The sequence below is a fragment of the Tachyglossus aculeatus genome, chromosome X1, assembly GCF_015852505.1.
Source record: "Tachyglossus aculeatus isolate mTacAcu1 chromosome X1, mTacAcu1.pri, whole genome shotgun sequence".
Classification (NCBI taxonomy): Eukaryota; Metazoa; Chordata; class Mammalia; order Monotremata; family Tachyglossidae; genus Tachyglossus; species Tachyglossus aculeatus.
The window spans coordinates 96,218,561-96,336,889 of record NC_052101.1 but is presented as its reverse complement, the minus strand read 5'-3'; the positions used below and the strand labels follow the sequence as shown (position 1 = coordinate 96,336,889).

At 54.9% G+C, this 118,329-nt stretch overlaps 3 protein-coding genes across 7 annotated transcripts; all 3 read left to right on the top strand.

Moving 5' to 3' along the window:
• Nucleotides 1–22,115: 22,115 nt before the first annotated feature.
• On the top strand, nucleotides 22,116–42,878 carry LOC119950313 (laminin subunit beta-2-like). Its single transcript, XM_038772594.1, has 35 exons — nucleotides 22,116–22,186; nucleotides 22,439–22,503; nucleotides 24,969–25,147; nucleotides 25,356–25,479; nucleotides 26,028–26,101; nucleotides 26,336–26,524; nucleotides 26,700–26,763; nucleotides 26,941–27,143; nucleotides 27,349–27,469; nucleotides 27,566–27,754; nucleotides 28,965–29,144; nucleotides 29,459–29,571; nucleotides 29,925–30,004; nucleotides 30,136–30,292; nucleotides 31,575–31,727; nucleotides 32,118–32,276; nucleotides 32,593–32,714; nucleotides 32,874–32,994; nucleotides 33,324–33,516; nucleotides 33,814–33,957; nucleotides 34,152–34,383; nucleotides 34,625–34,788; nucleotides 35,011–35,235; nucleotides 35,464–35,681; nucleotides 35,773–35,869; nucleotides 36,083–36,458; nucleotides 36,700–36,884; nucleotides 38,142–38,383; nucleotides 38,574–38,777; nucleotides 39,650–39,794; nucleotides 39,924–40,131; nucleotides 40,237–40,378; nucleotides 40,768–40,941; nucleotides 41,944–42,100; nucleotides 42,216–42,878. The coding sequence occupies exons 1-35, from the start codon at nucleotides 22,173–22,175 to the stop codon at nucleotides 42,347–42,349; spliced, it is 5,547 nt and encodes a 1,848-aa protein (XP_038628522.1). The 5' UTR covers nucleotides 22,116–22,172; the 3' UTR covers nucleotides 42,350–42,878.
• Nucleotides 42,879–48,488: 5,610 nt separating this feature from the next.
• Nucleotides 48,489–68,026, top strand: LAMB2 (laminin subunit beta 2). The gene is made up of 33 exons (XM_038772225.1): nucleotides 48,489–48,869; nucleotides 50,507–50,676; nucleotides 50,841–50,976; nucleotides 51,164–51,237; nucleotides 51,397–51,585; nucleotides 51,784–51,847; nucleotides 52,613–52,815; nucleotides 52,987–53,107; nucleotides 56,254–56,442; nucleotides 56,548–56,727; nucleotides 57,154–57,266; nucleotides 57,464–57,543; nucleotides 57,885–58,020; nucleotides 58,308–58,466; nucleotides 58,834–58,961; nucleotides 59,068–59,188; nucleotides 59,678–59,870; nucleotides 60,532–60,675; nucleotides 60,780–61,011; nucleotides 61,193–61,356; nucleotides 61,450–61,674; nucleotides 61,838–62,055; nucleotides 62,334–62,430; nucleotides 62,645–63,017; nucleotides 63,501–63,685; nucleotides 63,831–64,072; nucleotides 64,164–64,367; nucleotides 64,480–64,624; nucleotides 65,027–65,234; nucleotides 65,565–65,706; nucleotides 66,183–66,359; nucleotides 66,986–67,145; nucleotides 67,222–68,026. The coding sequence occupies exons 1-33, from the start codon at nucleotides 48,842–48,844 to the stop codon at nucleotides 67,356–67,358; spliced, it is 5,337 nt and encodes a 1,778-aa protein (XP_038628153.1). The 5' UTR covers nucleotides 48,489–48,841; the 3' UTR covers nucleotides 67,359–68,026.
• Nucleotides 68,027–78,193: 10,167 nt separating this feature from the next.
• USP19 (ubiquitin specific peptidase 19) lies at nucleotides 78,194–111,436 on the top strand. 5 transcript variants are annotated; one of them, XM_038771918.1, is made up of 27 exons: nucleotides 78,194–78,242; nucleotides 87,690–87,967; nucleotides 89,468–89,521; nucleotides 89,867–89,995; nucleotides 90,453–90,586; nucleotides 90,917–91,237; nucleotides 91,492–91,711; nucleotides 91,868–92,024; nucleotides 92,852–92,923; nucleotides 93,313–93,428; nucleotides 93,668–93,888; nucleotides 94,021–94,216; nucleotides 94,313–94,446; nucleotides 94,642–94,800; nucleotides 94,892–95,002; nucleotides 95,383–95,493; nucleotides 95,617–95,718; nucleotides 96,613–96,753; nucleotides 97,025–97,143; nucleotides 97,595–97,732; nucleotides 98,082–98,446; nucleotides 98,971–99,081; nucleotides 99,344–99,560; nucleotides 101,153–101,305; nucleotides 101,478–101,641; nucleotides 105,512–105,693; nucleotides 107,748–108,219. In XM_038771918.1, exons 2-27 carry the CDS (start codon nucleotides 87,826–87,828, stop codon nucleotides 107,979–107,981), a joined length of 4,203 nt encoding a protein of 1,400 aa, XP_038627846.1. In that variant the 5' UTR covers nucleotides 78,194–78,242; nucleotides 87,690–87,825; the 3' UTR covers nucleotides 107,982–108,219. The 5 variants fall into 5 exon arrangements, with proteins under 5 accessions (XP_038627846.1, XP_038627843.1, XP_038627845.1 ...); XM_038771915.1 differs by lacking the exons at nucleotides 78,194–78,242; nucleotides 107,748–108,219 and adding exons at nucleotides 82,169–82,306; nucleotides 109,445–111,436; XM_038771917.1 differs by lacking the exon at nucleotides 78,194–78,242 and adding an exon at nucleotides 82,169–82,306 and having other exon boundaries at nucleotides 108,131–109,423.
• The last annotated feature ends 6,893 nt before the right edge of the window (nucleotides 111,437–118,329 follow it).

Here is a 118,329-nt window from a genome sequence, read left to right as displayed (position 1 = left end):
TATGAGCTCTCTTCTCAGTCTTCCTCGTTCCAAGTGATCAAATCATTCTGGGGAGATAACTGCCATTCTCTCATCTTTCCGCAACGTATGGACCAACCCCGGCTCTGGGCTCCCAATGGGGCTCCTGCTAAGTGGCTGGACTCTGTATGGAACAAAGGCTGGACTCTCTGGAACAAAGGCGTGGCCTTTTCCCCGCTAGGAGCTTGCATTCTAAGGCACCCTCAGCTGCCTTAGGGGACTGGAAGGACACGGGCACATCAGTGCGTCGACCTCTTCGGCCTTTTTCAAACTATCTCCATACTTCCGGGCTACTTTGGGACGGGAGAGCATTCGAAGGATGCAGTCCCCTTCTTCTGGCTCAAGATGCCCTCTCCTCTCTGGAGAATGCTACAAGGCTGCCTGAACGGCTGAGCAAACATCCTTCCTCTCTGGACTTTGGGGGTTTGTCCCGGGGAGGGGAAGTTGGTGCGGGGGAGCGGGGGTGTTATTCCCGAGTATCCGTGAGGCAGAGCTAACTGCCCACTCAAATTTCATGGATCCCACCTGATGCTAACATTAGGAGAGCTTGCTACTAGTTCTCCTCGCTCCAACTGAGCTCAGTGGGATGGGAACCGACAGGTAAAGTACGTGAAAATGGGGTGAAGGGGGGCTTCCTCTTGGGTAGCTCCTTCATCCAATCGACAGCTATTTCCTGAGGGGGCTGGGAGACCTGCACTCCAGCTAAGCCTGCCATAGGGTACCCAGGGCATCAGACTGGGGTGTCAAGAAGGGGGATAGACCTTAATCCGTCAGTCAAGTGAATATAATGCCGCAAGTATTCCAAGAGTAGACACAGGCAAATTTGGTGAGAGCGGTCCCACAATTGGCAATCGTGCTTACCTAGCACTGTCCCGGGCATTCAGTGTGTGCCCCCAAATTCTCTTTATCTCGGTTCGGTCCCACTGACCCCACAGGTAACCCCACGGCGTGGCTTGCCGTCGCCAGTTTTTTTTTTTTTCTTTTCCAAAGCAGATTCGCCCCAGGGTTGGTCAACTCCTCACTCCTGCCCTCTCTGCTCTCAGCAGCCAGTAACGCTCGAGAAAGAGACGGGCGAGTGGCCTGGGGAGCATAGGCTTCCCCAGGCTGCAGTGGGAGAAGCTGTCTGGGTGTTTTTAGGGAATTGTCTTCTTTCCAAGCCAAGGGCCCTGGCTGGACTCTGGCGGGGTTTAGGCCCCGCTGCTTCGGGTGGGAAGCCATTGCTCCAGAATCTGCTTCCTGCAGATGCCGAGAAGCAGTGTGGCCTAGTGGATAGAGCAAGGGCCCGGAAGTCAGAAGGACCTAGGTCCTGATCCCAGCCCCGCCACTTGTCTGCTCTGTGACTTTGGGCAAGTCACTTAACTTCTGTGCTTCAGTTCCCTCATCTGTAAAATGGGGATTAAGACTGTGAGCCCAATATGGGACAGGGATTGTGTCCAACCGGATTGTCTTGTATCTACCCCAGCGCTTAGAACGGTGCCTGGCACATAGCGCTTAACAGATACCACAGTTATTATTATTATTATTATGCTGTGGGGGCACTAGCCATAACTCCAGTTTGAGCTTGGCCCAAACTTGCAGTAGACAGGGATTTGCTCCACCTTCCATTCACATCTCAATTCTTTCCTAATGTGGGGGGTGCTTAGCTCCTTGGTCTGTAGACCCTGGGGTCCCCTCCCCAGGCTCTCCCCTTTTTCCTCCTATCTGTAATTTATTTTGTGTCTGTCTACCCCTGTTAGATTGTAAGCTCCTTGAGGGCAGGGATTGTGGTTTTTAACTTCTATTGTACTCTCCCAAGCGCTTAGTACGGTGCTCTGCACGCAGGCGCTCAATAAATACTGTTGATTGGTGGATTTGTATCAAGGCTTGGAAAAGTGTCAACCACCAGACTACCTTTTCCCGGGAAATGGATTTGAAATTTTTATTGATGTAATGCTTCTTCAGATATTGATATTTAATGTTTAATATGAGGCGTGCGGCACCTTCCTTGAGCTTGTACATTTTGGAATTGTGCTGCTCGGTGAAAAGGCTAAAAATCGTGTTATTCAATTAACAGCCACCAGAGCCATCCATTGTCTCTTCTTTTCTCAATGAAATGGACCGGCAGCGACTGAATGCCAGCAGGTACTCCCGTTCTGCCATCCTCAGTAAATGGGGCTTCAGCCTCTCTCCTCCACCCCCCCCCCCCCAAGCCCCACACACATAGCTCCAATTCCGTCCTCTTTTCCATGCTCCCTCCAGACTGCCACCCCAGAGCTACCTCCCTGAGGATTGATTTGTTTCCGACCCAAACGGAATCTGGGGAACCTCTGTAGGAGTAGCGCCGTGACCAGGCAAAGACTGGACTTTCAGGAAGGGAAAGCCTCTTTGGAAGGGAAACAAAGGAGCCTCATTTCCATAGTGGGAGTGACTTGCTTGCTGTCCTCTCCCAGCTGCTCTTGACTGGAGAACAATAGAGGAACTAGAGACCTGGGCTACGGGCAGGCTCTAGGGAGCCTTTCCTCGGCTATTTCTTCCTGTTGCTGCATTTGCAGCTCCTTCGGTGCTGCCCGAGTGGGGCTGAAGAGATCTGAGGGAGGGGACCGTGTGTCTTCCCCTCCTGTTGGGGAGCCTCCCCACCCCCCTCCCTGCAGCTGCCCCCTTTGTAGTTGGACCTTTGCTGGAGGAGCAGGGTTGACTAATGACCCTGAGGGTGGTAGAGATCACCGGCTCCTTAGCGGAGGAAACAGGCTTTAGGAAACCCTGGTTTTCTCTCCACAGTTCCACCACAGGACTACTAATGGGTGATCTCTCCTGCCAGCTGAGAGATGCTCCGAGAATTCATGGGGCTCAAGAGCTTTGGCTCCTCTGCGAGGAACTCCTAATGAAAGCTGATGGATTTATCCTTGCTGTGTGGGAAAAGAGACTGTAGAAAAGCCCTGCGGTGTGGCCTCTTGTCTCCTGGAGGACTCGAGGGAATCTAGGCTAAGCAAAATGCCCAGAGCAGCTTCCTTCCTATGCCTCCGGCCACGGTGACTAAATACAGGGGACTGATCCCTTTGTCTGGTTGACAGGCTTAGTTTTCTGCCTGGCAGTGCAAAAGTTGAAAGAGGAAGCCCAGGGGCCTTTTGGACTGTGCTGGAGCAGGGTGGGCCCCATCTATGGGAACTCTGCTCTTTACCTGGGTGGATTTGAGGTGATCTAAACCCCTTTGAGAAGATGTGCTCACTACAGTGCCAGTGGTACAGGCTACTCTGTGTCCTTCACGTGCTCCATCGGGAAATCTTCGAACAACAGCAAAATAGGAACAAAGCGAACTCTTAGCTCCATGCCCAGAGTCAGGTCTCTGCCTAACCTTTTTCCCACCCTGGGGCAGACATATTCCTGGCTTCTTGGGAGTCCCATGATGGGGATTTTTGGCAACCCCCCCCCCCCCCCCCCACACACACACACACACCAGCCACCCCCCACCCCAGCGTTCACCAACAGCAAATGGGGTGTGAATCTGACTCTCCTGATGGAAGTAAAATGTTAGGGTTTGGTTACAGAATCTTTCAGAGTCCTTTCCAGCCTCGTTCTAGGAGACTTCAAGCTGAAAAGACAGCTTTGGTGACAATAGAAAAGCCAGAGCGCCATCTGGCCGAGGACTAGGGCTGCTCTGGGGCCTGAGCCAAAGTCTAAAATACCAGTTAACTCTCAGAGGAGAAGTGGATTGACTTAAGGAATACACGATCCTGAGATGGCAGTGCTTTGAAGACCAAGGAGACAAATGCCTGCATGGTTATCCATGGTCCGCCAAGCTATATCCTTCTGGCCACCCCCCACCCCACTAGGCCCATCTTCTTCCTGTACTTCCCTTTGAGCTCTTGCCTGTTTTCTCCCTTTCTCTCTCTGTTCCTCTCTCTCTTTCTTTCCCTCCCCCCCAACCCCCCGGCTTGGCCTCCCCTTTCCAAGAGTCATTTTCCCTCCACAAATTCACAGAGGGCTAGTGTCTCAGTAGGGTGGCAGTGGCCGGGACCCCTCAACCATATATAGAAAATGAGAAATCTTAGTTCTCTTTTGAAACAAGAGGTCACCTGAACCCCTTTTCCTGGGAGTTTCAGGCCTCAGCGCAAGAGTCCCTTCCACTCTAATGGGAACGACTGATCTTCGCACTGCAGGTCCCCCTAAATCAGCACTGGGCCGGGCCCCAGTTCCCATCAGAGTCAGCTCCTATTTACCTGGAGTGTTCGTGTAGTGGCACTGAGTCAATAGGAGAAAAATTGGTTTCAGGGTTTTCTCTTCATCCTATTCTTCCTGTCCCACATTGAGAGACAGACTTTCCTTCCTCCCCAGACAACTGGCTCCTGAAGAGTTACTTGCTGAAGTGTCGTTTGCTTATGAAACACCACCCCATTTCCAAAGCTGCTATCCCCATCAGCTTAGCATTTAGTGAGGGTTGACAATGCAACATACGGTACTAGGCACTTGGGAAAGTCACCATGGAGTTCCCTGTCAGAAACGACAGATAAGCCTCAGTCCTGACACTCCAGGACCGAGAACCTGGGCAGAGGAATTGGTCAGTGTGACAGGGACTTGCACGGTGCCACTCACACTCATTCCTACCAGTCCCATTCCTGCTGGAGAACAGTGAAAGAAACGAGAAGGTGAGCAGGGAGGCAACACATTGCAAAGTGCATGGGCCACCTTTGCCCACATTAGCTGCAGGCAAAGTCTGGTTTAGAACCTAGGCATCTGAGTCCCCCAGCAGTGCTCTTTCCATTGGATTGGGTGTCTCAACAAAGCACAAAAAATGACATATACCCTGCCCCACAATGAGCTTGCAATCTAATGAGTCATAACTAATCAACCTTTAATGGTGGGAGTAGTAGAAAGTGCAAGGAGGAAATAAGAGGTAGAATGAATATGCCGGGATGAAAAATCTGAATAAATTCAATATACATACATACCTAAGTGCTGGGAATAAACATATGTGCTAGGGGTGACCGTTGGGTTGAAATGAATTTAGGGTGTTTAGGAGTCCATTGGGGAAGGCTGGCTGGGGGGGGCCTTAGGTCTGACATGTTTGAGGGGGGTCAGGAGTTCCAGGCTGGGGGGGGGGGGTGTCAAAATGTGAGAGGGGCCGAGAGCAGGGGCCAATGGGGAGAAGCAAATGCATGTAGAAAGAGTTAAGGCTGAGAAATAGTAAACTGGGGAAAACTGCTGAAGGGCTTTGAAGCCAATAGTAAGTTTTTCTTTCATTCAGAGGGAGATGGGCAGCTATGGAGGTTCAGGAGGAGTGGAGAAATGAACTGAGCGATTTTTCAGAAAGATTCCAGCTACAGTGGAGCATACAGACTAAAGCGAGAGGAGGAGGCTGGAACCAGGGAGGAGGCTAATACAATAGTCTTAACTGCTGCGCTACGCAAAGTGTTTGAACCAGGGTGGTGGCGTTTTGGGTGGAAAGCAAGGAGCAGATCCAGGAAATATTTTGGAGGAAGAATTGGCAGGATTTAGCAGTTGATTAGACGTGAGAACCGAAAGACAATAGGGAACCAAGGATGACACCAAGGTTGTGGGCATCTGAGACGGGGAGAATGGTGATAGCGACAGAAATGTTTTGAACATCCTGAGCTTGAGGTAGCAGGGGACCATCCACAACGAGACGTCCTGGAGACGAGGAGATTTAGGATTGGCTAGTGAGAGGTCAGGGCTAGAGAGGTGTATTTGGGAGTCATTGGCATTAAGGAGATAACTTGGAAGCAAGCAGATGAGTTCCCCTAGAGTGAGTGTAGAGCCACAAAAGTAGAGGACCCAGAACAGAACCTTGTGGGACACCTGCTGTTGAGGGAATAAAAAGTGAAAGAGGAGTGAACGAGAAAAACTGAGGAGGAGGTAGAGAAATAGGAGGAGAATCAGGCGAGTAGCCTGTGTCACCCTAACAAGGGTCTGGTAGTGTTCCAAGGAGATATCAAGAGGTCCCTAATGACTTTGGAGAGGCAAAGGGGTCCAAATCTGACGGAAATGGTTCAGAAAGAGAGTCTGGGAAGAGGAAGCAAAGACCCTCCCATTCAAAAAGTTTGGACAGGAATGGGAGGAGGAAGTTGGGGCAATAACTGGAGGGGGCTGAAAGTTTTTTTCAGAACAGGTGAGGTGAGTGTGATTGAACATAGAGGGAGAGCCATCAGAGACTGAGTGGTTGAAGACAGTGGTCAGGGAAGGGAGGATAGTGGGACCAAGTGTTTTAAGAGATGAGAGAGGATGAGTCAGGTGTAGTAGAAAGAGAGAGTTGTCCTTTGGTTTGAAGATTACACTGCTGACAGCGAGATTGAAACCATGGGTGTAAGGGTCACACTGAGAATCTCCTGAACACTGCTCATGAAAAATTCAGCAGTGCATTTTTTCTGACCCTCTTGCCATTGTGGGTGAGCACTGCAAGAGGAGCTCAGTCTAGTGGATAGAACGTGGTCCTGGGAGTCCGAAGGATCTGGGTTCTGATCCCAGGCAGACCTTGGGCGATTCACTTAACTTCTCCGGGCCCCAATGACCTCATCTGTAAAATGGGGATTAAGACTGTGAGCCCCATGTGGGACATGGACTGTGTCCAACTTGATTAGCTTCTGTCTAGCTCAACACAAGTCTGGCACATAGTAAGCGCTTAAATACCATTTCAAGAGGAGGCGAGAGAACTCTGAAGAAACAGCTGGGAAAAAAGGAGAATGGGGGAGCGGGGTTAGTGGCACACTGAAAAGGTGAAGAAGGGACTTTGGGAAGTTCAACCGTGATGGCGTCTTGGGTCCGCGCCCCTTAGCGGACCTGGTATGCTTCCTTGGCAAGTGGCTGTGCAGGCCAAGGCTTGGGTTAGGATCAGAGTGATAAAGTCTCCCATCTGAGAACCGGCACAGAGGAAATGATGAACGTGCCAGTGGCTTGTGTAGCGCCACTCAACGTCTCTCATCCTCGCCAGTCCTGGTCCCGCTGGGGCACGGAGCCAGTAAGCGGGCAGGGGGGCCAGCACGTCACATTGTGAAGAACAAGTGCGGTCTTCACCCCCTTTAGCCGGCTCCAGGCAGAACCGGGACTAGAATACAGGTCTCCCCATTTCCTGAGCGGTGCTCTTTCCACCAGACCAACCGCAGGGCCAGGATCAGAATAGAGGGGATCTGAAAAGGGGAAGCAAGTGACTGCTGAGCCGCGGGGAAAGTACGGAGATGAACGAAGAGGGGAGGGCTGAGAGTGGGCAGGCTTCTTACTCCCCTGGAGCCCAAGCCTGGTATTTGGACCTACCCAGGGTGCCTGTGCTCTCCCAGACAGTGGAGCGGATAAGCTGTCGTGGTTCCCCCCCCCACCGGGCACCATTTAGACCCAGCATCTCTGTGTTGGAAAATGATCCAACTTGGAATTAGCAGTCTGCCCAAATCTACCCTCCATTGTGCTGGGCAAGGGAGTGATGGAGCCCCGGCGGGATCTTCAAGGGGTGATCTTGCCTCGGCCTGCCCTCAGAGACCTGCAATTTTGTCCTTCCCCCTCCTGGCCTCGGCTCCCACTCTGCTCTTTCACTTTCCGGGTGCCCGGTTCCGTCATGTCCGTGCTTCCCTTGCTAAGTGAGATGCAGCGGCATGGCCTGGTGGAAAGAGCCCAGGCCTGGGAGCTAGAGGACCTGTGTTCTAATCCCGGCTCCACTACTTGTCTGCTGTGCAACCTTGGGCAAGTCACTTAACTTCTCTGGACCTCAGTACCCTCATCTGTAAAATGGGGATCAAAACCATGGGCCCCACGTGGGCGGACTGCGTCCAACCTGATTAGCTAGTCTCTACCCCAGCGCTTGGTTCAGTGCCCGGAGTCAGCGCTTTACAAATACCATTAAAAAAAAAAATGTCTCCACAGATGTCCTCAGGCTCCGCCTCTGCTCCTCAGCTTTTCCCGAGGACCGGCTGGAGAGCAGGGACGCCTCCGGGGAACAGCTCGGCTTCAGCTCAGGCCAGGCCGGGCCAGCACAGGGAGCCGTTGACCACACCGAGGAGGCCAGAATGCGGGACGTTGCGGCCCACCCAAGCGGAAGTGTGAGTATGGGCAGTGGTCCTTCCCGGCTGGAAGGAGCAGTCACCTGCTCATGACAGATTTTATGGAGACAGACCGGGTGGCAGGACTCCTTTTTTAAAAGGAGAAGTGGCGTGGCTCGGTGGCAAGCCCGTGCTTGCCCAGCCCGTGCTGGGAAGGTTACAAGGTGATCAGGTTGTCCCACGTGGGGCTCCCAGTCTTGAGAAGGAGCGTGGCTCAGTGGAAAGGGCCCGGGCTTGGGAATCCGAGGTCATGGGTTCCGATCCCGGCTCCGCCGCTTGTCAGCTGGGTGACTTTGGACAAGTCACTTCACTTCTCTGGGCCTCAGTTCCCTCATCTGGAAAATGGGGATTAATAATAATAATAATAATAATAATGGCATTTATTAAACGCTTACTATGTGCAAAGCACTGTTCTAAGCGCTGGGGAGGTTACAAGGTGATCAGGTTGTCCCACGGGGGGCTCACAGTCTTAATCCCCATTTTACAGATGAGGGAACTGAGGCACGGAGAAGCGAAGTGACTTGACCAAAGTCACACAGCTGACAATTGGCAGAGCCGGGATTTGAACCCGTGACCTCTGACTCCAAAGCCCGGGCTCTTTCCACTGAGCCACGCTCCTTCTCAAGACTGTGAGCCCCACGTGGGACAACCTGATCACCTTGTAACCTTCCCAGTGCTTAGAACAGTGCTTTGCACATAGTAAGCGCTTAAAAAATGCCATTATTATTATTATTCTCTAATCCTCATCTGTAAAATGGAGATGAAGACTGTAAGCCCCACGTGGGACAACCTGATCACCTTGTATTCATTCATTCAATCGTATTTATTGAGCGCTTACTGTGTGCAGAGCACTGTACTAAGCGCTTGGGAAGTACAAGTTTGCATCCTCCTGAGCGTTTAGAACAGTGCTTGGCACATAGTAAGCGCTTAACAAATGCCATCATCATTATTATTTATTATTATTAGTATTAATTATATAATATATAATATTGTATGATTGTAATTATATTATATAAGTATATTATAAACGTTATATATTATATTATATTATCTGATAATTATACTATTATAATATGTGTTAATATATTATTATTAATAATAGTAATGGTATTTGTTAAGCACTTAGCTATGTGCCAGGCACTGTACTAAGCGCTGGGGTTGATACAAGCAAGTCGGGTTGGACACAGTCCCTGTCCCATGCGAGGCTCACAAGTCTCAATCCCCATTTTACAGACGAGGTAACTGAGGCCCAGAGAAATGAAGTGACTTGCCCAGGGTCACACAGCAGACAAGTGGTCAAGCCGGGATTAGAACCCAGGACCTTCTGACTCTCGGGCCCGTGCTCTATCCACTACGCCACGCTTTGTTAAGCACTTTCTATATGCCGAGCACCTGTACGAAGTGCTGGGGTAGATACAAGGTAATGGGGTCGAACACAGCCCCGTCCCACACAGCGTTCACACTCTAAGGAGGAAGGAGAACAGATTCCTGGGTTCTTTCCCCCCTCCCATTCATCCCCTGTGCCTCAGTCTCCCTTGCAGGGCGGCATTCATCAGGTTTTCTACCAGACAGTCCATCCCTGTCTGGTACCGTGAAGGGCTGGGGAAAGTCAGCAGAGGGCCTTCCAGGATTACTGAGTGCCGTCAGTGGCCACGCAAAGGAGATCAGAATCCTGTTCACCGCCGAGGGGGTGTCAAAGATCAACATGATCCCATACTGATCCCATACTGATCCCATATGTTTCAGTCCGGGAGCTCCCCCAGGACAAGCTGAGCTGTGAGGTCAACCCTTCTGATTTCCCCTCCCTACCAGGATCCCCCACGCTGCAAGATGTGGACTCAAGAAACAAGCAGGGGCCTGGGCCAGTAAGGTTTCCTCGACCCACAGGCTAGTTTCCCATCCTATCCGGGGCCTGAGATCGGGAGCTGGGGGACGGGAAGAAGAAACCAACTGAGAGTTTGATCCAGACAAATACAAATTCCCTATTTACCATCGCCCGAACCCCTCTCCCAGACTCTGTGGCTCAGTTTATTCTGCCAAGGAATGGATTTCACTGGTCCCTCTCCAGGCCATTCCTGGGTGACTTTGTCCCTGTATCCTGTTAGCAACCAGCACCAGACTTTTCCCGCCCCTTTTAGAGTTGGGCCAATTGCAGGGGGAAGGTCGCCCTGTGGTTTGAGCTGAATCAGATTGTTTTAATAATAATAATAATAATAATGGTATTTGTTATGTGCTTACTATGTGCCAAGCGCTGTTCTGAACACTGGGGTAGACACAAGCTAATCAGGTTGTCCCACACGGAACTCAGAGTCTTCATCCCCATTTTATAGATGGGGTAACTGAGGCCCAGAGGAGTGAAGTGACTCGTCCAAGGTCACACAGCAAAGAAGTGGCAGAGCCGGGATTCGAACCCATGTTCTCGGACTCCTGAGACTGCCCTTGCCACTAGGCCGTGCTGCTTCTGCTGTTTTCTTAGGGACACTAAAATCTGGTGGGGAAGGGACCCGGATGGGAGGAGTCTGGGGTTTCCCATCATTGTGGATGAACGGGGTAGGCAGGTAAAGAAGAGAGAGGTGGCTGAATGGAAGTAGCCAGCAGTAGATGTGGGATGATTGACAAATTAGAAGTTGGAGGGTCAGGGAGCTTTCTAAGGAGTGGGAAGCCTCCTCTACCCTGCACTAAACCCACCAAGGATGGGAGGGAAATCTTGCCCATCGATCCCTACCGTGCTTCCCCTGGTCTTGTAAGGAGCATGTAGCCTAATCCTTTCTCTAACAGAGCCTATCAGCTCCGCTTTTGTTGTGTGAAAAGCCTGGAAATGAAGGGACTTTCTATCTTCCCCTTTTAAAGTTTCCCACCCAACTTGGGCTCTATCCCGGGAGTCCGGTCACCCACTGGGGGTCTGATGACGCTGATACGGAACCCTTGGCCGCCACCTTCCCAGTCATAGAAGACGGCTTCGTCCCCTCTCCGTTTAAGAGTGCAGAGTGGTCCCCTTTCCTGACCACTGGCCCGATCTCCCTTAACCCCTCAATAACTCTGTTCCCTTGCGGGGGCGTGGAACACAACCCCAGCAGAAATGGATCAGAAGGTAGTGGCTGGTCGCTGCCCCTTGGAACTTCTCAACCAGGGCCGCAGCCCGAGGCAGGAGAGAGGGTACGCAGGGCGTCTTCCCCAGATGGCAGGCCGGGCCTTAGGGGAGCTGGGCCATGCCCTTCTCTTCTCCCCAAAAGAGGCAGACGTGTTGCTTCCTAGGTACAAATCCAACCAGGAAGGAGGAAGTGAGTTTGTTGCCACTTGGCTGCCCAGTCATTTTGGCACTCGTCTACCAGCTCACTGTCCCGCCCGTTGCTACAGGGCTCCTGAGGCTTTCTCTTCTATCACAGAGATTCAGGTAGGACTCTGCCTGGTCTGGCCCCCGAGCCATCGTGGGCCTGCCTCCGCCTTCCTAACCCCGCTGCACCCCAGGCCAGCTTCACTGACCCCCTTCCTCTGCCACCATTCCCAGGCCCCTCCTCTTCTGGGAACTAGACTGAGGTGGTGCCCAGACTTGGTGGCCTGAACTCTGCCTCCTAGCCTGGCAGAGACTTGGCTAAGTCCCTGGCAGGGACACTAGGTAACAGGAGTTCCTGGAATGGCCCGGGGGACCGGAGTGGCTCTGCTCAGTGGGAGGCCAGCCTCAGGCCCCCAGCCCTTTTTCCTCTCCTCCCCTCCCCATTATCCCCCCTCCCTCTGCCCTACCCCCTTTCCCTCCCCACAGCACTTGGGTATATTTGTACACATTTATTAGTCTATTTATTTTTTTAATGATGCGTATATGGCTATAATTCTATTTATTCTGATGTTATTGACACCTGTTTACTCGTTTTGTTTTGCTGTGGGTCTCCCCCTTCCAGACTGTGAGCCCGTTGTCGGGTAGGGACCGTCTCTTTGTACTTCCCAAGCACTTAGTACAGTGCTCTGCACGCAGTAAGCGCTTAATAAATACGATTGAATGAATGACCTTGCCAGGGACTCTACCTACCCAGACAGCAGGTGGTCCGGCCCCTGGGGGAGGGGATGGTGGCACCGCCTGCCCGCTGCCCTGTCTGCATCTACAGCTGCGCATCTGGCTGAGGGCCCAGCAGGCCAGCACTCAGCCCCAGTTCTACCAGTTCAGGGACCCGGCTGCCTTCCAGCGGCTGCACCGGTGAGGCCGGGGGGCTGTCTGGCATGAGATCTACGATGGGGAGCGGATCCCGTCTCACCTAACAGCTGTCCAGCTCCGGCAAGAGGTGGGTCTCCCACAGGGTCACGTGCACCTGTGTCCCCGGTCCAGGGACTCCACTGAGACCCGGGCTATGCCCGTAGAGCAGCTGGGCTGGTCCAAAGGGTCCCCGCAAGCTGTCGCGCTCTCCATTGCCCGCAGGCAACTGGCTGGGTTCTGGCAAGAAGAACTGCACCTCGGGGACCCCAAGGGCTACCTAATAATAACAATAACCATTATGGTACTTGGGCCTGGGAGCCGGAGGTCATGGGTTCTAATCCCGGCTCCGCCACTTGTCAGCTGTGTGACTTTGGGCCAGTCACTTCACCTCTCTGGGCCTCAGTTCCCTCATCTGTCAAATGGGGATGAAGACTGTGAGCCCCACATGGGACAACCTGATCACCTGAATGTTCTGCCGTCCACCCTTGGCCCACGTCCTAGCTCTGGCCTGGAATGCCCTCCCTCCACACATCCACCAGACTAGCTCTCTTCCTGCCTTCAAAGCCCTACTGAGAGCTCACCTCTTCCAGGAGGATTTTACTTGTACATATTTATTCTACATATTTATTTATTCAGTCCTTTTAGACTGTGAGCCCACTGTTGGGTAGGGACTGTCTCTATATGTTACCAACTTGTACTTCCCAAGTGCTTAGTACAGTGCTCTGCACACAGTAAGTGCTCAATAAATATGATTGATTGATTGATTTTATCCTGTTAATATGTTTTGTTTTGTTCTCTGTCTCCCCCTTCTAGACTGTGAGCCCACTGTTGGGTACGGACCGTCTCTATACGTTGCCAACTTGTACTTCCCAAGCGCTTAGTACAGTGCTCTGCACACAGTAAGCACTCAATAAATACGATTGAATGAATCACCTTGTATCCCCCCAGTGCTTAGAACAGTGCTTCGCACATAGTAAGCGCTTAACGAATGCCGTCATTATTATTATTATTAAGCGCTTACTATGTGCCAAGCGTTGTTCTAAGCACTGGGGTAGATACAAGTTCATCAGGTTGGACACAGTTCCTGTCCCACACGGAGCTCCCATTCTTAACCCCCATTTTCAGATGAGGTAACTGAGGCCCAGAGAAGTAAAGTGACTTGCCCAAGGTCACGCAGCGGACATGTGGCGGAGCTGGAACTAGAACCCAGGTCCTTCTGACCCCCAAGCCCGTGCTGTAGGCACTAAGCCACGCTGCTTCTCCAAATGCTACCCGCTCAAGCTCTGGGCTTGCGCTACAGCCCATCTCCGGCCATGCAGGCTCTGGGGGGCCAGGAGAAGCCGAGAACCTGGTGCTTACAGTTGGATGTGCGCGCACCAGCGGATGTGGTGCGGCAGAAGGCCCTGCAGACCCTGCTGGAGTGAGGCCGGGCATCGCCCAACCGCCCCCACCAGTCCTAATGGCTCAAGCTGCTTCCCCCGGGGGCGTTTTGGGCTGGGAAATGACCTCTCCTGGACTTCCCGTGGGTGTGGTGCCGCTTGTAGGCCCAGCAGAGGCTGCAGCTGGCACTGGTGCCAACCCCAGGGACTCTGGAGGCGGAGGCTGAGTCACCTTTCCTTTCATGGCCACTGCTGGAGAGCAGAGCAGAGCTGGGCTGGCTGAAGTGAAAGAAAGGGACGGGTGGGGAGCCGGGCTCCGGCACTCCGTTTGCCCTTGGGAACGGTGCCAGCCGCCTCAGCACCAAGCTGGTGGGAATTGACATGCCACCCCTGCCACCCGGGCCCACCTTTCACCAAGTATGGGCGGAGGCTTCGGTGGTTCGGGGGCCCCCAGTACTGGCCCGGGTGGCCTGAGCACCCGGAACATTGGCTGAAGAGGTGGTATCTAGACTGTGAGCCCTCTGTCGGGTAGGGACCATCCCTATGTGTTGCCAACTTGTACTTCCCAAGCACTTAGTACAGGGCTCTGCACACAGTAAGCGCTCAATAAATACGATCGAATGAATGAATGGTACTTGTAGCTGTGGTTTGCTCTGCCCACCCTGAGCCTGGAGGTTTTTGGTGCCGGCGATCAGGCTGGCCTGAGGGAGCCTCTCCCCGCCCCAGCCTCACTTCTACCCAGGGCGGGTGAGTCCAGTGATGGAGCTGCCTCTAACACTTGGGCAGCCTCCTGCTCAAAGACCACCAAGGCCTCCCGTGCCAGGGAACCCGCACCGTGCTCTTGTGGCCCAACCCAGGACCTGAGCATCATCTGCCTACTCTAGAGGCTGACCGGCTCTTGACTAAAGGCAACCCTGATGTGGAAAGGGCCACAGCAGCAGTCTCTCTGATCCCTGGATTCCTATAATAATAATATTGGCATTTATTAAGCGCTTACTATGCAAAGCACTGTTCTAAGCGCTGGGGAGGTTACAAGGTGATCAGGTTGTCCCACAGGGGGCTCACAGTCTTCATCCCCATTTGACAGATGAGGTAACTGAGGCACAGATTGCCCAAAGTCACACAGCTGACAATTGGTGGAGCCGGGATTTGAACCCCTGACCTCTGACTCCAAAGCCCGGACTCTTTCCTCTGAGCCATGCTGCTTCTCTACTACGACTGCCCTGTCGGGCTACCGCTCCACTGGGGCGCTCGGCCCCGCAGTCCACCCGCCCGAGGCCGAGCCTCCACTCCTTAGGCCCCTGTCCAGGCCTGGATGGGATCCTCTGGAGCAGTTTACACTGAAGGATGCTCTCAAATTTGAACCCTACCATGACGGTGTCCTTGCCTGCTTCCTACTCCAAAGGCTTGCAGGTAAGCCTTTTCCTCCCCAGCCACCGTGGCCTCCGCAGGGTCTCCTGTGAAAGGGATCATGAGGGGGAAGGGGCAGTGAATCCAGCCTGGGCTCCACTCTACATGGTATCTGGCCACGCCTGGTGCAGATGGGTAGCCAGGTGGTCATCTCACCTCATTTCCTCCTGGCAGAAGCACCCACAGCTTGGGAGACTCGGGGTTCAGATGACGGCCAGAGCCCAGAGCCCAGCTCAAACCCCTCGATGCCTGTCCCAGCCAAGTGAGCGGCTTGCAGGGGCCATGGGGAACCTATGGTGGGGATGAACAGGAGGAGATGATTGAGTGCAAATGTGAGGAACCTGGATGGTGAGGGGGGAGATTGGGTCACACCCCCCAAGTGGGTTCCTCTGCCTCTTGTAATGGGCCCCTTCCCCTCCTGCCTGGGAGCTGCGGCTCCAGCTGTACACCGCCCGTGGGTTTCTTCTTCTGGTACATGTGGGCAGAGATGAGTGGGTCCCCGTGCCACTGGGCCCACTGCACCACGCTGCTGGAGGCCTTCCTCATGGGACTGCGGCCAGGACCTGCTCGTCCCGCTCCAGCGCCAGTTACGACTGGCAAGGCGGCTTCAGTCCGTGGCAGAGGCTCTGCAAGCTCAGCTTCCAGACAAGGGCGATCTGCCCCCTTACAGTGAGACTCCCAGGGCCCGAGGAGCAGGGTTGAGGGGGCGAGCCTGCCCCTCAAGGCATCAGGGGCCCCCAGCTGTGGTTAAGAGCGGAGCTCAGGAACAGGGGTTCCCTGCTTTCTGTGGCCCTCCTCTCCTAATTCTTCTGCTACTCCCGCCTCCTCTCAACCCTCCTGCCACTTCCCCTTTTCTTCCCCCAGGGAGGCCAGTGAAAGGTGATGTCCTCCAAGAAGAAACCACTGTGGCTGGAGTTTAGTTGGGGTGGGACCCCCACCCCCACCCCAGCTCCCCCACGAGCCTAATCTTCAAACATGGGGACGACCTTCGGCAGGACATGTTGGTCCTCCGGGGACCACCCAGGCAGGGGGATCCCAGGGGATACTCAGGCCTGTCCCGGGCCCATGCTAGCATCTGGTGGAAGGGTGCTGAAATCCAATCAATCAATCTTATTTATTGGGCACTTATTGTGTGCAGAGCACTATACTAAGCGCTTGGGAGAGTACAATATAAGAGCGTTGATAGATACGTTCCCTGCCCACAACGAGCTTACAGTCTAGAGGACTGGCAGGTGGCAGTGTACAAAGCTGGGAATTTGGGGGCTCTGGGGCGGGGGGAGTGTCTTGGTGGGAAGGAGGCAGAAGGGACAGAAAGGTGAAGGCCCAGGCCCACAGTTCCCTGAGGGGAACTGGAGTGCTGATCTGGGGCGGGTGCCCATCCACTAGGCTGAGGGACCCACTAAGGGTGGTAATCCAGAGAGGGGAGGCCTGGGGTAGGGTCACCTTGATCTTGCCCTACGGCAGCTGCTCCTGCCGATGCTGCTGGTAATGGAATCCATCGGGCAGGAAGAAGGCCTGCATCTCCACTGGTTGGAAAGTGGGTGTGAGCAGCCTCCCTCTACTCCATCACTGGCTACTTGATTCTCCATCCTGCTTCTTCCAGCTCCACCCTCCCCTTCTTCTGCTTATCCCTCTCCTACTCAAACCAGATCCTCCAGTCCCACAAGCCTCTGCGTCAGAACCACAGGTAGAAAGACCCTGGGCCAAGGGGGTTCCCCAGTGGCAGAACAGGGCCAGGAGGTTTCTGGGTTCGGCCCCAAACGTGCCCAACCCTCACCCCTGTGCTTGACCAGGATCCTGGAAGGCCTCACTGAGCAGGTGCAAGAGGCCACAATCATTGCCACGATGCAGGGGGGCCGTGGTGGGGGCAGTGGCATTGTCTTCAAGGACACTGCACAGGATGAATGGCTCTGGAGCAAGTGCCCAGAGGAAGAGAAGGTTGGAACTGGGGGAGGAGAAGGGAGGGAGAGGGGGGCAGGGGCACATCTGTATAAATTATTTATTTATATTAATGTCCGTCTCCCCCTCTAGACTGTAAGCTCATTATGGGCCCGGATCGTGTCTGCTAATCCTGCTGTACTCTCCCAAGCGCTTAGTAAAGTTCTCTGCACATAGTAAGCACTCAATAAATACCATTGATTGATTTATCTGGGGTAGGAGAGAGATAAGGGCAGAGGAGAAGGTAGAGGAGGGAAGAGGTAAAGATAGGGGTGGGAGGTAAGAGCGGGGAGTGGAAAAGGGGCACGAGTAGAGAAAGGGCCGATGTGGCGACAGTGTGGGTAGGAGCTGGGGCTGAGTCTGAAGCAGAGGGGAAAACAGGAGATGGAGACCAGGGCAGGTTTAAGGGTTGGGTGGAATAGGCACTGGGACAGGGACAGGAGACGACCTGAAAAGGGGACTGAGACAAGATTAAGCCCTAGGATCCCAGAATAGATGGGGCCTCAGTGAAGAGCCGGAAGCCCAGAGCCTTCCCCTAGAGGGAACACCCCTGGGCTGGGCAGGCCAAAGGGCCAATTCCCAGGGCCCAAGTCTGGCAGCCACTCCAAAGAAAACTTGGCCTCCTCCCCCATTCCACCCCCCTACCCTTTCCCTAGAGCATGGGGATTTCATGGAAGTGGGTAGGAAGGAGTGGGGCAGAGGAGAGAGTTTGAGGGATGAATGGGTGTCATGGAGCTGAGAGAGGAGTACCAGCCTCCCGGGTATGCTTCCTCCAGTGTTATGCAACTCTGGAAAGGTTTGTCCCATCTTGCATTGAATACTGTGTTTCCACCTACATCCTGGGCATCTGTGATGTCCTGGGCAACTGGGGGAGACTACACGATGGCAACATCATGAATGCAGAACAGGGTAAAGCTAAAGGGAGCAGTCCGATATCCAGGGACACACGCTTGATGCCCATGGGCATCCATCCTATCTTAGGAACTGGGGCACAGGAGCAAGCCTTGGGGTTACCAGAGAGAAAAATGCTGCTGGAGGTGCCAGAGGCCCAGTGATCAAAGACATGTGTCCTTTCCAGGGAACCTGCTGCATATTGACTTTGGACACATCCTGGGTCATAGGAAGCGTGGTTCCTGGGACTTGAACAGGAACGGGTACCATTAGTCCTCACCCTCGACTTCTTCTTCCTGTATTGTTCCCAACAAGTTCCATAAGTTCCAGTGTCATGGGGCAAGGGTAGAGCTGGAGCTGGAATTTGGGAAAGTTTGGCTTGGAATAGAGTGACTAGAAGACGAGGCACTGGAGTCCTGATGGATGTGGGGCCCAGAAGGCGAGGGGCTGGGGTAGAAACTTCTCCCCTCCCATAGGGGAAGTGAAGAATCCAGCCCAACAAATATCATTCAGGCTAAATGCAGGGTCAAAGGGGATCCAGAGGAGCATCAAAGTGGACCAGCTGAGAGGCTCATTCAAGTGAGTGCTTACTGGACCAAACCAATTCTGGGCCTTTAGGAGAGTCGGGGAAAATGGATCAGTTTGGGGATGGGGCTGAACCAGGCAGGGAGTGAGGGGAGGGGAGCACAAGATCTGATTGGTTAGCAGAGATAGGGAATGAACTAGGAGGTGGGGAAGGAGACCGGGCTTTGGAGGTGGGACTGGGCCCAGGAGGGAAAACTTAGACCACACTCTGTTAAAGGGCAGGCGTCCTGTTGACCTGTCTACCTCAGGGCTGGGCGATGCTGACAGGATGACCTCACCCCAGTCTAGGAGCTGTGCCTACAGGCATCTGTGGCGCTGCGTGCCAAGGCAGGCTTCCTACATACTCTGCTGTGCTCCTTGATGGCACTGGTGGGCATCCCTGAGCTATGTGCATTCATGATTTGCACTACCTACATGAGGCACTGATGCCTAAACAGGACGGGGCAACTGCCAGACCACACTTCCTGGCCCAGATTGACCCTTGTGAGGCGCTCAGCTGGACTGTGCAAGCCAGCTGGTGGTGCCACATGGTGATGGGCAGCAAGTAGGCCTGAGAAGATATCCTGCCTGCTTTCGCTCACTCTCTGCCCCTGCCCTATTCCATTCTACTCACCGACCCTATCCCTCCCTTCTTCTTCCCCCATCTGCCTCACATATGGCTCCCTCTTGTAATGACCACCCTCAGCCCCCCACTCACTACATAAAGCCCCACCCCTACTTTCCCTTCCTCTCTCTCCTCCCCTTCCTCTTTCTCCGCAAGCTACCTCTCACGCAGATCCCAACCTGGAAGCAGTGGCCACGCGAGCTGTTTGCCGGCCTCCCTTAACCCTACTTCTCTGCCCTGCCTTACTCCCTTCCCAGAGTTAAAAAAAAAATCTGCGCTCGGGATCATGTTGGTGTGACTCAGTACTGCTTCAGGAAGAAAGTTCATACGGGGCCTCTCCAGCTCCTCCCACTTCTCTGCCTGTGTCCTATCCTGACAATACCTTGTAGCTTTTTTCCTCAAGCAGCCCAAGCGTCTGCCTTCTCCAGCAGCTAAACACTATTACGTCAGGGAAGGGGGAGGGCGGAGGGAAGAGAAAGAGTGTGTGTATTACCCCCTCCCTCATAGTCCTCTCATTTATTTTCCCTACGCAACATAATGTGCTGGAGGGGTAGGGGAGAGAGAGAGAGAGAGAGAGCTAGTTACCCCCTCCCCCGTAGTCCTCTCATTTATTTTCCCTACCCAAAATAAGGCACTGGGATTGAGGCTTAAGTCCCCTTCCACCTGCTCCCCACCAGGCAGGTCCCTGTGGCATTGATGCAGTTGTTTGGCCCTAGGTAACAACATAGTCGTCCCCCACCCCCAGTGTGGACTCACCCCGGTCCTCACACTCTCCCCAGCTCCGGACGTCCTAGGGAGCAATACACACAAAGGGTAAAGATTTGGCTGAGGAGACCGCTTCTAACAGTTCGGGGAAAATATTGGCCTCAAATCTGAAGGGGCAGCATCCTGTGAAGGCCGAGGTCTTGAGCTTGGCATAACGGGACAAAAGAAGCCCTCTTCTTTCTCCAACTTCCTCAGCCTCAAGTTCTGCTCCTTGAAGGGACAGGGATCTAGTCTACTTACTCCAGTGTATTTCACAAATGCTCAGAACAGGGCTCTGCACACAGGAAGTGCTCAATAACTAATTCTGATCGATTGATTGGTTGGGGTCCTCTGTCCCCATTTGTTTCTTCCAGTGGTCCAGCCAGAGCCTCCTAGCTTTCTCCCCACGATTGTCCTCCTCTCCCCCTCTTTTCTCCTCTTTCCTTCCCTCACTTGGTCTTCTGGAGGAGGTCAGAGGGCAGGATCGGGCCCAGACCGAAGAGGCCAGCTGGGCCCCCAGGTTTTGTTTCCCATTTTATAATTTTTCATATTAAATAAGACACAGATTAATTTTTTCTTTAAACTACATCATCAAACTTTTCTTATTTCTTTTGAAAAATATCTCACCGTATTGCGTTTAAAGAATGTGAATTACGTAACTACGCTTTGCCAGAACAAGAAATCGAAAAATGCTTAAGATTGCTTTTTGAATTTTGTAAGAAATGAGCCCCGATTCTTTCCTGGCACGGGGCCCCAAAACGTTTCCATCCGGGCCTGGGCAGGATTCAGCCCTGCCTGGGTGGGAGGGGCAACAGGTTTCCTGACTCTAGTGTAGGACTGAACCTCCAGCAGATCTCGGGGAATAGAGACTGGACCTGAAGTGCCCGAACTGCAGACTCCTCAGAGGTCTCTTGGAGGGCCTTAAACCAAAGGTCCAGACCAGAGGTTAGTATGTTCAGGGTCAAGGCAAGTGTGCTTGTGGGCACTTCTCCCTCCCGCAGTCGGAGGAGCACCTTAAAGTCCACAGGTCCCTCCTCCTGTACTCTCAGCACCTGCTTCTAAGCACCACCCCCCAACATACACAAAGGCATACACACCTGCTTCCAGAATCCATAACATCTCCTAACTGTTAGCATCCATGGCCCCTTCTCCCTGTCCTCTAATGCACAAGCCCCCACCCCGCCGCCACACAAACCAGTTACACACTGCAAGCTGTGCCCAGCCAGCACAGGGACCTGGGCTCAGCTCACCTGGCTCCACCCCCGGCACTCCCCAGAAGGAGGAGGCAACAACCAGGAAAAACCTGCCCTGAGGCCGGAGCCAGCTGGAGTCAGAAAGCGGAGCTGGGAGCTCAGCAGAGGGGCAGGTAGGGCAGGGGCAGGGTTCACTTGGGTCCCTAGGTTCCAGAGCTAGACACAGGAGCTGTAAGCTCCTCTTCTCTCTTCCCTCTCCTTCTCTCTCCCTGTCTCTGTCAGCCTCTGGGTAGCTCCTGCTCCCTCCCAGCTCTAGGCAGAGGGTTGGGCACTGGCTTGGGCGAGTATGGTGCAGTCTCCCCACCTCCCGGAGGCTCAGGGAGATGTCTGCTTGGCACCTGGTTTTCCCTGGTGCTTTTTCCGGGGAAGCTAGAGCTGGGGCTTGGATCCGTTTGGGCCTCTAACCCAGGAAGGTCACATCCGATTCTGAGTTGTCCCTGTGAGCCATTGAGACTCTGCAGCATCTCTCAGCTACCCCTCCTCCCAAGGTGGCCCCCTCCCCTAGGGTGGCCTCTGTCTCTTTGTCTGTCCTGCTTTCCTTTCCTGTTCATGACCCTCGTCTCCCCTTGAGCCCCCGGCAGATGTCTGGGTCTAATTCTCAGCTTGGTGAAGCCAAGGAGAAAGAATTTCTAGTCTTCCCCTTCACCCGCCGCCCCCCGCCCCCCCCACCACTGCAACAACATGTTTGAAGATCTGTGAGCTGTGCCCCCACACGCACCCCGATCCCCCCCAACCCTATCTCTGAGGCCCAGACTCCGGGGGCCCGGCTTCCCCCTCCCAGCCATCCCCCACGGGGGCCGCTCCCCCTCTTAAAACCCTGATGCTGCAGAGCAGAAAGAATCGGTTGTGACATTCCGGTGGCCGGGGAGACGGAGAGGCCTTTCAAAGCCGGCACAGTCAATTTGAATAAGAATTGTGCCCCATTCAGGCCCGGCACAGGGGGAGGGAGAAGGGGCGGGGGTTGTTCGCCTGCCTGCCCCTCCGTGCCAGTTGTGTTTGTCTGGTCTGAGTTCCCACACCAGCTCTGCCTCTGCCTGGGTCCTCTCACCTTGGGGAAGCATTTGGGGAGTGGGGGGAGAGCTTTTTCTAGGTCCGAACCCCCACCCTCTCACCGGTCTCTCTTCTTCCCCAGCTCGCTGCCTTTGGATGGGCTCATCAATGTGAGTAGCGAGTGGTGTCTGCCAGGCCCGGAATGGGGCAGCCGGAGGGGTTGGGCAGATGCATGACCCAAGGATTTTCTCTCCACTGGGCTGGGAGAATCCCCCCCCCCCGCCAACCCCTCCTCACCAGGGATTGTCCGCACCACCTCCTTGTCGGACCCCAGCTCCCGGATCTTGGGTGGACTGGCACACTGGACCTGGCGGTCGTGCTGACCCTGCTGGGGTTCTTCACTCCCCTTGACCTCTCTCCAGGCCTGGCCTCGGTGGGCACGGCCCCTCCCTGCTGTCCATGGAGGTGCTGCTGCTGCTGCTTCTGGGTAAGTGCACCTACGGGCCCCTAAGGAGGGGGAGGCCCAGGGCAAGGGGGCCTCTCATCCGCTGTCATTTTCACCAGTGAAGTTGCTGTTGCAGCTTTGGGGCAGAAATGGAGTGGCAGGGTACCAATATGCAAATGCTATTTCCCAGGGAGCTATCTGTATGGGTACAATTCCCAGAAGAATTCATTGTGGGCTCCAGCTCCGGACCAGGCACCCCCCTTAGAGAGGGAGCAGCTGCCAGTTTCTACAACCCCCTCCTGCCCCACCAGGGTGGTGGGTCAGCTGGAGGGGGAGAGGAAGCCTAGGCCCAAGCCTCTGGCTATTCTGCTACTTCATTTGGTTCTTTCCTGAGCCAGAGGTGACTGTCAGGGCCAAGCTTAGGTGCCCCCCTCCACTCCCAGCCCCAGCTGAAAGAGCCCCCAGAGGCCACTCAGCCGTGGCCTCCTGCTGATCCACTCTGGGCTGAATGCAGACCGGCAGTCTGTGGGCTGATCTGCCCAGCCCTGGGACCCCAGGAATGAGGGCTTCTGGGGGGCTGAATCTCTTCTGGTCAATAGGTCCAGGGTTCCAGTTCAGCCTGGGACACCACCAGGGTCACCCAAACCCCGGCGAACATACTCCTCCAGGGGCTCCAGAACTACCGAGCTTTCACGGGCTTCTTGGAAGCAGGAAAGAGCCCAGGACAGTTTAAAGTACCCACGTTAAGCGGGGCAGTCGTGGGCTCTGGGGTTATGCCCTGCCACCTGAAAGGCCCAAGATGGGGACCCATTAGTCTCCCGCACTCGGCTAGTTTGACGACCCAGAACCTCTTGGTCGTGGCGGCAGCTATGGCCACGGCTGAAGAAGAGGAGGTAGCAACAGTAACCACCCCCTGCCACCACCATTGCCACTGCAGCCGACAAGGCCCTTCCAGGATGTGGATGGGAGTTTCTGGCACAGCTGGAAACCTATCATCCGGCCACACCAGAAACTCCCATCCGGGCAGAAATACTGGTGGAGGACAGCCAGTGGCGGCGTCAGGGGCGGACGAGGAGGTAAGGCAGTCCCCTCGCCCTCTGGCCCTGTTTAGTTCCCCTCCCCACTTTCCTTCACTCCTTCTCTCATCCTTCCCCGTTCCTCTTGGCTCTCTCCTCTTTCTCTGCCCCCATTTTTCTGGCTCCCTTATGCCAAAGGAGACCAGATTTCAGGTTCCCTTGTCAGTCCAGACTGCCAACTGTCTTTGCCACGGGGAGCCCTTGGGAAGCCCAGGTCCAGCCCAGTCCCAACTGAACCCACAGAGCTCATCCAGAAACCAACAGGCCGTGGATAACTGGCTAGCTTGCTGCCTGGGATCCCGTTGCCACTATCCAAGACCCCCTGGCAAGGCCTGGCCTGGCAGAAACACCTAGATCCCCCAGGATAAGAGGAGTTGCCAGATAATCCCAGGGTTCTTTGCTTGACATGGTCAAAACTGAACTCCTCATCTTTGCCTCATCATGAAACAGCATGGTCTAGTGAAAAGAGTGCAGGCAGGCCTGGGAGTCAGAGGATCTGGGGTCTAATTCCAGCTCTGCTAATTGCTTTCTGTGTGACCATGGGCAAGTCATTTAGCTTCCCTGTGCCTCAGTTTCCTCAACTGTAAAATCGGGATTCAGTACCTTTTCTCCCTCCTACTTAGACTGTGAGCCCCGTGTAGAACAGGGACTGTGTCCAGCCTGATCAACTTTATATCTACCCCTGCACTTAGAATAGTGCTTGACACATAGTAAGTGCTTAACAGATACAATCATCATCATCATCCCTTTCCCATCACTGTCAACACCAGCATCCTCCGTGGCCCAGAAGCTCGCCACCTCGGTGTCCTCTTTGACACCTCCCTGTCATTTACTTCCCTCATTCAGTTGGTTTCTAAATTCTACCGATTCATCCTCTACAATATTTCGTGGATCCACCCCTACTAGCCCTCATCTCCTCCCAGCCGGGCTTCTGTTACAGCCTCCATGATGGTCTCCCCACCTCTCCCTTTTCAGGCTTGCCTGGAGGCAGCTGTAGCTATCATCTTTCTAAAACAACAGTCAGAACACATCATTCCCATCAAAAATCTCCAATGACTTCCCATTGATTCTTGTATCCCAAAAATGTTCCTGTCCGTCGGGTTGCCGGTGCTCGGTTTATGCCCGTATCCCCCAGCTAGACTGTAAGTTCCTCAAGGGCAGAGATTGCACCTCTTACTATTTCTGTCTGGTCCCCAAAGGTGCTCAGGAAGTGCTCAGTAAGTACTGGGTATGACAGAGCTGATTCAGAGAAAGAGAGAGCTTCGACCTGGGGAGCCGGCCTCCAGCCTCATCCCTGGTCTCCCGGCCATCTCGGCCCTGAACTTCCAAATTTCCTTCTAGGCCCTCTGCCCTGACAAGGGTCCCTGAAGGGCTGCTCTCTGGGCCCCTGACTAGGTCTTTCTCTCTCTCTTTCTCTCTCTCTCTCTCCAGTCAAGATGTCCAGAGTCCCTGCCCAGGAATTGCCAGATCTCCTGCACCCAGGCTGCTCGGAGGGCAGCTGCTACCCAGCCACCGGCAACCTGCTCATCGGCCGGGCCCGTAGCCTGAGTGCCACCTCCACCTGTGGGTTGCACGGGCCCCAGGAGTACTGCATTGTCAGCCACTTGCAGGTCAGGGTCCTGTAAGGAGGATGGGGGAATATATGGCTGGGGGGAGGAATGATGGCCCTAGAACAGTGTCTCTGAGGAGCCCGGGCTTAGGGCTGGGGGATGGGGAGAATGAGGGCTGGTGGGAGTCAGTGAGGGAAGGGGGGAGGGTGCTTTGTTTTTAGAGCCCAAGGGTTGGTCCTATAGGGCCTCACTGCCCTGCTCCCTGCAGGATTCCGAGAAATGTTTCTACTGTGATTCACGGATGGCAGGCGATCGGGCTGGGCACCGCATTGAGAATGTCATCTACTTGAGCCGGCAGGATGGGGAGAAGACCTGGTGGCAGTCAGAGAATGGTGAGGGGCGGGGCCATGCTGGTCAACTCCTCCAGGGACCCTGAGAGGAGGCCCAGACCAGACTGCTTAGCTGTAAACCACCAGACTACCTTGGGGAGATCAGGGCATCAGGCTCTCAGGTCTGAGGCCATCCTCCAGCTGGATGAGGACCCCGGGGAAAGAGTCTAGGTCGATCTTTGAACCCTTGCTGCTGAGGAAGGGGGCAGGATTCAGGGCCCCAGGCGGGGGTCTAGGGGCTGGAGGGCAGAACATGGGGCTGGCCTGAATCTAGCCTCTAATAGAGAAGCAGCATGGCTCAGTGGAAAGTGCACGGGCTTTGGAGTCAGAGGGCATGGGTTCAAATCCCGGCTCCGCCAATTGTCAGCTGTGTGACTTTGGGCAAGTCACTTAACTTCTCTGTGCCTCAGTTACCTCATCTGTCAAATGGGAATGAAGACTGTGAGCCCTCCGTGGGACAACCCGATCACCTTGTAACCTCCCCAGCGCTTAGAACAGTGCTTTGCACATAGTAAGTGCTTAATAAATGCTATTATTATTATTATTAATAGGAGTGGAAGATGTAAGCATTCGGCTGGACCTGGATGGCGAGTTCCACTTCACCCACTTGATCATGAAGTTCAAGGTACAGGCCGAGGGAGAGAGGGAGAGTGAGGGTGCATGAAGGGGAGAGAGGCAGAGCAAGGCAGACAGCCCTCCTGCTCCACCCCCATTCCCTCAGAGCCCTCAGGTTCTGCTTTCCAGCCTCATGGGTCTTACTGGATGACAAATTTTCCTGGGATTTCTCCGGCTTGCTGTATCCTTCTCCCTCCACCTTCCTTTCTCCTGCCCCTCTCCCTTCCTCCTTCCCCGCCCACAGACCTTCCGCCCCGCAGCCCTGCTGATTGAGCGCTCAGCCGACTCTGGCCGCAGCTGGAAGGTTTATCGCTACTTCGCTTACAACTGCAGCAAGCTGTTCCCCGGGGTCCCCACTGCCCCTGGAATCAGGGTCAGCGACCTCGTCTGTGACCAGCGCTATTCCGACATCGAGCCCTCCAGCCAGGGCGAGGTCAGAGCCCTGCCCGTGGGGATGGGGTTGGAGGGGGACAAAAGTGGTCCGGAAGGCTACCGGATGGCCTCGTGGCAGGAGCTCGTGGCGGAATGGGGCACGCGGGGTCCGGGCTGGGTCCGGTGATCAGGCCTCCTTGGTTCTCTCCCGCCCCCCCCAACACCCCACACCCCAGGTGATTTTCAAGGTGCTGGATCCAGCCATTCGGGTGGATGATCCTTACAACCAAGAGATCCAGGGTAATGCTACCCACCCACATGCTTGAGGCTCCGGGGGTGGGGGTAGAAGCTCCTTGGTTGTGTGGTGAGTGGGACCGACAGGTTGGGGGCTTGGGAATGCAGGGAAGCAATGGAATCGTTACTCAGTGGAATGTGGGGCGTCCCAACTTCCCCCACCTCTCCCTCCTCCCCCTCCAGACCTCCTGCAAATCACCAACTTGCGGGTCAACTTCTCGAAGCTACACACTCTAGGGGACAACCTGCTGGACGGGCGGCCCCAGGGACTGCGCCAATATTACTATGCCTTGTACGAGCTGGTGGTGCGTGGGAGCTGTTTTTGCCACGGCCACGCCTCTGAGTGTGCTCCTGCACCTGGGGTCTCTCCTGGAAGCCCAGGCATGGTGAGGTGGGGTGAGGGGGAGGCTCAGCCGGAGCTTGGGGGGACAGGGCAGGGGGCTGGAGGAGCGACCTAGATGCCTGGCTTGGGGAAAGGGGGCTGGGAGCCCGGCAGAGGGGCTGGGGGAGAGTAGAGGTAAGTTTGGACCTTGGCTGAGGGAAGGGGCCTGGGGACCAAGACTCTGGGGATCGATCTCCCTGCCGTTGCAGATCCATGGGCTGTGTGTGTGCAAACACCGCACATCTGGGCCTCACTGTGAGCAATGCCAGGACTTCTACCATGACCGGCCTTGGCGCCCAGCGGAGCCCAGCGACCCTCACATCTGCCAAGGTATGAGTGTCCGTAAGGGCCCGGCTGCCCATCCTGAGGAGCACCAGGGGGTGGGCTAGGTCGACCGAGGGCGCTGACCCGAGCCCTGTTCCCCAGAGTGCGAGTGTAACCAGCACTCTAGGAGCTGCCACTTCGACATGGCTGTGTTCCTGGCCTCGGGCAATGTGAGCGGAGGCGTGTGCGATGGCTGCCAGCACAATACCATGGGGCAGCACTGCCAGCTCTGCCGGCCCTTCTACTACCGTGACCCGCGAGCTGACCTCCGCTCCCCAGCAGCCTGCAGAGGTGAGTCCTCCAGCCCATTCTCAACTTTCTGACTCCAGACCTCCCACAGTTAATCATTCCTCCCCACATCCAGCAGAAACGCCCTAATCTTTGGCTCTAAGGCACTCAATCAGCCCTCTCTCTTTCCTACTTGTCCTCTCTCTTCTCCCATTACACCCCAGCTTGCACTTTATTCCACTCAAGCAGCCTGGCTCAGTGGAAAGAGCGCGGGCTTTGGAGTCAGAGGTCATGGGTTCAAATCCCAGCTCCGCCAATTGTCAGCTGGGTGACTTTAGGCAAGTCACTTCACTTCTCTGGGCCTCAGTTCCCTCATCTGTAAAACAGGGATTAAGACTGTGAGCCCCCCGTGGGACAACCGGATCACTTTGTAACCTCCCCAGTGCTTTGCACGTAGTAAGCACTTAATAAATGCCATTATTATTATTATTTTCCAGTTTCATCTCTCTTGCCACCAGCCTCCTACCGATGCCCCACCCTCTTCCCCCTGCCTAGAACTCCCCTTCCACTGCACATCGGACAGACCCCGGCTCTCTTCAGCTTCAAAGCCCTTCTGAAATCTCATCTCCTCCAGGAGGAATTCCCCAGTTAATTGCAATTCCCTCAAAGTTTATAATCCCTAATCTCCATTTCAGCACTCCTGTACCTCCTAAACACTCAAGTACTCACAGTCTCCCTCAGCATTTACGTGCACATCTTTCATACTTTATAGTATTTAGGCATTCATTCACATGCATGTTTCTTTTTCCTTCTTCCTTCCATCTGTAATATTTGATGTCCATCTCCTCTGCCAGGTTATAAACTCCTTGAGGGCAGGGATCAGGTCTTCTAATTCTATTTTACTCTCCCAAGTGTTTAATACCGTGTTTGGCTCGGAGTAGGCACTCAGTAAATACTATTGATTGATTGATCAGTCGATTGAAATGCTTTCCAGTCATCATCATCAACATCATCATCCTCATCAACAACCCTACTAAGTGCGCAGGGCACTTATACTAGGTGTTTGGGGAAGGTTCCGGGAGCTTACAAGCTCATCGTGGGCAGGGAATGTGCCTGTGCATTGTTCTGTTGTACTCTCCCAAGTGCTTAGTACAGTGCGCTGCAGAGTAGTGCTCAATAAATATGACTGACTGTCTGACTGGATGAATGAATGAAAGAGAAACAGGCCCCACTGGTGCCAGCCTTGCCTGAGCCTTCTGTATTCACCTCCCAGCCTGTGACTGTGACCCAGCGGGCTCCCTGGATGGAGGCGTGTGTGACGGGCGCACAGACGTGGCACTGGGCCTGATTGCTGGGCAGTGTCGCTGCAAGGTCAACGTGTGGGGTCAGCGATGCGACAGCTGCCGCCAAGGCTTCTATGGGCTCAGTCGAGCCAACCCTCTTGGCTGCCAGCGTGAGTATCCCTTGGGACCCCCGTACTACCTGGCCCTCTTGAACCCCATGACCTGTCTACTCCCCACAAACCTCTTTGCCCCATCTGCCCCTCATCCCCGCCTCTCTGCCTGGGCCCTTACCTTCTCCCCTGCCTACCTATTTTGTTGCCCATAGCCCTCTGGGCCAAGAAGAATAGTCATGGGTGGGGAAAAATGGAATGGGAATGGAGGGGGCTAGAGGGTCTGGTGGCAGAAACTGCCCTTCCCTGAGCCCGGAAGAGCGCTGCCAGGGATAGGGGGCAGTGGGTGTGAGTGGCCCCGTGTCTCTGCTCAGCCTGCAGGTGTGATCCCCGGGGCACCGTGGCGGGTAGTGCACCCTGTGATCATGGCAGCGGAGAATGCTACTGCAAGCGTTTCGTCACCGGGCGCTTCTGTGGCCAGTGCCTGGTGAGCCTAGAGGGTGGGGGTAGGGCTGCCACCCCTGTGGAACCCCCTATCTCCTTGCGCCGCCTCCCCCCCTTGTGCTCCTCCTCCCATCTCGTCCCTTCCTTGCCCTCCAACTCCAGCCCTGGTTCCCAGTTTCCCTTTCTCTCCAAGTATTCGGCTGGGTGAATCTCCTGCCCCCAGGTCTCCAACTAGTCAGCCCCTCAGTACCTCCCTCCTAGCCATTCCCTGCTCTCCTTCCCCACCGTCCCTGCCTTCCTTCTTCCCTAAAGCCCTGCACCTCCCTCCCTCCATCCTCTGTTACCCACCTGAACCTACCCTCCCCCTTCTTCCCTCCTTATCACCTGTCTCCACAGCCCGAGTTCTGGGGCCTGAGCAATGACCTGGCTGGCTGCCGCCCCTGCACCTGTTACTTTGGGGGGGCCTACAATAACAGGTAGGTTGGGCTGGGGTCCTGGTCCTAGGGGTCCTGGTCCTAGGGGCCCTGGGGCTGAGCGAGGGTCGGGGGCAAACCCAGGGATCCTTCCCATCTTACTCACTACTCACTTTGCCTCACCCCGCCTCCAGGTGTTCCATGGAGGATGGATTATGCCCCTGCCGTCCGCATCTCAGTGGCCGCCGCTGCCACCAACTCCAGTCCGGTTACTACTGTGCCACCCTTGACCAGGCCAAGTATGAGGCGGAGCATGCCCAGGGGCACCCGCCAACAGACCCACTGCTGCCAGTGAGTAAGGGGCCAGGCAGGGTGTGGCAGGGACCAAAGACCTGGGTTTGGGAAGCCGGGTGGGGTTGGGGGTGGGACAGAAAATGGGGACAGAAAGAGAAAGCTGCCTCAGGGGCAGAGCGCTTGAACCAGAAGGAGAGGCCTGGGAAATTAGAGATGGCTTGAGCCCCAGGCCAGGGTAGCTCTGTGGTCACAGCCATGGAGATGAATTGTAGTCCTCAGCACCCTTGCCCCTCAAACCCTTCAGGCCCCTTCACCCCTGCCACTTTGTTGAGGGACAGAGGCTGAAGTGGACAGGGTGGACAGAGAACAGGGAGAAGAGGCCTAAATTTGGAGCCATCCCACTTCTCTTTGCTCCCTTTGCCTCTTCTTCTCCATAGCCCCCTGGGTTCCTCAGTTTGGGAAGTTGCCTCCACTCCCACTCCCCTCAACTTACTGGCATTGGGCTGCATTCCTGACCAGAGCATATGAGTCATGCAGAAGTTGCCAACTGAGGGAAGAATTTGGGAAGAGCACTGCCTTCTCTCCCCCCTCCCTCCCCCCTCACCCCCAGTCCCCTTCTGGTCCTCCTCCTAAAGTCCTCAATGACCTCCTAAAATTTCACCTCCTCCAACGAACCTTCCCCAACTAATATCCAACACCTTCAGTCCTATCAACCCAACAGCCACCTCTAATAATAATAATGATGGCATTTATTAAGCGCTTACTATGTCCAAAGCACTGTTCTAAGCGCTGGGGAGGTTACAAGGTCATCAGGTTGTCCCACGGGGGGGCTCACAATCTTAATCCCCATTTTACAGATGAGGTAACTGAGGCACAGAGAAGTTAAGTGACTTGCCCAAAGTCACACAGCTGACAATTGGCGGAGCCGGGATATGAACCCATGAACTCTGACTCCAAAGCCAATGTTCTTTCCACTGAGCCATGCTGCTTCCCCGAGTATTTGTTGATAAGAAGAAGAAGCAGCGTGGCCTAGTGGATAGAGCACAGGGCTGGGAGCCAGAGGACCTGGATTCTAATCCCGGCTCTGCCACCCGTCTGCTGTGTGACCTTGGGCAAGTCACTTCACTTCTCAGTGCCTCAGTCACCTCATCTATAAAATGGGGATTAAGACTGTGAGCCCCATGTGAGACATGGACTGTGACCAACCTGACTATCTTGTATCTATCCCCGGGGTTAGTACAGTGCCTGGCTCACAGTAAGTGCTTAAAAAATACCATTTAAAAAAAAAAGAGAGTAGGAGGGATGGGAGCATCGACCCCCAAGCTGTTGCCTCCTTCAGGGTGCTCCCCGTCCTGAGGCTCCCTCAGACTGTCCCCAGGATCCCAGTCGCCCACAGAGCAGGCACAGACCACGGCTCCGGCGCCAGCGGAGCCCAACCCGCTCCCCACTGTCCCACAGCCCTGCCCGACGCAGCCGCCAGCTCCCTCCTAAGGTAAGCGGGGAGGGATGGAGGAGCTGGATGCTTAGTAGTGTTCTCTGGGTCCCAAGGGAGAGAGTCAGGAGTTCAGAAGGGTGAAGCTGGAAGAGAGTGGAGGGGGAAGTCGGGAGCATGGGACCAGAACCGGATCCCCAGAGGGGATGTCTGTCTACGTTTGAATTTGTCTATTAAACATTGCCCTTTGGTAGGCTTTGTCTGTAATTTAACTGAAAGAAAGACTCCTTGCCCTCGGGAAGCTAACAATCTAATAGACAAGACAGTAGAGATAAAATGGCAGTGAGGGGTAGAGAGGTGCATTAGAACGAAAAAGAGAGAAAGGGGCAGATTTTTCTGGGCATCTGGGAGAGGGAGCCAGGAACATCCAGACTTGTCCTTTGCCAACAGCCTGACGTGGAGCCAGTGCCTAGGGAACGTGTCGGGACGGCCCCAACGTGGACGGGACCTGGCTTTGCCCGGGTTCGGGATGGAGCCGGACTCTCCTTCCACATCCACCACGTACCCCTTGCCCTGGGCTATGACATCCTCCTACGCTACGAGCCCCAGGTAGGTGAAGCTTGGAGGGGAGAGGGTGGAGATTTGGAGGAGCAGGGGCACCAGGAGGGCCTGGGTAGCGGTAGAGTCGAGCAAGGGTGCCGAAGAGGTAGCGGAAGTGGGTGGAGACTAACCAAGCTGGGGTGGGTAGTTCTGGCCGAGGAGATGGCCAGACAGAGGTGGCAGGGTAGTGCAACTGTGTGCGAGAGGCCAAGACAGGGGCCCTGAGGAGCCCCCTTGCAAGAGGGACCTGAGTCTGGCTTTGGGACAGAGGGCCAGCTGCATGGCTCTCTGTCTCAGCTGAGGCATCTGCTTCATTTCCCCACAGTCTTCGGAGGACTGGGAGGCCGTCATGAGCATCCGTGCCCGCACGCTGCCCACTAGCCCCCGCTGTGGCAATGTGCTCCCCTCTGAACAGCTGTACCATGAGGCCTTGCCCCACCGCCACAGGTAGGGGAACCACGGGCCAAGCAAGGGAGGCGATGCCCGAACCAAGAGATGCGGGCTTGGGTGGGGGAGAAGGCAGAGGGCTCAGGAACCTCAAGCCTGGAACCCTGTGACTCTCTGCCTCCCTTCCGTCCCCTCTCCCCCTCGCCTCCCCCACAACAGGTACGTGGTACTAGCCAAACCTTTCTGCTTTGAGCCCGGGACCCAGTATGAGGTCGTCTTACGGGTGCAGAGGGCAGGAGTGACTCAGTGGCACCCGGCGGCTTACATTCTCCTCGATTCGGTGAGGGAGCCCATGCCCTGGACGACCCCCTCCCCCCAATCAGGCTGATTTCCTCCCCAGACTCCCCCAACTCTCCAGCCTTGTCCCCTCAGTTTCCTCACCCCAACTCTGCCAGCCCCTAGGTAGCCAAGGCCTGCAGTTAAGCCACCCTAGGTCCTCTCCAGCTCCCCGGAGTTCCTTCCGCCGCAGGAAGCAGAGGAAGTAACTCCAACTGAGCTTGGAGCTACAAGTGATGGCCCCAGCCCTGCCATCTGGCCCAGCCTCACCTCCCCAGCCCAATCTGCCCAACTCCAGGCCTTGACGGTTCGGCTTTCTCTCTTGGTCCAAAGTTGGTGTTGCTACCCCGGGTGCTGGAGCTCCCTGGCCTCCGCACTGGGGACCCTGGAGCCGCCCAGAGACACCAAGACATGGAGCGATACCGCTGTCTTGAGGCCTTCAGGATGGCGACCCTGCCCGTGCTGGCTGAGTCCTGCGCTGAGCTGCTGTGCAGCATTTCTGCCCTTCTGCACGATGGAGCTCTGCGTGAGTGATGAGGGCTTGGGACCTGAATGAATAACATGGGTGGGGTGGGACTCACTAAAAAGGGGCGAGGGGCAAGTACGGGACCTGACTAGTAAGCGGAGAGACAGGCCTGGGGGAGGGACAGGAATGAGTGCCAGCAGGTCCCAGGGGCGCAGGGGCTGTGAGAAGGGGCCGAGAGATGCAGCGCGGGGAAGCAAGGAGCTGGTCGTGGAACCGGGAATGGCCAAGGGTATTTCTGGGGCGTGTGGGGGAATTGGAAATAACAAATGTCCCTCTTGGCTATTGCACCCTCCTTAGCCTGCCAGTGTGACCTGCAAGGCTCCACCAGCACCGAGTGTGCCAAGCTAGGGGGGCAGTGCCAGTGCAAGGCCAATGTGATCGGCCGACGTTGCAATCAGTGTGCACCAGGCACTTTTGGCTTCGGACCCACGGGCTGCGGTGGTGAGTAATGGAAGGTGGGCAGGAGAAGGGGGCAACCGCAGGGCCGAGGGAGCCACCGTGGGGCCTCCAGCTGGTGAGGAGCACCCGGGGAAAGAGCGGGTTCCCCCAGGGCCAGGGGCGGTGAGGCAAGACGCCCCCCCAGCCTCTTTGCCCCTGCGTTGCTGCCCCCACGTGACTTGGTGCTCTTCCCCCAGAGTGCCGCTGCTCTCCTGAAGGTGCCACCAGCAGGTTCTGTGACCCAGTGAGTGGGCAGTGCCGGTGCCGGCTCAGCATTGTGGGACGCCAATGTGACCAGTGCCCGCCTGGACAGTGGGGTTTCCCACAGTGTCGGCCCTGCCAGTGCAATGGGCATGCGGAGGAGTGCCACCCACACACGGGGGCCTGCCAGGCCTGCCGAGATGCCACTGCTGGCCGCCACTGTGAGAGGTGGGCATGAGGCCCGCTCTTGTTTTTACGGTTCTTGAGCTCTGCCTGCTAGAGGGACGTTTGGGGGCACACTGAGACCCAGAAGAAGGGCCCATTCACAGGGGGATGGAAAAGGAGGCGAGTGGGGCCCCGGGACAGCGGTGCCAGGCGGGGGTACGATTGCCAGCGGGCGGGTGAGGGTGGGTAGCAAGCCTGTGCTGGCGCCAACCTCTCGCCCTTCCTCGGCCCCTTCTTTCGGTAGGTGTTTGGACGGTTACTACGGTGACCCGGTGCTGGGCTCTGGGCAGCAGTGCCGGCCCTGCCCCTGCCCCGGCTACCCTGGCTCCCGCCACTACCATGGCAGTTCTTGTCAGGCTGATGGGCACACTGGCCAGATCGTCTGCCTGTGTGCCCCAGGCTATGCAGGTAAGGCCCGTGCTATGGGGTGCGGGGAGCTGCTTCCCATGGGGCTCCAATCGAGGGGAAAGACTCGAGGTTTTGCTCCTAGACGCCCCTCCCTTCCTCCTTCCCCTCCTCTTCATCCTCCTCCCGGATCCCTAGCTGCCTCTCTCTTCTTCGCCACACCTCTCCCATCCCAGCGGCTTTGTTTGGCTTGCCTTTCTCCCTTTCCCCTCTGTCCCTCCGTAGGCTCACGCTGCGACCGTTGCTCAGCTGGGTACTTTGGGCGGCCGGTGGAGGAGGGAGGAGACTGCCGGCCCTGCCAGTGCAATAACAACATTGATCCTAGCGACCCCGCAGCATGTGAGCCCCGCAGCGGCCAGTGTCAACGCTGCCTCCACAACACCCAGGGGCCCCGCTGTGCTCAGTGTCGCCCTGGTTACTATGGCAACGCCCTGCAACGCAGCTGCCGACGTGAGTTAGTGCCAGAGAGGCGGCTGCTTGGGCTGAGGCCCTGATTGGGGGTGGGACGAGGAGGAGGGCTTGCCCAGCAGATGGGCCAGACTGTGGTCTGAATGGGACTTTGTGGAGCAGCGCATGTGGGGTCAGGCCCTTGGAGCTGTGGGGGTGGGGGGCGCAGCTGGGATCTCTACACACACACACACCCATCTTCCCCCTCTGAGCAATTCTGCACCTCCACAGGCTGCACCTGCAATCTACAGGGCACAGTGCCCTCCCGCTGCCCACTCTCTGGGCCCTGCTACTGTGACCGGCTCACTGGACATTGCTCCTGCCGACCCCATGTTCTGGGACGCAACTGTGACCGCTGTGCCCCCAATTTCTGGAACTTTGGTGGAACCCACGGCTGCGAGCCCTGCAGCTGCCACCCCACCCGCTCTCTGCATCTGTCCTGCAACACGGTGAGGCCTCCCCACCTTGTTGCCGCCTTTCCTTGTTGCAGCCGGCCCCCAGACTGGAGGGGTCCCGTGAAGCATCCCCTTTGCTCTTCAGTTCACAGGACAGTGCCACTGTCGGGCAGGCTTTGGGGGCCGCACCTGTTCCCACTGCCAGGAGGGCTACTGGGGTGACCCGGAGCTGGAGTGCAGAGGTGAGATTAGGGGCGGGAGACCGAGGGAAGCAAATCGTTTAAGTGTATGTATACACGCATGCACACACACACACTCCCCCCCCACACACACACCCTGGCTTGTACGATCCCGTCTTCTTGCAGTTTTTCCCTGGTGGAACTGGGAGTGTCTTTGGGGGAAGGGAAATCTGCGGCCCAGCTCTGATTCACTCACTCTCTATCGCACCCCTGCAGCCTGCGACTGTGACCCCCGGGGCTCCGAGTCCCTGCAGTGCCACCGTCTCACTGGTCGCTGTTCCTGCCGGGAAGGTTTCACGGGGTCACGCTGCAGTGTGTGTGCCCGGGGCTTCCGGGACAGCTTCCCGCACTGCTCGCCCTGCCACCCCTGCTTCGCACACTGGGACCAGCAGCTGGGCCCGCTCCGCAAGCACCTGGCCTGGCTGAACCAGGAGGCCGAGGCCCTGCGGCTAGGGGGCCCGGGGCCCGGGGTCAGCAGCGCCCGCCTGAGGAGTCTAGAGGAGCAGTTGCATCAGGTACAGGGGCTTCTAGGAGCTGGACATTTCCACGAAGCCCAACTGCAGCCACTCACACGCCAGCTGGACAACTTCAGGTAAGGAACGGACTTCTGGATACAGGGATACAGGGTCCCAGAGGGTCGGCTTTAGGCCCAGGGAGGCGGGCGGGGGCGGGGGAAAGGAGAAAATGGAGAGGGTGGAAAGGGAGGGAAGTCCAGTCCGTTTGGTGGGGGGATGGGAGAGACATGATAGGTGGAAATTGGACCAGAGAACTGAGAAGTCTGCTCTGTCGGGGGGAGCAAGCTCTGAGGCTGCCCGGACCCTTCCATCTTCCAGGAGGGAGGTGGCAGCCCTGGGGCTGGGACTGCTGGCAGTGGAGCAACACATGGTGAGCAGCAACTTGCAGGTTGAGGGCCAGCAGAGCCGCCTGGGAAAGCTGGCTCAGGAGCTAAACCACCTTAATGGTTCCGCCACCCGACTCTGGGAGCAATTTCGAGATGCCGTGGAGGCCAGGACCAGTGGTGAGGGCAGGCCCTCAGTCGGGGGTCTGTAAACCCTAGTCCTGACGTTCGTAACCCCAATCCTCCCTACGCCGAGTCCTGGCCTTAACATGAGCTTCGATCTTCTCTCTAACTCTGTCCCTAATCCAAGCCCTAACAGCAGCCCTCGCCCTAACCTATCTGATTTATCCCTAGCCCCAATCCCGGCACTATCCCTCCTGCCCCTGATAGTTGTAGCCCTAATCCTAATATCCCTATCCCTCTCCTTAGTCTTTTGATCATCTCAACTAATGGTCTTCGTAGTATCAATCGATGGTGTTTATTGAGCTCCCTCTGTGTGCAGAGCACTGTACTAAGCACTCTGGAGAGTACACCACAACAGAGTAGGTAGACACGATCCCTGCCCACGGGGACCTTACGTAAAGTCTGTGTTCCAATGAGGTGATATTTCTGCAGGCACCAACACGTACCTGGATATTGATTTTCAGTTCATCTGCGGAGCTGAAGCTTTCCAGGGAGTGACTATGGTGGGACAGAACACAAGGCAGAAGGCATAGTTTTGCCATTCTTTCTATAAAACCATTTAAACTTCTGTACCGGGAGTCCTGGAGATAGGTCTGGCCACTGCATTTTAGGAAACACGTATCACAGAGCCGGCGAAGGTACCAAGAAGGATAGCTTAGAGTGAACCGGAGCCGGTGGAGAAGCTTCCAAATGACGTTAGACTGAAAAGATTAAGACTCTGCCATCCAGAAAGATAAAGGTTGAGCAGGAATGTGATTGAAGTTTACGAAATCGGGAAGGGTGTAGACAGTGCAAACACAAAACTTGTTCACCAGATCCCTCCACAGAATGATGGGCACCCACTGAACCTGGAGGGTGGTGGGTTCAAAACAAAATGAAGCCCTTTCTTCCCTCAGCAGGCGGTAAGCAGGTGGAATTCAGGACTGCAGGAAGATGAGCAGGACTAAAACATGAGGCTCAAGAGGGGTCTGGATAAATTCAGGGACAAGCAGTCCAGGATGGGAGGGAACGTTAGGGATGTTAGATGATCTATCAATCCCCATGAGGATGGGCATCCAAAAGGAAAACCACCACCACACCGTTCATCCTAGTAGTGTCCTCTGACGCCATCGATAGCATCAGGATACCCATTTGGATGGACGATTGATCCGATCCGGAACGGCACTGCTTATTTATGTTTTCATTTGACAGACCTCCCTCTTCTCCCCCATTACCTCCCTCCCCATCTTTTCTCTGATCTCCTGGGGACCTCAGAAACTCTAGGCCACATCCTGGCAGCTGCCCAAGCCTCTCGGGATGCGGAACGCCAGGCCAACACCTCCCTGCAGGGCCCAAACAGTGCCCTGGGCCGGGCCCGCAGCACCAGGCGCCAGACAGAGCAGCTGCTGCAGGAAACGGAGAAAACTCTGCGAAGGGGAATGGCTGCCCAGCGTACCAAATTGCGAGGGCTGCTCACAGACACTAAGGCCCTCAGCATCTTCGCAGCCAATCAGCGGGTTAGAGCCAGGGAGGGAGGGGTGTTTGGGAGGTGGGGGGGGGAAAGAAAAAAGGAGGGGGAGAGAGAAGTTGTTTGGGAGGGATGAAGCTCTTGGGGAAAGGAGAAGGGGCAGGTCAGGGAACGCCCCTCAGAGGAAACCTGGCAGGAGATGGGGGTCTGTACTAATCCAGTATTTTATGCAATTGCAGATCTGTGGGGCTCGAGGTGAGAAGGGTTGTGCCCAGTCCCCCTGTGGAGGGGCGGAGTGCCGGGACAGCCTGGGGCAGCGCCACTGTGGTGGCCCCAACTGCCCTGGGGCCCTGCCTGTCTCCCTGAAGGCACTAGGGGCTGCCCAGAATGCCTCAAGAGCATTGGGCCACATGACTGAACAGCTTGGGCAGCTTGCCCATCAGGTACTGGGTCATGAGGTCTAGAGGTTGGAGAGGTTGGGAGGGGAGGGCAGGGCTTGGGAGAAAAGGGAGGGAGACCGGAGAGATGGAAACTAAGCTCAGAAGGATCAGAGGGTAGAGAGGTAGGGCCTTCCCCCTTTTCCCCTTTTCCTTCTCTTTCCCTCCTTCCTTCTCCTCTCTCTCCCTTCAGTCAATCAGTCAATGGTATTTATTGAGTGCTTACTATGTGCAGAGCACTGTACTAAGCGCTTGGGAAAGTACAACGGAATTAGCGGACATGTTCCCTGCCCATAACTAGTTTACGGTCCAGAGGGGAAGACAGACATTAATATGAATGAATAGTTGATAATATATAATTTAAAGATATGTACGTAAGTTCTGTGGGCTTGGGGGTGGGGAGATTGTGAGCCCACTCTTGGGTAGGGACTGTCTCTATATGTTGCCAACTTGTACTTCCCAAGCGCTTAGTACAGTGTTCTGCACACAGTAAGCGCTCAATAAATACGATTGATGATGATGATGATGAGAATATCAAGTGTCCTAAGGTCACAGATTGAGGCGCACAGTTGACCTTCCCTTCCCTTGTCCCATTTAATTTCCTCCTTTTCTCCCCGCGACTTCCCCAGCTGGGTAGCCAAGAATTGTGGTGCAGAGCACTGAGGGGCAGAGATCTCCTACCCTTCTTCCACTGGAATCGCTGCTTTTTGGAATCATGGACCCAAGTGTCCCTTTCCCTTCCCTCTCCTGCCCTGCCATCTCTTTTGGCCCAGCCCCACCCTGGACCCACAGTTAAGGACTCCAGGAGTTCCCAGGCACATCACACCACCTGAGCCCTGGGTCTGTTCCGATGGCCCTGGACGGTGCTTCCTTTACAGTTGCTGGAGATCCAGACAGTGGCCAGGGCTGCCCAGACCCAGGCGGAGGAGACCCTGAGCCGAGCACAGGCAGCCCGGGGACGGGCGGGCAAGGGTACTGCCCAACTGTTGGACTTCATCCAGAGAATCCGCCTCTTCCTGATGGGTAGGTCAGACAGGAGGGTGGGAAGGGGACTTCCAGCAGGGGCTGACTAGAAGAGGTAGTCCAGAAGACAGCAGTGACCTGGGAAAAGCCTAGTCTATCTCCATCTGGAACAACGCCCTGTCCCTGCAGAGGAAGGAGCCGACCCAGAAAGCATCGAGCTGGTGGCCCGGCAGGTTCTGGCCATCTCACTGCCCAGCAGCCCCGAGGAAGTGGGGCACCTCTTAGAAGAGATCCGGGACAGCCTCCGTAGCCTGGATGGTGTAGACAGGGTCCTCAACAGCACTGCTCGGGCCATGGCCTCTGCCCAGGGGCTGCTGGAGCTAGGGCAACAGGCCAGGTGAGAGGGGATGTGTCAGGGGCCGGAGCCCCAGCAAGCAGGGGCAGTGGGGTCGTTTCCGTGGCTGTTGAGCTGCCCAGGCGCTTAACTGGTGCCTCTGCACAGGGAATGGGCAGAGGGAGTGAAGGGCACCATCGTGGAAACACAGGGCGCACTGGAGGTGACTCGGAAAAGCACGAGGGCAGCAGAGCAGGTGCTGCGGAAAGCAAAGCAAGCGCTGCGAGGTGTGGAGAACCGGGTGCGGGAGGTAAGGATTCTTCCCACCCCGGCTAGCCGTGCACCCCTGGTACTCTTCTCACCCTCTCCCTTTCCTTGGGGTCTGTGGAACCAGAGGCAAGACCAGGTGACACCCTGGGGTGAGGGGCTGCCTGGGCCTCAGGACAGATCCCTGTGGGTTTCTTCCCCTTCAAACTTGATCACGACCCCTGATCCCGCAGTGACGTGCTGGCCTACAGCTGAACACGGCGTCGTTCGGGATGTAAGAATGAGTGTGGCTGATTCTGAACCCTCCACCGGCTCCATTCCGGTCTGTGGTGTCCACCACCCCCACCAGTTCCTCTTCAGCCCAGATGCTTCTTGCATCCACTCTCCCTCAAGATCCTTCTAATGCCTCCTGGGGCTCCGGGCCTCTTGCAGGTGGACAGGAAGTTGCAGCAAGTGACACGGGCTGTGGATATGGATATGGCCTTGGAGAGACTCTCAAGGGAGGTGGCTAATCTGCAGACTAAGATGGCAGACAACAGAAAGCTGGCACAAGCAGCCGAGGGAAAGGCAGACCACGCCGCCAGTACTGCCAAGAAACTGGGGAAGGTGAGGCACAAAGAGTCTGTTGCCTAAGAGCTATTGATTTACCTGAGGGTACTCAGAAAGCTCTGCACCCTCAGAGTCTGGGCATTTTCCAGGATCCTGAAGGTACTCTCCAAAGCCGTCTCGATAATGTCCCTCGAAGCCGTCATTCTTGGGCCTATAGCTAAGACCGTTCTGAGGACGTTGTCCCTGAGGGAGAGGCACACTTGGAAGGGTGGAGGACACAGTCCTGCTGTGCCCTGACCCTGGAACTGGGCTCAGCCTTGCCAACTGAGGTGAGGCCAGGTCTAGACCGGTCTGACGAAGGGGAGGGAGGTGGTGGTGGATTTGGGAATTTACCGCCCTTAGGCCTTGGCCCTGCCACTCTTGCCATCTTCCATGCCCCGGTGCCCCCCCAGACCAACTACAACCCCAGGTGGCCCCTCTTCCGCATCTGGAAAACCCACCTCTGAGGTATCCTTGACCACTGCCGCTGCCTCCTTTCTAAATCAGAGCCCGGCCTATTGTCTTGGTGTCTCCCTCCTCCTGACCCTGCTCTAGCTACAGCCCACAGACCCCAGCCTAATAGCTGCTGATCCCACTGAACTCCAAGAAGGGCATGACAGCAGGGAGGGGCAGGCGAATTTGCTGCCTCCTCAGCCTTGGGACCCTGGATGTAAATCCACCACTAGAGGAACATGTAGAAGCTCCGTTTGATTCATTCAGTTGTATTTATTGAGCACTTACTGTGTGCAAAGCACTGAACTAAGCGGTAGCAGGGGATGGGGAGAAAGAGGGTGGTATGGGACCACCATGCCGCCAAGGGCACAAGAATTGGGGGATCCTGGCCCAACCGGTAACCCACTGCCTGGGCCCCCATTTATAATTTCCTTCTTTCCTCCCTCCCACTTTCCCAACTGGGTAACCGTGAATTGTGGTGCAGAGCTTTTACAGGGTAGGGGGAGAAGGGCATCTTTGTGCCTTACCTTGGGAGGTCCCTGCCTCTCTCTCTTCTTCTCGCTCTAGGATATGCAAATGGTGAAGCAAAGATATATGGAGTTGCAAGGCCAGGTGGGTAGCCTGGGGGGTGGGATGAACAAGGCCTGGGAACGGGCCCGTCGGGTGCAGCATGAAGCCCAGGAGCTCTTAAGGAAAGCCAGCGGAAGCAAGACCCAGTTAGAAGGTGAGATGTAAAGGGGTGCTGTGGAGAGGGAGGAGGTAGGCTCCCAGAGCACTGGGGATTGGCACCAGGGGTACTGAGCCGGCCCTGAATTTGGGCTCATGGGGTGTCCTTCCAGGGCTGGAGAAACGATTCGAGAGGAATGAAAAGGAACTGGAAGAGAAGGTCTCCCAGTTGCAGTCACTTGAGAAGCAGGTCTCAGGATTGTTGGAGCATATCCGCCAAGAGGCCAATGCGTATGCCACCTGCTGAGCCCTGTTCCTGCTGCTCACCCCCAACTCTCTCCTCCCCACTACTTCTCTCCCCCCCAGAACAGACTAGTTAAAAACCTTTCAGTTTCTTCCCTTGTGGGAGCTTAAGCCAGGGTGACCCCCCCACCCCCCACCAACCACTGAGCTCTCCCCACCTGTTCGCTGTTTTCTCCCCTCGGCTCCCAGACACTCTCATTAAGCTCAGCCAAACACAGCCAGCTGGGACATGAATCATCCTAAGCCCAGCATGCATCTGTTTCTCAACACCTCCCTCTTCCCCATCGCCAACCCCCACATACAGGCTTTGGGTCATCAAGCCCAGGATTATGAAACCTGCATTCTGGCTCCTGGAGTTGGGAATTACTTCTGGGCTAGGGCCAGGCCAACAGGTGTGAAAAGAGGAAAATCCCTACCTCTCATCTCCCCATCTCTCAAGTCTGTGTCCTTATGTCTCTATAATTTTGGGGACATTCACTAGCAAACCCTGTATCCCCGTGTAAGTGGTTAAAGGCTGAGTCCGTATTCATTCATCCAATCGTATTTATTGAATGAATTTATTTACTGTGTGTAGAGCACTGTCCTAAGCGCTTGGGGAAGTACAAGTTGGCGACATAGAGACGGTCCCTACCCAACAATGGGCTCACAGTCTAGAAAGGGGGGACTAGCCCTAGCTTTCTGTCCCACTCCCTTTCTCCATTCTCCCAGCGACTCAAGTATCCGGAAATAGCAAGTTGGAACCAAATTTGTTTTTCCTCCAACGGAAGCATGACTCTTCCCTCCTCCCTGCCATTCCCCCCCCCCAACCCCCCGCCATCCCTCCCACCCCTGAAATGGAAACAGTGACAGGCCAGGGCCAGCTGCAGCTTGCTCTGATCTCCACCTTCCCATCCCTAATCTGGCTAGATGGGCCAGGGGTGCGGGCTAGGTCGAGCTGGGTCAGCCCAGGACCTGCACCTCCAAACTATTCTGCCCCACTCGGCCTTACCACCTTGCTGCCCTCTCCTTATCCCTCTAGCCACCCTCTCCCTGTGGAAACGCTGGAGCCCCAGCCCCATCTCTGCATGGGAGCAGTCTGAAAATTCTCCTGCCTTCCCCTTCCCCCCATAAAAACAGCGACCTCAACCTGTTCTGCAGCCTACTGTCTGATTTCTACGGAGCGGGAGAGAAACACCCTCACATGCCGAACCATTTTCGGCGGGGGAGGAACCGCCACCATCGCCTTACGGGTCACCTCTGAAAGGAGGGTGAAACTCTGCCTTCAGCCACCTGAATCAGGAGCCAGCCGGGACCTAGTTAGGGGCCTTGGTCCCCGTCCCAAGTCCAAGATCTGGGGATCCGCCCTGCTTCTGGCCCGGCACCCAGGAATGCGGGTCTCAAGGTTTCGAGACGAGGGTGCGGCCCGACGATACGACCGGGCGGCGGGGGGAGATGGACGACGATGAGGAAGAGGGGAGGTGGATCCAGGGGACGCGCGTCCGCCCCTCCGCCCTCTTCTCTCTCCTCCCTCCCAATCCCACTTGGGCACCAGCCCAAGGCAGCACGCGCATTCCAAACCCGGTGCTCGCTCTCGGCCTGCAGGAAAGCCCGGAGTGAGTGAGTGAGTTCTCCAACGGATCGGGCTCTACGGGCCTAGGACCAGAGGCTCCTCTGAGTCGACTCCTCTGAGGAGTCGATTGGGCCCGGGGCCCACTTCTCTATCGCCAGTCCTGCCGCCTGTCCGAGACCTTGCCATTCTCCCTGCCCGTAGGCCTCGGCTCGCGTTTCCGCCTCCTTCGTCACCTGCTCTCTAGATTCCAAGCCTCTTTTCCCACAGGAGATCCTGGGGAGAGGATTCAGAGATCACCGAGAGACTGATCCCATTTCACTGTGAGGGAAACTGAGGGAGTGTAGTGGGGAGAACAGCAACCGTGGTGAAAAGCTGGGGACGTATCCAGAAGGGCCAGGACAATGCTCTCTGGGAAGTCCGCAGTGTCCTCTGTTGATCCGCTGCTTCTGTCCTGCAGCAATGGTAGAGAAAGAGTCTGGGGACCAGGTTAATTCATTCAATCGTATTTATTGAGTGCTTACTGTGTGCAGAGCACTGTACTAAGCGCTTGGGAAGTACAAGTCGGCAACATATACAGACGGTCGCTACCCAACAGTGGGCCCACAGTCTAGAAGGGGGAGACAATAATAATAATAATAATAATGTTGGTATTTGTTAAGCGCTTACTATGTGCAAAGCACTGTTCTAAGCGCTGGGGTAGATACAAGGTAATCAGGTTGTCCCACGAGGGGCTCACAATCTTCATCCCCATTTTCCAGATGAGGGAACTGAGGCCCAGAGAAGTGAAGTGACTTGCCCAAAGTCACACAGCTGACAAGTGGCGGAGCCGGGATTTGAACCCACGACCTCTGACTCCAAAGCCCGGGCTCTTTCCACTGAGCCACGCTGCTGTAGAAGGAGAAAAGTACGAGTGACAGAACAGGGTTAGAGATAGTAGTAGTAGTACCCGCCACCGCCGCTACAGTAGTAGTAGTAGTAGCAGCAAAGGTGCTAATCGAGGGTGCGATGCTCTGCTTTTAGTGCTTGGGAAAGTACAACCGAAGTATGGAGACATATTCCCTACCCATAAGGAACTTATACTCTAATGGAAAAAACAGACATAAAATATTTTCAAATAAGATAATTGGAATAAATAAGATGACTGCATTCATTCATTCAGTCGTATTTATTGAGCACTTACTGTGTGCAGAGCACTGTACTAAGTGCTTGGGAAGTACAAGTTGGCAACATATAGAGACGGTCCCTACCCAACAGCGGGCTCACAGTCTGGAAGGGGGAGACAGACAACAAAACAAAACATATTAACAAAATAAAATAAATAGAATAGTAAATATGTACAAGTAAAATAGAGTAATAAATATGTACAAACATATATACAGGTGCTGTGGGGAGGGGAAGGAGGTAAGGCAGGGGGAAAGGAGGGGGCTCAGTCTGGGAAGGCCTCCTGGAGGAGGTGAGCTCTCAGTAGGGCTTTGAAGGGAGGAACAGTTGAATATGTACATAAACCTAATTGCTGAGGGAAAAATAAATATGTAAGTAGTAGAGGTGGAGATGGGTTGATGAGACTTGGGGTGTAGGGAGTTAATTGGGAAAGGCTTGTTGGAGGAAGTGGGATTTTATGAGGGCTTTGAAGGTGGGCAAACCTGTGGTCTATCAGATTTGGTGGAGGAAGGGAGGCCCTTGAAAGAGTGTGAGTGAGGAGACTAATGCAGAAGAGTCAAGAGCGAAGTACCGCTAGAGGATTAGCTTGGAAGGGACAAAGAGAGTGAGCTGGAGAATGGAGAATAGCACTCTTTTTTTAATGGTATTAAGCACTTACTATGTGTCAAGCACTGTTCAAAACACTGGGGTAGATACAAGTTTATCGTGTTAGACATAGTCTCTGACCACATGGGGCTCACAGTCTAAATTGGAGGGAGTAGGACTTAATCCCCATTTTATTCTACGGCAAGCAGTCATCAGAGCCAGGATTAGGACCCAGGTCCTCCAACTCCCAGGCCCAGGCTCTTTCCACTAAGCCACACTGGGGAGAATTTCTGGAGAGCCTCGAAGCTGATAACCTACAGCACTGACAGGGAGTCAGAGGACCTGGGTTCTGTCCCAGGTCTGCCACTTGCCTGCTGTGTGACCTTAGACATGTCACTTCACTTCTCTGGGCCTCAGTTATCTCTATAATGGAGATGAAACACCTGTTCTCCCTCACCCTTAGACTGTGAGCTCCATGTGGGACAGGGACCGTGTCTGACCTGATTGTCTCGTATCTGCCCCTGCGTGCCTGGCACATAGAAAGCATTTAACAAGCACCACCTATTCGGTGCAGAGCACTGGTGTTTGGGGGTTATACAGAAGCACAAGACACACTCCCTGACCTCCAGGAGCTTCCGTTTCACTCTGGTAAATTTGGGGTCCAGGTTTTGCACTGGGTTAGGAGCACGTGCCAAGCCCTGCTCCCCAGACCAGAATGCACAAACATAGAACCTCGCCTACCTTTAATGTGGCCTGGGGTTCGAAGGTTTAAAAATAAAGGTACTCACATTCCCTCCCATCTAATCAGAGGACACATTTCTTAGCCCCTCATCCCCAACCCCCCAGGATAAAGGACTGGGTTGGAGGCCCTGATCAGAGACCTCAACAAAATTAACTCTGGGATTGTTGTACTGTCTGCCCAGAGAGCAGAAGCAGTCACCAAAGCAGCGTGGCTCAGTGGAAAGAGCACGGACTTTGGAGTCAGAAGTCATGGGTTCAAATCCCGCCTCTGCCACTTGTCGCCTGTGTGACTTTGGGCAAGTCACTTCACTTCTCTGGGCCTCAGTTCCCTCATCCGTAAAATGGGGGCGAAGGCTGTGAGCCCCCTGTGGGACAACCTGATCACCTTCTACCTCCCCAGCGCTTAGAACAGTGCTTGCACATAGTAAGCGCTTAATAAGTGCCATTATTATTACTATTATTATTTAGTCTGTAAAGAAAAGTCTGAGGTGTGGTTTTAACTGTTTCCAGATATGTTAGTATAGTTAGTGATCAGCTCTTTTCTATCTTCACTTAGGGCAAGATAAGAGGATAAATTGCAGTATGAGGAAATGTAGGTTAGATATAAGGAAAAGCCAGATGGTGAGGGATATTACCCTTTGAAATGAGTGATTGAGAAAGGTTGTCAAGGGGGGATTTTCTTCTGGATTGAATTAAAATATGGTCCTTCCTGGGAGGGGAGATGGCCATGAAATGACTTTTCCAGATCAAGGAGTCTCATTCCAAGAACCGCTACCTCAGCTTTGTCGCAACTGATGGTTCACAAAGAGAAGATCCAGTTCTATCTCCCCTGTATTTTCACTCTGTTCTTTCCTTGTGGGCCAGGACACTTCTGCCTGAGTTTCTGGCCTTGGGTCCCGCTTGCTCTGTGACAGAACAACTGGGGGACGCTGCACCCTAATGTAGCTTAATATTCAACAGATAGCCAAGCTCCCTTTGGAGCACTGGGGTGGCGATACTTTAGCCTAGGCCCTCACTGGCCACGTTGAAGAGCCAGGAGGTGGAGAAACTGGACCATCTAGTCAAAGTACACCTCTTCAGTCATTTCTTGCCAGACTGAGGCTCCTACTGTTAACTCGGGGTGACATGAGTGCCAGAGCAGGACAGGCTCCCCCAGGATTGTTATGGGGCCAGACTGATACCCATATTCCCCCTAGACCTGTATGCCAGAGGAGGTTGGATTTCCCTCCATTCCCAGGATGGGTGCCAGTGCTGGACTGCCTCTTCACCCTGGGGCAGTGTGCCAAGGCCTTACTGCGTCCCTCTTGCTGTATCCCAGCCGTGGCTGCTACCTCCCTTCTTGTCCTCCATTTTCAGGCCCAATCAATCAATGGTATTTAGTGAGTGCTTACTATGTGCAGAGCACTGTACAGAGCACTTGGGAGAATACAGTACATCATAGTTGGCAGGCATGTTCCCTGCCCACATTGAGCTTACTACAGTCTAGAGGGGGAGACAGACATTAATATAAATAGGTAATTTCTAATATATAATTTAAAGATGCGTACATAAGTGGTGTGGGGTCGAGGGTGGGGTGAATATCAAATGCCCAGAGGTCACGGATCCAGTTGCATAGACGGCGCGGAAGGGAGAGAGAGCCAGGGAAAAGACGGCTTACCTTAGCCAGGGAAGGCTTCTTGAAGGAGATGTGACCTTAATAAGGCTTTTGAAGGTGGGAAGAGTGGCCGTCTGGCATAATAGGGAGGGGGGAGAGTCAGCACCGAACTTGAATCAGGCTGTCACTGCAGCAGGTCGTCTATTGCCCAAGTCGCCAGGTCAGGGTTTTGGTAAGGAAACACAGCAACTCAAACCACCCCCCCCTTCCCACCCCCCTCTCCCTTCTCCCCCAACCATCCGCTCTCCAGGCTTTCCTTCCTGGTACCACACCCTGTCACCAGGCAAGCCCAGCCATCTTGGCTCCCGCAGAGCTCCAGTCCAGGCTTTTCTTCCTGCCCAACTGATCCTAACTTTCTCCAAACTCCCAAAATAACTGGGAGCGGTGGTGGCAGTGGAAGAAGAAAGCGGCTGGTGAGCAGTCAACAGCGTCCTGGGGGGCCCCCTTCCCCAAACTGGGCACCCTCTCTGGCCAGTCCAGTGGATGGACCCCACCGAATCCAGTGCCCACACTGTGGGACACTGGGGTTTGACGTTGCTAGAAGCCTGGGCAGGGTGGGTCTGGGCACTGCACTGGCAGCCTCTGGAGGCATGTCCACCCCTGGCAGTCCCCAAAGGGCACTTGCCTCATCGGACTCTGGGCTTCAATATCAGCCTCAGCAAGGCTGATCCCTGGGAGCCTCGGCAAGAAACGGGGACAGATGCTGGGGTCCCAGTGTGACCCGTCCTCATCGACCTGTTTCTCCTCAGATTGGGAAGTGATATTGTGGGTACAGGGAGAGACTGGAGGACCCAGACCCCAGGTCCATGGAGCTGCTGGGTTTGGTGCTGAGCGGTGAGTCTGGTTCCTTCCTTTCTAATTTCAGAGATGGGTGAAGGGGTGAGGGATTGAGGGAGGAAGGCCGGGGGGAAGGAGGGAGCTCTCGGCGGGATAGGGACGGGGGTTGAAGAAGTGGGGGCCGGGGATCTGAGAGAGGTGAGATCCTTTGAACAAGGGAGAAAGGGGTTGTCCTTGCTCCTGGGGCTGTAACTTCCACCTGCTCGGGAGGTGGATGTCCCAGGGATGTGTCTGGTGAGTTAGGGAAGATGGGTTCAAGGCTCCAGGCCTCTCCATCAGGTTATTGGGGTGGAAAGGTAGCCTGGCTGGGAGTAACTTGAGCCAGTGCAAACCAATTTCTGGCAATTAGAGCAGTCCCTGATGGCCCGGAGCCTCCCACTCCCCTTGACCGGAGGTTCCCCACCCCCACCTCCTTCTCTCTACTCCCCTCTTCCCCCCGCCCTCCCATCTCATTTTGTGCCAATGGAACGGAAATGTTCTGTGGGAAAAATGTGTCCGCCCCCTCTGCTTCCTTCTCTCCAGCCCCCTGAGACCTGCACGGCCCTCCCCTTCTCTTTCTCCCATCAAGAGCCCAACAGAGAACAGCAGTTGGGAGCCAGAGCCCCGGGGGAGTCCATGGGTAGGGAACAGAGATAAGGTATTGGGGTGTCTTCCCAAAGGCAACTGGCATAGCCCTGCCCCAGAGACGGACAGACAGGGGGAACTATCCCCAGATTGTGGAAGGGAGACATGGGTCGGCAGCCCTGCTCTTTCATTCATTCATTCATTCATTCATTCAGTCGTATTTATTGAGCGCTTACTGTGTGCGGAGCACTGTACTAAGCGCTTGGGAAGTACAAGTTGGCAACATATAGAGACGGTCCCTACTCAACAACGGGCTCACAGTCTAGAAGGGGGAAGTCTCCCCATGCATGGGCGCCTTGTTCCTACCCCTCTCCTCTCCTCGGCTGGGGGAGAGGTCTAATGGGACCGTGTTCTCTCAGGTGAGGAGAGGAGGGGGCCCCGTCTCCGTCTCGCCGCATTTCTGACGCCACTCGGTCTGGATTCCTGGGAGACAAGGCGGAGGGGATAGGATGAGGCTGGAGCAGCCGAGAGGTCTGGAGTGATGGAGATAGGGCAGTGAGGGAGCTAAGGGCAAAGAGCAGCTGCTGCTGCTGCTGCTGCCTTTTGAAGCAAGCCTTACTTGGAGCAGTGCAGGCCCCTAGAACCTCAAATTCAGGAGAGTTCAAGGGGGCAGTGCAGCAGGGCAAAGCCTTCCACATACCACCCAGGCCAAACCTCACCACCGGAAAGGAGTGGGAGTGAGTTGAGGCCATGGATGTGGGTGGTGATGCACATCCACGGTTATTCCTGGACACCAATAGACTTGAAAGTCCCCAAATGAAGGTGCCCAGACTACCCAGTCCATCCTGAGCCCAGCCTAAACCCACGCTTCGGTGGATCAGTCTGGCTCATGCAGGCCATGATGCCCCCTGCTCTTCCTGAGGGAGAGCTCTGCAGTCACTCCTTCTCCCTCTCAGTTCCAGTCCTTCCACCCCTCCACCCCCTCCACAGTCCCGGTTTCCTTCCTCCTCTTTCTCTCAGGTCTTTCTTCCTAGGATGTCCTCCTTACCGTAGTTCTGATTTCTCCCCAGTGCTGGCAGGAGCCCTGGCTCAGCCCCCTGACCATCTACAAGGCTGCTCCCTGGGCAGCTGTTATCCAGCCACAGGAGATCTGCTAGTGGGCAGAGTCAACCAGCTCACAGCCTCCTCCACCTGTGGGCTGAAGAGGCCTGAACCGTACTGCATCGTCAGCCACCTGCAGGTAAGGCTATCTGGCCTGAATCTCATGACATAAAGGGCCAGGGGAGGGGCTGACACTGGGTGGGGAGTGGAGGTGGCGGAGAAGACGCATCTCAGGTCGGCAGGCTTGGCCCAGGGCAGCCGGGGTGCCTGACAGTTCCAGCCCTGATGAAGCCTCTGTTCCAGGATGAGAAGAAGTGCTTCGTGTGTGACTCACGCCGACCGTACGCCCCACGGACCAACCCTCAGAGCCACCGTATCAGCAATGTAGTGACCAGTTTTGCCCCGCAGCGCCGTGCTTCCTGGTGGCAGTCAGAGAACGGTGAGACTCAGGCGGGCACCAACAGAACCCAGGGCAGGGATGAAGGCCTGGCAGCTCTTTCTAGGCAGCAGAGTCAATGGAGTCGGTGGCTGGGGGAAGAGGAAGCCACCCAAGGGACTGTCCCGTCCAGTAGTCCTCAAGTGTGGCGGCAGAGATGGGGTGCTCCTGACTGGGTGTCTGTCCCTAGGCCTGTCCGCGGTGACCATCCAGTTGGACCTGGAGGCTGAATTCCACTTCACCCACCTCATCATGACTTTCAAGGTGAGTTTCTAGAAAGGGGAAGGCCGTGCCTCAGTGCGGGGCAACTCCAGAATGGTGTGCCATGGCACCCCCAAGAGATTCTCTACTTGAGGTCCCCAATCCTGGGAGCTGCCACTCCTTTTGAACCTTTCCTCCGCCCGCCCCTCTTTGACTCCCTAGACCTTCCGGCCTGCAGCCATGTTGGTGGAACGCTCAGCGGACTTTGGCCGTACCTGGCAAGTGTACCGCTACTTCTCCCAGAACTGTGCCGCCGACTTCCCCGGGGTGCCTCTGGCCCCGCTGCGCCGGGGAGATGATGTCATCTGTGAATCACGCTACTCAGACATTGAGCCTTCCACCGAGGGCGAGGTGAGTGGGGAGGAGGGTGGCTGGATGATGGGTTGCGAGGGGCATTCTGGCCACAGGCACAACTGACAAAGACACCGTGTAGATGCCCAGGCCGGCTCCAACTGGGTTTTTCTGCCTACCGCAAGGAGAACAGGACCCTCGAGGCAGGCCCTCAGCTTTGGCCACCTGCCCAGGCTCAGGGGTCTTTTCTGCTGGCAGGTGATTTACCGTGTGCTGGATCCGGCCATCCCCATTCCAGACCCCTACAGCCCCAACATCCAGAGTGAGTGTTGGCTCCAGCCCCCTGTTTCAGGGCTCTCCTGAGAATCCCTCTCCAGGACAGTCTTCTGCCCTTCTCCCTGGGGGAAAAGGTGACCCTGCTTGTCACCACCCATCCTAGAGTGCCAGCGTTGCTTTCCCTCCTCTTCCTCCTCCTCTCCCTCCTCCTCCTTTCCCCTCCTTCTCTTCCTCTTCCTCCCGGCCCCCTCACATCACTCTGTCCAGCCACCCAGGCGTCTTGGTTGCTAATTGGGATCAGCTAGTCTATTTTGGGTCTTTTTCCCCAGACAGAGCAGTGGCTGAGTTTAGCTCTGGGTTTAGAGTTGGGGATGGGGGTGGGGAGAACTTCTTCTACACATGACAGTGCCCATTAACCGTAGTCAGTGCAGACTATTTTCCCCTCCCTCATTTCCCTGGCTTTGGGCCCCTGGCTTCCCAGCAGCCCAGTGCCTCCTGGGGCCTAGAGCTCTGTGGCGAGGCCGCTCTGAGGCTAGCCCAGAACTGAGAGACAAGAGCATTTGGCTGGGAAATCCGAGGGGTTTGGGAGTAGTGGGGCGGGCGAATGGTGGGGGGGGGGGGGATGGCATGCTGGAAGATTTAGGAGCAGTGGGACTTGGGGGAAGGGAGTGAGTTGGAGAGGCTAGGTGGATCTCCCATCACTCTGGGAGCCAGCGGCCCGGGAAGCTCTCTTTCCATAGGGGGTTGAGATGGGGGAGGAGCACAGGATGCCTGGGCTTCTTATAGTCTCTCTCCAACATGGCTACCCTAGACCTGCTGAAGATTACGAATCTGCGGGTGAACCTGACCCGGCTGCACACCTTGGGAGACAATCTACTGGATCCCCGGCAGGAAATCCGGGAGAAGTACTACTATGCCCTGTATGAGCTGGTGGTGCGCGGAAACTGTTTCTGCTATGGTCATGCTTCCGAGTGTGCCCCTGCTCCCGGGGCCCCCACCGGCATCGAGAACATGGTGAGAGGGAGACGGGGGTGGGGAGGGGGGAATGAACAGGGCCGGATATTCTTTGGGCTTGCCTTGCCAGACAGCCCCTGTGCTAGGCTGCATTTTCCTTTCTCTTTCCTCCTCCTCCTCCTCTCTCATAATTTCGCCACTCCCTCTCTTCCACTTCCCCCATCCCTACAGGTGCACGGTGGATGTGTGTGCAAACACAACACCAAGGGGCTCAACTGTGAAAAGTGTGATGACTTCCATCATGACCTGCCCTGGCGTCCAGCAGAAGGTTCCAACTCTTATGCCTGCAAAAGTGAGTGTGTCTTGTCCTTTGCCTCCATCCTGGCTCCTGCTTGTGTCCCCCTACCCTTCCGCTGCTGTGGTCCCCACTTGAGATGATCGGGTGATCAAAATAGAAAAGTGGCTCGAATTACTACTTCTGAAAGATTTGCCTCCCTCCCTTTGGTATTCTTCCATAATCTTTCAGAAGAGCAATTTTCAGAGAGCCTTGCTTCCACTCTCATAGCCCCACTAGCCAGGGGCGAGGAAGGACTGGCCCCACACGGGTTCGCCCAGAGCAGTTCCAGAGGACAGACCCAGGTCCTTGTTATCATCCACAACAAAAATGTATTGACCACTCATTGTGTGCCAGACTCTTTATGAAATGCCATGAAGAGTTAGAGGAAACTAATGGGAAAAACAGACTGTACACAAATACACCAACAACAGGTAAACATGAAACACAAATGGCAGAAGCATGTAAACATATAAAAGGCATAAGAACATAAAGGATAGAGACTAAATAGACACACGAAGCTGTATCTCTCAGTATGAAGTAGAAGTGGCCTCCAGCTGGGTCACAACTGAGTGCGCCAATTGGTTCCTAGGCAGGGCCATGGCTGGGCCGTGAGAGAGGCTGGGGAAGGGGAAAATGTTACCGGAAAACCTATCTCCTGTGGCCGAGAGCTCCCACAACGTTCCTCTCTCTAGCAAAATTAAAAAGAAAAACCGAGCTACCTGGTTGGTACAAAAATAACCTTTATTATTACCACTTTCTGCCATTCCTCCCACCCGCCTGCACCAACACACATACATATATATATACATGTACATATATATATATATATATGTATATATATATATATCCCTTACATCGGGTACACTCCAAAGGGAGTCCCTCCACCAGTTAACCCACCAGTGAGCGCACTCGACGTTGAGCGCTTGTCTCAATCTGAGCAACAAAAGGAGGGAAGACTCGATATACTCTGGATGATTTGGGTATTTATACACTCCTAATTCTCGGTCTGCCCCTTCCGTGACAGAGTGGTGTATCATGGATTTTTTTTTTAAGAAGTTTCACATTCTTCCCGAAGAAGCAGAGCATGGAGAGGCAGGCAGTTTTAAGGATGGTCCCCCTTCATTGATCCTTGTCTTCTGGTGGTCAGTAGCTTTTCGCAGCAGTTGACCTATATTACAAGCCGGACCTTTCCTCTTCCACACAGTCATTACATCGTGTCTGCCCCCTTGACTCTGCTTCTGACCTTCCCCCATACATTTTATCTACGTACCCTGGCTTTTCGCCTTCCATCCTTCTCTACATCCTGGGCCTCCGCCTTCCACCCTATAGCTCTCTTGGGGTCGCCCAGGACCCAGCATCTATAGGCCTCCCCTCATATTTTCAGCTGACGTCATGTTATCTCCAGTAACAGAAAGGGGGAGGGGAAAGTATAAGAACAGCAGGAAGATTAGTTGTGTGGCCTAGTGAATAGAGCATGGGCCTGGGCATCAGAAGGAACTGGGTTTAATTAATTTAATTTAATCGTGGTATTTGTTAAGGGCTTACTAGGTGCCAGGCACTGTTCTAAGTGCTGGGGTAGCTACAAGCCAGTAGGGTTGGACAAAGCCCCTGTCCCACATGGGGCTCACAGTCTTAATCCCCATTTTACAGAAGAGGTAACTGAGGCACAGAGAGGTTAAGTGATTTGCCCAAGGTCACACAGCAGACAACTCTTGGAGCCAAGATTAGAACCCAGGTCCTTCTGACTCCCGGGCCCACTAGGCCACGCTGCTTCTTGGTTCTAATCCCGGCTTCACCAGTTGCCTGCTGCGTGACCTTGGGCAAGTCATTTAACTTTTCTGTGCCTCAGTTACCTCATCTGTAAAATGGGGGTTAAGACTGTGAGCCTCATGAGGGACAGGGACTGTGTCCAATCTGATTAACTTGCATCTACCCTAGTGCTTAGTACAGTGCCTGGCACGTAGTAAGTGGTTAACAAATACTATTAAAAAAAAAAAAAGGTGACGGAACTAGGGTAGCAGGGGAGTTAGGGCCTGAGAGTCTGAAGTCATTAGAGAAGCAGCATGGCTCAGTGGAAAGAGCACGGGCTTTGGAGTCAGAGGTCATGGGTTCAAATCCCGGTTCTGCCACTTGTCAGCTGTGTGACTTTGGGCAAGTCACTTAACTTCTCTGGGCCTCAGTTCCCTCATCTGTAAAATGGGGATTAAGACTGTGAGCTCCCCGTGGGACAACCTCATCGCCTTGTAACCTCCCCAGGGCTTAGAACAGTGCTTTACACATAGTAAGTGCTTAATAAATGCTATCATTGTTATTATTATTATTAGGGCCAGTGGGGAGAGTTGGGCCCCCGGAGAGAGACTCTGGCTGTACAAAGAGCAGGAATGAGAGTGGGAACTATTGCACTGGGAGAAGGGAAAAGGCAGGGGCCCCCAGACACTGACTGGGTTTTTCTGCTGGTTATGCGTCCCTGGAAGTCCCTGGAACAACTAGAGTGATCGGAGTCATTCAACCTGCAGATATTTCGTGGAGGGGGAGGCTTTCTGGGACAGAAGGGAAGAAGGGAAAGTGGGTTTGGCAAGGAGGAGAGGGAGAACATTCCAGTCGGGGGGGAATGTCATAGGCGAGGGGAGGCTGGAGGGCTGCAAACAGAAAGCATAGGACAGCGGAGACCTGCAGCACCCGGAACGGCTGGTAGGCATATTCCTCTTGGGGGCTTGGTGAGTGGCGAGGGTGGCGAGAGCAGGCGTTTCCGAAATGAGTGGCTAGCAACAGACGGCCGGGGCTAGGGAAGCCCCTGCAACAGAATTACAAATAATCAAGCATATGTGTGTGAGCAGCAGTGCAACTGAACAAGAGCCATATGTGGCCCGCGAGCCACAGCCCGGCCACCCCTGGCGCAGACAGCGGCTCGGAGTCGATAGAGATGGGAGTCAGGATGGTGAGCAGGTCTAGACGGAGAGCAGCATGTGCGGAAAAGGAGCGGGAGGGAGGACCGGAGCAAGGCGTGTAGCTATGGTGGCCGTCGGGAGGCTATCGATGGGGCCACGGTAAGACTGCAGGGCCATCTCCAGGGCCAGAGCCAAGGCAGCTTGCTTACCTGGAGGGCTACGTTGGGAGGAGGGAGACCCAGGGCTGTGACTTCAGAGGGTTCTGTTCCCCAGAGTGCGAGTGTAACCAGCACTCCAGGAGCTGCCACTTCGACATGGCTGTGTTCCTGGCCTCGGGCAACACGAGCGGAGGCGTGTGCGACGGCTGCCAGCACAACACCATGGGACAGCACTGCCAGCTCTGCCGGCCCTTCTACTACCGTGACCCCAGCAGGGATCTGCGTGATCCCAGTGTGTGCCGAGGTGAAAACGCAAGAGGGGCTTGGGGAGGAGGGCCCAAGGGGACGGCATACTGTGGGGGGTGGGGTTGGTGGGGATGTGAGACTCTCCTTCCCTCTGTGCCCCTAGCCTGTGACTGCGATCCCTCGGGCTCCCTGAACGGTGGCCTCTGTGACTCCCATGATGATCCTGCCCTGGGACTCCTCGCGGGCCAGTGTCGCTGCAAGGAACATGTGGTGGGGCCTCGCTGTCAGAGCTGCCGTGATGGTTTCTTTGGCCTGAGCGCTGACAACTCCCAGGGCTGTCGGCGTACGTACCTCACCCTGATGCTTTCCTCTGATGCTCTGCCTGCACCCTGCCCCTCGTACCCTGTCCTGTCCTGCCTGGGCACAGCTTGGCAATACCCCATCCTAGCCAGGTCCAGCTCCCCAATGCTCTACCCTGCCCAGATATTACCCCTTGGTCCCCACTCCTCTCCCAAAGCCCCACCATCCTCCTTCCTACACCATCCTGTCTGCTCCGGGCCCTGCTTGAGGATTGTGTGCAGCTCCCTTCGGCCACCTTCCTAGCCCATAACGGGTCCCTGCAGGGGGGTGGGGTGGCCTGGGTTGGGGAGAAGAGGGGGCCATTCCAGCAGACTAGATCTCGGGAGCCCTCTGCTTGAGAGAGAGCAGATGGAGATGCTCTTTGGAAAAGGGTCCCCCCCGCCCGCGCGAACCTCCATCTTTTTCTCAGGGTGTCGCTGTGATCCCCGGGGGACGGTGTCCGGGGGGCCTCCGTGTGATCCCGTGAGCGGGGACTGCTTCTGTAAGCGTCTGGTCACAGGTCCCAGCTGTGACCAATGCCTGGTACGTCCCCTCTGGCTGAGACTGGATGGGGAGGGAAAGGAAGGGAAGGGAGGGCTGGGGCTTGGAGGGTGGAAGAGTCGGTCCATGGCAAAGCTGGGGCTGGTGGGTGGGGAGGTGGGGGTCTGGGGCCGAGGATTTGGTGCCAGGGGAAGAGAACGGCCACCGTAGTCAGGTTGACCCTGTGCTGTCCCCTGCAGCCAGAACACTGGGCTTTGAGCAACGATCTGCACGGCTGCCGCCCCTGTGACTGTGACATTGGGGGGGCCTACGACAACCAGTGGGTATTGACTGGGAGCCTGCGGGCACGGGGAGCCTGGGGGGGCCGGGGTGTTGGGGGCCCAGGGCGGGCCTGGGGGAGCAGGGAGCCAGCCAAGAGCACAGGGGTCCTGGAGCCAGGGAACCAGGGACTGAGCTACCGTGGGAGGACAGCCCGCAAGGGAACTAACTCGGGCCGGAGGCCCAGGGAGAGCGAGGCACAGAGGTAGGCTTTGTAAGGATGCCAGGGGCCACTCCAGCAGATGGGCCTGAAACCCCAAGATCCCTTTTTCCCCTCATGTGGGTCCCAGGGAGAGGAGAGGTAAGGCCTTGGGCAGCACTTAATAGGTCCTGTGATAGTAGGTGTGCAAGAGAGACAGGGCAGTGTCGTTGCCGCAACCACATGATCGGAAGACGCTGCAACCAGGTACAGCCTGGGCACTACCGGCCGTATCTAGACCACTATACTTACGAGGCTGAGGATGCCCAGCGGGACCAGGTGAGGTTGCATGGCCTGGTGGGGGGGAGCTGGGATTGGGGGTGAGGGGGGATCAGAGGGGGGCAAAATGAGATGGGAAGGCAGAGGCAGAGAAAATCAAGGGGCAGGAATCCGGGGAGGGCAGGGGAGATGAGGCCAGAAGAAAGCCTGGCCTGGCCCAGCCTGGGCAGAGCTCTAAGGGATAGTGCCCCAGCTGGCATTTATCTGAGGACAGGTGTGTGCCAGGCTAGACCTTCCTCTGCCCCAGAGAGGCAGCAGGAACAGGCCCCGGCTCTGTCCTCTCGCAGGATGTCAAGGTGGTGGAACGGACGGCGCTCCTCGGCCACGAGACTTCCTGGACTGGCGCTGGCTTTGTGCAGCTCCAGGAGGGCAATACCCTCAGGTTCTCTGTGGACAACCTCCCCTTCTCCATGGACTATAGCCTGCTCCTTCGCTATGAGCCACAGGTTGGTCTTCCCCACCGCCAGCCCACCCCTTGGGCTTCTCGTTCATTCATCCTGTCCCACCAGCTGTCCATCACACCTACCTTACCTGTCTTCCCCCGGGCCTCATTGTCCCCACTGCCTTCCATCGTCCCAGGAAAGAGTTAAGCGGGAGAGGAGGGACTGGAGCCAACCTAGAAAAACTCATCTCATCTAGTGAGCGTCCAGAGATCCGAGAGGGATGTTGGAAGGGTCACCCTGGGCTTTTCTGTTGCCCCTGCTCAGCCCTCTGGTCCGGAGCCCAAGCTCTCCCCCGCGACACACCTCAGCTGGCAGGATCCCATCCTCTGCTGGGAGGATACCGGCGGTCCTGACGGTGGCTCTCTGATAGGTCCCAGATCAATGGGCAGAAGTGACAGTGTTAGTGCAACGCCCGGGCCCAGTGGCCGTCAGCAGCCCCTGTGGCAACACCATCCCTGAGGATGACCGACTACGTGGGATGTTCCCTCCGGGAGTCAGGTGAGGTTGGGCGGGGGACGGGGGGGGAGGTGGGCCACCTCAGTGCTGTCCACCCCCGCCCCCAAAGTTCCCTGACCATCCTCCTGCTCCCCTGCCTGCCCCACAGGCATGTGGTGCTGCCTCAGCGTATTTGCCTGGAGCAAGGCCTCAAGTACACGCTCCAGCTTGAGCTGACCCATGGAGGTAGCCGTCCTGGTGCCTCTGAACTCGGCTTGTTGCTTGACTCGGTGAGTCCTGGGCAGGGATCACATCTACCAGCGTTTAGTACAGTGCTCTGCACACAGTAAGCGCTCAATAAATGCGATTGAATGAATGAATACAATTGAATGAATGAATGAATCTACCAGCCCTAATTGTCTCGTACTATCCCAGGCTCTTAGTACAGTGCTCTGTACACAGGCAGCGCTCAGTCGATACCAATGATTGATTGATTGGCTGAGACGTAGGAAAGGCAAGCCCGAGAGGCAAGTCTAAGGTGGGGGGGGGGGCGGGGGTTGTCACTCAAAGAGGGGGAGAAAAGCCGGGTGGAACCCGATAAAACATCGGTGAGGCCACTCCCTCCCTGACCTTTGGATCTCACCATCCCAGGCCGGAGCATCCAACTCCTCTGGGAGACCCAAGAGGGGAGAGAAAGAGGGGGAGGCCGTAGAAGGCTGGGGGAAGGGGAGGCAGGCGAGGGCAGGACGGGGGAGCAGCCTAAGGTCTTGTCCCCATAGCTGGTGCTGGTGCCCTACTACTCGATGCTGGAGATGTTCAGTGCGGGCGACGCAGACTCCATCGAGCGCCGCACCACCTTTGAGCGGTATCGCTGCCACGAGGAGAGTTTGACCCCGGCCAAGGGGTCCCCTGCGGAGGCCTGTGCCCCCCTGCTCATCAGCCTGGTGGCTCTGCTGCATGATGGGGCGCTGCGTGAGTGCTCACCCCGCAGCCGGCAGGCTGACCGGGGTGCTGGCTGGAGAACGGTTTCTCCCAGCTGGGAGCCGACTGAATGAGAGCGTCTAGGGGGAGGGTATGACTAGGGTGGAGGGAGGGTGGGGAAGGGGAGCATCGGCTAGAGGTGGGAAGGTTCCTGTCCCTCATTCCTCCTGGGGCCCATGGAGTTGGCATTGGTGAGGTGCCACTTGGGTGGCCCGTGAGGTGCCCGCACCTCCCTCCACAGCGGCAGAGCTCTGACCTCCGGCCCTTCCCCGGTGGGTCCCTGAGGCTGCCTGGGGTGAGGCAAGCAGACGGCTCATCCTCAGGGGCCCTTGCGGTGGGGACACGAGGAGCCCCTTGTGCCCAGCCCCGGTTAAGACCCCAGAAGTGGTGGTGGCAGCATCCTCTTCTTCATCCTCCTGCTGGCAGAGGGCAAAAGGCAGATACTGAGACCATGGGCCCGATGAGAGGCGGGGACCGTGTCCAACCTGATTATCTTCTAGCTACCCCGATGCTTAGTACGGTGTTTGACGCGCAGTACGCGCTCAACAAATACCATTAAAAGAAAAAAGGCAACAGTGCCCTTAGCCAGAGATGAGGTGCTCCTGGTACCAGGGGCAGGCCCTGCAGCTCAGTCCCATCTCTCTGCCCCCAGCCTGCCAGTGTGACCCCCAGGGCTCTCTGAGCTCCGAGTGCAACCCCCATGGCGGCCAGTGCCAGTGCAAAGCTAACGTCGTGGGGCGGCGCTGCGACCGCTGTGCCGTGGGGACCTATGGCTTTGGCCCCTCCGGCTGCAGAGGTAAGGAGCGCTCTTCTTCGCCCTTCTCTCCCCTCTCTAGTTCCCTTCCCTTTCCCACCCCCTCCATCCCCCACTCTGGATCCTGGACCTTTGTGCTCCCTCAGCGTGTCAGTGCAACCCCGAGGGCACCCTGAGCAGCCTGTGTGACAATGCCAGTGGCCAGTGTCCCTGCCGGCCTGGTGCCTTCGGATCACGCTGCGACCACTGCCAGCCGGGTCACTGGGGCTTCCCCCGCTGCCGGCCCTGCCACTGTAACGGGCATGCCGAAGAATGTGACCAGCGGACAGGGGCCTGCCAGGCCTGCCGAGATCATACTGCGGGGGACCGCTGTGACAGGTCAGGGGCAGAGGAATTGGAGAACTGGGGTGCTGGAGGGGATGGAGGGGAGCAGCCTTGGAATGGGAACCCTGAAGTACCAATAGAGACCCCTAAAGTCACTTTTCCCTCCTCCCCTGGGTGGGTGACCCCCAGCTCAAGAAATGCCGGGCCTTCTTCTCACCCTGTTGCCCCTCCACAGGTGTGTGGCTGGTTTCTATGGGAACCCGGTCCTGACCTCAGGTGGGCACTGCCGACCCTGCCCCTGCCCCGAGGGCCCAGGCAGTCGACGCCACTTTGCTGCCTCCTGCCATCAAGATGGGCGCTCCCACCAGGTGGTTTGCCACTGTCAGCCTGGGCATACAGGTAAGTGGGGGGTGGCACGCCCAGGGCAAACTTTTCAACTGGGATAGGGGTCCCCACGGGGGGATGGTACCCTGAAACTGACGTCGGCTGCAGGCCCCCGCTGTGAGGAATGCGCTCCTGGGCACTACGGTAACCCGTCCCAGGCTGGGGGCCGCTGCCAGCCCTGCCAGTGCAGCAACAACATCGACCCTACCGACCCCGAGGCCTGTGACCGGCGCACCGGGCAGTGCCAGCGCTGCCTGTACCACTCAGAGGGACCCCACTGCGCCTACTGCCGTCCTGGCTACTACGGACAGGCTGCTCACCACAGCTGCCGGCGTGAGTATACAAGGGGATGGGGGCCGGGGCATCGCTGCCAAGCTGAGGGGCGGGGTGAGGAGAGGGTGACACCGAGTGGGGAGATTCTCTCGAGGACTGATTGGAAGATAGTGCTGGCCCAGAGTGGTGCCCACCCAGTGACATGGATTTGCTGGGACGGCAGGGTGCAGCTGTAACTTCCTGGGCACCGAGCGCAGTCAGTGCCCCTCTCAAGAGGAGTGCCACTGTGACCAGAGCAGCGGGCAGTGCCCGTGTCTACCCAATATCCACGGCCAGAACTGTGACCGCTGTGCCCCCAACTTCTGGAACTTGGCCAGCGGGCAAGGTTGCCAGCCCTGTGACTGCCACCCCAGCCACTCGATCAGCCCTTCCTGCAATGAGGTACAGTACCGCCCATCCGGGAGTGAGGTGGGAGCCCTGGGACAGGAGGCTTTAGGTCAGTGATCCAGCCTGTGGGACAGAACCTTTGGGTCTTTCTGCCTGGCCCTAGGCCTCCCCACTATCATAAACCTCTAAAGAGAGTGCCATCCCCGTTCCCCAGCCCACCCTCTTCCCCACCAGTCCCTGCCCACCCTGGTGGAAGTGAGGGGCCGGTGGGTAGCCATACAGCCACTTACTGCTCAGGGGCTCTCTCTCTCTCTCTTTTTCTCTCTCTCCAGTTCACAGGACAATGCCACTGTCGGGCAGGATTTGGGGGTCGGGACTGCACTGATTGTCAGGAGAATCACTGGGGAAATCCTGGCCAGCAGTGCCGGGGTGAGGCTTGCAAGCCTGGCCAAGGAAGGGGAAAGGGGGGGACCGCCGAGTGGACAGGGAGGAAGGAACAAGAGGTGGGGGGGGAGTGGGGGGAGGAGTGAGAGGTGGGAGAGGGAGAGCTGAGGCCCGGGGGGAGGCCGGAAGATGAGGGTAAAGCGGAATGGGGCCAGAGGGCCCGGCCGGGTTGGTGACTGGCCCGGTTCTGCCCCCTCAGCCTGCGACTGTGATCCCCGAGGCATCGAGACCCTCCAGTGCCACCGCACCACGGGTCACTGCAACTGCCGTCCGGGAGTATCTGGTGTGCGCTGCGACCAGTGTGCCCGGGGATTCTCGGGCACCTTCCCCACCTGCCATCCTTGCCACCAGTGTTTCGGGGACTGGGACCGAGTGGTACAGGATCTGGCCACCCGCACCCGGCGCCTGGGACAGCGAGCACAGGAGCTGCAGCAGTCAGGAGCCATAGGGGGCTTTGAAAGGAACTTCCGGCTGTTGGAAGAGAAACTGGGCACCGTGCAGGGCATTGTCAGTGCTCGCAACACCACCGCCACAGCCATCACCCAGCTCATGAAGATCACTGAGGAACTGCGGTGAGGGCAGCAGGCATTCGCTGCCAGAGGGAACTGTCTGTCTCCCCGCAACCATCCGTCTGTCTGTCCAGATACCGTATTTATTTTCCTATTAGATAGTCTTTATAGTCCGCTACTACCGTCCCTGAGATTGGTCTTTGGATAATACAGTATGCTGCCCAAGAAGGCAACCTCTCCCCTCTTCCCATCCTCCCCTTCCTCTTTCTCCCTCTTCCCTCGCCTCCCTTTCTTTCCTCTCCTCCTCTTCCCTCCTCCCCCTTCACAGGGCTGGGATTGTCTGGGGCACCTGAGAGCACCCTGCAGTCTGACTGGGAATCAGAGGGTAGTTGCATGCTGAGTGCGTGAGGAAGGGAGGCCAAGTGCCCGTGGGCCAGAGGGTAGGGCGCCCACAGGATCTGCAGCATCTCAAGCCTGGGCCTGAGGGCCTCAGGCACCGAGGACATCCAGCTGCAGCCTGACTGAGATGCTGCCTCTGCCCTCCAGAAGTGGGATCGGGGAGACCACCGAACGGCTGACCCAGCTGGAACGGGAACTGACCGTGGCTCAGGATGAGAACTTCAACTCCAACCACGCGCTAAGTGGGCTGGAGCGGGATGGCCGTGCCCTCAACCTCACCCTGCGCCAGCTGGGCCGCCAGCTGGACCTCCTCAAGAATTCCAACTTCCTGGGTAAGAGCTCTGGGCCCAGGCGTGGGGGAGATAGGGAGACCTCCCCCCGCCGCCACCCATGATGAGGGCAGGGGGACTGAGGGAGGATGGGCTGGGCGAGCCGACCGCCCCGCTGTGATACGCCTCTCCGATGTGGCTGACGTAGGTGCCTATGATAGCATTCGACAATCCTACAATGAGTCGGCGGAGGCCGAGCGCCACGCCAACGCCTCCGCCCTGGCGGTGCCCAGCCCCGTCAGCGACTCTGCGGGCACCCGCCGTCGGGCGGAGAAGCTGATGGACAGCCGGCGGGACAGTTTCAACCGTAAGAATGCCGCCAACCAGAAGGCCCTGGAGAACCTCTTGGCCCGGGCCAATGCCCTCAGCTTGACGGGCATCAATGAGTTGGTGAGTTGCAGCTGGGCCGGCTGGGGCAGTGACAGGGGGATGTGCCTCGTGGGCCAGGCTAACCTGGAGTGACCCGGGGGCCTCCTCCCAGGTATGTGGGGCCCCAGGAGATGCCCCCTGTGCCACGAGCCCCTGCGGGGGAGCTGGTTGCCGAGATGAGGATGGACAGCGGCGGTGCGGGGGCCTCAACTGCCAGGGAGCAGCAGCCACAGCAGATAACGCCCTGGGCCGGGCCCGGCACACTCAGGAAGAGCTGCGGCGAACTCTGGGCGATGCCGACGAGCTCGTGAACAAGGTCAGCGGGGCGCGGGGTGGGGAATCGGGAGGAAGACGAAGGGTGGCGGGGACGAGGGAGGCGAGGAAAATGCAGGACAGTGAGTGACGACAGCCCTCCCCTGGGCCTCCAGGTGGCCGAGGCCAAGCTGCAGGCAGGTGCCGCACGGCTGCGAGCACAGGCAGCCCTGGACAAAGCCAACAGGACCCGGGGCCAGGTCGAGCGCTCCAATCAGGAATTGCGGGAGCTCATCCAGAACATCAAGGACTTCCTGAGCCGTGAGCAAGGCGGGCTGGGGTGAGACAAGGGCAGTGAGAGGCTCCCAGAGGATCAGTGTCACGGAGCAGATGCCCCAGGGCGTTCTGCCTCCATTTCCCCTTCCTCAAAGGTCCCCGAGGGGCAAGTCCAGACTGGGGCGGCCCCAGAAGGCTTGGCTCTCCGTTCCCCGTTATTCCTGATCTGATGACCGCCCCCCACCCACTGACTGACTCTTGCGGCTGACCTGCAAGACAGGGTGGCCTCTTGTCCCTTGGGGACCTAAGGAGTCTGCCAGCCCCTGTAAACTCCTGAGGCCAGTTCCTACCTGATCCCAGAGAACTCTACACGCTGCGTTGGTCTGTTCCTGGGGGACTCTGAAAGCTCCGTCCGTCCGTCTGTCTGTCTGCCTGTCTTTCTCACAGAGGAGGGGGCGGACCCAGGGAGCATTGAGGCTGTGGCCAACCGGGTGCTGGAGCTGTCCATTCCGGCCTCGTCCTCCCAGATCAGCCACCTGGCAGCAGAGATTGCCCAGCGGGTGCGCAGCCTGGCTCATGTGGATGCCATCCTGGAACGCACGGCCGGGGATGTGCGCCAAGCTGAGCAACTCCTGAATGATGCCCAGCGGGCAAGGTCAGCCCTCTTCCCTTCAACCCAAACTCAACCCCCTCACTTAATGCCCCCTCACTTCTCCCTCCCCCCCCACCCCCACCCCCAGCTCTATCCCTCCTTGGCCTCTCCCATGTTTAGCATTAACATTGCCGTCCCCTGCCCAGGGGTTTTTCGGTGGGTGGAGGGGGTTGGGGGGGAGGATAGAGGAAAGGGAAATTGTGGAAGGGGAGGGCGTGGGGTCAGAGATGAGGGAGTTGTGGGGTGGGGGTGGGCAGGAGGCCAGGTGGACAATGGGATGTGGCTGGGGAGGAGAGCAAGAGAAGCTGTGCTGATGGAGAAGGAGCTTCGCAGGAGTCATGCCCAGGGGGAGAAACAGAAAGCAGAGATGGTGCAGGAAGCCCTGGAGGAGGCAAAGCGAGCACAGAGTGCAGCCGAGGGGGCCATCCGCAGCGCTGCTGATGACACCCAGCACACTGAACGGACGCTGGACACGGTGAGCCCTGGGACCGTACCCTGGACAGCCCCATCCCCACCCAGGAAACACTCCCTCCCCAAATGGGAAATACCACTGAGAGACACAAGGGCCGCTGGGGTACCTGGCCAGTCTGTGTCCCCCTCCCGCTCCCTAACCTCAGGTCGGCTAGGAACGTGTTGGTTCCTGTGTCCCTTGTCCCCATATGTCCACCCTCACTAGCCAGGGGGAGGAAGATGGGGGAAGGGGTGAAGCAACTCTTCTTTCTGGCCCCTAGGTAACGCCCATTCACCCCACCAAGGGCCAGGGAGAGTGGTTGGGTGTAGGTTGAGCTTTGGGTTTGATGATTTGAGCTCATTACGGGCAGGGAACGTGTCTGCTGATTCTGTTGTACTCTTCTGAGTGCTTAGTATAGAGCTCCACGCGTAGTAAGTGCTCGATAAATATCATTGACGATTGATTGATGGATGGGTGGATGGATGTCGTCTGGTTGGCAGGTGGCGGCCAAGGCGGCTGGGGCTGAGCAGGAGCTGAATGCTGCAGCCAAGCGGGCAGAGCAGCTGGACGCCCAGTTAGACGCCCTTAAGCTGAAAAGGGCCGGAAATAGCCTGGCAGCTACCCAGGCAGAAGAGACAGCCAGCAATGCCCAGGGCCGTGCCACTGAGGCAGAAAAGGTGCGTGTGTGTGGTGACTTCCGGGGATCTTGGAACCCAGCGTCATACCCTCCAGATTCAACACTGTTTCCTCCCACCACCCCGTAGAGCCATGGCTGAAGAACAAGCTTTGAAGGGCAAGGGCCACTTAGCATCAGCCACTCAGTAGCCCTCTAGGGGATTTGGCACCTGCCCCAAGGAGCTGTAGACCAACTGCGTTCTCTCTTTCCACTGGGTCCGACTGGGAAAGAGCCCAGGGATGGCTCATGGGCTTTGTTTTGCCTTAAAATCGTAAGAACTGCCATCTTGGTCGGAACCCCAGCGCTCAGAACAGTGTTCTGCACACAGTAAGCGCTCAATAAATACGATTGAATGAATGGTGTCCTAACCGATACCATCAGGGGCACCACAGTATGCTTGGAGGAACTGTGTTCTGGCTGCCCTCCTTGTGATATCCAGTCACCTGGGGGGGTGGACCATCTCACGTTTCCTAACCTTCCCTCCTGACACGGACGGACCTATCACCTGGGAATTTGCCCAGAGCCTTATCGAATCCATCGATATTTTCTGCCTGCACGACTTCCTGTGACAATGAATTCCTTATGCTGTGGAGAGAGGGAGTGGTAAGCATGTGGGTCTTGCTGCAGCTGCTGAAAGACCAGCTGGGAGACCGTTTCCAGACCGTGCAGGAACTGGCAGAGCGGAAGGCTCAAGGTGTCCTGCAGGCCAAGCAAAGAGCCGAGAGGCTGAGAGACGAGGCAAGGGGACTCCTGACAGACGCCCAGGACAAGCTGAGGCGCCTGCACGGTGAGGAGGGGAGGGACCTGGTGCGGGAGGGGGTCACTAGGGGGTTGGGAGGGGCTAAGAAACTGTGTCCCCGCAGAGCTGGAGGGGACATACGAGGAGAACGAGCGCGAGCTGGAGGACAAGGCTGCTCAGCTGGATGGGTTGGAGGCAAAGATGAAGGGAATTCTCGACTCCATCAATCAGCAGATTCAGATCTATAACACCTGCCAGTGACCACTATGCTTCCCTCCATCACCTCCCTTCGTCACCCAGCTCCGCTCCCCCATTGAGCGAACACAACTTCCTTTTGCCCAGCAGGAGCTGGGCCGCGGAAGCAGGGCCTGAGGCTCTGCCAGACCACATATATGTGTGTGTGTGTGTGTGTGTGTGTGTGTGTGTGTGTGTACACGGGTGGTGGGACCCCACCCTCTTCTCCCCAGACAACTGCATCTTGTGAGCTGCCACTTCCCGTAGTTTCTTCCCCCTCTGACACACTCTCCATGCCCTACTGCAGTCCATTCACAAGCAGTACGTCTACCCGCCGCCTGCTAGAGGGGCAGATATGCCAGAAGTCATTACCCTAGTATATCTTAGTATACCCTAGCCATCGGGGGTACCAACGTATGCTTGTGGAGCCACCATGTGATGGTTGCCCTCTTTTTAGTACTCAATCACCTGGTCAGGGGTGGGCTAGCTCACATTTCCTAACTTTCCCCTCCGATAGCTTTTCTCAGGCCTATCAGAGTGGGGATAGTGCGGGTGTCACTCCTCTCTACCAACTGGGGAGACCACGAGAGGAGGGGGCTTGCCTGCTGCAAGGCGGAGAGATTACAGTACTGCTGCGTAGGCCAACTCTGTAGTTGCTTTCTGGGTTGAGTGAATAAATCCGAGTCTGGTGAAAATGGTGGGTGACGGGTTGCTCTGTCCACTTCTCGCGCTGGCCCCGGGGACTGAGGTCCCTATGGCCCTTTGTGGATTGGCAGGGGAAGGGTCAGATCTGTAGGCATGAGGCTGGCAGCTGGCACCGCTCAGGAAACCTGTGACAAGGGACGGTGGAAGCCTCAAGCGTAACTTCAGCCCTGGTGCAGGCGTTGGCCACCTCGACTCCAGTGAGCCCTCCAGACACCAAGCTTTCTCTCTCTCTCTCTCTCTCTAAATTGCCAAATATTAAAGGCATAAAAGATTAGATAAATGATCATAAACAAAACCAAGCAAATAAGCAGATACACCAACAATTGGTAAAGTGGTTGATGGTGTGACAAAAGCAAGAAGGTGGGAGATGGATGGGGGAATGCCTCTCGGAAGGGGTGACTTTTGGGGACTTTGAGAAACAGTGTGGCTTAGTGGGTAGAGTCCAGGCCTGGAGGGGTCAGGGGACCTGGGTTCTAATCCCAGCTCTGTTAGCTGCCTGCTGTGTGATCTGGGGCAAGTCACTGAACTTTTCTGCGGCTCAGTTTCCTCATCTGTAAAATGGGGATCCAGTATCTGTTCTCTCTCCTCCTTAGACTGTGAGCCTCATGTGGGACAATCAACCAGTCAATCATTCAATGGTATTTACTGAGTGTTTACCATGTGCAGAGCACTGTTCTAAGCGCTTGGGAGAGTAAAATGCAACAGGATTAGCAGATTCATTCCCTGTCCGTAATGAGCTTGAGAGTCTAGAGGGGGAGACAGACACTAATATGAATAAAAAAGTAATTTCTAATGGATAATTTAAAGGTATGCACATAAGTGCTGGGACTGTGTCCAACCTGTTTATAGAAGCAGTATGGCCTAGTGGATAGAGCACACACCTGGGTCAGGAGGAACTGGGTTCAAATCCCGGCTCTGCCACTTGTCTGCTTCACTTCTCTGGGCCTCAGTTACCTCATCTGGAAAATGGGGATTGAGATGGTGAACCCCACGTGGGACAGGGACTGCGTCCAATCCCATTTGCTTGTATCCACCCCAGCGCTCAGTACAACGCCTGGCACACGGTAAGTGCTTAACAGATACCATGCTGAGAAGCAGCCTGGCTCAGTGGAAAGAGCACGGGCTGGCGAGCCAGAGGTCGTGGGTTCTAATCCCGGCTCCGCCACTTGTCAGCTGTGTGACCTTGGGCAAGTCACTTAACTTCTCTGGGCCTCAGTTCCCTCTTCTGTAAAATGGGGATGAAGACTGTGAGCCCCATGTGAGACAACCTGATTACCTTGTCTCTACCCCAGCGCTTAGAACAGTGCTTGGCACATAGTAAGTGCTTAACAAATACCAACATTATTATTATAATTACCATTATCATCATCATCAATCATCAATCGTATTTATTGAGCGCTTACTATGTGCAGAGCACTGTACTAAGCGCTTGGGAAGTACAAATTGGCAACATATAGAGACAGTCCCTACCCAACAGTGGGCTCACAGTCTAAAAGGGGGAGACAGAGAAAAAAACCAAACATATCACGTATTTGTACCTACCTCAGTGTTCAGCGCAGTGCTTGGCACATAATACTAAGCATGGCAGATATAAGTTAATCAGGTCAGACACAGTCACTGCCCCACATGGGGCTCACGGTCTAAGTAGGAAGGAAAAAAGGTATGGCTACCCATTTTACAGATGAGGTAACTGAGGCACCAAGATTTTCCCAAGATCACTCGGCAGGCCAGTGGTGGATCTGGTGTTAGGATCCGGGTCATCTAACTCCCAGGCCCATGCCAGGAGTATATTTGTACAGTGCTTCAGAAATACCACAATTATTCTTATTGTCTTTGGCTGAGGCTTGAACAGAGCATCTCTTTACTGGATTACTAACTCAGGTACTAGACCGCACAGAAATAGTCTGCTTAATAGCCAAATTTGGACACAATACTCTAATCAGGATCTGGCCAATGCAAAACGAAGTGAAGAGATTATCCCTTCAGAGCCCTACTGAGAGCTCACCTCCTCCAGGAGGCCTTCCCAGACTGAGCTCCCTCCTTCCTCTCCCCCTCCTCCCCATCCCCCCCGCCTTACCTCCTTCCCCTCCCCCCAGCACCTGTATATATGTTTGTACAGATTTATTACTCTATTTTACTTGGACATACTTCCTATTCTATTTATTTTATTTTGTTAATATGTTTTGTTTTGTTGTCTGTCTCCCCCTTCTAGACTGTGAACCCGCTGTTGGGTAGGGACCGTTTCTATACGTTGCCAACTTGGACTTCCCAAGCTCTTAGTCCAGTGCTCTGCACACAGTAAGCGCTCAATAAATACAATTGAATGAATGAGTGAATAATAAGCACCAAACAAGTACCACAACTATTCCGAGCAGTAGTAGTGTTATTAGTATTGGAAGGGATATGGTTTAACAAATTTGAGCGAGTAGGGAATTTCATGCAGGAGGTAAAGTGTGAGCAATGGGTCAAGCAGGGCAGGGGGGAGAATTGCTCACAAGGTGCAGTCAGTTCTGCTGTAAAATATGTTTTCACTTCATGGCTTGGATATACTAGTGTTGAAGACTTGGGAGCATTCTTCCCGTAACACACATCTGTCTGGATGGAGCGCAGTCCGGTGTTGAAAGAAACAGTTGCACGCACGTGGATGACATCTGTCAAACCAGGAATATTATAGAGGGATCTCCCTTGAATGTGAGGTTCTCTGAGGACACAACCCCTCTATGTTACAGAACTCACGGTAGTTGGAAGTTTAGCTTGGAAGAAATCAAGAGTGCCGGCTTGGCTGTAACAGGATCAGGGAGTAGATGGGAAGGCTGAGAGCTCACCTCCTCCAGGAGGCCTTCCCAGACTGAGCCCCCTTTTTCCTCTCCTCCTCCTCCTCCCCACAGCACCTGTATACATATTTGTACATATTCACTATTTATTTTGTTAATGATGTGCATATAGCTTTAATTCTTTAGAACAGTGCTTTGCACATGGTAAGCGCTTAACAAATGCCATCATTATTATTATTTGTTGTGACGATTTGACGCCCGTCTCCATGTTTTGTTTCCTTGTCTGTCTCCCCCTTCTAGACTGTGGGCCCGTTGTTGGGTAGGGACCATCTCTATATGTTAATAATCATAATGATAGTATTTGTTAAGTGCTTACTATGTGCAAAGCACCGTTCTAAGCGCTGGGGAGGTTACAAGGTGATCAGGTTGTCCCACAGGGGGCTCACAGTCTTAATCCCCATTTTACAGATGAGGGAACTGAGGCACAGAGAAGTGAAGTGACTTGCCCAAAGTCACACAGCTGACAATTGGCGGAGCCAGGATTTGAACCTCTGACCTCTGACTCCAAAGCCCATGCTCTTTCCACTGAGCCATTACCGACTTATACTTCCCAATAATGATAATAATGGCATTTGTTAAGCACTTACTACGTGCAAAGCACTGTTCTAAGCGTTGGGGAGGTTACAAGGTGATTGGGTTGTCCCACGGGGGTCTCACAGTCTTCATCCCCATTTTCCAGATGAGGGAAATGAGGCCCAGAGAAGTGAAGTGACTTGCCCAAGGTCACACAGCTGACAATTGGCGGAGCCGGGATTTGAACCCCTGACCTAATAATAATAATGATGGCATTTATTAAACGCTTACTATGTGCAAAGTACTGTTCTAAGCGCTGTGGGGGATACAAGGTGATCAGGTTGTCCCACATGGGGCTCACAGTCTTCATCCCCATTTTCCAGATGAGGGAACTGAGGCCCAGAGAAGTGACGTGACTTGCCCAAAGTCACACAGCTGACAATTGGAGGAGCCGGGATTCGAACCCATGACCTCTGACTCCAAAGCCTGGGCTCTTTCCACTGAGCCATGCTGCTTCTCTTGTCCAGTGCTCTGCAGACGGTAAGCGCTCAATAGATACGATTGAATTCATTCATCCATTCAATTGTATTTATTGAGCGCTTACTGTGTGCAGAGCACTGTCCTAAGCGCTTGGGAAGTACAAGTCGGCAACATCTAGAGACGGGCCCTACCCAACAGCGGGCTCACAGTCTAGAAGTGGGGGCCGGCCAACAAAACAAAACAAAACTCAACGGCGGCTCCAAATTCGGTTTTTACGTTAGTAAAGAAACGGTGGGGGGCTGGGGGTGACTTTGTCGGAGAGTGAGGGCGTGCCACCACGTTTGAAAAGGGGTGATGATGAATCAATCAATCAATCAATCAATCAATCGTATTTATTGAGCGCTTCCTGTGTGCAGAGCACTGTACTAAGCGCTTGGGGAATACAAGTTGGCAACATAGAGAGACGGTCCCTACCCAACAGTGGGCTCCCAGTCAATCAATCAATCAATCGTATTTATTGAGCGCTCCCTGAGTGCAGAGCACTGTACTAAGCGCTTGGGAAGTCCAAATTGGCAACATAGAGAGACGGTCCCTACCCAACAGTGGGTGCACAGTCAATCAATCAATATTGAGCGCTTCCTGTGTGCAGAGCACTGTCCTAATCAATCAATCAATTGTATTGATTGAGCGCTTCCTGTGTGCACAGCACTGTCCTAAGCACTTGGGAAGTCCAAGTTGGCAACCTAGAGAGACGGTCCCTACCCAACAGTGGGCTCCCAGTCAATCAATCAATCAATCAATCAATCAATCGTATTTATTGAGTGCTTCCTGTGTGCAGAGCACTGTACTAATCGCTCGGGAAGTACAAGTTGACAAGATAGAGAGACGGTCCCTACCCAACAGTGGGCTCACAGTCAATCAATCAATCAATCATATTTATTGAGCACTTACTGTGTGCAGAGCACTGTACTAAGCGCTTGGGAAGTCCAAGTCGGCAACCTAGAGAGACGGTCCCTACCCAACAGTGGGCTCACAATCAATCAATCAATCAATTGTATTTATTGAGCGTTTACTGTGTGCAGAGCACTGTCCTAAGTGCTTGGGAAGTCCAAGTTGGCAACATAGAGAGACGGTCCCTACCCAACAGTGGGCGCACAGTCAATCAATCAATCAATCAATCAATATTGAGCGCTTCCTGTGTGCAGAGCACTTTCCTAATCAATTGTATTTATTGAGTGCTTCCTGCGTGCAGAGCACTGTACTAAGCGCTTGGGAAATCCAAGATGGCAACATAGAGAGATGGTCCCTACCCAACAGCGGGCTCCCAGTCAATCAATCAATTGTATTTATTGAGCGCTTCCTGTGTGCAGAGCACTGTCCTAATCAATCAGTCAATTGTATTTATTGAGCACTTCCCGGGTGCAGAGCACCGTCCTAAGCGCTTGGGAAGTCCAAGTTGGCAACATAGAGAGCCGGTCCCTACCCAACAGTGGGTGCACAGTCAATCAATCAATATTGAGCGCTTCCTGTGTGCAGAGCACTGTCCTAATCAATCGATCGTATTTATTGAGCGCTTCCTGTGTGCTAATCTCCTCACCGTACCTCGCTGTCGCCTGTCCCGCCATCGACCCCCGGCCCACATCATCCCCCGGGGCCTGGAATGCCCTCCCTCTGCCCATCCGCCAAGCTAGCTCTCTTCCTCCCTTCAAGGCCCTACTGAGAGCTCACCTCCTCCAGGAGGCCTTCCCAGACTGAGCCCCTTCCTTCCTCTCCCCCTCCTCCCCATCCCCCCGCCTTACCTCCTTCCCCTCCCCACAGCACCTGTATATATGTATATATGTTTGTACATATTTATTACTCTATTTATTTTACTTGTACATATTTATTACTCTATTTATTTATTTTACTTGTACATATCTATTCTATTTATTTTATTTTGTTAGTATGTTTGGTTTTGTTGTTTGTCTCCCCCTTTTAGACTGTGAGCCCACTGCTGGGTAGGGACTGTCTCTATATGTTACCAACTTGTACTTCCCAAGCGCTTAGTCCAGTGCTCCGCACACAGTAAGCGCTCAATAAATACGATTGATGATGATGATGTATATATGTTTGTACATATTTATTACTCAATTTATTTATTTTACTTGTACATATCTATTCTATTTATTTTATTTTGTTAGTATGTGTGGTTTTGTTGTCTGTCTCCCCCTTTTAGACTGTGAGCCCACTGTTGGGTAGGGACTGTCTCTGTATGTTGCCAACTTGGACTTCCCAAGCGCTTAGTCCAGTGCTCCGCACACAGTAAGCACTCAATAAATACGATTGATGATGATGATGATGATGATGTATATATGTTTGTACATATTTATTACTCTATTTTACTTGTACATATCTATTCTATTTTATTTTGTTAGCATGTTTGGTTTTGTTCTCTGTCTCCCCCTTTTAGACTGTGAGCCCACTGCTGGGTAGGGACTGTCTCTCTATGTTGCCAACTTGGACTTCCCAAGCGCTTAGTCCAGTGCTCCGCACACAGTAAGCGCTCAATAAATACGATTGATTGATTGATTTACTTGTACATATCTATTCTATTTATTTTATTTTGTTAGTATGTGTGGTTTTGTTGTCTGTCTCCCCCTTTTAGACTGTGAGCCCACTGTTGGATAGGGACTGTCTCTGTATGTTGCCAACTGGGACTTCCCAAGTGCTTAGTCCAGTGCTCCGCACACAGTAAGCGCTCAATAAATACGATTGATGATGATGATGTATATATGTTTGTACATATTTATTACTCTATTTATTTTACTTGTACATATCTATTCTATTTATTTTATTTTGTTAGTATGTGTGGTTTTGTTGTCTGTCTCCCCCTTTTAGACTGTGAGCCCACTGTTGGGTAGGGACTGTCTCTATATGTTGCCAACTGGGACTTCCCAAGCGCTTAGTCCAGTGCTCCGCACACAGTAAGTGCTCAATAAATGCGATTGATTGATTTACTTGTACATATCTATTCTATTTATTTTATTTTGTTAGTATGTGTGGTTTTGTTGTCTGTCTCCCCCTTTTAGACTGTGAGCCCACTGTTGGGTAGGGACTGTCTCTATATGTTGCCAACTGGGACTTCCCAAGCGCTTAGTCCAGTGCTCCGCACACAGTAAGTGCTCAATAAATACGATTGATAATGCAGAGCACTGTACTAAGTGCTTGGGAAGTCCAAGTCGGCAACCTAGAGAGCCGGTCCCTACCCAACAGTGGGTGCACAGTCAATCAATCAATATTGAGCGCTTCCTGTGTGCAGAGCACTGTCCTAATCAGTCAATCGTATTTATTGAGCGCTTCCCATGTGCAGAGCACTGTCCTAAGCGCTTGGGACGTCCAAGTTGGCAACATAGAGAGCCGGTCCCTACCCAACAGTGGGTGCACAGTCAATCAATCAATATTGAGCGCTTCTTGTGTGCAGAGCACTGTCCTAATCAATTAATCAATTGTATTTATTGAGCGCTTCCTGTGTGCTAATCTCCTCACCGTGCCTCGCTCTCGCCTGTCCCGCCATCGACCCCCGGCCCATGTCATCCCCCGGGGCCTGGAATGCCCTCCCTCTGCCCACCCGCCAAGCTAGCTCTCTTCCTCCCTTCAAGGCCCTACTGAGAGCTCACCTCCTCCAGGAGGCCTTCCCAGACTGAGCCCTTTCCTTCCTCTCCCCCTCGTCCCCCTCTCCATCCCCCCTGCCTTACCTCCTTCCCTTCCCCACAGCACCTGTATATATGTATATATGTTTGTACATATTTATTACTCTATTTATTTATTTTACTTGTACATATCTATTCTATTTATTTTATTTTGTTAGTATGTGTGGTTTTGTTGTCTGTCTCCCCCTTTTAGACTGGGAGCCCACTGTTGGGTAGGGACTGTATATGTTGCCAACTTGTACTTCCCAAGCGCTTAGTCCAGTGCTCCGCACACAGTAAGCGCTCAATAAATACGACTGATTGATTGATTTACTTGTACATATCTATTCTATTTCTTTTATTTTGTTAGTATGTGTGGTTTTGTTGTCTGTCTCCCCCTTCTAGACTGTGAGCCCACTGTTGGGTAGGGACTGTCTCTATATGTTACCAACTTGTACATCCCAAGCACTTAGTCCAGTGCTCCGCACACAGTAAGCGCTCAATAAATACGATTGATGATGATGACGATGATGTATATGTTTGTACATATTTATTACTCTATTTATTTATTTTACTTGTACATATCTATTCTATTTATTTTATTTTGTTAGTATGTGTGGTTTTGTTATCTGTCTCCCCCTTCTAGACTGTGAGCCCGCTGTTGGGTAGGGACTGTCTCTCTATGTTGCCAACTGGGACTTCCCAAGCGCTTAGTCCAGTGCTCCGCACACAGTAAGCGCTCAATAAATATGATTGATGATGATGACGATGTATATATGTTTGTACATATTTATTACTCTAAATTTTACTTGTACAAATCTATTCTATTTTATTTTGTTAGTATGTGTGGTTTTGTTCTCTGTCTCCCCCTTCTAGACTGTGAGCCCACTGTTGGGTAGGGACCGTCTCTATATGTTGCCAACTTGGACTTCCCAAGCGCTCAGTCCAGTGCTCCGCACACAGTAAGCGCTCAATAAATATAATTGATGATGATGACGATGTATATATGTTTGTACATATTTATTACTCTAAATTTATTTTACTTGTACATATCTATTCTATTTATTTTATTTTGTTAGTATGTGTGGTTTTGTTCTCTGTCTCCCCCTTTTAGACTGGGAGCCCACTGTTGGGTAGGGACTGTCTCTATATGTTACCAACTTGTACATCCCAAGCACTTAGTCCAGTGCTCCGCACACAGTAAGCGCTCAATAAATACGATTGATGATGATGACGATGATGTATATGTTTGTACATATTTATTACTCTATTTATTTATTTTACTTGTACATATCTATTCTATTTATTTTATTTTGTTAGTATGTGTGGTTTTGTTATCTGTCTCCCCCTTCTAGACTGTGAGCCCGCTGTTGGGTAGGGACTGTCTCTCTATGTTGCCAACTGGGACTTCCCAAGCGCTTAGTCCAGTGCTCCGCACACAGTAAGCGCTCAATACGATTGATGATGATGCAGAGCACTGGACTACGCGCTTGGGAAGTCCAAGTTGGCAACCTAGAGAGGCGGTCCCTACCCAACAGTGGGTGCACAGTCAATCAATCAATATTGAGCGCTTCCTGTGTGCAGAGCACTGTCCTAATCAATCGTATTTATTAAGCACTTCCCGTGTGCAGACCACTGTACTAAGCGCTTGGGAAGTCCCAGTTGGCAACCTAGAGAGGCGGTCCCTACCCAACAGTGGGTGCACAGTCAATCAATCAACATTGAGCGCTTCCTGTGTGCAGAGCACTGTCCTAATCAATCAGTCAATCGTATTTATTGAGCGCTTCCTGCGTGCAGAGCACTGTCCTAAGCGCTTGGGAAGTCCAAGTTGGCAACCTAGAGAGCCGGTCCCTACCCAACAGTGGGTGCACAGTCCATCAATCAGTATTGAGCGCTCCCTGTGTGCAGAGCACTGTCCTAATCAATCAGTCAATTGTATTTATTGAGCGCTTCCTGCGTGCGGAGCACTGTCCTAAGCACTTGGGAAGTCCAAGTTGGCAACATATAGAGACAGTCCCTACCCAACAGCGGGCTCCCAGTCAATCAACCAATCAATTGTATTTATTGAGCACTTACTGTGTGCAGAGCACTGTGCTAAGTCCAAGCTGGCAAGATAGATGGTCCCTACCCAACAGTGGGCTCCCAGTCAATCAATCAATCAAACAAACGTATTTATTGAGTGCTTCCTATGTGCAGAGCACTGTCCTAATCAATCAGTCGTATTTATTGAGCGCTTCCTGCGTGCAGAGCACTGTCCTAAGCGCTTGGGAAGTCCAAGTTGGCAACCTAGAGAGCCGGTCCCTACCCAACAGTGGGTGCACAGTCAATCAATCAATATTGAGCGCTTCCTGTGTGCAGAGCACTGTCCTAATCAATCAATCGTATTTACTGAGCGCTTCCCGTGTGCAGAGCACTGTACTAAGCGCTTGGGAAGTCCAAGTGGGCAACCTAGAGAGGCGGTCCCTCCCCTTTGTGACATCGGAGGCTTTTCTGTGGCCGGCTTGGCCTTCCCAGGCGCTCAGTCCATAGGCCCGACGGCTCGATTGCCGGGCAACGGCGTCCCCCGCCGGCCCGTCACGTGACCGGCCCCTGTCACGTGACGCCCGGGAAGTACGTCACCGCTCCGCTAACGCCCCCCCCCGGGGGGCGGTTATAACTTGGATCCGGAGGAACACCACCGGCGGGGGCCCCGACCGGCTCAGAGGCTCTCGGTGAGTGGGAATCGATGAGTCAATCGGGTTTATTGAGCGCTTACTGTGTGCGGGGCACTGTACTGAGCGCTTGGGAGCGGGGGGGGGCGGCTCCGGCTTTGTGTCGGAGCCCCAAGGTCACGGCCCAACCGGGCCCGGGAGCCTAGCCAGGCTCCAGGCCGCCGCCAACATGCCTCGTCTTCACCCCCCCAATAAGATCAACCAACTTTTCCCGGGACTCCCCCTCCAACTCCCAATCAATCAATCAATCAATCAATCGTATTTATTGAGCGCCTACTGCGTGCAGAGCACTGGACTGAGCGCTTGGGAAGTCCAAGCTGGCACCATCCAGAGACAGTCCCGTCCGGGCAACCGATCAGGCATCATCATCAATCGTATTTATTGAGCGCTTACATCATCATCAATCGTATTTATTGAGCGCTTACTGTGTGCAGAGCACTGTACTAAGCGCTTGGGAGGTCCAAGTTGGCAACATCTAGAGCCAGTCCCTACCCACCAGTGGGCTCCCAGTCTAAAAGGGGGAGACAGAGAACCAAACATACTAACAAAATAAAAGAAATAGAATAGATATTTACAAGTAAAATAAATAGAGTAATAAATATGTACAAAGATATATACAGGTGCTGTGGGGAAGGGAAGGAGGTAAGATGGGGGGGATGGAAAGGGGGACGAGGGGGAGAGGAAGGAAGGGGCTCAGTCTGGGAAGGCCTCCTGGAGGAGGTGAGCTCTTAGCAGGGCCTTGAAGGGAGGAAGAGAGCTAGCTTGGCAGTCCTGTTTATTGAGCGCTTGCTGGTCCAAGTTGGCGACATAGAGGGTAGCGAGCGGTTGGACTTCCCGAGCGCTTAGGCCAGTGCTCAGCGCCCGGGAAGCGCTCAATAAATACGATTGATTGAGGCTAGGTGATTGATTGATAGAGACTGGGAGCCCACTGTTGGATAGGGACTGTCTCTCTAGGTTGCCAACTTGGACTTCCCAAGCGCTTAGTACAGTGCTCTGCACACAGTAAGCGCTCCATAAATACGATTGATGATGATGATGATAGAGACCCAACAGCGGGCTCCCCGTCTCGGAGGGGGAGACAGCGAACAAAACCGAACGTATCGGCAAAATAAAGTAAATAGGCTAGATGATTGACTGATTGATAGAGACCCAACAATCAATCAATCAATCAATCGTATTTATTGAGCGCTTACTGTGTGCAGAGCAGTGTACTAAGCGCTTGGGAAGTACAAGTTGGCAACATATAGAGACAGTCCCTACCCAACAGTGGGCTCACAGTCTCAGAGGGGGAGACAGCGGACAAAACCAAACATATCAACAAAACAAAGTAAATAGGATGATTGATTGATTGATAGAGACCCAACAGCGGGCTCCCAGTCTCGGAGGGGGGACAGCGAACAAAACCAAACGTATCAACAGAATAAAGTAACTAGGCTAGATTATTGATGATTGATTGATAGAGACCCAACAGCGGGCTCCCAGTCTCAGAGGGGGGACAACGAACAAAACCAAACGTATCAACAGAATAAAGTAACTAGGCTAGATGATTGATTGATTGATAGAGACCCAACAGCGGGCTCCCCGTCTCAGAGGGGGAGATAGTGGACAAAACCAAACGTATCAACAAAATAAAGTAAATAGGATGATTGATTGATTGATTGATTGAGACCCAACAGCGGGCTCCCAGTCTCAGAGGGGGGACAGGGAACAAAACCAAACGTATCAACAAAATAAAGTAAATAGGCTAGATGATGGACTGATTGATAGAGACCCAACAATCAATCAGTCAATCGTATTTATTGAGCACTTACTGTGTGCAGAGCACTGTACTAAGCGCTTGGGAAGTACAAGTTGGCAACATATAGAGACAGTCCCTACCCAACAGTGGGCTCACAGTCTCGGAGGGGGAGACAGCGAACAAAACCAAACGTATCAACAAAATAAAGTAAATAGGGTGATTGATGATTGATAGAGACCCAACAGTGGGCTCCCAGTCTTGGAGGGGGAGACAGCGAACAAAACCAAACATATCAACAAAATAAAGTAAATAGGATGATTGATTGATAGAGACCCAACAGCGGGCTCCCCGTCTCGGAGGGGGAGACAGCGAACAAAACCAAACGTATCGGCAAAATAAAGTAAATAGGCTAGATGATTGACTGATAGGTAGAGACCCAACAATCAATCAATCAATCATATTTATTGAGCGCTTACTGTGTGCAGAGCACTGTACTAAGCACTTGGGAAGTACAAGTTGGCAACATATAGAGACAGTCCCTACCCAACAGTGGGCTCACAGTTCGGAGGGGGTGACAGCGAACAAAACCAAACGTATCAACAAAATAAAGTAAATAGGCTAGATGATTGATGATTGATTGATAGAGACCCAACAGCAGGCTCCCCATCTCGGAGGGGGAGACAGCGGACAAAACCAAACGTATCAACAAAATAAAGTAAATAGGCTAGATGATTGATTGATTGATAGAGACCCAACAGCGGGCTCCCCATCTCGGAGGGGGAGACAGCGGACAAAACCAATCGTATCAACAAAATAAAGTAAATAGGATGATTGATTGATTGATAGAGACCCAACAGCGGGCTCCCAGTCTCAGAGCGGGAGACAGCAGACAAAACCAAACGTATCGACAAAATAAAGCAAATAGGCTAGATGATTGATTGATTGATAGAGACCCAATAGCGGGCTCCCCGTCTCGGAGGGGGAGACGGCGGACAAAACCAAACGTATCAACAAAATAAATAGGATGATTGATTGATTGATAGAGACCCAACAGCGGGCTCCCAGTCTCGGAGGGGGAGACAGCGAACAGAACCAAACGTATCGACAAAATAAAGTAAATAGGCTAGATGATTGATTGATAGAGACCCAACAGCGGGCTCCCCATCTCAGAGGGGAAGACGGCGAACAAAACCAAACTTATCAACAAAATAAAGTAAATGGGATGATTGATTGATTGATAGAGACCCAACAGCGGGCTCCCAGTCTCGGAAGGGGAGACAGCGGACCAAACCAAACGTCTCAACAAAATAAAGTAAATAGGCTAGATGATTGATTGATAGAGACCCAACAGCGGGCTCCCTGTCTCAGAGGGGGAGACAGCGAACAAAACCAAACGTATCAACAGAATAAAGTGAATAGGATAGATGTGTCCAAGTAAAATAAATCAATAGAGTAATAGATGTGGACACGTGTATATGCAGGGAGCGGTAAATAGGACAGATGTGTCCAAGTAAAATAATAAATAGAGTAATAAATGTGGACACGCGTATATGCAGGGAGTGGTAAATAGGACAGATGTGTCCAAGTAAAATAAATCAATAAGTAGAGTAATAAATATGCAGGGAGCAGGGTGAAGGGAGCAACCCCCCAAGCGGGTCGGGTTGGGAGAGGCCAAGAGCCAAAGTGTCTGTTTACAAGCATAAATAGGGACCCGGCTTTGCCGGAGTTCGGGGCTGTCATCACGAAAGGTAGGCCGGACTAAAGAGAGCGAGGAAGCAAAGGGCCGCCGGAGAGTTTTTCAGGGCAGCAGTGGGGAGCGATTCCGAGAAGCACTAGGCGAGCTGAGGAGTGAGTTCAGTAGCCTAAAAGAGGGCCTAGACGGGGTGCGGGCGAGATGGGGGAGCAGCCCACACAGTTGGAAAGGCATTCGTCTGGTTCCTTTCAATCAATCAATCAATCAATCAATCGTATTTATTGAGCGCTTACTGTGTGCAGAGTAAGCACACAGTAAGTCCTTTCCTCCCTGCGGACCCTCTGTTACGTCATACTCTCCCAAGCGCGTATCACAATGGTCTGCATGCAGTTGGTGCTCAATAAATACCCTTCCCGGGGGGTCAATCTGGATTCGCCCCCAGAGGGTATTGGAGAGCCAGGCCCCTAAGCCGGAGGGTCTAGTCTGGAAAAGACCTGCTCCCTTTGTGCCATCTGGGACCACGGAGAAGCCTAGCAGTTGAACCGTTGCTAGAGTTGTAATGAAGAAGGAGAGAGACTCAGATGGAGGAAGTAAGCCGTGGGATTTGAGCAAAAGGATTTTCCGGACACCAAAGTAAGCTGTTAAAACGGGTCCCTGTTTGAAAGGGCGTATCGCCCCTCCAACCCTGTCTTTCTTCCAACATCTCCTTTCTGGAGTCCCTTTTGTCCCAGCCTCTCGGGCTTTCCAGACGATTCAGCTCTGGAGGCAGCATTGGTAGCATCCAGGAAGGGATCGCTCACTCCGTCCAGCCCATATGGCCTCCCCAGCATGGCACCAAAGGGTGTTTGGAGGAACAGCGTGGTCATTACAGTCATCGTCATTCATTATCGTCAAGGGGGAAGTGTACCCTTGAACGGCCTAAACATCTCTCCCGGTGCCCCATCGAGGACTTATTGTCCACGGGCTTACCTAAGCCTTTTTTGAGCCTTCTCACATCCCTAGCGTTTTCCTTTACTAACCCACCACGGACCTGTGAGTGACGAATGGATCTAAACTCTTTTTGAACCTGTTGATATCTTCTGCCTGTTCTACTTCCCGTAGTGATGAATTCCATGTGCTTTTTGCCCACTGGGTAATGTTTCTCTCTCTTTGGAACCTACTCCTTTCCATCAGTCGAGTAGTGGTGTTTGAGTGCAAAGCACTGTGCCCAGCACACGGGAGAGAACAACAGAAGCAAGGTGCATCATCATCATCATCAATCGTATTTATTAAGCGCTTACTATGTGCAGAGCACTGTACTAAGCGCTTGGGAAGTACAAATTGGCAACATATAGAGACAGTCCCTACCCAACAGTGGGCTCACAGTCTAAAAGGGGCACGCATGCCCCCTGCTCTCAAGGAGCTCAAAATGTAACGGAAGACAGATAAAAAATGATTTGCAAATCGTAGGAGTAGGAGGATTATAATAAGAAGTAGTTCCACCGTATCAGGGTGAAGAAGCAAATTAAACAAGTGAAAATACAAATACATTTTATAATGCAGATGTTCACATTTTATCAATAAAATTATACAAATGTCCATGTGTGGAGGACAGGAAAAAAAATTACCCAAGGGCTAAGGGGGCTGTTGAGTTTATGAGCCTGGGGTGTTGAGTGAATTTGTGGGGCTTCCTGGAGGAAGTGGGTATTTTTTGTTTGTTTTAAGGAGGGCTTTACCTGGCGGGAGAGTTGTGGTTTGGCAGGCAAGGGGAAAGGAGTTCCAACCCAGAGGAACTGTCTGAGCAAGGAGACAGAACCAGGAGAGTCAGGACGGTGGTACAATTCAGAGGCGAGAATGGGAAGGAGTGGGAGTAGCAGGTGGATATGTAAGAAGGGAGGAGCTGGTGGAGAACCTTGAAGCCATGTATGGGTAGAAATGTGAACTGAGTGATGGCTTCAAGAAGATTATCTGCAGGAAGACTCGTGAGGAGGCTGATAGGCACCCCCGTCCACAGCCGTCATGATTTTGTAGATTTTGCTGATGTTCCCTTTGCCTTTCTAGACTGAAGAGTTCTGATCTTTTGAGTTTTGTGGGTACTCTCGCTGCCCTTACCCCCTGCCAGAAATCTGGAGGGGGTAGGTGGGGTGGGTATGTGTAGGTGTATGGGATCAGAATGTCTCAGAACAAAAAGGTGTTTGGGCTTTGTGTGTGTGGTTGGGGGGGGAGGGTATGTGCGCGTACACGTACGTACGTGCATGTGTGCAAGCACACGTGGTAATTCAATGTGGCAGGGCCCAGGGTTCCCGGGGCACCTCAAGGAGATGGAGTCCCGTTGGTATGGCGTGTGGCACGCGGGGAAGGACTGCATTGGTTTCAGGCCCAGTCCAGTCTCTTCCCAGAAGTTCTTGAAATATGAACCCGTTGTACAATCCACCAACAGAGAGAAGGTGCAGTTGTAGTCATGGGAACTCCGGGTGTCACTGGCGTCACGGCAGAGGTTAGAAAGGGATATTGCTCTTACTGTCATTTAGTTAATTACCACCCCTCAACTGGCCAGGTGCTGTACCGAAGGCACAGTTTATGCCCTTGGAAATTCCACTCTTAAAAGGCAAGGCAGGTGCGTGCAGAGACTGAAATGTATAAGCAAGATCCAGAAAATGGGGGGCGGGGGGGCTTTTTTTTTTTCTTTCCACTAATGAGGAGCCGGTGATGGCAACAACAGCAGGAACAGTTTCTCTTCTCACCTTCTCTGGTGGCCCTGCTCCGCTCCCCTGCCTTTTCCCCAGGTCCCCTGTAATACAGGGGTTGCGCTCTTATAAAACCCCATTTTAAGGAAAGCTCACACCGTGATACCCATTTTGACACCAAACACATGTACACACCCATACTTCCGACACACAGTATACCATAAGCTCCTTGTGGGCAGGGAATGTGTCTACCAACCCTTGTATTGAACTCTCCCAAATGCTTAGCACAGTGATCTGCGCACAGTAAGCGCTCAGTACATACCATTGATTGATACCGAAACCAAACAGGCTCTTGTTGCCGGGTCAACTCCTCCTAATTCCATAACAACATTCTAGCCTAAACGTGTAGCGAGAGCACATGTTCTGGAAGAACCGAGTGTATTCCTCAGGGGTCGGTGGTGGATAGGTAATAATGATAATGGTACTCGTTAAGCGTTCACTATGTGCCAAGCACTTGCCTGAGCACTGGGGTAGATACAAGTCATTCAGATTGGACACGGTCCCTGTCCCACTTGGAGCTAACACTCTTAATCCCCATTTTACAGATGAGGTTAACTGAGGCCCAGAGAAGAAAAGTGACTTGCCCAAGGTCACACAGCAGACATGTGGCGGAGCCAGGATTAGAACCCAGCTCCTTCCGACTGCCAGGCCCCCGCTCTATCCCCTGAGCCACGCTGCTTTTCTGGGTGTGAGGGTGAAGGTGGCGTGGGTCGGGTGTCCGAGTGTGGGGATACTTTAGGGGAAACCTGGAGACCGCAGGGGTGCAGTTACTTTAAAAAAAAATAAGGTTGAAAGCCCTTGTTCTGGTGGGCTGTGGTTCTTTTAGACTGTGAGCCCACTGTTGGGTAGGGACTGTCTCTATGTGTTGCCAATTTGTACTTCCCAAGCGCTTAGTACAGTGCTCTGCACATAGTAAGCGCTCAATAAATACGATTGATTGATTGATTGATTGATTGATTGGGCTAAAGTTAAGGCGGGTGGGTGACTATGGACTACGTTTTGTTCGGCCCCTCCTTGTTCCTCCGTTGTCGTCATCTTCAGTGGCCAGGGTTGTGGAGGATAAGCCTCTTAGGAAAATGAAGCACGTAGAAGGACCGATCTGTCCATCGGTGGTATTTACTGAGCGCTTCCTGCGTGCAGAGCACTTGGGAGGGTGCGGAGAGGGAGCCGAAAGATGGGAGAGGGGTAGCTGTCTGCTTGGTCGGGCAGAGGTGGTTCCAGGGCTATAAGGCTGTGTGGCGGAGTGCGTGGTGGCAAGCAGGAACGGGAGCAGGGAACAAAGGAGACAGTGTTGTGGCTCGGCGACCAGATGGTCCGAGTGATGCCTCTGGGGAGAAAGAGGGAGGGCCGGGCTCCTGTTTCTCTGTGGCCTCCAGATCTTTGGGGTCCCTGCCGCTCCGAGATTGTGGAATGGAGAGGTTCTAGGCCAAGAGTCGTAGCTTAGGCTCTACCAGGCGAAGACCCTGTGGGCTAATTCTGCCCGCCCCGTGACCTCAGGGAAATCCCACTAAGCCTCCTTAGTGAGGATCCAGCCCATCGTGGGGCATCGAGACCGACTTAGAGTTGGCAACAGAGCAAGTCGGGAGAGCCGGGCTGGGGCCTGGCCCTGGCGCTTGAACTATTACCCTGGCTCTGGCTTGGCTAGCAGCTGGTTCCCTTTGGCTGGGGCCCAGGCTCTTGCAGGGTCAGTATCCGAGGTCTGGCCCCTCAGGTGGTGCCTGCTAGGCCATCCTGAAAGGAGGCCTGAGAGACTTCTCTCAAACACCAAGATCCAGAGTGCAGTTCAGACGCCGGCTGTGCCCGTAGAAAGCAATGGTGATTCTGCCTCTCCCAGCCTAGCCGGCTGATCTCCCCAGCTCGGGCTGCTGCTGGGGCTGCTGTTATTACTTCGAATGAGCCTCCTCAGCACCTGGGTTGAGCCTGTTTTCCTCCATGGAAACTGGTCCTCCCACTCTTCAGCCTCTTTTGCCTGAGGTGACTAAGCATCACAGAGTGAAAGTGAAACCCCAGACAAGCTGGCTCCAGCCCTCCCTCTCTCTTAAACGGGACAACGCGTGCAGTCGTGGGGGCAGTGGCATCTCTGGCTCATAGGAGGAACAGACACACTGCTGCCCCGACCCTAGGGAGCCGGACGTCTTTGTTACTGCCCGGAGAGCCGTACCAGCCGAATAGGGCTGATGAATAATAGTTACAGCGTAACTGGACCTTTTGTTGTCTCCAGGATCCTGGGCCTCTGTTTGGATCTCTGAAGTGGGTTCCCATTTCCCGCGGTGGAACTGGAGGGTCGGGCTAAATGAGGGAGCCGCAGCAGAACCCGTGGCCGCTACTCCTCGGGGTGTCTTGGAGCTGGCCGCAGTGGGTGCTGCTGCACTCTCCCTGGACGCCCGCTGCCGGTGTCACTCACCCTGGACCCCAGAATAGCCCTTCCCAAATGTTCCGGACCCAATTTTTGCCCCACAAGAATGTGCTGAGGAGAGGAGGTTCCCTAAGCAGTGGAACGGCCTGGCTGCCATGTTGGCGCAGCCTGCCCTCTGCTCTCTTCTCCTCCTAAACCCCAGCTCGGACTCTTTGCTCCTCCCAAGCGGACCTCCCAAACACCCCTTGCTCTCCATTCTTCTGCCTCCCACCCCAATCCTCGTCCCCTTTCCCCTGTCGGGAATGCCTTTCCCCTCCCCGCAGCCCTCAGCTTTACCAAACCCTGTCCCTTCCCCTCTCAAAGCTGCTTCCAGAAGGCCATCTCCTCCAGGAGGCTTCCCCTGATTAATCCCCTCCTTCCTCACCCTCCCGCCCCTGCAACTCACTCACTCACTCACTCACTCACACACACACACGCTTTTCCAGTCGTGCCTTTCTCTTTGCATTCATAATACAACCTTGAATTAGTACATTGCTTTTATTTTTCCAAAGGGCTTCTGCATCATTTATTTCATTTTGACCTCACAGCATCCCTATGAGGTAGAGAGAGGCGGACGTTACAAGCCCCATCTTACGGAGGAGGAAACTGAGGTGCAGAGAGGTTAAGTGACTTCCTTGCCCAAGGTCCCACCGGCCGGTAACCGGACAGAGACTAGGCCCCAGGTCTCCTCTGACTTCCAGATCTAGCAGCCCTCACTGCCTGATGAGTTCTGCGTCTGAGAATCGTCCCCCGCCGCCATTTCTGAGTGGCTCCAGGGGCTTTGGGCCATCCCGTCGATAGGGCCTGTCCCCTTTTCCATAGCCCAGACGACCCCGTTGCCTTCTTCTCATCCTCAAGGCCTCAGAGAAGTAACCGCATGATCTTCTCTCTTCAGGCCATTTGTTCCTTGCCAGAGAGTTTGGCCACAGAGAGTCGCCAAGATAGCTGGGCCAGGAAGAAAGCGCCGCACCCCTGACCCAGACTCCATTACCTATCCCGGGGGACTCTGGGTGTTAACCAAGCGGCTAAAGATGTCCGGCGGTACCGGTGCCGCAGGCCAAAGGAGGGCATCCCAGGGGCTGGAGGACGCCACCAACAAGAAGAAGCAGAAGGATCGAGCTAACCAGGAGAGCAAGGAGGGGGAGCGGCCTGCCGCCACAGGCCCTAAGAGAGGTAGGAGCGGGAAGGCCCCCAGCCACTTTTGGAGAAGAGAAACTGGAAGGAAAGCTGGGAGCAGATTCCCTCTCGGGGAGGTGCTGCTCACCCTTTCTCCAGTGAAGAGCACCCTCTGTCACCAGTCACCCTTCGCTTTGGTTGCCGAGTGATTGGCAGGATGATTTGCACAGGCCTGCATACTTTACGCCTCCGCCCAAAGAAGCCGTTTGGCTTCTTTGGAAGTTTCCTTTTCAAGTCATTTACTCTCTTCATGTGTTTCTCTGGATCTGGACTCTTCAGCTCACTCCAGGAAGGGCACCCCAGTCACCCCCACGTAGCCGAGAGCGAGGCAGACCCAGAGGGGCAGAGCTGGGCCCCAGAAAGACCTCTGACGCTCCGTTTTCCTTCCTCCCGCTACTTCCCACATCACTTGGACCCGGAGCCGGACACCAAGTTAAATGAAGTTCTCCGGGGGCCCCGTACCTCCGCCAGAGCATTCCTTCCGGAGTGGTTATTGAGCGCCTGCTTTGTGCAGAGCACTGTGCTAGGCGTCTGGGAGAGTACAGTGGAAGACGCTGCCCCTGCCCTTGAGGAGCTGACAGTCTAGTCATTCCCCAGAGTGGTAGTGGCATTTATTAAAGCACTTTCAACTAGGAACAACCTTGACTGAGGTTTCAGCTCGGGGCTGCCGGGGGATCAAACAACGCGGTACAGCGCAGCCGGGAGCCGCCTCTGAGATGGGGGGATTTCTACCTCCTGCTTTTAGCTCGGGCCCTCAGTGTCGCTGGGGCCCATGCTAACCAACCACCTTTTCCTGCTGTGTCCTCTGGGGAGGGGCAGCGGAGAAAGTGGGTGAGGCTAAGCTCAGGCCAGCTCCCAACAGCTGCTTCTCCTCCTCTCCTGGCTCTGGGCGTCCTTGGTATTTCTACCACTGCCCATGCCACTCTTGCCTCATGGCGTTCCACCACTCTCCTGCCTTCCATACTCTGGGAAACCCCTGCCCCCCCAAGCCTAGGCGTGAGTGGACAGGGGAGAGTGGTGAGGGACCCAGAATGGAGGCGGGCACCCAGAAGCAGTGACCCCTGAAATCTGAGGAGGTTTGGGGCGACAAGGCGCGTGGACGGAGGTGCCATCTGGCAGGCGTGCCGTCTGCTGCCGGGGCCCGAGTTTGCGTGTGGTGTGAGCGTTCCAGGATCGGAAGGGTTGGGGGGAGGTGGTGGGGAGACAGAAGATGAGGGACTAGCCGTCTGGAAGAGCGAGGCTCCTTGGGACGAGGCTCAAGTCACGGGAGAGAGTGGGGTAGGGTTGGGGGACTCTCTAGTTGGTAGAGGAGCCAGCTCCGCTCCCTTTTCTGTTCCTCTGTGACCGGGCTGATTCCTCGTGGTGAGCATCCCGACCACGGACCGTCACGTACACGGCCCGCTTCCCGGTGGGTGCTCAGTCAGTGCTGTCAGCCGACTCGGCCCACTGCCTTCAACCAGGCCCTCACTGCTTTCTTGCTCTTGGTTTCTTTCCTAGGACCAGCCCCTGGCTCAGAGTTGCACTCCCAGGAGGAGCAAGTCCTGGAGGAAGGTGAGAAGGAGGTTGGGGGCTGTCAGACCGTGGGAGGGGTAAGGAGTGGAAGGGCTTGCTGAAGTGCCTGTGAAGTCGGCCCGGTGTGATACAGGGAGGTTTCTCCCTTCAGCCTCAGAGCACCCAGTGGGGCTGGGCCAGGGCATGCCTCTCAGCCTGTGGGGTGTGGGGAGTCTTCACTCAATCAGTCCGTCCATTCAGGGTATTTATCGAGCGCTTACTGCGTGCAGAGCACTGTGCTCAGCGCTCGAGAGGTCTTCCACCTGGGCACTGACCTTCAGGGCGGGGAGCTGGGGAAGCTGGCCATCGGTAGCTCTCCAGCCCAGTTTTCCTTCCCTGCCACAGACCTGCTGCTAGACTGGAAGCAGAATGCTGATGAGGTGATCGTCAGGCTACACGTGGGACCCAAGCCACTGCGGCTGGAGGAGGTGGATTTAGCCTTCACGGATACCGACTGCGTGGTCCGGCTGCCAGGTGAAGGGCTTCCCCGTTCTCCCCCCCCACCGGCTCTCCTCAGTGTGCCCCCCACCGCCGGTACCGGGAGTGGGGAGGGAAAGAGACCTGGGTGCGGTAGAATGGAGCTTTGCAGGGCCTGGCAGTCTAAGACCTGGCCCCGGCCTGTGCTGGTCCCCGGTACTGGCTGCAGTGCAACGGCCACTAAATCGGAAGCGGCTGGAAATTTGCTTTCAAGGGAGTGGAGGGAGGCCTCTGGGAGAGAGGAGGGGGCCCTCCGGTCAGGTTGGCCGACCTCATCCACCCCAAACTGCAGAGCCCGCCGAACCCGTGGGTTTTCCCAATTCCCTTTAGGGTTCTAGGATTGGGATCTGGGGGGGGAAACTGGATAGTGAGGTGCCTGGCGGGTGGAAGGAGCCCGAGGGGGCGGCCCCTGGCCGAGGAACCGCGGCATTAATAGAGGTGACGGTGCCCGCAGATGGCCGGCAGTGGAGCTGTGTGTTTCACGAGGAGATCGAGAGCTCGTGCAGCAAAGTGCAATACCGCAAGGGTGGCTTCCTGCAGCTGGTGCTGCACAAGAAGATCCCACTTCTGTGTTGGCCCTCCTTGCTGGTGAGCAGCTTTGCCCTCCTACCAGGCCTTGGGTGGGGTCCAGGGGGAGGGTGGGCAGGCTAGTTGCATGGATGCCTACCTGTTCTGTGCCCCCTCTCCTCTCGGCCCCCTTCCTGCTTTCCGCCAAGCTCCTCCCGGCCCAGTGGGTGGTTTGGCCAAATCGGGCTTCCGTGACCCTGGCTGTGGTCTTGGTTTCCAGAAGTCCAATCTGTCCTCAGATCTTGGTTCTGCCGGCGGGGATCGTTCACCTCTATCCAGGGGAAACTGGCAGGGCAGGGGATTTGATGGGGAACCGATGGGGAGCCGCTGATGGGGGTGGGTTTCTCACAGAAACAGAAGAGACCCTGTGGCCGGGACTGTGGCACCCTCTGTAAGGAGAATGAGCAGGAGCCACCCTCCAACCCAAAGAAGCCCGGCCAGGTGGCCGGCCCCGAACCCCAGCAGGGGAAGCAAGAGTCCCGCAACCAGAAGCGGGCCCAGGGCCGTAGCGAGATCGGGGCCGGGATCGGATCTGGGGCCCCGGTGGGGCCCAGCGCCAAGCGGGCCGTGCACCTCAGCGGAGCCAGGGAAGGGCAGGTGGAGCCTGGGGCCCGCAAGGGCAACCTGGGCCCCCGAAGGGATGCGGCCCCCGCTACCGACCCTACGACTCAGGTGAGGGGAGCGGGTGGGGGCCCTGATGGGAGGGGGGAGGACCCCGGGGACCTAGCCCAATCCTACCAGAGGTGAAGACCGGCTAGGATGGGAAGAGACCCCGACAGAGGTGGCGTGTCTCCACCCTTTCATGCTTCTCCCTCCTCCCCCCAACCCGCAGTCTAGGGGGACACCCCGGGTGGCTCCACAGGGCAGCAGGGAGAGTAGGTGTGAGCAGGCCTGTAGCCTGATGACTCCCTCTCCCGTGTGAATAGGCAGCAGCAGTGGCGCAGGAGGCAGTTCCCCGGGAACCTCGCCGTGGGAGAGAGAAGCGAGTTTCCTCACCAGGGGCCCCGCTGGAGGAGGACAAGGTGGCGATGGCGGCGGTGATCCCCAAGGGAAGTGAGGCCTCCCCGGCCGTTCCCCGGGGGCGAGACGACGAAAAGGGAGATGAACTGAAGGAGGTGGCAGCCCTGGAACCCCCAGCTGGTGATGGTAAGGGCCGAGGGGAGAGGGCAGGGGTCCTGGGGGCCAGCTGGGGTGGGGGCAGGGGAAGGAAGGGTTCGGGGGGCAGGGGTGGCCCCCTCTGTAGCTTGCTGTCTCTGACCGTAGAGCTGGGGCCGCGGTGGGCGGGGGTTGGGTTTCCTGCAGAGCCTGAACCAATGGTGAGCCTGGCCTTTGTGAAAAACGACTCGTACGAGAAAGGTCCCGACGCGATGGTGGTGCACGTGTACGTGAAGGAGATCTGCAGGGAGACCTGCCGCGTGCTGTTTCGTGAGCAGGACTTCACCCTTGTCTTCCAGACCAGGTAGAACCCGAAAGCCCGGCCTGCCCCTCTGTCGTGCTTCTCCCCTCCCACGCGCCACCACCACCAGCAGTCAATCCATTTAGGGTAAATGCTGCTTTACTGAGCATTTACTGTGGGCAGAGCACTGTACTACGCGCTTGGGAGAGTACAGTGCCACAGAGTTGGGAGACACGTTCCCTGCCCGTGAGGAGCTTACAGCTTACCAGTCAATCCGTGGGATTTTATTGAGCACTTGCTTATGTGCAGAGCACTGTACTAAGTGCTTGGAAGAGTACAACGCAACACAATTAGCCTATACAGTCCCTGCCCATGACGAGTGTACACTGTAGAGGGGGAGGGAGACATGAAAATAAGTAATTTATAGCATATCATTGGAAGATTTGTACGTGAGTGCTGTGGGGTTGGGGGTGGGGCGAACATCAAATGACCAGAGGTCACAGATTCATTCATTCGTTCATTCAGTCGTGTTTATTGAGCGCTTACTGTGTGCAGAGCACTGGACTAAGCGCTTGGGAAGTACAAGTTGGCAACATACAGAGACGGTCCCCACCCAACAACGGGCTCACGGTCTAGACAGACAACAGGATCCAAGTGCACAGCCGCCGCAGAAGGGAGAGCGAGCCGGGGAAAGCCGGCTTAATCCGGGGGGCAGGCCCCTTGGCGGAGCCGGGACCTGACCCTCCGACTGCCCAGTCGGTCTCCGTCCCTCCCTGCTCCCCTGGGGCCAGGCCTATGGAGGCCCTCCTGGGATCGCGGGAATCCTTACCCCAGACCAAAAGGAACACCGAGGTCTGATTAAGAGCCGACTTCCCTCTGTGTCTTCGCAGCGACGTGAACTTTTTGCGGTTGCATCCGGGCTGTGGGCCCCACACGGTCTTCCGCTGGCAGGTGAAGCTCAGGTATGGCTTAGGCTCCGACTGGCTGCCCTGAGGCCTCGGTCCGGGGCTGAAGGGTAGCTTTCTTGTTGCCCCGTCCGGAGCGGCGAGATCCTCTCCGCTCCTCCCCGCCGCCGCCCCTGCCCACGCGCCCCAGTGGGATTGACTGAGGGCTCTGACTCCAGTAGGAGAATGATGGGGCGCCCTGACATATAGGGGAACCCAAGCAGCTGGTCCCAGCCCCCGTGGACAGCCGCGGCTGATGCCGCCTAAGGTTTTGGGGGGAGCCTGGGTCTGTCAGGTTGGCGGTCGGGCTGCTCGCTCCCTGGAGGTGCGGGGTGGGGAAAAGCCTGACACTCAGAGGTGAAGCCTGCTCGACGCAATGCCCTGAGCCCGGCCTCTCTGCCCGCCAGGAACCTTATCGAGCCAGACCTGTGCGAGTATCACTTTACTGTCACCCGAATCAACATCTGCCTTAAGAAGCGGCAGAGCCAGCGCTGGGCGGGGCTAGAGGCCCCTTCCACACGAGGTCTGCACCCCGCGCTCCCCCCGTCTCCCTGGCCATCCCCCCCGGTTGACCTTGCCCCAGTGTCACCCTCTCTCCTTGTCCCGCTCCACCCTCCCCTGTGGTCTCATCGCTTCCACTCGCCACCCCCGTTCAAGACGTCGGGCCCTTCCCGGAGCAGCGGCGATCTCAGGAGAGGTGCTCGCCCCTTGTCTCACGTGCTGCTAACCACCAGCCCTCCCCCCCCATTCCCCATTTTTAAGGTGCAGTGGGTGGTGCAAAGGTTGCTGGGCCATCTGGCCCAACTCCCCTGGAAAAAACTCCACCTGGTGGCACCCCACACCCCCTCTCCGGCAAGGAGGAGGCCCGAGGTGGGGAGAAGGAGAAGCCCCCCACTGAGGACTCCCCGGGACTGGAGGGGGTGGCGGCCCGGATGGCGTCGGAGCAGCCCGTCGCTGTGAAGCAAGAGCCGAACGTTGCTTTGGTGAGTGGCGAGGCGGGCCGGACGGCGGGCTCCCTCCCAAGGCCCCCGGGGTCCGTCGCCCCAGCCGGGGCCCGTCGCCCCAGCCGGGGCCGGCCCGTGTGGCTCTCCTCTCACCCTGTGCCCTCTCCGTAGCCCAAGCCCACGTGCATGGTACCCCCCATGCCGCACAGCCCGGTGAGTACTGAGAGCGTGGAGGAGGAGGAGGAGGAGGAGAAGAAGGTGTGTCTGCCCGGCTTCACCGGCCTCGTGAACCTGGGGAACACCTGCTTCATGAACAGTGTCATCCAGTCCCTCTCTAACACCCGCGAGCTCCGGGACTACTTCCACGGTGAGACTGAGACTGGGCCTGGGCCGGGGCGGGCTGTGCGGGCGAAGCGGGGCCAGCCGCTTAACCACCCTCACGCCCGGGACCTGGTGCTTCCAGATCGCTTGTTTGAAATGGAGATCAACTACAGTAACCCTCTGGGCACGGGCGGGCGCCTGGCCATCGGCTTTGCGGGGCTTCTGCGGACGCTGTGGAAGGGCACCCACCATGCCTTCCAGCCCTCTAAGCTGAAGGTGAGGTTGGATCCACCCTCACATGTCCTGCCCCTCCCCGCCTTTCTGAAGACAACCGTTCTCGTTTTCTTCGGAGCCAAGCCAAGTTTTCTCCCCCACCTCCCACCTTCCTCCCCTCCCCGCCCACCAAGAGTCCAGAACCCGAGACTGGGCTTGGGGGAAGAGCCACACCTATACCGTCTCGACTCTTTGCAGGCCATCGTGGCGGGCAAAGCCAGCCAGTTCACAGGCTACGCCCAGCACGATGCCCAGGAGTTCATGGCGTTCCTCTTGGACGGCCTCCACGAGGACTTAAACCGCATCCAAAACAAGCCTTACACCGAGACCGTTGATTCGGATGGGCGGCCGGACGAGGTCAGTGGCAGCCCGGAGCCACGCGGAACGGCGGGTGAGGCCCGGGAAGCCCAGGGAGGGATTTCACCTCCTCACTGCTTCTCCTGCACAGGTGGTGGCTGAGGAGGCCTGGCAGCGGCACAAAATGAGGAACGACTCATTTGTTGTGGACTTGTTCCAGGGCCAGTATAAGTCAAAGCTGGTCTGCCCCGTGTGCACCAAGGTGGGCAGGACCCAGTGGGACCCAGCACCTCTCCTGGCCAGGCTTAGCGGCAGCAAACGTGGGCAGCGGGTGGCGTGTCTTTGTGGGCTCTTCCCGTGTGGCCCACAGACCTGTTCTGCTGGGCTGACCCTGGGCCTGAGGTGGGGCTGGAACCCCCTAGCTAGTAGGGGCAGGGGGGCTGGGGGTGGGGGGCATCGGAGCTGGGGAAGAGTGGGGTTCGGCCTGTTCTTTGGGGAACAGCAGGGGCAAGGGAGCTGCCAACTGAGTTGGCAGCTCAGGCTTTCTAACGTAAACTTCAGCATTGCTGCAAGGATGAGGGTGGAGAGGGTCAGGACGCACTAGGGACCTAACCCCCTGCACACTGCCCTCTGTATTTTTAGGTTTCCATCACTTTTGACCCTTTTCTGTACCTGCCAGTGCCCTTGCCCCAGAAACAAAAGGTACTCATTGTCTACTACTTTGCCAAGGAGCCTCACAAGAAGCCAGTTAAGGTAAGAGGTTCCCCAGACGCTAGGCTGGGCACACTGGCTTCCTCTTGCTTCCCGAACCCCGCAGCCCCTGCCCCAGCTCCCTGGCATCCCCCAATGCCCCTCTCCGCTCCGCTCATATTCCAGTTCTTGGTAAGCATCAGCAAAGAAAATTCCAGCGCTATGGAGGTCCTTGACTCGCTGGCCCACAGCGTCCATGCGAAGCCGGAGAACCTGCGCCTGGCTGAGGTGAGATGACCGAGACCTCTCCTCCCTTTCTTTCTTTCATTCATTCATTCATTCATTCAGCCGTATTTATCGAGCGCTTACTGTGTGCACAGCACTGTGCTAAGCGCTTGGGAAGTACAAGTCGGCAACATACAGAGAGGGTCCCTACCCAACAACGGGCTCACGGTCTAGAAGACTTTCCCCCAGACCTTCCCCCTGCACCCAAGTCCCCACCAGTTGGCCCCGACTTCTCCCTTTTTAGAGGTGGGGCCTCCTGCCCTGGGAGCTTTCCCAAGGGGTATTGCTTCCCCCTACATATTTCCCATTCTATTTTCTTAATGATGTGCGTCTAGCTTTATTTCTATTTATTCTGATGAGTTGACACCTGTCCACGTGTTTTGTTTTGTTGTCTGTCTCCCCCTTCTAGACTGTGAGCCTGTTGTTGGGTAGGGACCGTCTCTGTATGTTGCCAACTCGTACTTCCCAAGCGCTTAGTACAGTGCTCTGCCCACAGTAAGCGCTCAGTAAATATGATTGAATGAATGAATGAATGCCTGCAGTTTATTTTGGTGTCTGTCCCCCCACTAGATTATCAGGGCTTTGAGGGCAGGGCTCGTGTCTGCCGACCGTATTGTGCTCGCTCAGGCGCCTTTTTGGTAGTCCAGTGTTCTGGGCACAGTAAGCGCTCAATAAATGCCATGGACTGATGGGAGTCCCTTAGCCTCCCTTTCTGTGGTTAAGGTTCCTCAGAGCGATCGCTTCTCCCCCCGGTCTCCTGGAGGCAAGATGAGTATCCCTCCTCCTAGGCTACTGGAAGAAAGGGGAGGGCAAGGGGCAGCTGCTGGGGCGTTGTGGGCTGAGGAGGAACCTGTAGCTTGGAAAAGGACTCCTCAGCTCGGGGATCCCCTTCTACAGGTGTCTAAGAACCGTTTCCACCGCATATTCCTGCCCTCCCACTCACTGGACGCCATCTCCCCTTCGGACCCACTGCTGTGCTTCGAGGTGCTGTCGGCAGACCTGGCCAAAGAGCGTGTCGTCGTGCTTCAAGTCCAGCAGGTCTGTCTGCGTGTGTGGGTGCTGAGGAGGGAGTGGGCAGGGCCAAGCCTAGCCCCCGGCCCGACCCCACCACTGGGAGGGCCTCATCGTAAGGCCCGTGGGCCTCCCCGAGCTGGAGGAAGGGGCGAGTGAGCTCGGCCCCAAGCCGAGGCCGGGCCCTGTCAGCCGGGCGGGACCGGGTGGCACCCAGTCGTTCGGCCACCCTCCCGGCAGAGACCGTGATCGGGCTATGGAGGCGTGCCTCTTCAGCCTTGCATTTGGCCTTCCCTAGCGCCCCCAGGTACCCAGCGTTCCCATCACCAAATGTGCGGCCTGCCAGAAGAAGCAGCAGCCGGAGGATGAAAAACTGAAGCGCTGCACCCGCTGCTACCGCGTTGGCTACTGTAACCAGTGAGTCGGCCCTTCCCTAGCCCCCGTCGGCTTGTCCCCGTGCTTGCTTGACCCCATTGACCGAGGGTTCACCAATCCCGCCCTCTGACCAGCCACCTGGAAAATTAAGAGGTCGGCATTCTCACCTTGGCTCTGCCACCTGTCCCATCAAAATCACCATCTTTTCTGGCTCTCAGTCTCCTTATGTGTACGGAGAGGCATCCTGGCCCACCTCGCGGGTGGTTCGGGAGCCATGTAACTCACCCCGGTGACGGGAGCATTGTTTGCGACCGGTGTATTTGACATGAGTTGAAGGCTTTTGGTGCCAGCTGGGCGGGCTGCAGCAGCATTTCCCGGGGAGAGGCAAGAGCTCCAGGGCTCTGTCTGGTCAGCTTTGAGCCGGGAGGGGTGGAAGGGTGGCTGGAACACCCCCGGGGCCGGGGCTGGTGTGAGCTCTTTGGCTGCTTTGCAGGGTTTGTCAGAAGACACACTGGCCAGATCACAAAGGCCTCTGCCGTCCTGAGAACATCGGCTTGCCCTTTCTCGTCAGTGTGCCCGAGTCCCGCCTCACGTATGCCCGCCTCTCCCAGCTGCTGGAAGGCTTCGCAAGGTGAATGTCGGGTCAGGCCCCACTCTAGGACCTAGGGGTTGGGGAGATCCCTGTGCCCAAGTTAGGGCTACTGATTAAAAAGAAGAATGTGATCCAGCGGAGAGCTCCCTCAGGACATCCTGTCAGCAGTCCTCGTCCTCAGTCCTGCAGCAGTCCTGCATCCTCAACTCCTCCAAACGAGGCCCTGGAGGTGCTCACTTGCCAGCCAGGCCGCTCCAACAACAGCTACTCCCAACACCCGAGGGAATTTTCACCCACTGGTTCCTCCCATAGGCCTAGCACCAGTTGGGGCTGCGTTAGCTCCCGTAGGCAGCAGGCCCCGAGCGATTTCTTTCCCTTCCTTGCCCAGGTATTCAGTGAGTGTGTTCCAGCCACCCTTCCAGCCGGGCCGGGTATCTCCAGAGCAGGGCTCACAAACCTCGAATTCTGAGAAACTGGACTCGCTGACCAAGAACGCCTGTGCCGCCAGCACCCAAGGACTGGGGGATGGGGACCAAGACCTTCACCTCCCCATGGAATCACAGGCGTCCGCTCTGGCCCCTGAACTGCGCCCCGAGCAGGGAAGTGGAATTGCCCTGAGAAGCCGGGCACCCCTTGACCGAAGCTCCCTGCTGAGCCCTGCCGCCTCAGGCTTCTCTGAGCAGGCAACCAGCTCGCTCAGTGAGGGCAGCCTCCCAAGGGAGTCCACTGGTGAGAAAGGATTCAAGCCTGAAGGTGAGCGGGGACTAGGGGTCCGGTCTGCTGAGATCAGGGGAGGACCACAGCGGGCAAGACTTCCCAACGGCTGGCACTTTTTCGGGGAGACCTGGGGGCGGAGGAGAAGGGGCTGGGAAATTCTCCTGGGATGACAGAGATCTGGTTTCTAGCTCTATCACCAAAGCTCTGCCTGTGGGCCCAGAGAGCCACACAGGGAAGGGGGCAAGAGTCACTGACTGAGACATGCTTGGCATCTAGACTGGGCAGGACCTCAGTGCCAGGACAAGTCACATGATCATGCTTGGGTGCCTCTCTTCCCGGTTTTCTTGTCCTGGGGACATCCCTGGGGAGCAATTGGAGCCGGCAGAGGGGTGGAGTCGGATATGCTGAGGACAGGGCCAAGGGAGGACTCCCCCCTCTCCCCCCAACCGCCATCGTGGGGCAGGTGTCCCAATGATGCTCTAGCAGCATCGACTGCAGGGGGAGGAGGAACACCCCAAGGGGCAAGAGGCTGTGGCTAACACCTGGGTCTTCCTTGACAGCTGTAGTTCCAGGGTACCAGCAGCCCACTGAGGGTGTGGGCTCCCACACCCCTCAGTTCTTCATCCACAAAATCGATGCCAACAATAAAGAACAGAAGCTGGAAGATAAAGGTGCCTGAGGCGGGAGGGCGGGCAAGGGTTGGGGTCTGAGGGGGGCAGGGCCGAACTGAGTCCGGGGCCTGTGCCCAGCCTACGTTTCCTACCTACCGCCTCCCTTGGGGACTTGTGAAAGGGGCCCTTGGCGGGGAGGAAGGTGCCAGAGGACAGGGGGGGGACATCTTGTAATAATAAAGAAGAAATGCCCCCAGAGACCCAGTGCTCAGCACCTCCCAAAGAAGTTATGAGTCCGAGTGATGCTTCTGGCCCTTCCCAGGTGAGGTCCCTCTGGAGCTGAGCGATGACAGCAGCTTGGCCTTGATCTGGAAGAACAATGAGCGGCTAAAGGAGTTTGTGCTGGTCGGCTCCAAGGAGCTGGAGTGTGTGGAAGACCCTGGCTCGGCCAGTGAGGCCGCTCGGGCCGGCCACTTCACGCTGGAGCAGTGCCTCAACCTCTTCACCAAGCCTGAGGTGCTGGCCCCCGAGGAAGCCTGGTAAGAAAGAAAGAGAAACCCGGCTTTTTTTTTCCGTCTGACTGAGGTCGTCAGGTCCTTGAGGGCTGGGATCTCGTCTGCCAACTCTCCCAAGTGCTCAGTACAGTCCTCTGCATACAGTAAGGGCTCGAAATCTACCGTGGATTGATTAAGCGTGGCTTAGTGGAAAGAGCCCGGGCTTGCGAGTCAGAGGATGTGGGTTCTAATCCCGGGTCCGCCACTTGTCTGCTGTGTGACCTTGGGCAAGCCACCTAACTTCTCTGTGCCTCAGTTGCCTCATCTGTTAAATGGGGGTTAAGACTGGGCCCCACGTGGGACTACCTGATTACCTTGTTTCTACCCCAGCGCTTAGAGCAGTGCTTGGTACGTAGTTAGGGCTTAATAAATACCGTAATTATTATTGTTATTATTAATAAGGGGACTGCATCGCTAAGGTGCTTGGGCCAGCATGTCCCTTGGGAGTTGGCCTGAGGGGTCAGTGTTGCCATCCTGCTTCCTGCCCCGGCTCAGTTCCCTCCCTTAGACGAGCACTGCCTGGGGAAGTTCTCTGGTCACATTTTGTGCCCTCTGCCCTGGCACTGAGAATGTTCCTCCAGCTCTTAAGTCTGCCTCCGGGTGACTGACCGGCAAACCCTCTTCTCGGCCAGAAGTGAGACCAGGATTGCTCTCTCGGTTTGGTTTGGTTTTCGTTAGGGCTCCCGAAGCCCCTGAGGAGCAGGCTCTGAGTTTGGCCCGGCTGATCCAATCAATCACTCAGTGATATTTATTGAGCACTTACTGAGTGCAGAGCACTGGGCTAAGTGCTTGGGAGAGTACAGTGCAACAGAGTTGTTAGGCACGTTCCTTGCCCACAGGGTTAGATGCAGGCCTTGCTGCTATTAATCTTAAGCACCAGAAAGGGGCCACAGGGTAGAACGTCAAATCAGATCCCTGCTGTAGAACTGACACCCATTCAAGAAGTGGAGATGATTAATCTGATCCAGCCCCCGCAGTCTGCAAGTAGAGACTTCCCTAACATCATTATACTCTAGGAAACAAATGCCCAGTGTGGGTTGGGTTTATGTTTTTAAAAAAACCCAAAAAACAAACTAATGGCCCCGCCACCCTCCAACCTCATTAGTTTGTATCTACCCCTGCACTTAGTACACTGCCTGGCACATAGTAAGAGCCTAACAAATACCACTTAAAAAAAAAAAAGTAGCCAAGGTACTGTGAGTTGTAACCTTAAATTCCATCCCCATTTTGCTGTGTGACTTACCGCTCCTCCCGCTCCCCCACCCATCCCGGGCCTCGGTAGTTCCCATCTCTAAATGGAGGAGAACAGTATCGGCTCCTTGTAGGCCAGGAATCAGTCAGCCAATCAATCAGTGGTATTTATTGCAAGCTTACTGTGTGCAAAGAACTGTACTAAGTGCTTAATACAGTACTGGAATTTGGGTTTTGCCTCTGCGGTACTTTCCCAAGCCCTTAGCACAGAGCTGTGCACGCTGGCACTCATGGTTGGAGGACCAGGGATCGTTCTCCTGTTTTTCAGTTGGAGACACTTTGCTGTGGACCAATTTAACAGCCATTTCCCTTTGACCTCTCCCTAGGTACTGCCCCAAATGTAAGCAGCACCGTGAAGCCTCAAAGCAGCTGATGCTCTGGCGTCTGCCCAACGTGCTCATCATTCAACTCAAGCGCTTCTCTTTCCGAAGCTTCATTTGGAGGGACAAAATCAATGACATGGTGGAGTTCCCTGTCAGGTGAGGCCACACCCTGCCCAACCGTGTCATCTTGTAGTCCTAGGGTTGGAGACTCCAGCAGGAGAAGGAGTAGAGGGAGGTGGCCCTAGCGGTTCTGTCACCAACCCAGGGAGTCTCGCAACCTATTTTCTGCCATCTTTCTCCTCTCTCCCTCCCACCCCAACCGCTACAGGAATCTGGACCTGAGCAAATTCTGCATTGGCCAGAAAGACGACCATCAGCTGCCCACCTATGACTTGTATGCTGTCATCAACCATTATGGGGGCATGATTGGGGGACACTACACCGCCTATGCGCGCTTGCCCAATGACAAGAACAGCCAGCGCAGTGATGTGGGTGAGTTAGGACCCGCTTTCACATTTTAAAACTTCCGATAGCCGCCCTCCTCCACGCCCATTTGCTAAGGAGCCCGTTCCACCGCTTGTCGGCATTCTCGGGGTGCTGAGACCGAGAGCATCTAATCACGTGGCTGGACTTTTCACCGCTCCAGCCCCGGGGGTCCTGCCACTCTTGCCATCAGCAGCATCTGACTGCGTGAAAGTGCCCTCAAATCCGTTACCTCACTCGTCCTCACTGAGATCCCTGGGAGATAAGGTAGGATAGGGATCAGTAGCCGATTTTACGAGTGAGAAACTTGAGACTCAGAGGGGACGGTGATTTTGGTTCCCCACCTCCAAGCCCAGTGTTCTCTGCTAAGCCTCACTGCCTGAGCCCACTGTTGGGTAGGGACCGTCTCTATATGTTGCCGACTTGTCGTTTCCAAGCGCTTAGTACAGTGCTGTGCACACAGTAAGCGCTCAATAAATACGATTGAATGAATGAATGAATGAATGAATCCAGGAATAGCTCCCAGCTCCAACTTTTGCTCCTTACCACGTTTGGGATTCTTTGCCTTTCCTCTCTTCCCTGCCCCCCTCAATCATCCCCCTACACGCACACCCGGGGTATAAAGTGGCTGAGCAGGAAGAGGAGGAATCAGATTCTGGAACTTTCAGTCGATTAATTGTATTTGTTGAATGCTTAATGTGGGCAGAGCACTCTACGAAACACTTGGGAGAGTACAATAAAATACAGTTGGTAGATATACTCCCTGCCCACAACGAGCTGACGGTCTCGAGCGGGAGACGGGCGTTAATCTAAATAAATTATGGGCATTCATTCATTCAATCGTATTTATTGAGCGCTTACTGTGTGCAGAGCACTGTACTAAGCGCCTGGGAAGTACAAGTTGGCAACATATAGAGACGGTCCCTACCCAACAGCGGGCTCAAAGTCTAGAAGGGGGAGACAGACAACAAAACATATTAATAAAATAAATAGAATATGGAAATATGTACAAGTAAAATAAATAGAGTGATAAATCTGTACAAATATATATACAGGTGCTGTGGGCTGGGGAAGGAGGTACAGACTGTGAGCCCGCTGTTGCCTAGGGACAGTCTCTATATGTTGCAAACTTGTACTTCCCAAGCGCTTAGTACAGTGCTCTGCACACAGTAGGCGCTCAATAAATACGATTGAATGAATGAATGAATGAAGTGCTGTGGGGCTGAGGCAGGGGTGAATAAAGGGTGCAAATCCAAGTGCAAGGGTGACACAGAAGGGAGTGGGAGAAGAGGAAATGAGGGCTTAGTTGGGGAAGGCATTTTGAAGGAGCTGTGCTTTTAATAAGGCTTTTAAGGTGGGAGAGTGATGAAGAGGGAGGGTGTTCCTGACCAGAGGCAGGACGTGGGCGAGAGGTCGACGGCGAGATAGATGAGATCGAGTTACGGTGGGTAGGTTGGCATTAGAGGAGCGAAGTCTGTGGGTTGATTCATTCATTCAGTCGTATTTATTGAGCGCTTACTGTGTGCAGAGCACTGTACTAAGCACTTGGGAAGTACAAGTTGGCAACATCTAGAGACGGTCCCTACCCAACAGCGGGCTCACGGTCTACAGGGGGGAGACAGACAACAAAACATATTAACAAGATAAAACCAATAGAATAAATATGTACAAGTAAAATAGAGTAATAAATACGTACAAACATATATACATATATACAGGTGCTGTGGGGAGGGGAAGGAGGTAAGGCGGGGGGATGGGGAGGAGGGGGAGAGGAAGGAAGGGGCTCAGTCTGGGAAGGCCTCCTGGAGGCGGTGAGCTCTCAGTAGGGCTTTGAAGGGAGGAAGAGAGCTAGCTTGGCGGATGGGCAGAGGGAGGGCATTCCAGGCCCGGGGGATGACGTGGGCTGGGGGTCGACGGCGGGACAGGTGAGAACGAGGCACGGTGAGGAGATTAGCGGCAGAGGAGCGGAGGGTGCGGGCTGGGCTGGAGAAGGAGAGAAGGGAGGTGAGGTAGGAGGGGGCGAGGTGATGGACAGCCTTGAAGCCCAGGGTGAGGAGTTTTTGCCTGATGCGTAGGTTGATCGGTAGGCGCTGGAGATTTTTGAGGAGGGGAGAAACATGCCCAGAGCGTTTCTGCACAAAGACAATCCGGGCAGCGGCGTGAAGTGTGGATTGAAGTGGGGAGAGACAGGAGGACGGGAGATCGGAGAGGAGGCTGATGCAGTAATCCAGTAGGGATAGGATGAGAGATTGAACGAGCAGGGTAGCGGTTTGGATGGAGAGGAAAAGGCGGATCTTGGCGATGTTGCAGACGTGAGACCGGCAGGTTTTGGTGACGGATTGGATGTGAGGGGTGAACGAGAAAGCAGAGTCGAGGATGACACCAAGGTTGCGGACTTGTGAGACGGGAAGGATGGTAGTGCCGTCAACAGTGATGGGAAAGTCAGGGAGAGGGCAGGGTTTGGGAGGGAAGATAAGGAGTTCAGTCTTGGACATGTTGAGTTTTAGATGGCGGGCAGACGTCCAGATGGAGATGTCCTGAAGGCAGGGGGAGATGCGAGCCTGGAGGGAGGGAGCGAGAGCAGGGGCAGAGATGTAGATTTGGGTGTCATCAGCGTAGAGATGATAGTTGAAGCCGTGGGAGCGAATGAGTTCACCAAGGGAGTGAGTGTAGATAGAGAACAGAAGGGGACCAAGAACTGACTTGGGCTTGGTTGGGCTGTAGGAGGAGAGGAGTGAGGTAAGGTAGGAGGGGGCAAGGTGATTGAGTGCTTTATAGCCGATGGTGAGGGGTTCCTGTTCGATGCAGAGGTGGATGGGCAACCCCTGGAGCTTCTTGATGTGTGGAGGAATGTGGACTGAACAGTCCATGTTTAGATCCCTTGATAATGGCCGTGGCTGTGTCATCACCTCCCACGTATGGTGCTTTGAGTCTGTGGTCCAGCCTGCCCAGAGGGACAGCCTGCTATGCTGTCCCCCTTCCACCCACTCCCACCTCCCTCCCCGCCCCTCCCAGGGAGAAAGGTTAGGGTAGGTGTCACATCAGCCATCCACACTCCTGGAGCTCAACTGGGACTGGGCGCCATATTTTTGACCTCTGCCTCCCACCTGGGCTTGGCTTCCTCAGGCCCACATCCAGGCCTTTCAAGGCATTTACTCTCGCATAACCCTCCCAGGCTCAGAAGGCCCCACCGTCCATGCAGACCTCAATTCCTGGGGATGTGTACTTGTCTGATGGACTGTTAAGCAAATGCGAGGTGTAGAAGTCAGGTCAAGCCCAACTGCAAAGCTGAGTCCAGAACTCAAACCGATCAAGCTTGGCTTTCAGAAATGGCTTTCACTTGCCATTTCCCCATCCTCCTTAACCGTAGAGAAGCAGTTTGGCCTAGCGGCTAGAGCCCGGGCCCGAGAGACCGGGGGACCTGGGTTCTAGTCCCGGCTCCACCAGTGTCTGCTCTGTGACCTTGGGTGAGTCATTCAACTTCTCTGTGCCTGTTACCTCGTCTGAAATATAGAGATTAAGATTGTGATCCCCATGTGGAACAGGGACTGTGTTCAACCTCCTTAGCTTGTATCTACCCCTGGGCTTAGAAGAGTGCCTGGCACATAGTAAGTGCTTAACAAATGCCATTTAAAAAAAAAATGATCTCAAGAAGTGAGAGACTGAGGTAAGGGGAACCAGATTTTCATGTCCTCCAGGAAAGCATTTCCAGATCTGGGGTTGAGGAATGGAGAGCCCTAATTCTAAGTTCCAGTGCCCACTCTGGATCTCCTAAGGAGTGACGTCGTTGCTCCGAGTATCTGTCTGGGAGCAGTGGGGTGGGAGACTGGATCCTGTCCCGAGAGATCCCCCCCAGTCACCAATCTCCTCTCCTCCCAGGCTGGAGGCTTTTTGACGACAGCACAGTCACCACGGTGGATGAGAGTCAAGTGGTGACCCGCTATGCCTACGTCCTCTTTTACCGTCGGCGGAACTCTCCTGTGGAGAGACCCCCGCGGGGGCTTCTCACCGATCACCGCCCTGACCTGGGGTCTGCAGCTGCTGAGGCTACCGCCAGCCAGGTGAGCAAGCAGGGGAGGAAAGCAAAATTGAGGAGCGGTCAGTTTGTCAGTCAAGTCCGTTTTTAAACCTCTTGGCGGAGGTTTGGGGCTCTTAGCCTCTCTGTGAACTAGCATCGTGGGAGGGAGCTCCCCGTATGCTGGGTCAGGGCTAAACCGGTGCTTTAATCTTGGGGATATTCCCCACCCCACTGCTAGGCCCCAGCGTGGACTCTTATCGACCTTCCTCCAGCTAGAGCATATAAGGCTGGCACGGTTTCTGAGAGTGTGGGAAGGTTTATATGTCTGAATAATGAAAGAGCCACTAAGTGTGAATTCTGGTGGCCCAGTGGAGCCTGGCCCTCAGTCACCCTGGGTCTGAGCCAGGGGTCCCTAGTCGTCTTCCCCAGGGAGCCTAGGTCTCTGCCTCTGCAGGGCCTCGAGGGACACTGGGGAGGATTGTTTGGGTCACAAAATAGAAAGAAACCTGCTGTAATGCAAGGAACGGCGGGGATTAATGCATATTCACATGACACCCACATGTGTGCGTGTGCTCACCCGCCTGTGGTAAGTAGCTCTTCCCCTTGTCTCTTCCCTCCCACAGGACTGAGAGGTTCTGCTAAGCCCACCTCTTCTTGGGGCTCAGCTTCTTGGGGGACCTGACACCTCGGGGGAGGCTCATGGGGGTGGGGGGGTGGGGTCTAACCTCTTATTCCCAGAAGCCTGGGATCCGGTGGCTCCCAGAGCAACTGACTGACTGGGAAGACACCCACTCCGGGGAGAAGGGGGCTAGCCACCATTTGCCAGGGAAGCATCTGAGCTCTTCTCACACATTGATCTCCACTCAGTGAGTGACTGGGCCGTGGTTTTGCGTTAGTCTCGGAGGATCCGGGTGAGAGGAGGGTCCACTCCCCGCACCGCTTCACCCAACCTTCCCGGCCAGCCATCGGCAGGTGGCAGGAGATGTGCTAGCCAGGAGCTTCCGTGGAACTCCCGTTTGTCTCCCGCTCCTGTATCACCCGAGTCGCTGGCTCAAGACAAAAGATGACAAGACAGGGAAGGCTGGCCAGGTCCCAGCAGCTGCCCCACGTACTTCCCCCCGGGCACAGGCCGGGCCTTTCTGCTGCCTCTCCCAAGACCCAGCTAGTCTGTGCCAAGAGAGGCATCACGGACCCCGCCAGGGCCTGGTTTCTCCGAGTGGTGTGTCTGTCGGGATCTAGCTCAGCCAGGGGGCTTCCTAGTTATCCTTCCCTGCCGGCGGAGGAGCCGGGCAAGAAGGCTGGCCGTCCAGGAGGGATGGGCGTGATGGCCGCTGGGCCCGTGCGCTCCAGGGACGAGGCCACACGTCCCCTGGGAGTGGCTGAAATCGGCAAGAACTCTCCGGGGAGGGCTTCGTACTGGCCGAAGAGATGTTCCGTGATTAGCTGTCCCTCCGAGTGACTGTGACCCCCACCCCCCCACCCCCGGCCCTTGGGGAAAGGAAACTGCACTGAGATTAGCTTTCCTCTGTGTGAGCTCTGGGCTCTTGGGGACGGTGCATTTGGATCGGTTCCCCATCGCGTGAGCTCTCTATGCATTTGGAAAAGAACCTCACTGGGACCGGATGCCCTACATCCTTGCGCCTCCTGCAGTAAGAACAGAACTGCGATTGGCTAAGCGCGGTGACTCTCGACACACCAGGAAGCCGAACTGTGAATGGCTGCCCTCTGAGCCTCAGGCGCTCAAGAAAGCTGCGCTGTGATTATCTGTTCCCTGGGAGTGCCCCTTGCCTAATGAGAACAGCTGGGACAGGCTACACCGTCTTTCTTCCCTCCTGGCTTTCCTTCCTGCCGCCTGACCCTTGATGATGGTTTCTCAGACTCTCTGAATACTGCGAGCGGACGGCCTGGCGCAAGGCTCTGGGCCTCTAGGAAGCACACTGCAGCCCTGGGGCGGTGGGGCTTCGGGGTGGGTGGCGGGGGCAGTTTCTCACACCACTTGGGACATTGCTGGGTGGGGGCCGGTGGGGGCAAGTGGGGCCCTCACCCTCCCTCTCCCCACCCCCCCCCCGACCTGACACCGGTTTCCGCACATCGCAGGCTTCCCTGATATGGCAGGAGCTGGAGGCTGCCGAGGAGCCGCGGCTCACGGCCCGTGGTCGGTTGCGCCGCAGCCACTGGGGCCCCTACAGCTGGGCGGCCCCCGAGCTCCGGCCCACAGGAGATCCAGATGAGGGCTGCCTCCACTACTTCGTCCTGGGCACCATGGCCGCCATTGTGGCACTCTTCCTGAATGTTTTCTACCCACTGATGTACCAGAGCCACTGGAGATAAGCCATATCTGGCCAGTCCTGGCTCTGGGGAGGTACTGCCCCCTTCTTGGGAGGCAGTCCTGGAGGTAGGTGCGGTGCCAGGCCCAACCACCCGGGGACCGGCTTGTCCCCTGAACCTTAGTGCCGTCTGTCTACTTTTTGCCCCAGAAGAGCCAGCCGCCGCTCCCTCCGCAAGCTTCCCCTCTGCGGTGTTCCTGGATAGGCTGCTCTCTGCACTGAACAGACGGCGGACCCCAGAAGCGTTGCTGATGCCATTTGCCTCCACCCCACCGCAGGCCTCTCCACCTCAACGCTCCTTGGAGGCTCCACCGTGTCCCGCCCCCGCCCCTCCCACCACCACTGACTAAAGCTCTCCAGCTCCTGCCTCAGGGCATTCCTTGGCCTCACCAACATCCTCTGTCCAGCCATTCCTAACTGGGTCTGAGCTAAAATGAGACCCTGTTGGGGCAGGAGCGGGCTCCCATCCTGGAAAAGGCCAACTAGAGCTGCTTCCTGTATTTAATGTTTCAATAAAGTGCAACTGTTCCCTAATGTGGCTGTCTCCTCTCCTCTAATGTAGGCATCTGCCATGGCTCTGGGCTCCCTCAGGAAGATGGGTCAGGCCGGAACGGGGGTGCCGCTGCCTCTTAGGACTTGGGGGCCTGCTCCTGCTGCCCGAAGAGGCCTGCCCCCAACCTCCAGAGGTCCTTGAGCTTCCCGAGCTTCGGTGGAGGGAGCGGATGCTGGCTTGCCCATCAGTGGGAATCCAAGCTCCGCTTTGGAACGGGGGGACCTGGGAGGGTGAAGGCTAAAGAGACCTCAGGCGGTCTGGCCACAGAGCCTCTCCTCTCCGGGTCGTGGCTGGGTATCCTGGACCCCTCGTGAAGCGGACAGAGTATGGCCTGACGATATAAGAGCCTGGGGGCCTGGGCCCGGTTGAGGTGATGGTGAAGCCACCCCGTGCTGAGAGGGTGGCGAGGCCTGGCCTGCCAGGGTCAGGAAGAAGCCACAACCTCCTGTTGCAAGCACCGGCCGTGGTCTCTTTCTGGTCCCGGTCCCGCCCTCCACCCTGACGTGTGGCCCAAGACTCCGGGAAGGAGATAGGGAGGGAGCTGAGGAGCCAAGTTGGACAAAATCAGGCATCGGGCCAGGCGTAGGCATGGCCCATGACCCTCTTTCAGGCCAGAGAACCACCAGACTTGGCTCCCAGATTTTGGCCTGCATCTACCTCTAGCTCCTAGCTGCCCCTGACAGTGACCTCCAGGCCCATCCCAATTCCTGCTCCCCCTCCACCCCCCGAGCCGGAGGGGTGGGGAGCAAGGAGGTTCAGGAGAGGGAGAATTGCCACCGGCCATTGGCTTGTGCCCGGAGGGAGAATGGCATAGAGGCCCAGAGGGAGTTGAGCTGCAGGTTTCAGATCCCTCTGTGGGGCGGCTTGGAGCTGCCGGCGGCCTCTCCCCGTTCTGACCCCTTGTTCTGTTGCAGAGAGCGAACGCCAAACCCTTTGCGTCTGGCCGGGACTCCGAGGCGGCGGCTCCTGCACTGACATCCGACGGGGTCACCGAGCTCTTCCCCCACGCTGTGGACCGGCTGGAACGGCCCACCCCCACCTACGGCAACATGGCGAAGGTTGACTAAGAAGAAGCCCGTGGATTCCTAGGTGCCCGGTTCTGTGGTGGCAGGGGCTGCCGGATGTTTCAAGTGAAGGCAGGTTTTCTGTTTTGTTTTGTTTTTTGTATATGGAAAGGGTTTGCTGCTTTCCCCCACCAGCCCTCCCTGAGCCAGCTGATGGCCACCAGAGTCTCCTTCGGGCACCTGTCACCTCGTTCTCCCCACAGCAGGGGCTGGGATGGGAAGCGAAGGAGGCTGCCTTGTCCGTGTGCTGCAGGGGCCAGAAGGAAAGGGAGAGCCCTGGCCACAGCTGTCCCCCACGCCCTCTCCTTCTCTCTTTCCTTCCCTCTCCATCCCCGAGGTGATCTGGATCTTAGCACAGTCGGTCTCCTGATGCACGGTCCTATCCTGCACCTTTAAGTGGCTTCCCTTTCTTCCAATAAAGTTCAGTTATGAGAAGAGGGTGATCTCTGTCCTCCTCGTGTGGGGGCTAAGCGACTGGGCTGTCCTGCCCACCTGATTAAGAAGATGGCTGATTAAGGAGCTGAGGTGGCTGGGCTTCAACAGCCGGTTAGTGAGGTTGCCCCTGCCCTTCCCCAGCCCCATCCCTTTCCAAATCTTCACCCCGTGCCCCTACATCAGGGCCAGAGCTGAATCCTTCTCCGCAGACCGGGGTCAGGGACTGAGCCCACATGGCAGCCATGTCCTCCCAAAGCCAATCCAAGCACAGGCCCTGGGCTCATAAGGCTCTGAACTCCCAACTTTAGCCCCCTCCCTTCCCCTCTTTCTTCACGCCCGCTCCCATCTTCACCTGGTAGCTTGAAGGTGGCCAAGTCCTGGTCCTGGGCATTCCCAGGCTGGAGCTGTGGACAGGAGGTGCCCATGCCTCCCGTTCTGTCTGGGTTCAAAATTTTTCGGTTGTCCTCTCAACTCTTTCTGACTTGCGTTATAATTTTATTTGAATTACTGTATTTTTTTTTTTTTTTGCATTTGGAAGTGATTGCTGCTGTCTAAATATATTTTAAAAAATAAACTATTGTAACACCACCGTGCCGGTGGACGGAAAGGACCACCTGCAGAGATAGGCAAAGGGAGGGGCAGGAGACTACCCCTTTCAGGAAATATTACTTCAGGTAGAGATGTTCTGACTTCTGATTTGATTTCTGGTTAAAAGTCCATTGCATAACGAAATCCAAATGGAGTCGTTTAAATCCCTAAGTAGAAGCTGGTTACTGTTAGGAGGCCGTGTGGGAGAGGCTTACGAATTTCTGAGCCCGTGGCACAGCGCTGGCCGAACGGGGAGGGAGTGTTTGTTCCCTGAGCCCCAGTAGCCAGCCTTCTGAAAAAAAGACGGGCCAACTGGGCCCTGGCTGCTTCCCCCACCATCTGCAAGTGCGGTTCTGAAAATCCTCGGAAAGCGGCAGCAAGCTTGGGGCGGGGACCCGAGCATGACCCCCTCAGGTTATTCCTACCTCAGAGGGAGGGCGTTAGGTTCCTGGGCATACCTGGGGGTGACCGATCTTTTCAAGTGGCTGCCTGGGTCGTTTCGCCCAGTAAAGTAGTTGCAGTCCCCCGTAAACTTGCAGTGCCGCTCTGCCCGGCTGAATCACCTTAACTTGTTAGGGTCCCACTTCCCCCTATTCAGAGAAGAGGTCTGTGGCCAAGACCCATGGCATTGCCCCCGCGCCCCCTGATACAACTGAGCGGAGGAGGCCCATCTCTGCTCTCATGCTTCCAGTTCAGGGCCTGTGTGTAACCTGTTGGACTTCCGCTGCACCTTCCCCATCTTGAGGGAAGCCCTACTGGTTCATTATGATTATTATTGTTGTTGTTGTTATTATTGTAATTGTTAAGCATTTACTATGTGCAAAGCACTGTATGAAATACTTGGATTTGTACACTATAAGCATATTGAACAGAGTCCCTGGCCCACGGGGGGCTCACAGTCTTATGAAGGGAGTTGAGATACCCGGGCAAGTCCCAGGCTTCAAAATCCTCCGAGGGTTTTCCCTCATGTAGGGAATAGGACTTAGTTGACCAGCCCCCCTGCCCCACCACCAAAGCACATGCATACACACACAATCTCTCTCTCTCTCTCTCTCTCTCTCTCTCATAAGTGTCCCTCAGTCACTATCACCCCTGCCACTCAGCTGAAGATGTATTAAATAGTGTGTCCCCTTCACCCTATGTATGCCTCCCTGCCCTGGCAGAGTGGGACATAGGTGTGAGGGGGAGGTACCACCTTCCCGGGTATCCAGCTGGGATTGTCAGTACTGAGAGAGCCCAAGTCTCACCCTTCCCGTCCCTATTAGCACACCCTGCCAATCAAATGACCAGATTTGGATGTCAGAGAGTGTTTAGCAAGGATATTAAAGGGAAGTCAATCAGTCAGTGGTATTTATTGAGCACTTCCTGCATGCAGAGCTCTGTACTGAGCACTTGGGAGAGTACAGGACACTAGAGTGGGTAGACGTGATCCCTGCCCGCTGGCAAAACCAAAATCCGACCGGAACCACGACCTTTAGCCATCCGCGGTCCCTGTTAACTGACAGGACTTTTTCTCTTTCTCAAGAGGTCCCTGGGCCTCTCTGCCTACATCTTTAAGATCCTTGGCAACCGGATTCTGTTCTCTGCTGCTTTTGGCAAGGATGAGAAGGGGTATGATCATCTCCCCGCAATACGTGTCTTGCCTTTTATAACTTTTCCATAACCAACACCCCTTTTCCCAAATCCTCAAGCGATTGGTAATCCCTCATTTTCCAGGTGGGTTTCAACATGGGGTTCTTTCATTTACTTAGTCCTACCCCCTAAGCACTTAGGTACTTTCCACCCACCACTACCACCAGTCCCCCTACCCCCTACAGCACTTGTGAACATATCGTTATACTCAGTTGCTCCCTTTACCTGTAATCTAGTGTAGTATTTGTCTCCCCTGTTAGACTGTAAGCTCTTGAGTGCAGGAATAGCGTCTACCAACTGAATTGTTCTCTCCCAAGTGCTTAGTACTGCTCTGCACAAAGTAAGCACTTAATGCATGCCATTGATTGACCGATCTCGTTGACCTCCCTGCCTCCTGTCTTTCCACTCTCTATTTTTTTAATGGCATTTATTAAGCGCTCACTATGTGCAAAGCACTGTTCTAAGCGCTGGGGAGGTTACAAGTCGATCAGGTTGTCCCACAGGGGGCTCACAGTCCTCATCTCCGTTGTACAGATGAGGGAACTGAGGCCCAGAGAAGTCAAGTGACTTGCCCAAAGTCACACAGCTGACAAGTGGCAGAGCCAGGATTCGCGCCCACGACCTCTGACTCCAAAGCCCGGGCTCTTTCCACCGAGCCACGCTGCTTCTCACGTTTTTCATACTTCACTCTGCTGCCCGTGACTCCCCACTCAAAAACCTGCCCGTGCATCTCCACGTCAGAAACTCTTTAAAGCCGGCTTTAAAATCCTCGATCATCTTTCCCCCTCTCTCCCCCTCCTACCTCACCTTGCTATTTTCCTATTCCAACTCTGCTCCTCTAATGCCAACCTACTCACCTCCTATGCCTCCATCTCGTCTATCTTGCCACTGACCCCTCACCCACAGCCTCTCTCTGGCCTGGAACTCCCTCCCCCTTCGTGTCAGGCAGACCACCACTCTCCCCACCTTCAAAGCTTTATTTGAATCCCATCTCCTCCAAGAGGCTTCCCTGACTAAATTCTCCTTTCCCTACTCCCTCTCCTTTCTGCATCACCCATGCACTCAGGTCTGTACCGTATAAGCACTTGATATTCACCCTGTTCTCAGCCCCAGAGCACTTATTGGGGACCGAGGTGGTCTAGTGGAAGTCAGAGGATTTGGGTTCTAATCCCAGCTCTGCCGTTTGCCTGCTGTGTGACCTTAGACAAGTCATATCACTTCTCCATACCTCAGTTACCTCATCGGTAAAATGGAGATTCAGTATCTGTTCTCCCTCCTACTTACACTGTGAGCCTTATGCGGGATGGGGACTGTGTTCAGCCTGCTTCTATTGTATGCATCCCAGCATTAATACAGTGCTTTACACATTGTGAGCACTTAACAAATAATAATATTCTTTCTTACACCCTGCCATTTCCCCTCTAATGCCGGGAAATGTCGGTCTCCCCCTCTAGACTGTAAGCTCCTTGTGGGCAGGGCTTACGTCTACCAACTCTATTGGATTGTACTCTCCCAAGTATGTAGTACAGTGCTCTGCGCACAGTAAGTGCTAAATAAATAACTTTGATTAGTTGACGGTGTGTTCCTCTAGACTGTAAGCTCATTGTGGGCAGGGATCATGTCTACCAGTTCTGTTATATTGTACTCTCCCGAGTGCTCCGTACACTGCACTGCACACAGTAGGTACTCAATAAATACCATTGATTGATTCAAGACCCACTAGGCTTCACCTCCACTATCGTTGTCTTCTGCAAGCACTACCAGCCAAGGCTTTAAGAAGGGCCAGTTTGAAAAATGAAGTCGTGCCGTATCTGTAGTGCCGAAGGAAGGGGCCTTGAAGCCTCTGCTCTGAGGAGCAGCGAGCCGATGCGAGCCAGGGAGAAACCTTCGAAGGCCAAGAGGAAGGTCTGGATCAACTCCTAGGTTAACCCTATAAGGAAAGCGGGGTTGGTGGGTGGGTCGGTTTGTGTCTGTGTGTAGATGATCTGTCTCTGTGGGGAGAGGTCTTTGGGGAGTTTTAAGCACTGAGCGGTGGAGTCGTGTAAAAAATGACCCAACTCTATAAGCCCCCTGGGAAATGGAGCATCAGTAACCCCTACTGATAGTGACAAGGTGGAAACTAGGCAGGACCCAGGCCCAACTACCACTCATTGCCCGGGACTGAAATAATCCCTAGGTTAGCATGATGACCCTTCCAGCGATTGGCACTTTTCTGGGGAACTGGCAGTCTCTACTGGAGGTCACCAAACACTAAATGCTCTTAATGAGGAGGAGGAAGAGGTACCAAAGCGGCACAGATCCACTAAGCAACTGTTGTGTCTGGACTGGGTGAAGGGGGTGCAATCTGCAATAAGTCTCTGGAGGAAGTCTCCGATGCCCTGGTTGAAGGGTCATCCCCATGGAGACGTAGATGTGGGGTGGCTGGAGTTAAGCCCTCACTATGCCCACATCCATCCATCCATTCCCCCACCAAAGCTGTTCCCTTTCCCTTTGCCTCTCGGGTTTGTTCTTCCCGGTGAAAACGAGGAACCCAGCTGGCTTGACCATACAAGGGCAGCTGTCGGGTCGTCATCTTTCCTGAAATAACCTGCATTTTGTCCAGAGTGAGCGCCACTGAACTTGAGATGCAAACACTCTGAATTTGCACTGGCACCTTAGTGGCCCTTCCCCAAAAGCCTTCCCCCTCATCCTTTCCTCCCTCCCTCCCTCAGTCTTCCCCCTCCTCCAACTCTGTAAGGCCAGATCATTTGCATCCTGAAAGAGTTGGGTGGGGCCCTAGAATTCTAGGACTGGAAAATGGAAAGACCCTCAAGAGGTCATTTAATCCTGTCCCCCGTCTCCAAGGAGGTCAGTGACTAAAGTGTCTTGGGGAAGGACTTCAGAGAGATATGACAACTAAGAGTGGGGCAGGAAAATGGCTCGATCTTCCTCTAAAATTGAAATATGCAATCCAAGGAACCTTCCAAAGTTTCCTGGGTCAGTTGCAGTTGGTTTTAGGGGCTGCACACCCTACTATCTAAGCACTGACTCATATACAGGTCCACTCCTTCTTCCTCCTCCTCCCTCCCCTCTCTGCGTCATTTCGGTGTCTGTCTCACTAGCTTGTCAGTTCGTTGAGAGCAGGGATCACATCTACTAATTTCTGCTGTACTCTCCAAAGTGCTTAGTACTGTCACCGCACACAGTAGGCGCTCAATTAATACCGTTGATTGAAGTGGTCTGTGTACCATTTCTTTATTTCTTTATTTATGTATTTCTTCTTAAACCTAGAAGTGTGCCCGTCTACCTTTCCTTTCCTCGGCCAGCACCCGAATGATCCGGAAGGAGGTGGAAGTCTCCAATGGTCTAGCACACTCCCCTGCTCCCAGTCCAAAGGGGAGGGAGAACAGGTATTTAACTGAGGCACAGAGAAGTCCAGCGACTTGCCCAAGGTCACAAAGCAGGCAAGCGCTGGAGCTGGAATTAGAACCCAGGTCTCCCGGCCTCCAACCCTCGTGTTCTTTCGACTTTGGCCATGATGTAGTTGTCCTTTGCCACTGAAGGTGAAGTTTATCTAGGGGTGAATTGTAGATGAAAAAGACTAGTGCAGGACAGACAGACCCAACCACCCTGGGCACACCTAAAGACCGTCCCGAAGTGCTGTTGCGTTTGCTGTCTGCAGCACCTGGTGCCGTTTTCGACTCTTCCTCGTGGTTTCACGACGCTCTTGAAGCTTTTGCTGGAGAAGAGCTGCTGCTTTCTCGCCTACAGAATATCAGGCTGCTCTCTCTGCCGCAGTTGTCTCCCATCATTCAGCTGTGATGCTGCATTCTCTGACGCTGTTTTTCTGCGTCCTTAAATTTATACTGTAATATTGCCAAAAGTAATGCCATAAAGTCTTTAATGTTTAAAAGTGAGTGATTACCGTAATTATTGTGTGTTTTGTTTTATCATTTGTGTCTCTTTCGCATAACACTCTTCTTCCTCTTCCAGTTCAATCTCCTTTCTCTCTCAGGCTCCTTTGATGGGAATTGCTTCAATGTGTCCCGTTTCTGAGCGTATCTCAGTTTGTCTTTGAGGTCCTAATTTTCCACTTGGTTGCCCTTAGGCCGGCATCTACTTCATATGTATTTCCACTCACACACCGAGTTGCCCATCCGTACACGTACATGCAAATGCTCACACTTGCTTACGTACACTCCTCAACTGACATTGCAAATGTCCACTGCAATCCGTTTTGTTATTTCCTGCACCTCCCACCTCGTAGCTGGAAGCAGCAGCTGCCTTCTAATGTCCAGGGCTGATGTTACTAACACCACGTTCCCCACCGCAACACCTAAAGAGGACAGCAAGCTGGCGGGAATAGAAGCCTAGCAAAAGCAGCAACTGCAGTTACAAGTGGGTGAGCCAGAATCCCTTTTCCCCCATTTTTCTCCTCCCTATACAGTGAGTGAGGTCATGTGAGCCCGAAGGCGAGCTTGGAGTCCACGGCTGGTGCTGGAAATCCCCCATCACCTTCGGGTAGACGGGAAGGTCCCAAGAGGGGGCTCGGTATGCCGAGCCTGGCATGGACGTGGGCCAGACCGTGGAAAAGATAGGGCTTGCTCAGGGCCAGATTTAAGGTGAGGCAGGTTAACTTGCTCCTTCCAACCCCCACTTCCACTTAGGGCTTCCACAAAACAGACAAGATCGTGACACAGTGAGAAGGTTGGCTTTAGAGGAGTGAATTGGGCAGGTTGGGTTGTAATAAGAGGTCAGTCAAAGAAGGTAGGTGGGGGAAAGCTAATTGAGTGCCTTGAACCCAATCCACCAGTGGTTTTATTGAGAGTTTACTGCATGCCGATGGTAAGTAGTGTCTGTTTGACGTGGAGTTGGCTAGGCAACCACTGGGGATGGTCGAGGAGTGTGGAGACATGGACTGAATGGTTTCTTAGAAAATCCAGGCAGCAGAGTGAAGTCTGGAGTGGGGAGGGAAGAGGCTGGAGGCAGGGATGTTAACGAGGAGGTTGGTGCAGCAGTCAAGGTGGGCTAGGATAAATGCTTGGATCAGCATAGTAGCAGTTTGGACCAAGAGGAAGGGGTGGATTTTAGCGATGCTGTGAAGGTAGAACCGACAGGATTTGGTGCCAGACTGAATATGTGGGTTGAATGAGAGAGTCGAGTCGAGGATAATGCCAAGGTTATGGACTTGTGAGGTGGGGGGATGGTGATGCTGCCTACAGTGATTAGAAAGACAGCTGGAGGACGGGGTTGGGTAAGAAGATGAAGAGCTCTGTTTCGGACATGTTAAGTTTGAGTCGTCAGTGAAACATCCAAGTAGAAATCCCACAGCTTCCGCCACCCTCTCTCCAATGCTCCTATTTCTGTTCCAACAACTGCCTTCACATCCTCTCCACCAACTCACTTCTTGCCCGCTGCAAGAGGGCAAGAAGGTTTTCAACCCTTCCCCTCCGCTGAGACCACTTTCTCCAAAGTCACCATGAAAGTTAAATCATGCCCTCACAAGACTCCGTGTGGCCCAAGCCTGAGCGGAGCCCTTTGATTTGGCTGCAGTTACCTCTGGGGCTATTTACTGGCCCAGGTCATTCATTCATTCATTCAATCGTATTTATTGAGCGCTTACTATGTGCAGAGCACTGCACTAAGCGCTTGGGAAGTACAAGTCGGCAACGTATAGAGGCGGTCCCTACCCAACAACGGGCTCACAGTCCAGAAGGGGGAGTCAGACAACAAAACAAAACAGTCTGGTGTCAAAACTGTCAGATTAAATAGAATTATAGCTGTATGCACATCATCAATAAAACAGAGTAGTAAATATGTACAAGTAAAATAAATAGAGTAATAAATATATACAAATACAAGTGCTGCGGGGGGAGGGTGGGGTATCTAAAACTCAATATGTCCAAGACTGAGCTCCTTATCTTCCCTCCCAAATCCTGACTTTCCCGTCACTGCAGCCGGCACCACCATCCTTCCCGTCTCGCAGGCCCGCAACCTCGGTGTCATCCTCGACTCCGCTCTCTCATTCACCCCACACATCCAATCCGTCACCAAAACCGGCCGGCCTCACCTCCACAACACCGCCAAGATCCGCCCTCTCC

Excerpts from the sequence above, each read along its gene's own strand:
- LOC119950313 (XM_038772594.1), top strand. Across the intron at positions 27,144-27,348 it reads CTCCTGGAAGCCCAGGCATG|ATCCATGGGCTGTGTGTGTG; the intron begins GTGAGGTGGGGT and ends CTGCCGTTGCAG. Across the intron at positions 30,293-31,574 it reads CAACAGACCCACTGCTGCCA|GGTGCTCCCCGTCCTGAGGC; the intron begins GTGAGTAAGGGG and ends TGCCTCCTTCAG.
- USP19 (XM_038771915.1), top strand. The coding sequence starts at position 82,233 with ATGAAGAAGGAGAGAGACTCAGATGGAGGAAGTAAGCCGTGGGATTTG. Across the intron at positions 87,968-89,467 it reads CGCCACAGGCCCTAAGAGAG|GACCAGCCCCTGGCTCAGAG; the intron begins GTAGGAGCGGGA and ends TTTCTTTCCTAG. Across the intron at positions 94,447-94,641 it reads TCCAGCCCTCTAAGCTGAAG|GCCATCGTGGCGGGCAAAGC; the intron begins GTGAGGTTGGAT and ends GACTCTTTGCAG.
- LAMB2 (XM_038772225.1), top strand. The coding sequence starts at position 48,842 with ATGGAGCTGCTGGGTTTGGTGCTGAGCG. Across the intron at positions 60,676-60,779 it reads TGGCCCCTCCGGCTGCAGAG|CGTGTCAGTGCAACCCCGAG; the intron begins GTAAGGAGCGCT and ends GTGCTCCCTCAG. Across the intron at positions 64,073-64,163 it reads TGACGGGCATCAATGAGTTG|GTATGTGGGGCCCCAGGAGA; the intron begins GTGAGTTGCAGC and ends GCCTCCTCCCAG.